The following is a 143,532-nucleotide window of genomic DNA, read 5'->3' as shown; positions in this document are numbered from 1 at the left end:
CCTGACTCCAGAGCCCTAATTCCCTCCTCTTCTTAAAAGACTTGGCACAGATCACAGAGTCATGCTTGGCATAACCCTGGATGAATGGACCCACAAGATCCATTCATTCATTCATCAACCAACACAGATATACTAAGTACCTACTGTGTACCAGGGGCTGGGCTAGGCCCTGGGATATGATAGGCAAGGTCCCTGCCCTTCTCAAACTGACATTCAAGTGTAGTAAGACAATAGTCAAGTAAGTAAATAAATAAGACATTTTGAATAGTGCTAAAAAGAAAATAAAACAGGGACTTCCCTGGTGGTCCAGTGGGTACGACTGTGCCCTTCCAATGCAGGGGGCCTGGGTTTGATCCCTGGTCGGGGAGCTAGATCCTGCATTCATGCCACAACTAAGAGTTCGCATGCCACAACTAAAGATCCTGCATGCCGCAACTAAGACCTGGCACAGCCTAAATAAATAAAAAAATAATAAGTAAATAATTTTAAAAAACAGGGAAATGGAAGAGAGAGCAGCCACAGGTGTATGTGAGTGTGAAAAATATATAGCAAGAGAGGGGAAGAGAACTAGAGAGATCAATGTACATCATTAGATGGTGTAATCATGGAAGTCCTCCCTAAGGAGGTGACATTTCCATTGTGTCTGCTGGATCCACTTCTGCCCTATCTCCCCATGCTTGTCCCTGGACAGCCAGAGCAGCAGAGAAGGTGCCAAGCTACATATTCCTAGAACTCTGAAGGCTTTAGCTGAGAGGCCCTTTGGCAATCATTTTGTTTACTCTCTTCCCACTTTGTAGATGGGGAAACTGGGGTCCAGAAAGCAGAAGGAATTTACCCCAAGGAGACTGGCTAGGGCTGGAACTACACAGGGGCAGCGCCTTGTGGTGTGGGCTGGTGCTGTGCCCACCCCATACACTTGAATTAAGTTCTCTAAGGAAGGAAACTTAGAGATCTCTTTTCCTCTCCCCTTCCTTCTGCCTGGGCTAGGAAGACCAATTAGTAAATTCATGCACTGTGAATCACCCTTCTGTTGACACTTCTATTTCCAAAGCTAATTGGTCCAATGTTTGACCAATCACAGGACCTGAACTTTAGTGTTGGGGGGGTGTGTGACTTGGGGGTGTAGGAAGAGGAGAGAGAAGACAAGAGCAGGGGTAAACTCATAGGGTTTTTCATTTTCACCAAGACCAACTTTTAATTGTTCCAATGAATGGAGGGGATAGTGACAGCTGAAGTACATCCTGAAGAGTCCAACTGGCTTTCAAATTTTATATATGAGCCTTTTCCCCCCTGTACAAATTTCCCGTCTTAATTCTGACTCCAACTGATTTTAAAAGGGAACTTACTCTGTATAATAATTGACTCATAGTGACACACTTTCCCTATCTGGGCCTCAGTTTCCTATTCTGTAAAATGGGAGAGAAATAGGAGTCAGGCTCTTCCATTCACACCTTCTATGATTTAAGGTGGTGGGAAGGGAGAAGAGGTCCCAGGAGAGCCTTGGTCCCTACATTGGCCCCTCAGCTCTGGGACCCAAGGGAGGAGCATCCTGGGATCAGCCCACATTACTGAGTGCATTGTTCCTAGACCCACACCAGGCAGTTTCCACACAGTTTCTCATTCAATTTTCAGAACATAATCTTTTGACATAGGAGTCATCTTTCACTTTGCACGAGAGAAAACTGAGGCTCAGAGAAACTAATTAATTTGAGCATGAGTTGGTGAGTGGCGCTTCATATCCAGGTCTGGCTGAATCCCAGGCCCATGCCCTACCCAGGGTCCTGCCCCTGAGGATGACTTGGTTTGTTCAATTACACACAGATAATCCTCCCCTATGGAGAACACCCATTCCCTCCTCCCATGGTTCTTGTCCTCCACCCTGCCTCAGTCCCTCATGGCCAAGGTGATTTCCTAGACCTTGTCATTACCAACAATTATGCCCCTACCCTGAGTAATTTCAATATCAAGTATTCCATCCTCCTGACACCACCTTCTGTCTCTTCTGCTCACTCCCTCTAGAACCCTGACTCCATCAGTTCCGGATCTACCAGGACTTCAATCCACTGATCTTCCCACCTTTTCCCCTACTGTTGCTCGCCTCCCTCATGTCCTGACTTTCCTCCTTAACCAGCTTAGATTCTGTGGACCATAATTATAATTACTTCCTTGCATACGCCCTCAACCCCCTTGCGCCTTTCTTGTTAAATTGCACTCACCTGGCAGAACCACACCCTGGTTAATCCAACTCTGCACTTGCACCCACACAGTTGGCAGAAGCTGGAGGAAGACACACAGCCCTGCTGACTGGTCTCACTTTAATGTCACACCCACCCTCCTCCAGGGGACCCTTTGCACTGTCTCAAGATCCTACCATATGACCCAGTCCTGTCACTCTCCCATGGTCCTATAGACAACTTCTTACCTTCTCCTCTCTCCTCGATCCCTGAAAGCTCCTCCCCCAACCCTCCCTCAGCTGTTAACCTCCCTTCCTACCTCACTGAGAAGATAGAAGTGATCAAAAGAAAATTTCTGCAGACTCTCAACACCTCCTCTACCCAATCCCTGGGTCTGTGCCTCATTTTTACCCTCCCTCCTGCTACCTTGGATGAACCCCATTTGCTCCTCTCTGTGCTTCCCTTCCACTCATACACCAGATCTCCTGCCTCTCACCTGCTCAAGGACTTCACTTGGGCCATTTCCCCCTCTCTACTGGTTCATTCCAATCAGTGTTGAGACATAATTTTTTTGCATCTCAGAAAAAACCACAACAAAACCAAGAAACCTCTCTTGACCTCACATCTGCATCCCCTCTACCCCATTTCTCTATATAGATCTTCCTTGACTTAGGGTGGGGTTACATCCTGATAAACCCATGGTAAGCTGAAAATATCCTAAATTGAAAATGCATTTAATACATGTAACCTACTGTTAACTAGGTTTAGCCTAGCCTACCTTAAACGTGCTCAGTACACTAACGTTAGCCTGATGTTGGGCAAAATCACTCAATACAAAGCCTATTTTATAATTAAATGTTGATTATCTCATCTAATTTATTGAATACTGTATTGAAAGGGAAAGGCAGAATGGGTGTAAATGTGTCGGTTGTTTCCCCTTGATGTGATGTGGTCATATGGTTCAATGGGAGCTGCAGCTCGCGGCCACTGCACAGCATCACGAGTATCAGACCCAATATCGCTAGCCCAGGAGAAGATTAAAATTCAAAAAAGTACATTTTCTACTGAATGAGTATTGCCTGTGCACCATTGTAAAGTCGAAAAATTGTAAGTAGAACCATTGTAAGTTGAACCACAGCAAGTTGGGCACCATCTGTATAGCAGAACTCTTTGAAAATGTTTGCTGCCTTCGCTTGTTCTCTTCTCACTTGAACACACTTTAATAAGGCTTTTGTCCCCACCACTAGACCAAGACTGCTTTTTGTCGAGGTCACCTGTGACCTTCACGTTGCTTAATCCAATCCTCAAGGGGTTTTGGCCCCACCATTCAGCTTGCAGGATCTTAGTTCCTCCCCCAGGGATTGGACCTGGGCCACAGCAGTGAAAGTGCCCAGTCTTAACCACTGAACCGCCAGCGAACTCCCCATCACATTTTTTTTTGGAAATAGGTTTATTGAGATCAAATTTAGCTAATGAATTATGTGGGTGAAGTATATGATGGCTAACGTATACTTCACCCATATAAAGTGTACAGTTCAGTGGTGCTTGGTATACTGACAGAGCTGTTCAGCCAGCACCATAATCAATTTTAGAACATTTTCATCACCCCCCAAAGAAACCCTGTGCCCTTTAGCAGTCACTCCACATTTTCCCCCAACCCCTTCAACTCACAGACAACCACTAATCTACTTTCTGCCTCTGTATAGATTGCCCTATTCTGGGCGTTTCATATAAATGGTATCATACAATATGTGGTCTCTTGTGACTGGTTTCTTTTACTTAGCATAATGTTTTCAAGGTTCACTTATGTTATAGCATGTATTAGTATTTCACTTTTTCTTTATTGACAAATAATATACCATGGATATATGGATATACCACATTTTATTTATCCACTCATAAACATTTGAGTTGTTTCTACTTTTGGCTATTATGAATACTGCTATGAATATTCATGTACAAGTTTTTTTTTTTACTTTTTTTTTCTTTTTAAAGAGTAGTTTTAAATTCACAGCAAAATTGAGAGGAAGGTACAGAGATTTCCTGTATAGACTCTGCCCCCACATATGCATAGTCTCCTCCATTATCAACAAAATCCCACCAGAGTGGTACATTTGTTACAACTGATGAACTTACATTCACACATCATCATCACTCAAAGTTTATATGAGGGTCCACTCTTGGTGTTGTACACATACAAGTTTTTATGTGGACATGTGTTTTCATTTCTCTTGGGTAAATATCTAGAAGTGGAATTACTGGTCATAGGTAATAAGGTAACTTTATGTTTACCCATTTGAGGAACTGCCAGACTGGTTTCCAGAGCAGCTGCACCATTTTACATTTCTCACCAGTGGTGTATAAGGGTTACAATTTCTCCATATCCTTGTCAACACTTGTTATTATATGTCTTTTTTGTTTGTTTTCTTTTGTGGTATGTGGGCCTCTCACTGTTGTGGCCTCTCCTGTTGCGGAGCACAGGCTCCGGACGCGCAGGCTCAGCGGCCGTGGCTCACGGGCCCAGCCGCTCCGCGTTATGTGGGATCCTCCCGGACCGGGGCACGAACCCGTGTTCCCTGCATTGGCAGGCGAACTCTCAACCACTGCGCCACCAGGGAAGCCCCATATGTCTTTTTGTTTATAGCCATCTTAGAAGTAGTATCTCATTGTGGTTTTGATTTGGATGTCTCTCATCGCTAATGATGTTGAATTTCTTTTCATGTGCTTATTGGCCATCTGTATCTTTGGAGGAATGTCTATTCAAATCCTGTACCCATTTTAAGTTGCTTTTTTTTGACTGTGCCATGCAACATGTGGGATCTTAGTTCCCCTACCAGGGATGGAACCCGGGCCCCCTGCAGTGGAAGCACGGAGTCCCAAACACTGGACCGCCAGGGAAGTCCCCTAAATTGCATTATTTTAAAAAGTTATTGTTGGGACTTCCCTGGTGGTGCAGTGGTTAAGACCCTGTGCTCCCAGTGCAGGGGGCACAGATTCCATCCCTGGTCAGGGAACTAGATTCCACATGCATGCCGTAACTTGAGTTCGCATGCCGAAACTAAGGAGCCACCTGCCACAACTAAGACCCGGTGCAACCAAATAAATAAATAAATACTTTGAAAAATTATCTTTAAAAAAATTGTTGAGTTCTGAGGGTTCTTTATATATTCTAGATACAAGTCCCTTATCAGATATATGATTTGCACAATTTTCTTCCATTCTAATTGTCCATTCTTAATCCTCATATTTTCCTAGATCTATAAATTGCATGTGACACAGCTGATCATTCCCTCCTCTTTGAAATACTTTCTTCACTTCGCTTTTAAGATATCTTACTATCCTGATTTTTCTCCTATTTCACTGACTACTGTTTTGTGGTTTCCTCCTCATCCCCTCAACTGCCGAACAGTGAAGTGCCCAGGCCTCACTCCCTGGTCCTCTTCTCTTTGCTTTTTCTTTCTTTTTTTTCTTTTTGCGGTACGCGGGCCTCTCACTGTTGTGGCCTCTCCCGTTGTGGAGCACAGGCTCCAGACGCGCATGCTCAGCGGCCATGGCTCACGGGCCCAGCCGCTCCGCGGCATGTGGGATCTTCCCGGACCAGGGCACGAACCCGTGTCCCCTGCATCGGCAGGCGGACTCTCAACCACTGCGCCACCAGGGAAGCCCCTCTTCTCTTTTCTGTCTACACTCACTCCCTTGGTGATCTCATCCAGTTTCAAGCTTTAAATGCCATCTCTGTGCTTGCAAATCCCAGATGTATATATTCCAGCCCAGAGCTCTCTCCTGAACTCCAGGCTCGTTTATTTAATTTTACACAACACCTCTACATGTATCTTTATGGTCTCCTCGAATTTTGCACATCAAAAGCTGAATTCTTTTTTTTTTTAATTTTGAAAAATATTTATTTATTATTTTTGTCTGTGTTGGGTCTTTGTTGCTGCGTGCGAGCTTTCTCTAGTTGCGGTGAGCAGGAGCTACTCTTCGTGGCAGTGCGCTGGCTTCTCATTGCGGTGGCTTCTCTTGTTGCGGAGCACGGGCTCTCGAGCGCGCGGGCTTCAGTAGATGCAGCACGTGGACTCAGTAGTTGTGGCTTGTGGGCTCTAGAGCACAGGCTCAGTAGTTGTGGCGCACGGGCTTAGTTGCTCTGCGGCATGTGAGATCTTCCCGGACCAGGGCTCGAACCCGTGTCCCCTGCATTGGCAGGCGGATTCTTAACTACTGCGCCACCAGGGAAGCCCCCAAAACTGAATTCTTGAACTGAATTGCTCCTCCCACAGCAAATGGCAACTTCCAGTTCTTGGGCTGAACACATGAAGCCATTTTTTATTCCTTTTTCCTCTCACATCCCACATCCAATTTGTCCGCAAGTCTTGTTGGCTCTACCTTCAGAATACAGGCAGACTCTGACCCCATCTTGCCCTCCACCCAGCTTGCTGCCACCTCCGTGGGCATCACCCCCTCCCCTGGATTATTGGAGCCTCCCTGCTGGCCCCCCTGCTATTGCACTTGTCTCCCACAGTGTGGTTTCAACCCGGCAGCCAGAGCGATCCTTTTAAAACACAAGTCAGATCATGTCATTTTAATGCCTCCATCTCACTTGGAGTAAAAGCCAAAGTCCTCCACTCACCACAAGGCTCCATGGGACACCCCACCCCCATCTCCTCCCACTCTCCCCTCGCTCATCTGCTGCGGGTACACTGGCCTTCTTGATGCTCGTCTCCCACCTCAGAGCCTTTGCAAATTGCTTTCATCTGCCTGATACACTCATCCCCTCTTGGCCGCATGGCTTCTGCCCAGTTCCTCCAGGTCTTTTTCTCAGTGTGTCCTTTTCTCAGTGAGCCCTAACTACCCAATTAGAATGGCAGTCTCCCCTCCCCACCCTCTCCTCTGCTTTATTGTTTCCATAGCACCCAGCACCATCTACACATCATGCTACACATCATACCTATTTATTGCCTGTTTGTCTGTTGGAACAGAAGCTCCAGGAGGGCAGAGATTTTGTCTGTTTTTGTTTTCTGTGTATCCCAGCTCCTGGAGTCTATAAATATTCATGGGACGAGTGAAGGGTTGCTTGAGGGAAGGAGGAAGGAGCACTCTTCCAGAACCTGATCTTGCAGGGAGTGGTGCAGTACGTCTAGAGACAGATCTCTGAGAAGGGACTTGAACGGAGTCCTCCTCAGGGTCATGGAAATTTGGTTCCTGTTTCCAGCCAAGGAAGCCTGGTGAAGTAGGAGCCAAAAGCTTGAGTTCCTGTTCCAGCTTGGCCTCTTGTTGGCTGTGTGCAACTGGGTGCAATCACTCCCTTTCACTGAGCCTGGGTTTTCTCATCTGCTCATTGGGGTATTATGACCTAGTCTCAGGGCTGGCATAAAAGACCCAGTGCATGAGGGGTCCTGGCATGTAGTCAACACTCAGTGCATGCTTGCTCTCCCCAGAAGCAGAGCTAATTTGCTAATTTGGAGCAAGGTTCAGATAGGTGTGGGGTTTTTGCGGGGGGCGGGGGAGGAAGGAGGAAGAGAGAGTGAGACCACAGCGGCAGATGAGGCTCTGGGAGAGAAAGAGGAGGCTGAGGGCTAGACCCTAAAGGACAGGGAGAGACACCAGAAGACAGAGCTGTGAGCAGGGCACTCTCAGATCTCACTTCACTCACCTATGCTCATAAAGCCCCACCCGACCAAACTCATTTGCGCCCGTCCAGCCCCTTGGGGAGGCAGGCGGACATGCCTGATGATTGTTACACCCATTTCGTGGGTGAGGAAACTGAGGCTCAGGAGGTGGCAATATGCATCTCTGTCTCATCTCCCTTGCTAAAGGTGAGCTCCTCAGGTTCAAGGGTTGCCCACTTCCATTTCTGTCTCCTCAGGGCTGACGCTGCCAACTGAAAACAGGAGTGGGTATTCATCAGTGGGTTTCCAGCCCCAGCAGACCGCACACCCTCTTTTATAATAAATTTCTTGCAATATCTCTTTCCTGTAATGGAATGAGATTCACAGATAAAATATCCTATTCACACACTCAAAATTTTGGAAAAAAAAAAAATCAGGGCTTCCCTGGTGGCACAGTGGTTGAGAGTCTGCCTGCCGATGCGGGGGACACGGGTTCGTGCCCTGGTCCGGGAAGATCCCACATGCCGCGGAGCGGCTGTGCCCGTGAGCCATGGCCGCTGAGCCTGCGCGTCCCGAGCCTGTGCTCTGCTATGGGAGAGGCCACAACAGTGAGAGGCCCGCGTACGGCAAAAAAAAAAAATAATAATAATAATAATTTTAAAAAATCAAGGTAATGCCCTAACTGAAATGTAGAGAAGAAATGAAAGGAAGGTAATCTGTTTTTTTTCATGATTTAATTTTTAATTGATATATAATTATAAAACATTACTTAAGTTTCAGGTGTGTGACATGGTTTGATATTTGTATACATTGTGAAATGATCACCACGATGTCTAGCTAACATCTATCACCACAGGTAGTTACAATTTTTCTTCTTGTGATGAGAACTTTTAAGATCTACTCTCTTGGGACTTCCCTGGCGGCAGTCCGGTGGCTGGGACTCTGCACCCACCACAGCTAAAGATCCCACAGGCGGCAACGAAGATCCCGCAGTGCGGCCAAATAAATACATAAAATAAATATTAAAGATTTACTCTCTCAGCGACTTCTGAATTATGATGCAGTATTATTAACTTCAGTCACCATGCAGGACACCCATGATTTATTTATCTTAACTGGGAATTTGTAGATATTTATTTATTTATTTATTTGCTGTGTAAATACACAGGCAGACACTTGCAAAACAGGGCTTGTCAAATTGAAATGTGCATAGGAGTTACCTGGGGATCTTGTTAAAGTGGAGATTCTGAACAGCAGGTCTGGGGAAGGACCTGACAACCTGCATCTCTAACCAGCTCCCCAGTGTTGCCCAGCAGCTGCTCCACTGGCGCTGGCGGGAGAAGGATGCTTCCTGTTCCCTGGGCCCACGCACCACTCTGCCTTCCCAGCAGGACCTCTGCCCAGGGCCATCCCCTCCCCAGGCCCAAGCAAGGGGCAGCCCTGTCGGGACGGCCCAGAACAAACACTGCCCAGGAAAGCGCCCGCCCTGCTGCCAAGCCTCATTCCCGACACCCATGTGGCTGGGTGCCCGCTGCCGAGACAGCAGTTCCCACAGGAGGAGCCTGCCCTGGGGTATGGGCCACTGGGGAGGGAGGGAAGCCCTGGGAATCAACGTCTGAAGGGGTGAGGGCTTTGTGTCCCTGCCCCACTGCTGCTTGGGCCACTAAATCCCAGTGCATTGTTTTCTTGCCCTGAGTGCCCTCCCATCCCCCTGTCTCCCACTTCTCCCTCATTCCCTTTGCCCTCAGTCTGGCCTAGGCCCCTGTAATGGGGAGCCCAGACTAATCTAGCCGTTCCCTATCCCGAGAAACTTTCAGGCTGGAGGCCAGCAGACAGGCAAACAGACACGTTTCACCTTTAAGCAGGTATTCTGTCAAAGGAGGTATGTGGGAGGGAACTCATTTCCAACCTTTTGGGTGCCAATCAGAGAAGGCTTCCTGGAGGCAGCAGGAGCCCAGCAGGGCGTGAAGGCTGTGGAGGGATGCCTTAGACAGCCCTCTCTCCCAGAGTCCCCGCCTGGACAGGGCCTACTGATTTGGGGCACCAGCAGGGGCATTGCTGCTGTGAAGATTCCAGAGGACCCCATTTTACGGGCTAGGGTAGAGGAAAGAGAAACTGTGTTTGAGGCCCAGCTGTGCCGCTGACATACTGTGTGCCTTCTGGGGAAAGCCCTTTTCCTGTCTGGGCCACCATAAAGGGATGGGATCTGGGGATCCCCAAGGCCAGTCTAGCTCTAAAGCCTGCGGTCCCTTGGTGACCAATGAGGAGGATTTATCACCTCTGAGGTGGGGAGGCCAGGCAGCAGGCTTATGCAGGGCTGGAACTGGCTCTGGGCAGGGGGAGTGGGTTCTGGGGAGACTCTGAGGCGGTCTCCCACCCGAGAGCTAGGCCAGACTGTTCTACTTTCTGGGCTCTGCTGGAAGGCAAAACATTAACCCATGACAGCAGGAATAACAAACGACAACAGGAATAACAGATGCCCCTCCCTCCCACGAGGACTGTGCTCCACAGCTTACAAAGCTGTTTTCTTGCTACCATCTCATTTGATCCTCACAAACTTGGCGTTAGTGCCATTTGACAGATGAGAAAACTGAGGCCCAGAGAAGTCAAGTCACTAGCACAAGGTCTCAGAGCTAAGAAGACATCCCAGGACTTAAACCCAGTATCCCATACATGGTTTTGGGAAAGTTTCCTGAATCTCCTGGGTCTGAATTGTCCGTGAAGTACAACCCTTGAACGTGGGGCCCTAAATTTCCACCAGGATCATTAACTTCGGATATTAGAGCTGGAAGGCTAAATCTCTCACTGTATAGGTGGGGAAACTGAGGCTGTAGAGAGGAAGGGTCTTGCCCATTTGCTAGGTAGGGTACTGGCCTTCACCCCTAGGTTCTCAGATGAAGTTCCTGGGGCTTTTTCAGCTCCCTCTCCTCCTAGTGATCTGGAGGCCTGTGTCTGGGCACAGTGGGGAGGGAGGGTTTAGTGCAAGAATCCTCCAAATCAAAGAGGGAGCCTGACAGGAATGGGGAGGGGTTAGGTCTTAGAAAATATGCTTTGCCTTTAGGCTTTATTTCCTAAGATGAAGATGTGTCACTAAAGCAAGGAGGAGATGGTGGTGGGTTTTAATTTCACTGTTTGCTTCCCAGGCAGGCGCTCAAGCCGTGACTGCAGAGGTGGCCGGTGCTCAGACAACCCCTGGCCAGGTCTGCCCCGCTTTGGGCTCAAGGCCCCGGCTTTGACGTGATTTCAGTGGTGAGCCTGTGTCAGGCACAGATGGAAATGGGAGTGTGTTTTCTGTGGCCTGATCATAGCCCAACCCAGAATAAGGGTGAGGTTCTGTTTGGGCCTGGGTGGAGATCTTCGTCACTGGGCTCAGGCCCAGTTTATGACCAAGGTCAGGGCTCATCCTGGGAGCAAGGAGCAGGGAGCAAGGAGAAGCAGCCCTTGGTCCCTCCCAGGGCAGACTCAGCCCAGGAGGGTGGGTCAGGCAGTCCGGCTGGGAGGCCACCGGCCTTCCTTTAGGCTCCTGGACTGGAGCAGAGGCTCTGGTGAAGGTGATGCCTAGGCTCTCTGGTCTACCATCAGGTGTGTCTTAAGGAGAGGTGACCTCCCACCTCCACCCAACATCCTCCAACCAGACAACCTGCCCACCAGGACTCTGGACTCTCTCTGCTGGTCCTGCTCCAGGCTCTGAAGTTTACAGAGGCAAGTGGTGTGGATCATGGCCTCTAACTGTCCTCAGGGCTCTGTCCAGAGGCAAGCTGATGAATTGGCTAGCTGGCAAAAAGAACCAAAAGCCCTCCACTGTGGCTGATTTCAAGCCACCCGTGCGATGTCACTGCATGTAGAGTTGGGAAGAGACTCACAGAATCAGCTCTTGCAAGCAGGTAGGAGCCAGCTCCCGCACACCACTGGCTCTGTCCCAGGACAGTCCCACTGCCGTCCACAGGGCAGGTAGGGGCTCGGGTCCCACTAGCTCACAGGGGCAGGGTGCCCTCGAGGGTTTCCTGTCCTGTCCTTGTGCCTGTTGGTGTGAAGGTCACGGTGATTATGATCGTGACTGACGTTGTAATTGTGATGGTTGAGGCTTCACTTGCTACCACTGACCTCAGTCAAGGAAGTGCCTCTGTCCCCCGAGGGAAGCTGCCAGGAGGTGTGTGCCCAGGAGTGCGATGGCCGACTAGGTCCTTCCCAGGGCTGTATCATGGCTCTTTCCAGGACACTGGAAGCCTGATGTGGCCTTATGGACAGATGTCCTGCCATCTCCTACTTCCCCTGTGCGTCGATGACCTAGCCTCATACCTCACAGAGGAAACAGGAGCCCAATGTATGGGAAGCCCAGCCCTTACCTCTACTGACCCTATACCCCTCCCTGCACTCGGCCTATCTTCTCCTTCCCTACTCATTCCTGAGAACTAGGCCCTCCTCTTATCGAAGGATGGCACTTAGTGGCTTCCCATTGATGGGAATAAAAATCCCACTTCTTTCCCCGGCTGATTTTATTTTACCTTATTTATTTATTTATAGTTTTGGTCCTGCCACATGGCACACGGGATCTTAGTTCCCCGACCTGGGATCGAACCCGTGCCCCCTGCAGTGGCAGTGCGGAGTCTCAACCACTGGACCGCCAGGGAAGTCCCTCCCCGGCTGACTTTAACCTCACCTCCTCCCACCCTGGCTTCCTGTGTTCCAGCTACTCGGGCCACCTTTCTCTTCCACAAGCACAGGAAGTTTGTTCTGGCCTCAGGGTCTCGGAGTCCACAGTCGCCCCAGATCTCTGCACAACAGCTTCAGCTTCAGCTCAGAGTCCTTCCCTGACCTCCCCCTCTTAAGGGGCTCCCCCGGTTCCTCTCCATCTCATCCTCCTTGTGTTTCCTGCCCTGCAGTGTTCTTGTCTACTTATGTGTTATGGATTCGACTGTCTTCCTCATTAGATTGTAAGCTCCACGGTGCAGGGACCTCATTCTCTGCTGTATCTGGTACCTGGTCTGTGCCCAATAAAAGGAAATGGAATAAATGAATAGATGTCTGTGTTTCTTCCCTCTTTGTTCTCCCTGGGTCATTGCTAGCATCTTGTTTGAATGTCCAGGCCTGGTTTCTGCTCTGTGCTGGGCTATAAATGGAAGGGGCAATGTCCCAACTGCCCTTGGCCGGAGTGCAGGGCACTTGTGGTGGTGGCATCAGAAGTTGGTAGGTGATTGCAAGGGGCTTTGGGTCTGACCAGTGTTGAAAGGTCCAGATGCCACTGACCTGGGTTTGGTTTTAATAAAGAAGGCAGCATCTCCTCCTAGCTTCATGCTATCATTACCACCAGGCTTCCTTACTGGGTGGACTTCTGTTGGTTTTTGGCTGCCCTACATCCCAACCCCCTTTCTCTTTAGGGGGAAGCCCCCACTACATATGTCTCGATGGACATCCTACTACTGAAGTTAAGGGGACCACAGGCCCCTTCTCCCACTCCTTGGCAGATAGGACATGGGCACATGACCTGGGCTCAGCCAAGTGGTTGCCTCAGCCCAGAGCTTTGAATCTTGAGTGAGTGATGCAAAGATATGAGGGTTTAGGGCTTCCCTGGTGGCTCAGTGGTTGAGAGTCCGCCTGCCGATGCAGGGGACGCGGGTTCGTGACCCGGTCCGGGAAGATCCCACATGCCGCGGAGCAGCTGGGCCCGTGAGCCATGGCCGCTGAGCCTGCGCGTCTGGAGCCTGTGCTCCGCAACGGGAGAGGCCACAACAGTGAGAGGCCCGCGTACCGCAAAAAAAAAAAAAGATATGAGTGTTTAGAATTCACTCAGAAAGGTGGCCTTTGGTAGTAGTGGTCAGTGTGGTGTCTGATGGTGACAGTTCTATCTGGGTGTCTTGCTGAGGGGCTTGGTCTGTCCAATGCTGTCACTTCCTTGGTTCCTGCCCTTTATCTCAGCCTGGATCACCAGGCTTTGTGTCCATTCTGGGAGCTCCCCAATATCTTTTGTTTCTTCATAGGTCAGCCAGAGTCAGGTTCTATTGCTTGCACCCAAGAACTCTTATTGCCACCTACCTCCACCACTAGACATTGTCATTATCACCATTCCCATCAATGCCAAGATCAAGCACCCATCAATTTAGCCCCATAATCTTCACGAGACACCATCACCATCCATGTCTTGTGGCCTCAAGCATCAATAGCTTTAACTGTCTTCAGTCTCTCAAACTGTATTTGTCAGGGTTCAGTGCAGGAAACAGAAACCCTGCCTTAGTGTTTTTAGCAGGAAGGTATTTAATAGAGGACAATTGCTCCAGAGGCCGAATGAGCCACACCTCTAAGAATGACTCCCAGAACCATACAGAACTGATCCACCAAGAGAGTCACTGTGAATTCAAGGACATGCCCCTGAAGCTTCAGTCCAGGAATCAGGAAGCTGCAGGTGAGAAGTTGCTACCACCACATTCACAATTGCCACCGCCTCTGGGCAAGCAGGAAGCTGGACCTGATACCAGAACACTGCTGCAGAAAAACCTCCTGTTACCGCAAACTTGCGGGCCGGCAGAAACAGCCAAAAGGGAGCAAAAAAACAAAAACCAAACCCCCAAAACCCCCAGTACAACAACCAAATCATAAATAGTGCTTATTATGTGGCCAGCACTCTTCTATTATTATCCCTATTTTATGAATGAGAAAACCGAAGCACGGAAAGGGCTGCACCTCACTTTAGGCTTCCAAATCTTGCTGGAGTGAATCTAATAAGTGGAGCCTGTTCCACATATAAACACTGCAAGGGAGGGAAATGTAGTTGTTAGCTTTCCAACCTCCCCGTCTAGGAGGGTGGGATGGAGGCTGAGAGAGCCCAGCCACAGGATCTACCCTGTAAACCATCACTACCACTGTCACCTCTCCATCAACGCTATGATCTGCTTTTTTTTCCCCCCCGAAATAAACTCTGCTTTATTCAGATAGCAAAAGGTTGAGAATCAAACATTATATTTTATCTTATTTTTTTGGCTGTGTTGGATCTTCATTGCTGTGTGCGGGCGTTCTCTAGTTGCGGCAAGCAGGGGCTACTCTTGTTTCGGATCCCGGGCTCTAGGCGCGCGGGCTTCAGTAGTTGTGGTGCGTGGGCTCAGTAGTTGTGGTGCGTGGGCTCTAGAGCACAGGCTCAGTAGTTGTGGCCTGCGGGCTCAGTAGTTGTGGCTCGCGGGCTCTAGAGAGCAGGCTCAGTAGTTGTGGTGCACGGGCTTAGTTGCTCCGCGGCATGTGGGATCTTCCCAGGCCAGGGATTGAACCCGTGTCCCCTGCATTGGCAGGCGGATTCTTAACCACTGTGCCACCAAAGAAGTCCTCAAACACTATATTTTAAACCTCATTTGCACATCTTTGAAACCAGAGGGGACATCCCTGGGCCAATCACCTGGGATGACCTTGGCTGACAGACACCTGGATGAGGGAACCATGCCCTTAACCGCCATCAAGTCATTACCAGCCCCGTCACCTCCTCCACCAACACTGAGCTCTGACAGCCGTCACCTTTTCTGTCACTTGACAAACGTCATCATCAGTGTCACTACCACCATTGTCATGATTATCCCCATTACCTCCATCCCCAGCAGCAGGGCGGTGTTGAGCGGCCATTGAGGTCACTTCCTTGCCTTGGTGCTCCAAAAAATAATTGCTTAATTAGATGATTGTGCTTTGAGCTATTTCCTCAAAGTAGGAAATCTTCCCAGGCTCCGATGAGGCTGGGGATGGTTTATACACTGGAGGGGTCTTCCCCTGTGAGTGTGGCTGTGAGGGTCCAAGGCAAGCCTCCGGGAGGCCATTCCATCCATCCCCCTGCCTTTGTGGTGGAGAAAAGCAACGTAGTAATTAGGAGTGCTGGTCAAGTTAGTCTAGGTCAGCTTAGACAAGTGACTTCACCTTTCTGGGTCTCAGTTTCTTTATCTGTAAAATAGGATAGTTCTTATAGAGGAACGTGGGGATTAGAGGTGATGTAAATAAAACACCTGGCACAGTGCTTAGTGCTTAGGAGGCTCTCAAATGAAGGCCACTAATACCTTTTGTTTCTTTTATCTAACACTTATATAGAGCTCACTTCGTGCCAGCTCTGTTCGGAGCACTTGACAAAGTTCAGTTCATTAACTGAAACTTCATAAGAGCCCGTAGAGATAGGTACTATTGTTTTTCCCTTTTTACAGATGAGGAAGCTGAGGCACAGAGAGGTTAAGTAGCGTATCCAAGGTCACACAGCTAGTTAGTGGCAGAGCTGGGATTTTAGCTCAGGGCGTCCAGCTCACATCTGAGCTCTTGACGCTGATGCTCTCTGGCAGCAAGTGTTTCTTCCCTGTTCTAAAAAGCTCCCCTTCTGCCCCATCCAGGTTGGAGAAGATGCTGCCCTTTTTGTCCAGCAATTGGAAACGGGCCTCCAGAAGTCACTGTGTCCAGTTTCTCATCTTGGACAGAAGCACCCGCATTCACCCTATCCAGGGCCTCCCGTCCCTCCCAGCCAGGAAGTCTTTCCTGTTGTCTGATTTGGATTTGGGCTGAGGAAGCAGTTTCCAGGGAGGAACCACCTGGGCTGAGACACCTCGTAGTGGGGACCTCAGGAGATGTGGTGGAGGGAGGGGTCTTGACCCTGGGCTCTCAGCCAGTGGGATGGGGGTGGAGGGGGTCTGGGGTGGGTGGAGCTCTGGGGCAGGCCTCCCTGTTAGCTGCTCTGCAGGGGGCCTGGTCTCCCCACCCACCCCATGACTGCACCGGAGACCTCTCAGGCCCCAGCGAGCTCCAGGCCCCTCCCCAAGCCCCCTCCTCCTAAGCTCCTGCACGCCCCACTCAGGCCCTGCCATGTCCTCTGGGCCCCCTCTTCTTGGTCCCCATCCCTTTTGCCCTCTCAGTGTCTGACATTGTTGTCTGCTCCCTGGATTCTGAGACCCGGTTCTGCCCAGGCTTCCCTCCCCCTGCAACCCTCTTGGTCTTCTCTCCCTCTTACTCCATCGTGGGGGGCTCCTTGGGGAGCTGGCACCAGGGCCTGGGCATCTCAGTCACCACAGCCTCAACATGTCCCAAACCCACCACATCTTCTCGCTCCAAATTTGGCCTCCATCTTAGCCGGGGACCCAAACCGAAAAGAAAGCTTGGGGTCTCCCTAGACTTGCCCCCTTCTCCCTCCACACAACATCCCGGCCATCTAACAGGTAGTAAGCACTTACTGCATACCAGGTAAGGAGCTCCTGGGGCTGACCAAAGCAGGTTCCTGGGCATGTATAAACACTCCTGAAGCTTCCGCAAATACAGGGATGGGGAAGAGGTTTGTAATAAGTCTGGATTTTCCACAGTTAAGCTGGGGTGAGGAGGGCCCCTCTGGAGGGTCGTGTGAGGGGACTGCTCGTGGATGCTGGGGTGCACCACTCAGAACCCCCTACAGGACTCAGGTACTCGTTCCCCCAGAAACCACCTAGTATAAGATTATGTCCCCTCCCTGGGGGCAGCCTGGATTCAGGGACTGGTCACCGGGGAAGCTCAGGGGCCTGGTCCCCTTGCCTCAGTTGGGGTTAACTCTGAAGGGCTGTCCCAGCGCCTTGAGGAAAACATTTCTGACACCCCACCACCTATTAGGCCTCTTGTTCCCTCATGCAGAGACTTCCTGTATTTTTCATTCATAGAACTTCGTCCCACTTCATAATTGTCTTCATTCATTTGTTCAATACCAGGCGTGCTCCACGCACTGATACACCAGTGAACAGGAGGCAAAATCCCTGCTCTAGACGGGAGACAGGCGAGAGCACGTATATAGTATAACATGAGGTGGTGACCTGCGTTTTGAAAGAAAGTGAGGAGGACAAAGGATAGGAGGAAGGAAGATGCACTTTTTCTTTTTAGAAAAAATTTTTTTTTGATGTGGACAATTTTTAAAGTCTTTATTGAATTCGTTACAATATTGCTTCTGTTTTATGTTTTGGTTTTTTGGCTTCAAGGCATGTGGGATCTTAGCTCCCCAGCCAGGGATCGAACCCGCACTCCCTGCACTGGAAGGCAAAGTCTCAACCACTGGACCACCAGGGAAGTCCTGGAAGATGCTCTTTTGAGGTGTTAACATTTGAACGGAGGCCTGTGTGGAGTGAGAGAGGAAGTCACAGCGACGGGGCCTGGAACATCCCAGGAGAGGGAACAGCAAGTGCAAAGGGCCCTGAGGCAGGGATGTGACCATGAACTTGAGAAACAAGGAGGCCAGCATGTCCAGGATGGAAGGAGCCAGGGCCAGCTGCATGTGCTGGATTCCCTGTTCCTTCATCCCACCTCACCGGTGCCCTTGGGCAAGAGCCTGCCCTGTCCTGAGATTCAGGGTCTCCATCAGGTGCAGCGGGGGTGAGTCATCCTTGGCCACTGCTGGGTAGGCCTGTTGGGGCCCCTTATCATTTTCTCCCCTGGCCCCCCTCTATCGTTCTCTCCTAGCCCTTAACCCGATTTCTAACTATATTTTTATGTGTGATTACTCACTGTCTGTAAGGTCTCTAGGTGCAGGGACAGTGCCTGCCTCATTCACCAGGAGATGCCCAGAGTCCAGCACTGTGCTGGCTTATACAGGAGGCACTCAGTAAATGTTGAATGAACGAATGACACCACCTTATAAATTATAAAGCAGGAGTGATGGGAAAGGCTGTGATGGTTGTAAAATAATTGCTGTCTACACAGGCAGAGGAAGCTGCCCAGCAGGAATCTAGCCAGTGTGTGGCTGGGGTGGGGGCGGCTGGGAATCTGAGCAGCCTTGTCCCCACCCCACCCCTAACCCTAGGACTTGGTAAGACTGAAAACAACACTGATAACAACAGTCATTTCGGCCATGCTACCTCACTTAATCTGCATAACAAAGTCACCAGGTGAGTACTACCATTATACCCATTGTAAAGATTTGGAAGCTGAGGCTCAGGGATTTTAAGGAATTTACCCAAGATAAATAAATGGTGGGGCTAGGAGTCACCTGGGGCCAGGTCTGTCTGAGGTCATGGTCCACCAGAGGGTTAGCAATGACACTCTCCTGCTCCTCTCCTCACTTTTACACTTTTAAATCTTCCCTATCGCCATGTTGCCTTCTCCAGATTCCCTGCTCCAGGCACCTCTCAGAACCTGTTTATCTATCTGTAAAGTGGACACATCAATCCCTGCCCATTTCATAGTGACGGCCCATGAGGATGAGGACATTCTGTACATTGTCAAGGGCTGGGTGGTGCTGAGGTAGTGGAAGATGCAGCAGGGACCTGCCCAAGGCCACCTCGAGGTGGCAGGTGAGCATCCCTGGGTTGTGGCCGGGCACTGTTGGTGAGTGAGTGTGAGTGTGTGAGGGTGTGGGTAAGTGTGAGTGTAGACCAGCCTCCAGGGGACTCTTGGAGGGCAAGAAAAGCCCCCTCTGCTTCTAACGTAAGGCGTCCGAAAAAGTAAAAAGGCTGCATGATACATGGTATATTTTATTTTATTTTATTATTTATTTATTTTTGGCTGTGTTGGGTCTTCGTTTCTGTGTGAGGGCTTTCTCTAGTTGTGGCGAGCGGGGGCCACTCTTCATCGCGGTGCACGGGCCTCTCACTGTCGCGGCCTCTCTTGTTGCGGAGCAAAAGCTCCAGACGCGCAGGCTCAGTAGTTGTGGCTCACGGGCCTAGTTGCTCCGCGGCATGTGGGATCTTCCCAGACCAGGGCTCGAACCCGTGTCCCCTGCATTGGCAGGCAGATTCTCAACCACTGCGCCACCAGGGAAACCCCAATATGGTATATTTTAAATGTTTACATTTAACAAATGAATGCTTTTAACACACAGAATACAATGCAATATAATTGTGCTATTCACAAGATAATTACAGGATTTATAGAAAATATTAATTCATTGTGCACTGCAGGGGGTGTGGTCGGGTAATGAGACACAAGTTTAGATTGTCCTGATGAGCAGTCTGTGCTTCTCTCCCATCATGTACCTTTGTCACTGCATGTTATATCCTCATTTGGGCATCTCAACAGCCTATAAGGCCCTACTCCATCTGGCCCCCTCCTCCCCCCACTCAGCCCACTCTCTGGCTTCTTCACGGCTCTTTGAATCTAGGCAAGCAGTCTTGCCCCAGGGCATTTGCCCTTGCTGTCCCCTCTGCCTGGGGCCCTCCTTCCTCAGATACTCTCATGGATTACTTCCATCACATCTTCTGGTCTCTATGCAAATGTCCCTTCTCAGAAGGCCTTCCTGTACCATCCTATTTAAAATTGGAAACCATCCCTGCATTCCCTATTCCCTATCCCAACTTTATTTTTCTCCCTAAAATAACTTTTCAACATCTCATCACCACACACACAACACACACACACACACACACACACACACACACACACACACACTCGGTTTATTGTCTAGCTGCATCACCAGGGCTGCTAACAGCTGGACCATAGTAGGTACTTAATAAACAAGAATGAATTACTGGTTACATCAAAGGGTTCTATCTGATGCCCTGTCTGTGAGGCCCACCCCAGTTCCTTGACCTGGTGCCCATGCATTATAGGATGAATCTCTGCTATCTCATGGGCATGGGGGTTGGACATTTGGACCCCAAGGGATGTCCTGGTGCTGCCATCTGAGAGGCACTGATTTAAACCAGATGGGGAACAAAGTGAGAGAGTGGCATGGACATATATACACTACCAAACGTAAAATAGATAGCTAGTGGGAAGCAGCCACATAGCACAGGGAGATCAGCTCGGTGCTTTGTGACCACCTAGAGGGATGGGATAGGGAGGGTGGGAGGGAGGGAGGGAGACGCAAGAGGGAAGAGATATGGGAACATATGTATATGTATAACTGATTCACTTTGTTATAAAGCAGAAACTAACACACCATTGTAAAGCAATTATACTCCAATAAAGATGTTAAAAAGAATATCTACATTAAAAAATAAATAAATAAATAAAAATAAACCAGATGGGGACTGTGATCCCCTGCAGCTCCCGAGTCTCAGGCCATTCCCCAGTGGCCTCTGGGACCTACCTACTGCCCCCTGGTGGTTATATCTACCCCTGAAGTGCATCTGGTGTGGGTAACCATTCAAGAGTCCTAAAGGTTACTGTGTGCCAGGCTCCAACACTCATGTCATCCTCATCTTATTCCCATTTTGTGGTTTAGGAATCGGAGGCACAGTCAAGGGAGGGTTTTGTTTTTAATGGCAAATCCCTGATGAATTCCCTGCAGACCTCTCTTCCTCCCTTTATGTTCCTCCTAAAGGCTTAGAATTTGCAGTGCACACCATGCAGGTGCTTGCTTGAGCTGTGGCCTCTATCTGGAGTGCCTTTCCCCTTCCCTCCTTTATAGGTTTCAGCTCTGCTGGTTGTCCTCAGGGCTTCAGGGCAGGATGCGGTTAAGTGCCTCCTCTGGGTCTGAAATCTCCTGTGCATCCCTCTGGTAAAGCACTGAGGGAAGGTGGGCAGTTCAGGAGGAGGGGGGGTGCGGGGGGGGGGGAGCAGGAACCACTCCTGCCCTTTACTGAACTGCTTTCCTCACCAGGCCATCAGCGCCTTGAGAGCAGGGACACATTTTCGGGTTTTTAAAAATCTTGTATTCATTCATTGATTAATGAGTTCATTCACAAATGTTTATTGAGCACTTATTCTGTGTTCTGAGATTGATTTTGAGCTCAGAGACGCAGCATCAGTGCTGTGAAGGGGATTAACAGGGACTGAGACGGAGGATTACAGGAGATCCCAGTGCCCAGTGTAGGGCCTGGCAGAGTCAGCAACAAAAACATTTGAATTAGAGCCAAAAGGCCCCAAGGCCAACCAGCTGTTAAGGGGCAGAACCGACTGCTTCACCGTCCCTCTTCAATACAGAGAGAAGCTCTTCTGGTCCACTTCCTAGCTGTGTGGCCTTGGGAAAACTCCTTCACCTCTCTGTGCCTCCGTTTCCTCATTCGTAAAATGGTATTAAGTATTACCTCTCTTTTAAAGCTGTTCCAAGAATAAATGTGGTAAAGGCCTGAGAAGTGCTGAGCACAGAGTCTGGAATACAGTTAGTGCTCAATACATGGCAGGGAGAAGATGAGGAAAAGGATGGAGGCCAGGAAATTTGGAGGAGTGTTGGCGGGCCTCCCTCTGCCCTTGGATCACCCGCTCAGCCTGGGTGGGCAGTTTCACAAATGGCCACGAGGTGGCGCCCAAATCCCAGTTATTTAGTTGTCGGTAATTTTTTTTTTTTTCCTTTAGCAGATGAAGCTCTTTAGGGGAGTTGGGGCCAGAGAGGCAGCTGGGCTCCTATGGCTTAGGATGCGTGGGGGCTGGAGTCTGGTCATGGCGCCCCTTCCAGCCTCTCTCTCATTTTGGTTTTTCTCTTGGGGTTTCCCTGTTAGTGTTCAGGTATACAGTCCACCCCACCCCCAGTGTCCGCCCCCCGCCCCCCACCCCAACTTTTCCCCTCCCCTCCCAGGGTTGGAGTCCAAGGCTTCTGCTAAGTAGGCCATGATCCTTGACTGCCAGCTGATGGGCACCCTGGCCCCTCAAGCCATTTCCCCTTCCCTTTCTCATTCACGAACGAGGCTAGGTTGTAGGGATTGGGGGACACTTAACTGAACACGTCCCGTAGGCCTTGCAGGGTGGGGAGCCAGAGGGAACGACCCTGTTCCTAATATTCTGGGGGTGGGGTGAGAGGTCAGAATAGAAAGTATAAGAGACAAAGGGAAAACATGCAGGAGTTACTTAAGACTTCCTTCCCATCTGTATTTGCATCGCACCGGAAATATTATCCTCATTGCACAGATGTGGAAACTGAGGCTGAGAAGTGTTAGGCCACGTGCATATATTGCCCTTCACGTACACCGGGCTCTCTCACCAGCAGGGGTTGTGGTCCACATTAAGTATATTCATAAATTCATTCAACAGCATCTACCAAGCTCTGCAGATCCAGTGAGAATCAGACCTAGCCCCGGCTCCCGGGCACGACCAGTCTGGAGGGAGAGGCTGGCAGGGAAGCACACAGGGCAGTTTGTCCTTGAAGTCAGTGCTGGGGGCAGTGGGGACCCAGAAGATGCAGTTGCTGGTGCCACCTGAACAGGTTGGGGGCACGACGGGAAGGAAGGTCTGAGAGATCTGTAGATTCCTTGAAGACCAAGAATCTACTCAAGTGTAATTTTCAAAAAGGGAAAATCATGACCTCATACAAAAAAAAAAAAAAAAGAATGTGTGTCAAAGATTTTCTTTAACTCTGTAACTGACAAGGAACCAGCAAGGTGTTAAAAATAGTTCAAATGAGAATGTTTTCTCCTGGACGAAATTCCTTTGCACGGTTATAGATAGGAATCATTTGCTTGCTATGGGCAGGAATCATTTGCATTATTATCTGTTTTCTACAAATTACTTCTATCCCTAAAGAGTTATAAAGTCAGTCAAAGACACCCAACAACACACAGTCCTAAGGATCAGATCATCATCAGAGGTTGCTCAGCCTTCCTCTGAAAGGACCTAGGACTCTCTTTTGCTTTTTCCAAGGGCTTTATATGTTTTCTTGACTAACCCTTAGAAGGATCAGGAAAAATCAGGTAGCAACTGTTCCTGAGGGAGTAGGTCATCTGGAGAGAACCTGGTCCCCATCCTTCCACCATCCCCTTCTGCATCCAGGTGACAGATTTCCAACTCTAGCAGGAGCTGTCCAGTCAGTGCCCACCAGCAGGTGGCACTGAGGCAAATTCTCAGCAGCACGGTAGGGAATTCTGGGGCTGGGAACCGGGGACTGACTCCCAGTTTTCCACCACTGCTGGCCTTCGGGAGTCAGGTTTCATGACTTGAGAATATCACAGGGCTGTTTCCCTGTGAGCTCACCTAGAGCCGTGAAGTCAGTCATTCACTGATCCAGCCATTTTTTCATTCAACAAACATGTGGTCAGGCCCACAAATCATGTTTCTGAGATTCTCCAGAGAATCAGTTCTTTTCTTTGCTGCCAGGACGCAGAGCGATCTGAAATTCTGAAAACTCAGAATCACTCCACTGCACCCTAGCCCTGCCTACACATGTGTCCACTTCCCTTGGAAAATTCACCTCATCAGAGGTTGAATAAAAGCTTTACTTCTATAATCTCCTTTTAAGATCTTATTATTCCCATTTTCCAGGTGAGAAAGCAGACTCCTCCTCTTCTGGGGCTGTCCTGGCTGTGTGGGAAGGCTGTGCCCCCAACCCTTGAGGACCAAAGATGGCTGAGATGCCACCCCAGACCTCACCATTTCCCTGGCCTTCCCACAAGTTCACACTCACAGAGGCCTGCAGCATAAAAGGCACCTCCTCAGCCCTTCCCAGGGGTCATAAGAGTTCTCCAAAATGTTGTGGGGATAACTACAAACTCAGTGCCCACCCGACTCAGCAGACAAGGAGCTCTGGAGTGACCTCACCTCTCTCCTCAGCTGGGACCCCTGATCTGGGGTAGGGGCAGCCGGCTCAGGGATGGAGATGGGCAGGTGGGGTCCTGAAGGTCATTGTGGTAGTAAATCTGCGCTGGAGCGTGAGAGTGGGGGGAATGTGGCATTGGGCCACCAGAGGGCGCACCTGTCCCACTGGGCACTGGGCAGCGGTTTCCAGGAGGGTCCTGCCCTGGCTCCTTGGCCCTGCCCTGTATGCTGGGTCCAGTATCGTGGAAGAAAATCTTCCTCCCATCCTGGGAGGTGGGGAGTGAGTTAGGGTGAGGGTCCCTGCTCCCACCATGACAAACATCCACAGGACAGAGGTCACCACAGTGCCGTTGTCAAGCCCCTCCGGAATTTCCCGAAAGAGGAATCTTTGAGAGAAAAGAGTGGGACTACATGGGAGGTGGATCCTGAGGGAAAACCCTCCAGAATTTCCCGAAATAGGAATCTTTGAGAGAAAAGAGTGGGACTACATGGGAGGTGGATCCTGAGGGAAAAGCCCCTGGTCTCTAAGTACCTTGGGCCTGCAGGCAGCGAGATATGGTGGGAATGAGGTAGAGGTGGCGGGGTGCAAAGCATGTGGAGAAGTAGAGGACAGGAAACGGAAGAGGAATCATGAAGCTCTCAGAGGCCTACATTTCCCTGAGGGAAGTGATGAGCCCAGACAGGCCAGGAAGATTCTCCACGCTATTAGCACAACCTTGAGTCTTCCCGAGAAGCGTGCAGCCTGACTCAGCATCCAGGACAGCTTGTACCAATGGCTTGGACTCCTTTGCTCTAAAAAATTGGGACATCCCTAAGTTGTTCCTTCAGGAAGGGTCCCTGGGCTTTTTGCAAAGACCATGTTTCCTTTCCTCAGAAATGCTCTAAGAAACTGCTAGAAATTCTGGTTTGGCGAAGGCTGTGCAGCTGAGAAATGGGCCCCCTCAGTGGTCTTGACCAGATTTTCTGGTTTCTTCTTCTACCAGGAGAAACCAACCAGGGTGGCCTCCTTTGGACTGGTAGGTTCTCTGGGACCCTTGGATTTACCTCAGGAGAAAAAAAGGTGCATCTCTCACTATCACTAAGATGGGCACTAAGATGGGCACTAAGATGGGCACGTTGGTGCTGTATGATGGGGCAGGCCCTAGAGCCGGTAATATTGCTGAGGGCTGAGAGTCTCACTGGGAGGTATTTATTCAGGAAAGAGGTTTGTTCTGTGCAGGAATAAAGTATCTGAAATATTAGGGAACGCCAAGGCCACATTGCATCCCCTTTCCCTTTCTAGAATCTTCCTGGGACTCTGAGAGCCACTCACTTATTCAAGAAGCTTTCTTCTTGCTTATTCTTCCCCTCTGAGTATACTACCGGCATCTGGCATCCACTTATGGGCTTCAAAGTCACTTCAAAATGTGGTTCAAAGACTACCTACTTAGGAAGCTTGTTTAAAATCCAGGCTCTAGGGATTGGGCCTATGAATCTGTATTAAACCGACTCCTCAGGTGATCCTAATAAATAAGGTTGAGAAGCACCACCTTGGAGTACTTCAGATGCAGCCCACAAAGTGGCAGAGCTCTATGGGAAGCCACTTCTTCACCCCCATCCCCTCCACTACCCCCTGACCATCTCCTGGATCTAGTTCCAGCACTCTCCAGCGACTCTCATGTCCCTCTCCTAGCAGGAGCTTGGACCTCTGAGACACACATCTTTTGTTCTGAACCTACTTCTGCTACCATCTTTTGTTTTTTTCCTACCTTCACTTTCCTTCTGTTCTGATTCTCTCCGATACTCATTTTTTTTTTTTTTTTTAGCAGTACGCGGGCCTCTCACTGTTGTGGCCTCTCCCGTTGCGGAGCACAGGCTCTGGACGTGCAGGCTCAGCGGCCATGGCTCACGGGCCCAGCCGCTCCGCGGCATGTGGGATCTTCCCGGACCGGGGCATGAACCCGTGTCCCCTGCATCGGCACGTGGACTCTCAACCACTGCGCCACCAGGGAAGCCCTCCGATACTCATTTTTAATTTAATTTTATCATTTAAAAATCTTTGTGTTTATATAAACAACCTGAAACAAATTTTTTCGGAGCTAGGTGATGAATATCCAAATGAAGGAATGAATTTCAATTGTCCCTAATCCTAGGGGATTATTAGTCCCTATGCAAATGGGCCTAATGAGCACTGGACTAGGATTTCTAATTATCCTTAATGAGCTTCCAAAATGCATGGGGCATAATAGGGTAAGGTAGGTTGTTACCTAAATGGCCCAGTGAATCAAGCCTCTGGTATCTATACCCTCCCACATTGACACTGGGCTTGACCATGTGACTTGCTTTGGCCAGTGGAATACCAGTAACCATGATACAAACAGAAGCTTGAAAAGTGCTGATACCTTGGGGCTTTCATCTTGGAACTCTCATGGAATCACCATGTGAGGAAACCTAGCTTGGACTATCTTCCTTGAGGATGAAAGACCACATGGAGAGGGAGGCCCAGCCATCCCCACTGTCCTAGCTGAACTCAGCCCTCAGCCATTCCTCCAACTGAATGAAGCTGCACAAGCAAGCCCTGGAAAAACCAGCAGAAGAATGCAGCCAATCTACAGAATCATGAGAAATAATAAAGCATTATTAAGTCCTAAATTTTGGGTGTTTTGTTATGCAGCAATAGCTGACTGATACATAAGGTCATAGTAATAATCACAGAACAGTACTTCTGTGCCACTATTTCTACCTGATATTCTGTAGCCTCATGTATATCTGCTTTAGTGAAGCAATACAAAAATACACTGGCTTAAACAAGATAATTTCTTTTTCTTATATGTAAGAAGTAGGTGGTTCAGGGCTGGTGGGGCAACTCTGCCCACCCTCAAAATGGCTCTTCCATCTTTGGGTCCAAGGTGACTGCTCAAGCTCTTATTATCTTCCCACCAGCAAGAGAGAGAAGAGCAAGGGGAGGGCATGCCCAATGCTTTTAAGGGCAAAACCCGGAAGTGGTACGTATCACTTCTATTCACATTCCTTTGGCCAAAACTTGGGCATATGGCTTCACCTAGTTGTAAAGGAGACTGGGAAATGTATTTTCTAGCTAGGCAGGATGTGCCCAGCTAAAATATGGCACTTCTTTTTATTAAAGAAAGGAGAAACTACGTAACATTGTAAATCAACTATACTTCTATAAAATAAATTTAAAAAAAAAAAGAAAGGAGAAACTAAGTATTTGAAAATAACTGGCAGTCACTGCCATAGTCTGCCTGCAGGGTGAGTATTATCATCAATAACTATGAGTGTCCTATAGACTACGTGGTTTTATCCTCACTGTAAATCAATAATGGAGTCAAGTTTTGTTTTTGTTTTTGCGATACACGGGCCTCTCACTATTGTGGCCTCTCCCGTTGCGGAGCACAGGCTCCAGACGCGCAGGCTCAGCGGCCATGGCTCACGGGCCCAGCCACTCCGCACCATGTGGGATCTTCCCGGACCGGGGCATGAACCCGTGTCCCCTGCATCGGCAGGCAGACTCTCAACCACTGCGCCACCAGGGAAGCCCTGGAGTCAGGTTTTATGTACAAATTGGTCAGGATGATTTAGGCTGCAGGTAACAAAATACTCAACTAAATTGTTGCCTAAAGAGTTGAGAGTTTTATTATCTTAAAAGGTCTTGTTTTGGAATCAATACTGCTGTCTTCTTTCTGCCTTCCCGTCTTCTATTGATATGTTAGGGGTTCCTCCTTCACGGCTAAAAGATGGCTACAGTGGTTCCAAGCATCACATCCACAGATAAAAATAATAATAACAGCTATCATGTATCAAGTGCCCATCATGTGCCAGAGATGTCTAAACATTTTAGAAGTATTTGCTCATTTGATCTTCACGACAACCCTATGAGGAAGGTGCCACTATTATTTTCATGTTGCAGATGAGGCAGGAAGATCAAGTAACTCTCTCTAGACCATACAGCTAATCAGAGCCCAGCCGTGCTTTTTTTTTTTTCTTTTTCTTGCAGTACGCGGGCCTCTCACCGCCGTGGCCCCTCCCGCTGCCTCCGGACGCGCAGGCTCAGCGGCCATGGCTCACAGGCCCAGCCGCTCCGCGGCATGTGGGATCCTCCCGGACCGGGTCACGAACCCGCGTCCCCCGCACCGGCAGGTGGACTCCCAACCACTGCGCCACCAGGGAAGCCCCCAGCCGTGCTTTTAACCCTGACTCTGTTTTTAATGGCTCAGCTGTTCGGTCAAAGACAGCATCTCCAAAAAAGAAAGCTGGGGCAGGCCTTGCTCTAAAATGGCTCTCTTTCCTTTTATTAGAGAGGGAAATCCTTCCTGAAGCCCCCAGCCCACTTCCCCTTCTGTCTCACTGGCCAGAAGAGGGTCACAGGCCTAACGCTACCCAATCACAGCAGAGGGGAGTGGGAACACATAGAATTATCTTTGACAAGTCATCAACTCCGCCCCCGCCCTCCCGCCGCGCGCGCTTCTCTGGGTGGGTACGTTGCCCTCTCACCTGAACACAACAGGCTTCTTTTAGTAGGGAAGCAGGGGGCAGAGTCTGCCCCGATGGCAGAACCCAGGCTTGCCTGGGGGTTCCCAGTTCATCAGGATTGAAATAAATTTGACTCAGACCCCATCCCTCCCCCTCCCCAAGACTTCTGCAATTTCTCAGGCTTACAATTGTGTGGCTCTGGTTTCCTGCTTCTGCTGAATTCTAGCAGCTGTTCCCTTTATTTCTGCCCTGGAATTGACGCAAACGTTGGATGCAGCCCATTTCTTCTCCCAAGAAACCATGAGTATCAGGCTGCTCTAGTGAGCAGAAGCTGTTTGGGCCTCTGGAAGTCACAGCGCTGCTCAGCACACAACTGAAAGCGACATTATTAAAATCTGTGGCCTCCAGGCCTTCTTCACTCACGCTTCATCCCAACACCCCCAACCCTCTCTGCTGCCCTCGCTGGGCCGCCTGCTGCCATCTGCTGGCTCCCGCATCTCCACCTGCCTTCCTTCCTTCACGGCCCCCCCACCTCTCCGCCCACAGGGGCTTCCCCTGCTCGGCTCACTTGTGACACCAAGCAGTTTGAGTGATTCGGCCTTCCCCAGCTTCTCCTCCTAAACTCGGCTGCCTGGCTACCTTTGCCAAACCCAACAAGGGGCCTCAGAACAAAAAGGCTATTTATTTATTTATTTAATTTTGGGCTGCGTTGGGTCTTCGTTGCTGCGCGTGGGCTTTCTCTAGTTGTGACGAGCAGGGGCTTCTCTAGTTGCGGAGCACAGGCTCTAGGAGTGCGGGCTTCAGTAGTGTGGTGCGCAGGCTCGGTAGTTGTGGTTCGCAGGCTCTAGAGCGCAGGCTCAGTAGTTGTGGCACACGGGCTTAGTTGCTCCGCGGCATGTGGGATCTTCCCGGACCAGGGTTTGAACCCATGTCCCCTGCATTGGCAGGTGGATTCTTAACCACTGCGCTACCAGGGAAGCCCAGGACCTTTTATTTAAAGAAGCAGGATCTACTCTCCAGAGAAGGAAGCTGTGGTTATAAATAACAATGGTCCCCCCTCTGGATTCCTCTGGGTGAAATCGAAATTTCACAATAAATTGACAGCCAAGAGGGTCCTCCCCCTGTTGGGGCCTCAGCATCCTTAAAGTTCACCATAAAGGACACAGTCGCTCTTCCAGAACCTGAGAACTGAAACCAAACTGCATTAGAAAGACACTGTCCTCCTGGAGCTTTCTAAACCCCTGTCCCCACAACTGGTGCCTCTTGATGCCTCTAGGGGTTCCCCGCCCCGACCAGCAGGTTACCTGCTTCTGAGACTCCGAAGCCTCCGTGATTCCTCGTACGAGCCTGCTGTGAGTGATTCTGAAAGCCGAAGAAGGAGGAAGGATCCTCATCTTCCCAGGAGCCCAGCATCTCTCACAATATTGCTAGAATCATCTCAGGGCCAGCACAGCTCAGAACCAAACTGCAGTCCTTGCCCAGCCCACGGGAGGCAGAGTCCCACCGTCAGGCCTTAGCTGTCTTCTGTCTGCCCCCAGGGTTTGCTCAGATCAGAAGCACCCCCTTCCCGATCTGGTGGCTCAGACGCAGTATCCTTACTCCCAGGCTCTGTACAGCCGCATTTCTCTGACTCTCCTGCCCTGGGCCCACTGATCAAGGGTTTGGCCACTGGCGGGACTAGGGCTGAGTTGGGGAGGAGTGGGTGGAGGGAGCCCAATGTTCTGATGGAGGCATCGAGGAGGGAGGCGTGTGTAGGAGAGAAGGCAAGGAGGAGGGGAGAGGAGCTGGCTGGGCCCTGTGAGGGGTGAAGAGCCCTGAGAACTCACCGAGAACCTCACTGTCAGGGCAGCCCCAGGGCTTTTAAGAACAGGAACGGCTCTCGTGCTATTTTCCACTGTGTGCTGCAACTAAAGTCTCGCTCACACAACAGCCGGTACCTACGGTTGCTCTGTGAGCTGGGGAAAATGTTCTCCGTCCCTCGTCCCTCACTTGGGTCCATTCCAGGGCAGAAATAAAGGCCATAGCGACAAGAAATCAGCAGAAGCAGGACAGTGGCCATGAGAACTGGCAGATATCTGGGGGAGGTCTTCGTAGAGCCACAGCCCATCTCCAACCCCAGAGGCTGGTCAGAGGCCGGGTTACATCTTGGGGGCAGACATTTGTCCCCCTCCTCCTGGGATTCTCCAGGTGTGGTCCTGGGATCATCAGCAGCAGCAGCAGAAGCATCTGGAAAATGCAAATCCTTGACCTTACTTGAGATCTACCTAAGCAAGCCTGGGAGGTGAGGCCCAGAAATCTGTGTTGTAACAAACCCTCCAGGGGATTCCAATGCACCTGGAGTCTGAGAAGCACATCAGAGCTAACAGAAGCCTGATTTTGTCCAGATCTTGTATAACTAGGGCGTTTCCTTTCCTCTCTGCCACTTATTCATTTAGGGATAGATGTGGAACCCAGTTCTGGTCAATGAGACAGAGGAGGTTCTGGAAAGATATCCCATCCCCAACCCCCTCATAAAACAGGAAGGACATCTGCCTTTGCCCTGTCTTATCACCTTTGGACACTGTCAGAAGCTGTATACAGAGGGGTTAAATGTGGGCGCTCTGCAGTCAGGCTGCTGGGGCATGAGTCCCAGGGTAGAGGGCAAAGGGAAAAATGGAACAAAATTGTAATAGTCATACTGCTAACATTTATCAAGGGCTTTTCATATGCCAGGTGCTGTTCTAAGTACTTCACTTAGCATATTTCACCCTCATAGCAGTTCTAAGAGGTAGGCTCTGTTATTCCCATTTTATAGGTGGGGAAACTGAGGCACAGAGAGGTTTAAATGACTTGTCCAAAGTCACATAACTGATATATGGAGTCAACGATTCAGACCCAGGCTGTGGGGGTGGGCTTCAAAGGCCACATAGGAGATCTTGGCCTTCTCCTAAGTGCCACGGGAAGCTGTTGCAAGATTGTAAGCAGGGGTGCAGCTCTGATTTGCCTTTTAAAAGTCACTGAAGCACTTTGCTCATAAAATTTTCCAGGTGGCTGGGGATGAGCCAGATGCACTTGCAGGGCCTGTTCTTCAGCCTCTTTCACTTGCCTCTGAGCCATCAGCCCCCTTAGCAAACCCAGAGGCTTGGGTGACTGTGTGGGACCAGGGTGACTCATGCTGGTGGAGGTGGGAGAACCACAAATACTAGTCGCCCTCTGGGGAAAAAACAAATAGCACCAAATCACTGTGATAGAAGTTCAATACAAGAATAGAAAGATGATCTTTGGAGAGTGGGATTGTAGGTGATTTTTTTTCAATCTGAATTTTTACAGTTTCTACCAGTTGACCATGTATCACTTGTTATTTAAAAACCAACTTTATTATGCAGAAAAAGGAAGAAGAGGGGACAAGGAGCCCTCTCCGGGTGGTTGGCTTCTGCTGGTACCATCTTTTGCTGAAATAGGCATAATGATGGCTAATTCTTAGAGACTGTTGATAGAGAGTGTGCTGGCCCCTTTCTCAGTGCTTTCTGTGACATATTAACCCATTTAATCCTCACCAGGTCACAAAGCTGAGGAGTGACAGGCTAGAGTCCAGCATTTCAACCACGTACTCTGCTGCTTTTCTGGAAATTGTTTCCAAGTCCCCTGTGGATAAAAGGCCTGTCCTCCTTTCCTCTCTCCACAGTGAAAGCGGCCTCCATGTTGGGCAGCAGGATCACTCAGGTGGTGGGTTAGGAGCAGGGGAAATTGAGGAGACCGACAGGAGTGTCCCGCAGTAGTTTGAATCCTTGGAAGCCCAGACAAAACTCATTCTTCTTGTTTGTGTCAGTGCACAGAACCATCAGCCTAGACCCCAGGCTCCTGGGACTTTCATGGTACGTGTGGGTAGAGAGGGGTGGCTATTTGAGAGCTGTAGACATCCAAGCATTGTGGTTAAAAAATGTGTGGCTTCAAATCCTAGCTCTACTATTTACCAGGTGTGAGACCTTTGGCAAGTACCTTGTCTTTGTGAGTCTCAGTTTCTTCGTCAGTAAAATGAAGATCTTGACAGTTGTCAGTGTTAAATGGCATAATATAGGTAAAGCCCTGAACATAGTGCCTGGTGCGTGATAAGCACTCATTAAATGATGGTTATTGTTGTTACTATTCAACAAGCGTTTAGGGAGCAACTACTTTGTGCCCAGCACTGTGCCAACAGCAAACACTCCTGGAGGTCCCAGAGCCCAGGAACTGCACCTCCAGGCTCCAAACACCCACAGACATAATTTAGCAAGAAGTCAGAGCTAGCGACCCCTAGCATGACCACGGGATGGGGTTTGAGTGAAACTTACCTCAGTCTCATGGGGCTCCTCTGCTGACACCTGGCTTATAGACATTACGGCAGCACATACCCTTTCTTTCTGGCTGGCAGAAGTCTGACATGGTCAAGGTTTGGGGGACACAATGTATCCAGGTCTCGGGGGTAAATTGTGTCTGGTCTGAACTGAGTATGGCTTACCTATTCTGTTTTGCCAGCAAAGAACTTGATCAGAGTCACTCAGGAAGTAGCTGGCAAGGCTAATCTTTCAACTGGTGCAGTTTGGGGGTGAGTGTGTGACTTCATTCTGACAAACAAGGAATAGTAGGACGTATGTCACAAGATTGTTGGAAGAATTGAATTCATGGTTACACACAAAGTGCTTAGAACAGTTATTGGCATTCATAAGTATATGACTGGGGTTAGTAGACTGGTTTTATCTTCCTCTCCTACCACCCTTTCCTCTCTGTTTCAGCTACTTTACACACTCTGTACCTTAAATCACTATTTACAAACAAATATCTATATTTCCTGATCTACCTTATGACAGATCTAGTCATTTAACTAAGTTCTGGCTCATGGAATGTAAGTAGAAGTTGTTGTTTAACTTCCAGGAATTGCCCTTAAACAAGACTCTGCCATTCTCTTCCCCTTTTCTTTTCTGAAATGCAGGCATGATGGCTGGAGCTGGAGCAGCCATTTTGGACCACGAAGCAAAGCTGAATGTGGAGGATTTGGGACCAACAAGATAGAAAAAGTCTAGGTTCCTAATGATTGTGGAACCACCATACCAGCCTGAATCCAGGACATTCCTGGACATTCACATGAGAGATGGAAACTTCTAACTTCCCTCTTGTTTAGGCTCCTGTTGTTTTGGGTATCTACCCCTCACCGATGCAGTGAATCCAGACTGATTCAGGAACAGAACTTGGATTTGGACCCAGGCTTGCCTGTCCCTGAGACACCCCACCAGGTACATGGCAGACTACCTGAATCAGAATCATGGGTGTGGAACTTGGTTAAAATGTGTATTCCAGGGCTTCCCTGGTGGCTCAGTGGTTGAGAGTCAGCCTGCCGATGCAGGGTACACGGGTTCGTGCCCCGGTCCAGGAAGACCCCGCATGCTGTGGAGCGGCTGGGCCCGTGAGCCATGGCCGCTGAGCCTGCGCGTCCGGAGCCTGTGCTCCGCAACGGGAGAGGCCACAACAGTGAGAGGCCCGCGTACTGCAAAAAAAAAAAAAAAAAAAAAAAAAAAATCTGTATTCCAGAGTCCCACATCAGCTCTGCCAAGTTAGACTTTCCAGAGTTAGGACCTGGACAATTCTACTTAAAGCAAGATGCCCACCCAGAGGGTTCTGATGTACACTCAAGTCTGAGAACATGACATGTCATTCTGTTTCCTCTTGCAAATCCTAAGAAAATCAGAAGTCCATTCTGATCCTTTGGGTAGAACTAAAGGTAAGTAGAACTCAGGGGCCTAAAAATAACAGAGGACTCTGGGTTGGAAGGGGGCTTGTGGACAGAGGTCAAGAGTCAGGAGCCTCAGGTAATCTGCATCTATCCCCCGAGGCAAGGGGCTGTGCAGCCCTCTCTGAGGTCGAGGACGCAGCTCTGTTGCGGTGGGGGGTAGGGGTGGCTGGATAATGTGGAGGGTCAGCCATCTCCACACTCCTGCCCTCACACATGGCAGTTGCTCCAAAGCTGGGGTCGTCTGAGTCCCTGAGTGTCTCTGGCATATTGAGATGCCCTTATGGAGCCCAGGACAAGCCCCAGGAGGCAAATCTCAGCTCAGGAGCCTGGATTTTGGTGCAAAGCTGTTTCCCCCTTTGCCAGCCACTGTTCTCCTTCTGAGAAACAGCTCATGCCTTTCATAAGCTGGTGGGCCCCAGGGGAGACTCAAAGCCTGACATGAGGTACCTGGGGACCATGTGACGAGAGCTGCGTGCTGTCTGACTTTGCCACAAAGTCAGGTGTGCCCAGCAGCATCTGTCACCAAAGGGAGAAGGCACACAGGGAGAGAGACCGGGCCCAGGCACGTCCTGAAGCCCAGGCGAGCACTAAGCAGGCAGCTAACTCCCTGGAGGCCCTTCCCCAGCTTCCAGCTGCCCCTCCCTCCGCCCACACCTCAGACGCAGGTCCCCCAGGCCCAGTTGCCCAAGGGTTGAAAACTCGATCCTGTGCCATGTAAAGAGCTCGGGGGACACTTGGCCGAATACTCGGTGAAGATGGAACTCACGGGCAGAGCGCCCACAGACAGCAGGTCCCTGGTGAGACTGGAGGCACCATGGGACAGAGGGGCCCTGGTCCCCACCTTGTTCTCCCTTTCACAGGCGAGCGTGAGAAGGACCTTGGGGTGATGGCGTGAGGGGAATGAATGCTAAGCAGTCTGACCTTAAGCGTCAGCTATCTGGGAAAGCCAGCCTGGAGGCCTTGGGCGCCTGTGCCCCACCTCATCATCATCCCAGGAAAGGCTGAGCTCAGGCACAGCCCCTCCTTCAGGGACCCAGAGCCACTGGTCCCAGCTTGCTAGTTGCCAGGCAACCCAGGATGAGCCTTCGAGGTCATTTCTCAGACAATCCTGAGGTCTCTCCACAGGCTGCTGACAGATGGTTCCACAGCCGCCAGCCCAGCCGGAAATCGATTGCTGCGGCACGGCTGCCCGTTTCCGACGGCGACAGTGATGAGAAGCCTTTTCAGGGTTTCTAGCAGTACATTTCGTTGTCCGTTTTGCCTGGAAGGAGAGGCGGCTTGAGGTCAGGCTCTATGTCAGTTCAGGGCAGTGGCTGGTCTTGCCAGGGGGGCAGGGATTTGGAGGGAGGGAGATCGGAGGACTGGTGATAAGGAGGTACTCTGTGGTTGGACTCTCAGAATGGGCCCGGATTGCGAGAGAACGATTGTCCCAGGTGACTGTCCACCAAGGGGCACCCTTGAATGGAGGCTCAATATTCAGGGGACGCCTGTGGGTGTCATTCTCTTCCCTTCTCTGTTTTTAGGACCTGGACAAAATTAGAGAAAATATTGCAACATCCACTAGGCCTTACCTTTGATACTTCTAATTGCAGTGAGAAATTTTAGGACAAAAGAGACAAGTCATGGCTTTTTCCTGTCCTGTTATCCTGACCCAAGAAAATGCTAGCAACATTTGGCCACTATTCCCTGGGGACAGAACTAGTCACAAGTAGATTGTGACTCTTACTCATTCCAGGCAGCTTCAGAGGTGACATCTCAGCATGACTTTCTTGCCTTCTCTGAGGCACGAAGAGCTTCAACTTTCTGATAGAAATGTTAAACTGCAAGCCAGCATTTTTTTTTTCTAGGACAAGGACAAACTCCCTTAAGAATTTTGCAAACATTACATGTTCTCTTTCCCCTTGTTGCAATATGTATAATTTATCTTATGGTGTTACTTGCTTAATAGTCATAGTTTGTTAATTTCATCTGTTTCCCAAGAAGAGGACAAATTGTTACATGGTGACACCCTGGGTTCTGAGAGTCTCCATAAGCCACAGCTGGTCAAGAACCTCATCAGTGGAGGAGCAGCAATTTGTCCTCCTGCAATAGAACCTTATTGTAGAGTTGGATGTGCTTCCCCATTCTCCTTCTTCACCTCCATTCTTTTTTTTTTTTTTTTTTTTTTTGTGGTACATGGGCCTCTCACTGTTGTGGCCTCTCCCGTTGCGGAGCACAGGCTCTGGACGCGCAGGCTCAGTGGCCACGGCTCACGGGCCCAGCCGCTCCACGGCATGTGGGATCTTCCCGGACCGGGGCACGAACCCGTGTCCCCTGCATCGGCAGGTGGACGCTCAACCACTGTGCCACCAGGGAAGCCCTGCACCTCCATTCTTAAACTTACTGAATGGCAGCGTTGGGCCTTGTCTAAGACAGCATGGCCACTACAAAGAAGCTCATGTTTCTGTGAAGACCAAAGGCATACAACAACAGGCCAGTGCCCATGAGGTTCAGTGGTCTTTCCTTGTACCCCCACGCAGGACTTGGTGGCCTTGAAGCATGGGGAAATGTCCCACTGCAGGCTCAGTTGTGATATGAGCTGAGAGACACCTCCACATGAGACCTGCTGGCCTGAAGATGGTGGAGTGTTCGGAACCAGTATCAACATAGGATGCTAGTTCTCCTGGAGTCATACACGTGGGTCTGGGAGCCAGCGCGGGGAGGTTGGAGCGGTACATACTCAGTACCCAGGAGGAGAACTGGGTCCATCAAGAGATACAAAAGTGATTCCTCTGAAGTGGAAGCTGAGACTGTCACTGGCCACTGAGAAAACAGGTAATGAGGTGGATTACGGTGTTGGCTGGGTGTTGACCTTGACTGTGGAGAGGAAATGCAGGCTGCCATAAAGCAGAGACAAGGAGGAACCTGGAGACAGCCTGGGGTGGGGTGCGATCATCTGGACACCTCCTTGTTCCTCCGGTCCCAGTGGTAAAAGTAAATGGAGGGGGCTTCCCTGGTGGCGCAGTGGTTGAGAATCTGCCTACCAATGCAGGGGACACGGGTTCAAGCCCTGGTCTGGGAAAATCCCACATGCCGCGGAGCAACTGGGCCCGTGAGCCACAACTACTGAGCCTGCGCGTCTGGAGCCTGTGCTCCGCAACAAGAGAGGCCGCGATAGTGAGGGGCCCGCGCACCACAATGAAGAGTGACCCCCCGCTCGCCGCAACTAGAGAAAACCCTCGCATAGAAACAAAGACCCAACTCCGCTAAAAATAAATAAATAAATTTATTTAAAAAAAAAAAGTAAATGGAGGATTTCTACCCTACATGGAGAAAATACACGCGGGGTTGAGATTCTTCATGAATGAAGCCTTGAATCATGAATGAATCCTCCAGCGGTGGTGCTGGCTAAAGGCAAAAGGAACGTGCAACCGGAAGTGCCAGTGAGAACCACTGCCCCAGGAGGACCAACAGGCTCAGATGCCCCTTGGTGGGCCCTGTGGAGGGCGGTGGGGTCTAGACCAGGACAGTCAAGAGGGAGCCTGGTCAGACAGCCCAGCCCCTCCTAGGGCAACTGGGAACCCTGAGTCCTTCCAGCCTCTCCTCCCCTCTCCTCTTCTCCAGCCCCTAGTGCCCAGCTCTCTCTTCCCGTCGGGAAGGATAGGGGCCTCTGGCCCTAGAGAATAGTTTGGTTGATTTCCCTCTCTCCCCAGTAGCACCTTTCAAAAGTGGTCCATAGAGGTGTGTCAGAGTTTGTGTCTGGCGTCTGACCTCTTGGATTCCAGCCCCAGCACAACAATTACTTGCTAAGGGTGTGTATGTGTGTGTGCCCACGTGCGAGATACTTAGTCTTTCTGTGGCCGTAGTTTCTTCCCCTATGAAAGGGGAAAAAGTACCTAAATCTTATGAATTATTGTTGAAATTAAATGTAGAACTAAAACCAAAAGGTTGGGCTTCCCTGGTGGCGCAGTGGTTAAGAATCCGCCTGCCAATGCCGGGGACACGGGTTCGAAACCCGGTCTGGGAAGATCTCACATGCCAAGGAGCAACTAAGCCCGTGCGCCACAACTACTGAGCCTGTGCTCTAGAGCCCGCGAGCCACAGCTACTGAGCCCGCGTGCCACAACTACTGAAGCCTGCATGCCTAGAGCCCGTGCTCCGCAACAAGAGAAGCCACCACAATGAGAAGCCTGTGCACCGCAAGGAAAAGTAGCCCCCGCTTGCCACAACTAGAGAAGGTTCGTGCACAGCAACGAGGACCCAATGCAGCCAAAAATAAATAAATAAATTTGTAAAACCGTAAGATTTCTAAAAGAAAAAATAGGAGGAAAATTTTACAATCTGTAGGTAAGAAAAAGTTTCTTAGACTGGACACAGAAAACAATAACCATAAAAAAACAGTAAATTAGACTTCATCACAAAAGTCATCTTTAATAAAATGAACAGACAAGCCACGGAATGGAAGAAAATATTCAAAACCCATATCTTGACAAATGATTTGATTCCAGAAAATATAGAGTTTCTAAAACTCAATGATAAAAAGACAAATACCCAGTTTTAAAATGGGCAAAAGATTTGAACAGATACGCCACAAAGAAAGACATGAACTTGGCCAATAAGCATAAGACAAAATGTTTAACATCATTAGTTTTCAAGGGAATGTAAATTAAAGCCACAATGAGATACCACTGCAAAACCTAACAGAACGGCTAACAATGAAAAGACAGTCCCAAGAGATGCTGAGGATGTGGAGCATCTGGAATGCTCGTGTGTTGTTGGTGAGAGGATAAAATGGCTCTGTCACTTTGGGGAAAAATCTGGCAGTTTCTTATAAAACTAAATACATACCCTGTGACTGGCAAGTCCACTTGTAGGCATTTACTAAAGAGACATGAAAATATATGCCCACAAAAAGATTTGGACAACAAGATTCATAGCAGCTTTATTGACAAGCCCAAATTGTAAACAGCCCAAGTGTTATCAACAGGACAATAGATTTGACTGTATACTTACAATAGAATACTAACCAGTAAGGTAGAAGGAACTATTGCTAGATGGCAGCAACATGGATGAATCTTAGAAACAGGCTGAGGGAAAGAAGCCAGACACGGAAGAACACATAGTGTATGATTCCATTTATATGAAGTTCTAGAACAAGCACAACAAATCTATGGTTAAAAAAATTATTCCAGGGCTTCCCTGGTGGTGCAGTGGTTGACAGTCCGCCTGCCGATGCAGGGGACACGGGTTCGTGCCCCGGTCTGAGAAGATCCCACATGCCACGGAGTGGCTGGGCCCGTGAGCCATGGCCACTGAGCCTGCGCTTCCGGAGCCTGTGCTCCGCAACGGGAGAGGCCACAACGGTGAGAGGCCCGCTTACTGCAAAAAAAAAAAAAAAAAGTAAAAAAGGGGGCAGAAGACCTGAATAGACGTTTTCCCAAAGAGGTCATGCAGATGGCCAAAAGGCATGTGAAAAACTGCTCAGCGTCAGTAATCATCAGGGAAATGCAAATCAAAACCACAGTGAGATATCACCTCACACCTGTCAGAATGGCGATCCTCAAAAAGAACACAAATAACAAATGTTGCTGAGGATGTGGAGAAAAGGGAACCCTGTACACTGTTGGTGGGAATGTAAATTGGTGCAGCCACTGTGGAAGACAGTGTGGAGGTTTCTCAAAAAACTAAAAATGGAACTACTAGATGAACCACCAACTCCACTTCTGGGTATATATCCGAAAGAAGCAAAAACACTAATTCGAAAAAATACATGCACCCCAATGTTCATAGCAGCATTATTTACAACTGCCAGGATATGGAAGCAACCTAAGTGTCCACCAAAAGATGACCGGATAAAGAAGATGTGGTGTATATACAACAGAATACTACTCAGCCATAAAAAAGAATGAAATTTTGCCATTTGCAGCAACATGGATGGACTTGGAGGGTATTATGCTAAGTGAAATAAGTCAGACAGAGAAAGACAAATAATGTATGATATCACTTATATGTGGAATGTAAAAAATACAACAGACAAGTGAATACAACAGAAAAGAAACAGACTCACAGATATAGAGAACAAATTAGTGGTTACCAGTGGGGAGAGGGATCAGGATAGATGCATAATAAGGGTAGGGGATTAAGAGGTACAAACTATTGTGTATAAAATAAGCTACAAGCGGGAATTCCCTGGTGGTCCAGTTGTTAGGACTTGGTGCTTTCACAGCCGAGGGCCCAGGGTTCAATCCCTGATCAGGGAACTAAGATCCCACAAGCCACATGGCACAGCCAAAAAATTACTAAATAAGTAAAATAAGCTACAGAGGGAATGGATAAAGAAGCTGTGGTGCATATATACGATGGAATATGACTCAGCCATAAAAAGGAACAAAATTGGGTCATTTGTAGAGATGTGGATGGATCTAGAATCTGTCATACAGAGTGAAGCAAGTCAGAAAGAGAAAAACAAATATCTTATATTAACACATATATGCGGAATCTAGAAAAATGGTGCAGATGAACCAGTTTGCAAGGCAGAAATAGAGAGACAGAACAAACGTATGGTCACCAACGGGGGAAAATTGGAGGGGGGAATTAGAAGATTGGGATTGACATATATACACTAATATGTACAAAATAAATAGGTAACTAATAAGAACCTGCTGTATAAAAAGTAAATAAATAAAATTAAATTTAAAAAGTAAAATAAAAGTAACAGAAAACCCTAAAAAAAAGCTAAACAGGGAATATAGCCAGTATTTTATAATAGCTATAAATGGAGTATAACCTTTAAAAATTGTGAATCATTATACTGTACACTTGTAACATATAATATTGTACATCAACTATATTTCTATAAGAAAAAGAAAAAAAGAACTGCAAACAAATATTGAACTCTAGTCAATGCTATTCATGCTGGAGTGTTTAGGAATGAAGTGTACTGACACCTGCAAATTACTCTTAAATGCATTAAATATAAGATGTGTTGTTATTCACAATAGTCAAAATGTGGAAGTGATCCAAGTGTCCATTAACAGTTAGATAAACAAAATGTGGTATAGACACATAAAGGAATATTATTCAACCTTAAAAGGGAAGGAAATTCTGACACACGGTACAACATGAATGAACCTTGAAGAAATTTTGCTAAGTGAAATAAGCAAGTCACAAAAGGACAAAAACCTCTATGATTCCACGCATATGAGGTGCTTAGAGTAGTCAGATTCATAGAGACAGAAAGATTGGTGGTTGCCAGGGGCTGGAGGTGGAGGGGAATGGGGAGTTATTATTTAATGGGTACAGAGTTTCAGTTTTGCAAGATGAAAAAAATGTGGAGATGGATGGGGATGATGGTCACACAATGTGAATGTACTTAATGACACAGAACTGTACACTTAAAAGTGCTTAAAATGGCAAACTTTGTGTTATATGTATTCTACCACAATTAAAATAGACAAAGTAAGATGCATTGATGGACAAATACCTGATGAAGCAAAGATAGCAAAATGTTAACAATTGTAGAATCCAGGCAGTGAGTATATGTGCATTCATTGTACAGTTTCTTCAACTTTTCCATGCATTTGAAATTTTTCAAAATAAAATATTGGGAAAAAATAGATATGGGAAAATAGTAATAATGTAAATTAGTACAACATTCCTGGAAAAAAATTCAGCAGCATTTATCAAGAGCCTTGCCCCACTAATTTCCCTGTTCTAAGGGAATAATTGGAAATGAGAACAAAGATGTATGTAAAATTGGAATTGTTACTTTAATACTTGGCAGAACTTAGCATGGAGGCCTGGGATTTTCTCTGTAGGAGGATATTTGACTGCCGATTCAATTCCTTTACTCATGTGATGAGCAGACTCTAAGATGACCCACTTCTGGTATCAAGTGTTTGTGTAATCTGCTCCCCTTGAGTGTGGGAAAGACATGTGATTTGCTCCTAAACAATAGAATATGGAATCATGGGCTGTCACTTCCATGATTAGGTTACATAAGATTGTTACTTCTGGCTGGCTGGCAGACTCTCCCTAGACTCTCCCTATTGCCTTCTTGGCTTGTACCCTCTGATGAAGCAAGTGGCTGTGTTGGAGAGGTCCGTGTGGCAAGAAACAGATGGTGACCTCAGGTTAAGAGCCAGCTGAGAACTGAAGCCCAGAGTCCAACAACTTTTGAGGGACTGGATTCTGCAAACAACCATGTGAACCTACAAGTGGACTTTCCCCAGTTGAGCCTTCAGATAATACCTAGCCCTGGCCAAAAATTGCAGCCTTGTGAGAGATTCTGAAACAGAGCACACACCTAAGATGTGCCCAGACTCCTAACCCACAGAAATCATGAGATAATAAACATGTGTGTTTTTTTTGTTTTTTTTTTGCAGTACGTGGGCCTCTCACTGTTGTGGCCTCTCCCGTTGCAGAGCACAGGCTCCGGATGCGCAGGCTCCGCGGCCATGGCTTACGGGCCTAGCCGCTCCGCGGCATGTGGGATCTTCCCGGACCAGGGCACGAACCCATATCCCCTGCATCAGCAGGCAGACTCTCAACCACTGCGCCACCAGGGAAGCCCTAAACATGTGTTTTTAATTTGCTAAGTTTGTTGTAATTTGTCACATAGCAATAGGTTACTAATTATAGAACAATTCAGATATCTTACTACTTTTTGATTCAGTTTTGTAAAGTAGTAGTTTTCTAGAAATGTATTCATTTTGCCTCTGTTTTCAAATATATTGGCATAAAGTTGTTCTGTTTAAAAACTTGATTGTAAAATATAACTCACATACAGAAAGGTGCATAAAACATAAATGCATAGTATAATGTACAATTACAAAATAAACATCTGTGTAATCACCACCCAAGTCAAGAAATAGAGTATCGCCAGCACCACAGGAATCCCCATGGGCCCCTTCTCAATCACATCCCCACCTTTCCTCTTAGGAGTAATCATTCTTTTATTTATGGTTATCTCTGCCTAGTGTTATAGTTTCATCGTTCTCTATAGCTTATCCACCCTCATATAATATAGTTTAGATTTTTCTGTTCTTGAATTTTAAATAAATGGAAAAATTCCCTACATATCTTTTGTGTTTTGCTTCTTCTGCTCATCCCTGGATTTATAACATTAATTCATGTTGTTGTGAAGTTCTAGTTTATTGTCACTTCTATTTAATATTCCATGGTATGATTATACCCAAATTGACTTAGCTACTTTACTATGGATAGGCATTTTGATTGTTTCCAGTTTGGGGCTCCATAAACAATTCTCCTCTGAACATGTCTCCTGGTGCACAGTCCGTGCATTTCTTAGGGCATTTTTCCAGTGGGGATGTTGCAGGGTCACAGGATGTGAGTATTTATACCACTTTACTGGAGAATGCCAAACTCTCCCCCAGAGTAGTTGGGCTAATAGTCACCAGCAGTGTATGAGAGTTCCTGTTGGACCATACCCTTGTGACCACTTGGTCTTGTCCCACTTTTGAATTTTACCCAACTGGTGTGTGTATAGCGGTATTTCATTATAGTTTTTGTACTACCTTGATTGTTTATGGAGTTAAGCACTTTTCCATGTGTTCATTGGTCATTCGGATTTCCTTTTGTTTTGCAAAGCATGTATTGAATTTATTTGCCCATTTTTCTATTTGGTGGGTTTGTCTTTTCATGTTGATTTGCAGGAGTTCTTTATATATTCGAAATAAGACTCTTTTATCAGTTATATGTGCTCAAGTATTATTCCATTGTATGGCTTGTCTTTTCATTCTCTTTGTGGAGTTTCTGGATTGTGATATAATTAAATGTATCTATTTTTCCTTTATGGTCACTTATGATAACTTGTTCCCTTGTTTGCATGGTTAACGGTTCACATTTTAAAAAACATAACTTGTTGAAATTTTGAGGCTTAGGATGACGGTGCATTCTTTCGGAGGGCGTTCGCTTCTATCAGGTGCTAGGGGGCAGTACAAGCCCAGGACCATTTTAAATTAAATTTACAGTCTGAATATATGTAGACCATGATAGATGATGTGAATTGTATGCATAAGGGACAGCTTCAGGAAGCAACTTCTCAGGGACATGGTCTCTTTCCTCCTGCTCTTTTCGGCACCATGGCGTATTTCCTTATAATCCCCGGGGCGGGGGGGTGGGGCGGGGGGGATGGTTTCTGCTGCTTCACTCTTACAGTGAGAGTGTGGCCCCTTGGGGTCTCTTATCAGCTTCTCCTTCTTGGTTAGGTCCTAGGCTTTGTGAGATCGTCAAACCCGAAGCTCATCAGATATCAAACCCAAAGTTGGCAAATGACCTCAGGGAAAAACAGCTCCACACCTTGACTAACCTCACTCATTTCGCTTAGGTTTTGCCTGGTTATTCATTATAAACTTGTCAGAATTCAAGGATGCTTGTTCATTATAAGCATCTTCTTAAAAAATCTTCTTTTCAGGAAGATGTTTTTAGGAAGATGCTTACCAGAAACTTCACTCCGAAAGACTTATGTACTAAGATGTTAATTGGCAAACTAGTTAAAATACATACAAATTAGGTAGAATAGGTAGTGTTCAAAAAAAGGTGAATTATTAAATTATGATATCCATATATGACAATTACCGTGCCCATTTTCTAAAGTACCCCCTATGGCAAAGACTGTCAGATGTCCATCAAAAGCTGTTGTCTCCTTCTTTTGTATTAGCAGTAGGGTTACTTAGCTGCCAAGCTAGAAACTACATTTCCCAGCCTCCATTGTAGCTGGGTGTGGCTACATGATAGATTATTATCAGTGGATGTGAGCAAAAGTGATGGGTGTCACCTCCAAGCCCAGGCCTTCAAGTTTAGGTGCATTCCCCTTCCTGCCCTTTTTTTTCCCATTGGGCTAAACTTGGGCCATGATTTGACTATGAAGATGAAGACAACACCTTAGGAAGTGTCAGAGCCACAGGATGGGAGAGACCTAGTCCCTGAATGACCACAGGGAGCACAGTGGCCCCAACAATCTGGACCACTCATCTCAGGATTGTTACATGAGAAAAAAAAAACAAACTTATGTTGAGTTACTGTATTTTGGGATATCTTTGTTAAAGCACTTTGCCTTTCCCCCTAATTAATACACACCCACTTAATGCTCGCATTTCATGGAGATGTCAATCCATTGACCTCAGTTGTTCTTCTTCCTCCCATCTTTTTTTGTTTGTTTGTTTGTTTTTGTTTTTGCGGTACGCGGACCTCACACTGCCGTGGCCTCTCCCACCGCGGAGCACAGGCTCCGGACGCGCAGGCCCAGCGGCCATGGCTCACGGGCCCAGCCGCTCCGCGGCACGTGGGATCCTCCCAGACCGGGGCACGAACCACTGCATCAGCAGGCGGACTCCCAACCACTGCGCCACCGGGGAAGCACCTTCCTCCCATCTTTACTTCTCTTGGGATCTCTTCTTGATTCTACGGTCTCTTATGACAATCACATCCCTGCAATATTGTCTGTAGCCCCTCTTTCATTTCATTTTACTTAGCAAAACTCATCCTTCTGGTGCCTGTGTTCAAGTATCTGAAGATCACTGATAAAATCATACAATTAAGGCTGACTGGTTTTCTGTTCTCAAACAGAAAATGGACTCAACATGGAAAATTCTACTATGTTTTTTGAATAAGCACAATTTTCTTCTTCTCTACTCTCTCAAGATGACAGTTTCATTTCTTTTCCTTGTTCTTCAAAATTTGTACCTCCTTTCCTAGGTTCATTCTTGTTTGGTGACCTTGCCTCATTTTTTCCTAAGAGAATTAAAGTCTTCAATCACACCGACACGTTTCATCTTCCCGCCGCTAAATCTGCAAACCCACCTGCTTCTGCAGGCCCAGGAGAAGCTGTCCCCGCTTCTTTCAAGGGTGTCTGACTCTGAATCTCTGCCTCTTTTACATTCTCAAAGTGTTTTCTTCTCAACTGGGTCATTTTCCAATAGCTCACGGATATCTGTAATATCTCTCTTGTTTCGCCCAACGAAACAAGACACATATCTCTGTTCATTTCTATTCCGTATGAAACATAACCACAGACTTAGCGGCTTAAAACAATCCAGATTTATTGCGTCACAGCTTCTGTGGGTCAGAAGTCCAGCAGGTTTTTGCTGGGCTCTCTGTCCAGGGTCTCACCAGGCTGAAAGCAAGGCTCTGGTTGGCCAAGGCTCTGATCTCCTCTGAAGCTCAGGTTCCTCTTCAAACTCACTAACTGGTGGCAGAATTCAGCTCCTTGATTCTCTATCCACACTGTCTCCCTAGGTTAGTGTCAGTTCATCTGGTGATGTGGCTTTAAACACCATTTAGATACTGAAAGACTCACACCATTTTATCTCTAGCCCAAACCTCTTCCCCAAGTTCCAGACTCATTTCTGTGGGAACTTATCTGATAGTTTCATTCAGGTCTCTCACTGGCATCTCTAACTAAACGTGTCCTAAAGGGAACTCTGGATTTCCTGCTCCCCAAACCCGTTCTCCCTCTGGGCGACTGCACCAACCCGCACCCAGTCAGAGAGCCAGGAACCTGGAGTTTTCCTTGATCCCTGCCTTTCCCTCACTTCTCATACACAGCCTGTCAGGGTCTGTCATTACACCTCTAAATTACACACATCTGCGTCAGCACTGTCTGCACCCTAGCCCTGACCTCTGTCACCTTTTCCTGGACTACTGTTCTAGTCTCCTTACTTCCATCCCAGACCCCCTAAATCAATTCTCCATATGGCCCAAAGGAATCATTTAAAAGCATAAATCAGGTAATATAACTTTCCTGCTTAAGTCATGTGAATAATTTCCCAATGCACTTCAAATAAAATTCACTTTCTGGGACTTCCCTGGCAGTCCAGTGGTAAAGACTCCATCTTCCACTGCAGAGGGTGCAGGTTTGATCACTGCTCGGGGAACTAAGATACCACATGCCTCGCAGAGCGGTCAAAAAAAAAAAAATTCACTTTCCCCCCTGGCCTATGAAGTCTGTGGTCTGTGTAATCTGACCACTGTCTTCTCTGAAGCTCTCAAAACTGTCATTGTCCTGCCTGTCCCTCTGACAGAACAATCTCTCTACTGTTCATCAGGGCTGGTTCCCTCTTTCCTTCAGCTGTGGTTTAAATGCTACCAGCTCAGAGAGCCCTTCGCTCTCCAATGAATCTAAAGGGTCCCCTCCTAGTGCTCCCTCCGTCTCTTTCAGGGCACTTGTTTGATGTGTGCACTTGTTTATTGTGCATCTGCCTTACCAGTCCATGGTTGGTTTCACCTTTGCACGAATGGTGAACTTGCAGAGAATGGGACGCTATTCTAGCTGTGGGACAGGGCTGACTTCTAACCAGCCAGGCTCCCAGAAGCCTCCCAAGTAGCAGCAGAAGAGCGAGTGCTGCAGGGGTGAATTATCCAGGATGTGAACTCAGGGCTGGTCACTAGATTTTTTTAAACATTTTTTTAAAATTTACTTTTGGCTGCATTGGGTCTTCGTTGGGTTGCGCGGGCTTCTCATTGCAGTGGCTTCTCTTGTTGTGGAGCACGGGCTCTAGGCTTGAGGGCTTCAGTAGTTGTGGCTCTCGGGCTCTAGAGCACAGGCTCAGTTGTAGCACACAGGCTTAGTTGCTCCCCGGCATGTGGGATTTTCCCAGACCAGGGCTCGAACCCGTGTCCCCCGCATTGGCAGGTGGATTCTTAACCACTGCGCCACCTGGAAAGCCCCAGGTTTTTTGATATCATATTTTAAATGGATATAAAATTTACACCTAGCAAAATGCACACATCCTAAATGTACAATTCAAGGAGTTTTGATAACACCCTGATCAAGATATACAACACTTCTATCATCCCCAAAATTCCTACTTTCCCCTTCCTGGTCAATCCCCAAACCCCACAGGCAACCACTGTTGGTAGCTGGATTTTTTTTTTTTTTTTGCGGTACGCGGGCCTCTCACTGTTGTGGCCTCTCCCGCTGTGGAGCACAGGCTCCGGACGCACAGGCTCAGCGGCCATGGCTCACGGGCCCAGCCACTCCGCGGCATGTGGGATCTTCCCAGACCGCGGCACAAACCCGTGTCCCCTGCATTGGCAGGCGGACTCTCAACCACTGTGCCACCAGGGAAGCCCGTGGTAGCTGGATTTTTATTCCCTGTTCAGGCAAGGGCAGTGGAGTGTTTCTATGATACTCCAGCCAATCCATATATCTTGACACCACTATTTTTATCAATGAGACCCATTTCTATAATTAAAAAAATTTTTAATTTATTTTATTTTTTAGCAATAAATGTATGTATATTGTTTTTGTAGACAGTGCTATTGCACACTTAACAGACTACAGTATAGTGTAAATATGACTTAAAAATATTTTTTATTTTATATGGGACTACATTGATTTATAATGTTGTGTTAGTTTCAGGTGTACAGCAAAGTGATTCAGTTATACATATACATATATCTGTTCTTTTTCAAATTATTTTCCCATTTAGGTTATTACAGAATATTGAGCAGTTCCCTGTGCTATACAGTAAGTCCTTGTCAGTTACCTGTTTTAAATACAGTAGTGGGTATACGTCAATCCTAAGCTCCCACTTTATCCCTCCCCCTCTGTGAGACCCATTTCTAATATTCAGTGTGCCAACTGGCACGGCTTCTGGGCTCAGTGGGAATTAAAATAAGCTGAAGCTCTGGTAGTGGTCAGGAATGGAGAATGGCCCTTCTGGCTAAATGAGAGCTGATAACTTCCAACCCTCTTCTCTCTCAGTGTGAATTCCCAATCAGAGCAATTGTCTGCTCCCTGGAGCAGAGCTGAAACTAATACACATCTAACATCACGCAGTTTATGCCCAAATTCAGACACTACAGCGAAGTAGAACCAGTGGAACAGGCTAAGCAAAAGGGACCTTGGGGGTTGGAGGGTGGGTCTGGAAAGCCAGCCAGTGGACCCAGGGCTGGTGGGCTGCTGAAACAGTGAGTCTGGGTGATGTGTCCTCCAGGGCACACACCCAGCCCAGCAGACGTAGATCACATCAGAACACAGTCTTCCCTTATGACCTGCCACCTTGTTTCAGAGCCACCCCTGACCTCCCCCTTCGCCTTCCACGATGCAGGCTGGTACCAGGGGCTCCTTGGGGATGTGGAAGGAGAAACAGCTCCAGAGGTGCTTGACCAAGGCTGCCCCCTTCTCTTTCTCTGCAGCTCCCAGACTTTCCACCTTGGACTCAGGGACTGCCTCTCCTGGGTTCAATTTCCTTGGTCTTTCTTCCTTATATCACTCTCTGGGACACCCTGGACGCTAAGAAGGTGGGCTTCAACTATCTACAAGTGTCCCCTTCCACACACACCCCCCCCCATTCTCTCCCTGAGCACAGAGAACAGCATACAATGGGTCCTCAAAAAATATTCCTTGATGGAAAATTGCTTTCCTGGCTCTCACTGGCATGGTCCTTTTACTGAGTTTATGACGTGGGCAGTAATTATGAATCCTTTGCTACAGACAAGGAAATAAGGCTGAGTGTGTCTGCCTCACCAGGCTGCCAGTTCTTCCAGGATGGGGCTCTGTGCTTCCGTCTCTCCTCACCAACACACACCCCGCACTGAGCCTATTTGCTGAATTGCACGAGGGCAGCTAAGGCTTAGTTTCCTTATCCGTAAAATGATGCATCATGTCTGGCGTTCTCCATGTGCCGGTACCGATCCACTCTTCACTTTTCTCCATTCTGCACTGGTCAACAGAGGCTGACATTTCCTGAGGCTGCAGCTCTCATCAGGTTCTGGGACCATCCCTTGCTCCCTGGGTGGTGAAGCTTCCTGCCGCTGCTAGCCCCTGAGCACCTCACCAGCCTTTCTTGGTTCCTTTAACTGTGCCCACTACTTTGAAATAATCCTTTCATCAAACCCTTTTCAATTACCCCTTTAAATGTGCCATCTGTTTCCATCCAGTGCCCTGACTGCTACAATAATTGGTACCAGAATAGCCTCAGGAAACAGATTCTTGGCTGGGATTCTGGGATTGGGTTGCTCACACATCTTGATTAGTGTGTGAACAGCCTCCTTGAGGGGGGTAATGGACGATGGCTATCTGCGGCATCACAGTTACTGCCTTTATGACCAGTGGTGGCGTGACATGAACTGGTAAGATGTTGGGAGATCAAGTAGCTATGACACTTAGTCACTATGGTGACAGAAGTGATTACAAAGACTGGAGTGGCCTTCTGACTCTACATTTGATTGCCCTTGGAAACACACACAAAGGAAAAAAAAAAAAACAGATTGAAAGCCTTGAATTGGACTAAATGGGGAAGAATTCTCATTATGGTCCTAGAGGCAATGAGAGGTGATGGAGTGCATCCTGAGGAAATCAGCATCCCTTGTGAGGAAACTGCCCCAAGTGAGGTCCCTGCAGGATATTTATGCTAGGAAGGCTGGTTTCCTCAGACTGAAGGCGGGGGGTGGGGGCTCGGGGCCGGGTAGGGGTGCTGCCTTCACCAGCGAGGAAGATTCAGGAGGTGTTGGGGGTTCCAAGTTCTGACCAAATGTCCCCATCCCATGCCTGGGTTTCCCATTCTTTCTTAAGCAGTGCCTTTCCATTAGCATAAGAGACTTGGTAGGGTTGCGCATTTAACTGGCTCTGCAACCCTGGGGCCCTGACCATCAAGGCCTGGGCTTGGTCCTCTGCTGTATCTGCTCTGTGACTACAAGAATCAAAGATTCCTTCAGAGTCATTCTGGAGGCTTTTTTTTTTTTTTTTTTGCGGTACGCGGGCCTCTCAATGTTGTGGCCTCTCCCGTTGCGGAGCACAGGCTCCGGATGCGCAGGCTCAGCGGCCATGGCTCACGGGCCCAGCCGCTCCGCGGCACGTGGGATCTTCCCAGACCGGGGCACGAACCCGTGTCCCCTGCATCGGCAGGCGGACTCCCAACCACTGCGCCACCAGGGAAGCCCTTCTGGAGGCTTTTTGAATATCCACCCTTGCACTGAGTCCTGAGTTCAAGGCTTTCAATTCGTTTTTAGCCTGAGTGAGCTCAATGTGACCACAGACCCATCCTGTGTCTGTAAATTAACTGGCAGAATCCCACCACTGATTTCCTGACTCATGGTAGAAGAGCACTTAGGCGTGGAAGGGTCAAATGGAAGCCCTTGAACGGCAACGTCCCCACCATCAAAACAGCAAACCAAAGGCAACACTACATCCCTAAGGGAATTCTAGAAATTAGCACCACCATCAAGGGTCTGAGATATGTCAGGGGGTCATTCCTATTAAGACTCAGTTTAACATACCTATTTGGCTGGTGCAAAAACCAGTTGGGTCTTGAGGAAAGACTATAGATTACTGTAATTAATTATAGATTACTGTAATTACTATAGTTAACTAGGTGGGATGCCAATTGTAACTGTGATTCCAGACATGAAATCTTTACTGGAACGGATCAACACAACTCTTGCCCTCGTGTACATCTTTGACCCCAAATTCTTACTTTTCTATTCCACTAAGTAAAGATCGTCAGAATTAGTTTGCCTTTGTGTAGCAGGGACAGCAGTGTATCTTCACTCTACTACCTCAGGGCTTTGTTTAGTCTCCTGATTTCTGCCATAATAGAGTCCAAAGGGATACCGATCATCTTGACATGGTTCCAAACATGCTGGTCCATTATATTGATGACATTATGGTAATTGGGCCTAGTGAGCAGGAAATTGCAAGCACTTTAGATTCTTCGTAGAACATATGTATGCCAAAGGAAGGGTGATAAGTCCCATAAAAATTCAGAGGAATGCCTTGTCAGTGATGTTTCTAGGGTAGCCAGTGGTCTGGGGTATGTCAGGGTATCTCCTCCAAAATGAGAGACAAGTTACTGAACCTGATACTGCCTACAACAAAGAGAGAGGCCAAACATTTGATGGGACTCTGGATTTTTGAGGCAATATAGACTACATTTGGTCATGCTGTTCTACCCAGTTACTGGAAAAACCTATAATACTGCAAGTTTTGAGTGAGGCCTGCAGCAAGATAAGACCCTACAGCAGGTCCAGACTGCAGAGCAAGCTGCCCTGTCACGTGAGCTTTACGATTTAGAAGTTTATGGCAGAAAAATATGCTGTAGGGACAAGCTCCAGTAGGAGAGTGGCAGTACAGTTACAGACCCTTAGGGTTTTGGATTCATTCATGCCCTCTTCTGCCAATAGCTCTTCTCCACTTAAAAACAGCTCCTGGCTCACAGCTGGGCATGATAAAGCCTGAATGCTTGACTGTGGGACACCAAGTGACCCATGCAACCGGAACTGGACATTTTTGTTTGTTTGTTTTTGTTTTGCGGTACGCGGGCCTCTCACTGTTGTGGCCTCTCCCGTTGCGGAGCACAGGCTCCGGACGCGCAGGCTCAGCGGCCATGGCTCACGGGTCCAGCCGCTCCGCGGCATGTGGGATCTTCCCAGACCGGGGCATGAACCCATGTCCCCTGCGTCGGCAGGCGGACTCTCAACCACTGCGCCACCAGGGAAGCCCGGAACTGGACATTTTCTGATCCATCTAATCATCAGATTGGACAGGCATGGCAACATTCTATTATTAAATAGTATATGTGAGATCAGGTCTGAGCAAGCCCACAAGGCACAAGGAAATTGCAGGAACAGGTGGCTCAAATGCCCGTGGGAGGTCCTCGTAGTGCTTCACCGCTTCTCTCTCAACCCAAAGGTCAGGAAGTTGCTATGGCAAGTTATCATGGAGGAAAAGGCAGACATGGTTTCCAAATGAGTCTGCATGGTATGTGAGCGCCAGCCACAAATGGATAACTGCCACATTAAAGCCACACTCAGAGTGTCTCTAAAGGACAGCGATGAAGAGGTATCCTCTATGGGCAGAACTTCTTGTTATACTGATTGTTCATTTTGCATGGAAGGAGAGATGACCAGAGGTACAGATCTACTCTGATTCATGAGCAGTGGCTCACAAGTTGACTAGCTGGTCAGGGACTTGAAAATAAGAAGATTGGGAGATTGGTGATGAAGAGCTAAGAGGTCTAAGGGAAAGACATATGGATGAATTGCTTGAAATGGGCACAGGTGTTGAAGTTATTTTTAACCCACACAAATGTCCTGAGAGGGCATCCATCGTGAGGGAGGGTCTCAGTGAGCAGGTGGACAAGATGACCTATCCTGTTGATGTCAACTTCTTTCCCCATCTGCCCTGGTTCTTGTTCAATGGGCCCACATACAGAGTGGCCATGATGGCAGGGAAAGGGGCTATTCATAGTGTGGTAGACGAATAATGACCTCCCAGAGATGTCCATGTCCTAATCCTAGGGACCTGTGAATATATTTTACATGGCAAAGGGTAAATTAAGGTAGCAGATAGGATTAAGATTGCTAATCAGCTGACCTTAAAAATAGGGAGATTATCCTGAATTACCTGGGTGGACCCGGTGTCATTACAAGGGTCTTTAAATGTGGAAGCAGGAGGCAGAGTCAGAGTCAGGGTGGTGTGAGGTGAGAAAGATTCTACTGGCCGTGGCTGGATTTGAGAATGTAAAGAGGCAGCAAGCCAAGGAATGCAGGCAGCCTCTAGAAGCTGGAAAAGGCAAGAAAACAGATTCTCCTCCAGAGATTCCAGAAAGGACTGCAGCCTTGCTGACACCTTGATTTTAGCCCAGTGAAACTCCTTTCAGTCTTCTGACCTCCCAAAATGTAAGATAATAAATTTGTGTTGTTTTAAGCCACTAAGTTTGTGGTTAATTTATTACAGCACCCGTATAAAGCTAGTACACATAGACTCAACAGATTTCCCTCACCAAATCTGATTGGGCAGTTGGCACTGTTGAGTGCCCAAGCTGCCAGCAGCGAAGACCAAGCTGAGTTCCCCGTATGGCACTATTCCCTGGGGCAACGGTTCTCAAAGTATGGACCAGGAAGCCCTGGGGGTCCCCAAGACTCTTCCAGGGGTTCTATGAGGTCAAATCTACTTTGTTAATACTAAGACGATATTTGCCTTTTTCACTGTCATTCTTTCATGAGTGTACGGTGGAATTTTCCAGAGGCTACACGACGTGTATACAACAGACTGAATGCTAAAGCAGATCTGAGAATCTAGCTCTCTTTTATTAAACCAGACTCTAAACAGATTTGCAAACATGTCAAATAATGCCACTCTTCTCACAATTTTTGTTTTGAAACTTATTTTTCATTAGAATGTTATATTTATGTTGCTATGTAATAGGTTTATTAGTTTTAAATAAATAAAGCTTTAATTTCTAATCCAGTAAAATAAATATAAACCGTATAAACAAAAACCCTTTGCAATTTTTAAGAGTATACTTTTTCAATAATTTTGAAGAGTGTAAAGGGATCCTGAGACCTAAAAAATGTGGGAACCACTGCCTTAGGGGGACCAGCTACTTACCTATTGGTAGGTTGATTGTCCCCTTCCTTTGTAGGGGATCTATGACCTCATGGTAATGAATATGTATTCCTGCTCCGGACTTGGCTTCCCTGCCTGCAGTGCTTCTGCCAGCCTCATCATTTTTGGACTTGCTTATTCATCACTATGCTATCCCACACATTGCCTATTTTCATTTTATGGTGAAGGGCACATAGCAGTGGTCTCACCCATGGAACGCACTGGACGCACAATGTGCCCCATCGCTCAAAAGCAGCTGACTGGATAGAGAAACCTTCAGCGCCAGCTGGGAGACAGCAACCTTCAAGGTTAGGTTATTGACGTGTAGGATGCAGTATAAAATCAGTGGCTCCACCTCTCTCACAGCCAGAATGCAGAGGCCCAGGGACCAAGGGGTGGAAGTGGAGGTGGCTCCTCTCACTATTATTCCAATTAACCTCCTGGAGGACTTTTTGCTGTCCATCGCTCAACTTTGTGTTCAGTGGGTCTGGAGTCCTTAGTGTCCAAGGGAGGAATACTTTCTCCAGGCAACACAGATGTGGTTCCTTGAAATTGGAAGTAGAGTCTTCCTTCTGCTCATTTTGAGCTCTGTATGTTGCTTAACTAAAAGGCAGAGTGGGCATCAACTGTAGTGATGAATCTGGGAAGTGGAGGGTGGGCAGGAAGCCCACGTCTAGAATCCAGAGGATTCCCTGGGTACCTCTCAGATCTCCCGTGTCTAATAACAACAGTGGAAAACGGCAACCCAATAGACCACAGACCAATAAGAACCTGAATCGCATAGGAATAAAGACTTAGGACACACACACACACACACACACACACACACACACACACACACACACACACACACACACACACACACACACACACACACACACACACACACACACACACACACACACAACCTGGTAAAGAACCAGATTAGCCAAAGTGCTGGCAGCTGGTGAGAGGAGCACGGAAGGGGTGGAAGAAGGCGTGACTGCTAACTCAGACCTCGTGACCAGCTACCGACGCGGGCAGGTTTCTCCCCACTCTGCTGTCTGATTGGAAGAGCCTTGATGATGACTAAGTTAGGCTCCAGGTGAGTGTGACTGAAGGATGACAAGGACGTGGTGAGTATGACAAGGACATGGTGGCTGATGAGACTGTTTTTTCCCTGTTAGGGATGAGCTTTCTTTACCCCTTAATTTTTTTTAAGTATTGAGGTGAAATTCACATAACATAAAACAAGCCATTTTAAAGTGAACAATCAGTGGCATTTGTGCAATCATCACCATGATCTATTTTCAAAACTCTTTCATTACCCCCAAACAAATTCTGTAACCATTAAGCAATAGGAACATGAGTTTAACAAGGACAAGAGTGAATGGTGGGGGGAGGGGGGGTAAGGAATTTCTTTGCTTGGATACCCTGTCTCCCCTCTAAATCCACTCTGCCCTTGTTCCATTCCTGGAAGGCTGACCTCTGTGGACTACACTCAGTGAAGTCACTCAGGTGCCTCTGCTTTGGGCTTGCAGATGGGTCTGACCCAAAGGGAGGCACCAGCAGGATCAAAGTCAGAATATTTATCCCCTGGCTCCGTCTGGCAGAGGCTGTGTTCTGCTCCCCATGGCTGCAGCCCTGGCAGGGCATTCCCCTCCCCGCCCCCATAGTAACAACTCCCTCCTTTTGCTCTTCAGGTCTAGGAGTTGTAACGGCTTCCTGTAATGTGAACCCCCTGGGTCCCATCCCTGGTAGGTTCCCTTAACCCTGCCCATACCTCTGTAAAGACTTCCTTAGTCGAAGGCTCTTCAGTAACCCTTTGAGTGTACCATCCGTTTCTACCTGGGACACTGATACAGAAATGGATGGTGTGGTCCCTCCGTATGGTCCTTTTGGCATGGACCACTTCAGATTTTATGGATCAAACCAGCTCTGTTCACAGGTCCCAGTCTGGGCAAAGGAGATGCTTTCCTCCACAAAGCAGGTTCCAAGGGTGCCGGGGGTATGTACCAAGGCCTCACTGCCCTCTGGCGGTCAGCTCCTGAAAATGCACCTCAGGGATCCAACCTCAGCGGATCTCAGCCCACTGGGCACTGGTGCTGAGCCCATTTCACTCCTGAGCACGTTTCACCCAGGGGTTACTGTCCCCACTTTGCAGCGGAGAGCCTCTCCGTTGCCCTTAGTATAAATCAAAATCTTGACCATGGGCTACAAGGTCCCATCTTCGCCTCCCCTCCTGTCACTCTCTGACCCAGCCACATCAGCCTTTCCTCAGATCCTAGGGTGTTCCCACATGCAGCTCCCAATTAGAACATATGGGCACTCTCTGAAACCTTCTTCACCTGGTTAACCTCAGTTCATCCTGTAGTTCTATCCATCACTCAGGAAAGTCCTCCTCGTCACCCTTTCCTCCCCTCACTGTCACACACACACACACACACACACACACACACACACACACACACACACACACACACACACACACACACACACACACACACACACACACACACACACACACACACACACACACACACACACACACACGTTTTCCTGATAGCACTGATTAATGTTGCTCTTCCCCAGAGGCTGAAGGAGCGTTTTGCTTTGCTCACAGCTGTATTCCTGGTGCTGGACCCACAGTAATAACCACACCAGCCCCTGACATGGATTAAGTGTTTCTCTGTGCCAGCCATTGAGCCAAGTCCTTGGGGGCTCTGGGCCACCCTCCTCCCACAGGTCCCTGGTCCCCAGGGAGCAGCCCTCGACTCTATCAAAAACTCACACGGATTTATTAGAATATGAAAAAGATTCGGTTTCTTCTGTACAGGCGGCAGAGCGGCAGCAGCTGTGGTGGCTTTGAACATGGTTGTCAACGTCACCCTTGCATGGTGACTCCTGCCCCAAACAGCACTTACATGGAGAGGAGGGGGGACAGATGAGCACCCACTGCCCAGTCCATTGGGAAGGGGGACGCTCTGACTATTGCACAATCCTGGGGAAAGGAGTACCCTTGGGAGAAGGACAGACACCAGTAGGCCTGGGCCTGGCCCATGGTGGCAGTGGGAGTAGGAGTGTGTGCCTGTGAGCAAAGGCCTCTGGGGACCCAGGACTCAGCCCACCCACCAGCCCTGGCCGGTGGGAGATGCTCAGGGGAGGCCCCTACCCTGAGGACAGGGCTCCACAGCAAGCTGGGTGCAGTGCTTATAAGAGAGGTTCCAGGGGCCAGTGGGGGAGGGGAGAGGGATGAGAGAAAACAGGCCAGCGGGAACTGAGGGTCAGGCCCAAGAGAAAGAAGGTGCCAGGAGGCCTGGCATCTGTGAGTTAGAGAAAATCATGATTAGGGTGGGTATGTGAGCGGGTGAGGTCATTTCTGAAATCAGAGCCCTGGGGACAGAGGACTGTTTTGGGGGAGAGTGTTGGGCAGACAGGCACAAATGAGGATGGGTAATGCTCCAGAGTAGGATGGCTGGAGCTCTGTTCAGCTAGAGGTTTTCAAAAATGTTTTAAAAACAGGAATGCCCTCTGTGCAAATAGAATCTTACATGGAAGTGTGAACAAACAAAACAGATAAAAAGGCAGCACTCTCTGGTGCCCCTGACAGAAGCCCCTGAAGGGCCCAGTGGTCCCCGCTGGAGCACAGTTTGGAGAGCTGAGTCATCATCGTCCAAAGCGCCTCAGCTCCAGACAGAGCTCAGAGATGCCCTCAGCCTGCAGCTCTGAGTAAGGACAGGTCAGGTGGCTGGCCAGGGTGACACAGCTGGCGGGAGGAGGGTGGGACGGCCATGGGTCACTGATCCCTCCCCCAGTCAGATGCCTGGTCCCCTAGTCTTAACGCTGTTAATGGAGGGACAACAGAGGCCCCGGCTCCTTCCCTTTCCAGGAAGGACCAAGGCTGAGCCAGAGGCTCTTTGGTTAGAAACTAAGATTGACTTCAGTGAGGAGGGTGACAGATTGGGAGGGGGCCTTCCGAGGTCTGGGAAACTCAGAGGCCCTGGTCTGGGTATGGGAGAGAGCTTGGATCAGGAAGGGCAGGGTTTGCCTCAGCCCAGCAGGTCTGCCAAAGGACTGGGAAGGCAGTTCTGGTGGGAGGGAGGGCGCTTCCCAGGAGGCAGGGGGAGCCGTGCTGCGGTGGGGGCTGTGGGCCCAGCTGCCATGCGACAGGGGGAGGGGCAGGGCCAATCCAGGTCGGGAAGGACGAGGGGAGCCCCGCCAGCAGACCCCTGCTCTGGTGGGAGAGTCTGGTGGGACGGGCACCGCCCGCTGGCCCCAGTGCTACTGGCCCTTGGGGATGAAAGGCTCTCCCTCCCCAGGCTCAGGATGGGGGCCTGGGTCACTGAGGCAGCGCTGCATCCTCTGGGAGCTGGGGCTGTCACTTGACGCAGGGGTGAAGACGTCGTCGGTGCCCGGGGACGAGAGCTCCTTGGTCCGCATCATGATGCCCCTGTCGTCCTCGTGGTCCTCCTTGGCCACCCTTCCTGGATCCCGGTTCAGCCCCAAGACCTTGCCCTTCAGCTCCTCGTTCACCAGGTCCACAGACTCAGGTGACTGCGGGGAGGCTGGGTCGATGGTGATCACAGGCAAGTCGGCCTTCGGCTCATAGGCCAGCGGGTCTGGGGACAGAGAGCCAGGCACAAGCTGGTTTGTGCCCCTGAGCCCTGCCCAGCGTGCGCCCCGCCTCAGCCCGTGCCAGTGGCTCCTACAGAACCTCAGCAATCCTGGCGCGCTTCAAATCACTCCACAGGGGCCTTTCCAAGCCCCTGTCAACAAGCAGATTGCTTTTCCTCCCCTCGGACTGGGGTCTGAGAGGTAGGACTGTGTTCCCCTCCTCAGCCCTGGGGCTCCCATAGGAGTCCCTCCTCAGACCAAGAATTCAGGCTCCCTCCTGAGTCACCGGGTCCTGGAAGGCCTGCCCTTGCTTTCCCCACATGCTGGTGATCCCACCGGTGCAGCCGCCTCCAGCCTCCCTGCCAGGCACCCAGCTCCTCAGCATGAGCCCCACGTGGAGCGCTCTGTCCCTGGGGAGGACAGCAGGGCCCCTCTTCTGCCCCCTTTGGTGAACCCCCAACTCTACCCGATGTAGGAGGAGCTTGGGAGGTCAGGGAGGGAGCAGCCCGTCCTCCCCGCGGGCTCTCTGAGGCCCATTCCTGTTGGAGCCTCATCCTCGAGATGGTGGCACTGTGTGCCCAGCCTTGAGGCCCCTCGCCCAGCACCCTACGCCCTGCCTTACCTGAGCCAATGCGGGCCCGCGACATGGTGGGCGAGTCCAGCTTGTGGGCCGGCACCGTCAGGTAGTTGTTGATCTGACAGAGGAAGGGCAGACAGGGGTGAGCATGGGCGGCCCCTCTGGACGGCACCGAAGGCCAGTGGCCACACCCTCCTTTGGTGTGTCTGGGGTGCCCGCTCCCTCTCTGCCCGGGCCAGTGCTAGGTCCTGAGGGCTTGGCCCAGCCTCTTGTCAAGCTCTGCAACCTCCGGGGTGGCCTTGAACACCCCCCTCGCTGCCCTGCCTCTCCCATGGTGACACTTGCCCAGACTCTAGCTCCAGCCCACACCTACCCCTGAGGTACAGACCCAGAGAGTCAGAGTGTCACCTGGGCCCTGGATGGCCCCCAGGTATCTCAATGCAACACGCTGGAACTGAACTCAGCCTCTTATCCTCCTTCAAAAGCTGTCCCTTCCTTGGTGTCCCCTCTCCCAGGCACCACTCCCGACCGCCCCAGTGGAAGGCTAGACGCGACCCCTGACGCCTTTTCCTCTTCCCTCAGTCCCACCTCAGTCTGGTGACCAAGGCTTGCTGCTTCCACCTCCTAAATGTCCCTTGAAGCTACCTGCTCCTTCCCTCCCCCCGCCACTGCCCTAAGCCGGGCCACCCCCACTGCTCCCCATGTCGTTCCCTTGCTTAGAACCCTCCTTCGTGACTCTCCACGCCCTCGGAATAAGACCCAAACCCTAACACCATTAACAAGCTTCCTGGAAAGCTGAGCCCCCTCAGTCTGTGGTCAGCAGCTTATGCCCAGCTTCTTCCTTCCGCCTGGACCTCCCTCTGCCACACTCCCTCCCCTGTGGCTCTTAATCCTAAGCATATGCTGACCACTTCCTTGTTCAAGGTGCTCAGGGCCCCTTGCGCTTCCTGTCCTGCACGGGCTACTGCATGAGAAGCTCCGTAAGCGAAGGACTGGGCCAGTTCACCACCGGATTCACAGAGGGTACTCTGCTGCTTGGCACTTAGGAACCGCTCCACAAACGCTTCCTGAACAAATGAATGAAGGCGTGTGTGCCTTGCTTTGTGATTTTGGACAGGTCCCTTTCCCCTGAGCCTTAGTTTTCTCACTAGAAAATGAGGGGTTAGAGCACATGGATAGACTCGTCTAGCTCTGATGCCTGAGGACACAATGGGGAAGGGGGCCTCTTTGCTGCTCTGAGTGCGGAAGAGGGAGAGAAGGCAGCTTTCTGGAACCCGCCCTGGGGCTCAGCCTTTGAAACAAGTGGAGGAGGCCGAAAAACCAGATCCGAGTGGCTCTATCTCCAAAAGGGCCTGGTGGTGGCGGTGCAGGAAGAGGAAGAACCCAGGCTCCCGGAGAAAGGTGGCAGCCAGCTCCAGTCCCAGACACACCTTCTGCTCCAGTTGCCGGGCCTTCTGTCTCTGGAGCAGCATCTGGTTCCAGGCCTCCTCGTAGGGGTCTGCCACCAGCGTGTGTCTGTTGTAGGACCGCAGCTGTGGGAGGAACAGTTGTCAGGCAGGGCAGGCCCCAGAAGCTGGGCCTGGAGGGGCTGGGCGGCTCTGGGCGTGTGGCGCAGGGCTGGAGCAGAGAGGGGGCGGAGGGGCTCCTCTACTGTAGGGGGGCCGGGTGGGGAGCAGCTCCTCACCCGCTGCCTGGTCTTCTGCAAGTTATTCCTCAGGATTTTGCGAATCTCCTCTTCCTTGTCCTTGGACAGTGCTGGCAGGATGCGCTCGGCAGGCAGGGACTTGGGGTGGATGTTCCTGGGATAACGAGGCACAGATGAGAAAACTCCTGGGACCCCGGGGCCTGCTGGGCTGGGCCAGAAGGGTCCCCCCGGGATGGCCGGGGTGGGGGGTGGGCCAAGCCTCTGGTCCTCAGTGTGGCCCTGCAGCTCTCCCGCCCACCCCAGTAGGATGCCCCAGGGGGCCTGCTCCAGGTGCGTGTCGAGGGGTCAGTGCGCCTGCAGAGGCTGCCAGGGTTGGCCACTAGCACTCACTGCATGGAGACGGTGGAGACGGCAGAGGGGATCTTGCCCATGCCCCCACTTTCCACCAGCTCGATAGCCTGCTTCATCTCCATCTTGTGGTAGAAAGCGATAAGCTGGGGCTCCTTGGAGCGCTCGCCAGCTATCAGACACTTCTTCACATACTTCTTATTAAACCGATTGAGCCTGGTGGGAGGAGGGAGGACATGGATGAAGCCACCTCCTGGGACGGGTTGATGCCCAGGCCCCGGGAGACCCTTACCTGCCCCTCCCACCCTCCTGCCCACAAGGCCTGCCACCTACTTGTCCTTCCAGTGGTGGTGGCCGTAGTGGCCACAGATGTCCTCGATGCCTGTCAGAAGGTGGTCCAGGAACTGAAACGGGCCCAGGGCCAGGTCAAGCCTTACTACTGGGCTCCTCCCCTACCAAGACTTCTGAATGGGCGCCCCCCTTCCACCCTAGTGCAGCTCTGCTCAGCCCAGCCCTATAGTTCCAGGACCAGCCAGGAGGTGGCACCTATACCTCACTCATCCTGAACCCCAGGGAAACCTCAAGCCTCTGGCCACTGGGGCCCGGCTGAGACCCCTTCTCTGAACCCACTTGTGCCAATGCCTGGGATAGGTTTCTGCAGAGGCAGAGACTGCGTGACGCCCCTTCCTCAAGTTCTAGGCTGCTCATACCACACCCCCCTATGGTGTGACCTGGTGACCTCAGGAGGCTGAAGGACCACCCGGGCACTGGGATGAGGGAGGAGGGGCTGACTGAGGGTATGGACGCGAGGCCTAGCTGCTCCCCAGCTTCCGGAGCCTCCTCCTGCAACACAGGGCCCAGGCCCAGCTTCCAGTACCTGAGTGTGGATCTCCTCGTTGATAGAGCGCTTCGTTTCTTGCTTTTTCTTCACAGCCAGGAGGTCTACCAGGGGCCGAATGGTCATGCCCTGGAGGGCAGGTGGGTGTCAGGCACTGTAGCTCTGCTACTCTGGCAGGGAGGCCACAGAGGTACCCCACCCCAGGGTCCTTGAGTCTGCCCTCTGCTCTGAGGTCCCCGATCTCCCAACCTCCCAGCAGCACTTACATAAAGCAGGTCCTTAAGGCCCGCTTCTTTCCAAAGACACAGCCAGCGGTTTCACAGCCCATCCAGCCAAGTGACTCACACACAAGGCATCTAGCCCAGGTCAGGGGTCAGAGGGCCTGGGTTCAAGTGTGAGCTCCACCACAGATGCATTCTGTCACCCCAGGGAAGTCAGGCCTGGCTAAGAGGGAGGACCACCTCTGCTCCACCCCCCTTGCAGGACTGCCACCCAGGAGGACCTAGGAAGAGCAGCAGCAACTAATTTAACTGCACACTTGCCATGTGCCAGGACCAATTGTGTTTTACTAGGATTAGCACTTCAATACCCACAATGACCCTAAGAGGGAAGCCCATTCATTATCCTCATTTTACAGATGAGAAAACTGAGACTCAAAGAGGTTAAGTAACTTCCTAAGGTCTCACAGAAGTAGTAAAGCTGGATTCAAACTCAGGCAGGGAGGTCCCTACCTCAAAGCTGCTTTCATTAAAAATGGGCTTGGTAGGGCTCCCCTGGTGGTGCAGTGGTTGAGAATCCGCCTGCCCATGCAGGGGACACGGGTTCGAGCCCTGGTCTGGGAAGATCCCACATGCCACGGAGCAACTAAGCCCGTGTGCCACAACTACAGAGCCTGCGCTCTAGAGCCCGCAAGCCACTACTGAAGCCTGTGTGCCCAGAGCCCATGCTCCCTAACAACAGAAGCCACCGCAATGAGAGCCCGCGCACCACAATGAAGAGTAGCCCCCACTAGCTGCAACTAGAGAAAAGCCCGCACGCAGCAACTAAGACCCAATGCAGCCAAAAATAAATAAATAAATTTATATTTTAAAAAAAGGGCTTGGTAAACCATTAGCATATACAACTGCAAAGTCAAGGTGGAAGCAGGGCAAGATGACAAAAGAGGCAGTCCCCTCTGCTTTTAAAGGACAGAAAAAACAAGTCCAGCCCGAGGAAGTTTCCTCTGTACTGTTTTTTCCCCGAGAAGGCAATGATGTTTCCCACCTAGGGCCTGGCCAGGATTAGTGTCCAGGAAAGATGGAGGGGATGGTAGAGAAACAGAGGCCCAGACAGGGTGTTTCTCACTTGCCCAAGGTCACAGGTCAGATAAGGAAAAGCAATTTACATCATCTCAGGCTGGGCTTCCTTGGGGACTCTGAGGGCGGTGAGGCTCTCAGCTAAGTCTGGGTTGTTTAAATGCACAGGAATCATGGCCAGCAGGCTGGAAGGATTCTTCAGAATCATCCAGTTCAGTCCCCTCACTTCACAGATGGGGATCTGAGACCCAGAGATGGGAGGAGAGTCCTTCCCGGGGTCACACTGATAACAGCAGAGCTCTGGCTAACTCCAGACCTCCTGCTGGCCAGCTCAGGGACCTTTCCAGTTCCCCATGTTGCGCTATTATTCCCATTTTACAGATGCAGAAACTAAGATCCTAAGACATTAAACCACTTCCTTAAGCCCCTACAATGAGCATCATGGGCCTGCTGACTGGACCCACTCCTCTTAATGCTATCTGGATTCCTAACTAAACTAGGCAGCAGTCTGGTTACTTTACATTCTGATTGGTCACTTTTCAATGACGCATGATCACAACTCTCCCTTTACAATTTAGGACACTGGGGCCCAGAAAGGGGGAGTGGCTTGTCCCTGTGATAACTGCACTAGTTATCAGTGGAGCTGGGACTAGAACCCATGGGCCCCCTCTTGGGTCACGTGCTTCCTCTTTCCTGCTAGAGTCAGGGTCCCCAGGCAGGGCTGCTCCACCCTGTCCAGCACCTGCACAAAGACGGTGAAGAAGATGACGGTGATGATGGCCGTGAGGAACAGGTCACACATGGGAAAGTGCTTCTTGTCCAGGAGGTAGCCCAGGGAGAAGGCGATGGCCCCTCGCAGGCCCCCGTAGGCAATGATGAACTGGTCCTTGGGGGTCAGTTTCACGATGCGGAACTTGTTGATGAACCAGGTCAGGCCCAGCACGCCTGCCGGGGAGGGGAAGAGAGGGGTCAGGCTGTCCCAGACCCTCCTGGCTTCTGCAGCAGAGAGACTTCTCTGTCTGGAGGAAGCCTCCACTAGTAAGCCCACCCGGCTCACTCGTTTCTCGGGTCCCTCGGCCCAACATGCTCCAGATCCCTCAATCCAAGAGCTGGGTGGATCTTCAATTTAAGGGGGGCCCTCAACCTGGATATATTTTAGAGACATTACAGAGGCCTCCAGTGGCTGGAGGTCAGGGGGGGATGGGAAAAGAGACGGCCACAAGTTGACACCTATTAAATAGGACGGATCTACTTTTCTGTGTGTTTGAAATCTTCTGTAATAAAAAGTTATTTAAAAATGCAGAGTTCAGAGTCCAATCTCAACCCACAGAACCAGAATTTCTGGAGGATTAAAGGGGTTTTAAGACAGTGCAGCAAGTAAATGCGACGGCCAGACCTAACCTCAGAGAGGAGGTGAGATCCAGAGCGGGGAAGCCGTGCCATCACTGAGGTAATGTGTGTCTGGCAGGTGAAGCAGCAGCCAAGGGCCTAAGGCCTGGTCCCCGTGCGCACCCCCGGCTAGCAGCAGAGGTTGGAAGGAACTGCAGGCAGCTTTGAAAGCGCTGAAGTCCAGACGCTCACAGACCTGGCTCTGTGGGCCTCCACTGGTACACCATGACTGTCGCCCCAGAGATCACGGATGCACCTCAAGCACGTCCCTCTCCCCTCAAAGGCCCATCATGGCCTCAGCACTGCAGACAGCAGGAGTGGGGAAGCCCAGCCAGGAGCCAACCCCAGCCCCTCCACCCAGCGCACTTCTCACACACACACAGACACACACACAGCACCCACCCCCAGCACGCACACACACCTCCCCTGGCTCGGGCCCGGGACCTCACCCAGCACTCGGGCGATGAGGCAGAAGAGCAGGGTGCTGATGACAAAGGTCCAGTTCCAGTGGTGGGAGCCGGCCACGGTGGAGACGCCGAGGAAGATGAAGATGAGGGTCTCGCTGACGCTGCTCCACATCTTCAGGAAATACTTGATGGTCGTGTGGGACTTGTGGGAGATGTTGGCCTCCACGTAGGGGCGCATCACCACTCCCGAGGCAATGAGTCTGGGGTCAGGGAAGCGCGGGGTTCAGGGTTCAGAGTCGAGCTGCACCCTCCCAAAGCGCCTCCACAGCCAGGGAGGCGGACAGGTGCCCGTCTCCTGAGCTCCCCTTACGAGTCAGACGCCCCTGCGGGCTTCGCACACCTGTTCTCACTCAATCCTCTCACCCAACCCTGTAGACACAGGCATATTCTTGTGTTTTCTAGACGAGAGATCTGAGACTTGTAGAAATAAAGTCGCCTGCCCACGGCCACACGGCCAGCGAGTGGCAGAGCTGAGACGCAAACGAAGGGCTGCCCAGCTCCTAGGCCTGTTCCTTCTCCCCGAGGCCACGCTGCCACTCCACCTTACAGAAGTCAGGTCTGCGACCTCAGGTTTATCCCCCCGAGCGTGGCGTCCCTTTAACCTGTGGGGGTCCCCACGGGGAGCTCTCTTCCGAGCAGCAGCCCGAGGCCTCCCAGCCTGGTGCCCACACCTGGGCCCCATTCCTGCTGGCCCAGCCTCCTCGCGGTCACCCCCAGTGCCCCACACTTCCAGTGGCCTCCCCTACTGTGAGCACCTTTGCACCTCACTGCCCCTCCACACTCCCCTGGCTTCAAGACCTGTCTGGGGCCTCAGGACCTCCAGGACCCTCACTTCAAGGGAAGCCTGGAGCCTCCTTGCTGGGGCTGCTGAGGGCAGCAGCAAGCGCGAGTGACTGTGTCCGGCTACCACCAAGGGGTTCCCTTTGCGACAAACGAGGGGAAGAAATAGCTGGGCTGAGACTTTCCAGAACCTTAAACTCAGTGCTTCAGGGGCAGCCCCGGGACCTGGAGTCTGGATCTGGGGGATGGACGCTGGGTAGCTCCCTTTGACCCTACCAGCCTGGGGAATCTGAGTTGGCAGCCCCCCACACCACGCCCAGACTCACGCCATGATGCCCGACAGGTGGAAGAGCTCGGCTGACAGGTAGGCCATGTAGCTGTAGAGGAAGACGAAGAGCGGCTCGATGACGCGGATGTGGGAGGTGAACCGGGAGGTGAAGGCTGCGATGACCCCGTAGACCACGCCCACAAACACCCCGCCCAGGGACACCACAAAGAAGCTCAGGAAGCCGAGGACGATGTCCACGATGCCCACGCGGTCGTAGTTGGCAAACTCCTCAAAGAGGTGATACAGGACCTAGGAAGAGTGCGCAGGCTGGTCGGCAGGATGCCCCACGGCTCCCTGGGGTCCACCCAGGGTGATCCTATCCCCTCCGCTGACCATGGCCATGTGGTAGCAGAGAAACCCTAGCACCAACCAGGTGCCAAAACCACCGGCCTCGGGGCCAGAGGGTCTTCGGGCCTGCAACGTGCTGTGCAGGTGAAGAGCACAGCTCTGCGGCCAAACCACCTGGGTTGAAATTCTGGCTCTGCCGCTCCCCAGTTGTATACGTGAGGCAAATTACTCAATCTCCCTGTGCCTTAGTTTTCCTGACCAGAAAATAGGGGTAATAGTCCCGACTTTACAGGGCTATTGTGAGATTAAATTAGTCGATGAAGGCAAAGTGCCTGTCACAGTATTAGCTGCTACTGTACCAAGTTCGCCTCTCACATCCTTGCCTGGATTTCGGTTTTTCCTTCGGCACAAAGCAGGGGGAGTTCAGATAATGAACTAGGACAGGACTTAACCGCTGAAGTTCTCTGAAAATATACACGGCCAGGCCATACATACCCGACTTGGACTGTCTGGAAGTGGGGCCCAGAAATCTCTGCTCAACAGGTGGTTGCAATGAACCACCAGGTTCAGGCACTGTGGGACGAGAGGCTCTCCATGGCTTCCCCACCTCCGGGCAGGGGAAATAAGCGGTCATTGTATCACTACCATCAGACCTTAAGCGGCACTTCATACACAGTAAAGCGCTTTGATTATGGTCATGCTGCTCGACACACTACAGCCTGAAGAGGTAGGCAGGCTAAGGATGCTTGTTCCTTTGCTAAACTTAGGCTCAGAGTAGTGAAGCAACTTGCCAGACGGCCCCCAGCCCAGGAGCAGCAGAACCGGGCCTAGAGCGTGTTCCCGGACAGCCGTGGATGGGGCCTCCCCGGGCATTCAGCTTGGAGGTTCTGCCCCCTCTCAGGTGCTGGCTGCTTGGCCTGCTCCGAAACAGCTCTACCTAGAAACCAGCTGGGGAGTGTCCAGGCCCGGGGGACGCTGAGGGAGTGGGGAAGAGGACCTGAGGGTCCCTGAGACAGAACCCTCCGAAGCCCCCAGTACCTGGGCCGCACCTGGAAGCAGGGCACCTTTGCTCCAGGGCAAAGGCCTGAGGTCACTCAGCTTGGGGCAGCCTTCAGCTCTACTGTCTGGAAAATGGGGCACTCACACCCATGCCCAGAGCTCTAGAAAGGGCCTGACTGGGGCTAGGCAGGAAGGGGAGATGCCAAGCACCGGCCAGTCCCCGGTGCCGCCAGGACACAGCCGTCTGGGAGACAAGGCAGGGCTCCGGTGAAGGACAGCAGTGCATTCTCAGCCCTGGGCTACCTAAACTTACTCCTGGCCTGAGGAAATTCATGGGCCCCTAAAGTGCACCACCTGGGCCAATGGGGCAGGTATAGAGGGCAAGGTCCTCCTTTCTGGCCTGGTACCACTGTCACTGGGACTAGAGAAGCAGAGTAGCATACTGGTAAGCGTTTGGACTCTGGACTCAGACTGTGTAGATCTGAACCCCAGTTACATCATTTATCAGCTAATATGACCTTGGACGAGTTCTCTCAGTGCCTCAGTTTCCTCACCTGGAAAACTGGGGAAAATTACCATGCTAAGCTCATGGAGTTTCTGTGCAGATTAGATGAGACAATACATATTCCGACAGGAAGTACTCAGTGAACACCAGCGATTACCACCAACGCTGCCACCGTCTTGGGGAGGTGTGGCCGTGGCCCAAGGTGGCTGGACTGAGGTATCCACTCTTGCAACCACGCCCTGCTGCTCCCCAGTAGTGCCAACCTGAACCCCGACACCCAGATCCTCTGGGGAGGCCTTCGTCTCTGGCACTCACTGATTTTGCAGACATCAGTGAGTGTGACTCCTGTCAGAACCCCGGGAGGATGACAGGCTAAGCACTGCAATCCCTGTTACAGATGGGGCAACAGGCTGGTGTGGTAACCCTGGGCAAGAAGAGACAGGACAGACGCCAGCCTGCTCAGGTCAGGCTGCTGCTCCACCAGCCTCACGAGGAGCTGACGAGGGTGGCGGGGAAGGAAAAGGGAGAGGAAGCCCAGGCTGTCAGCAGCCGACCACCACCGTCTGTCGCTTCTTTCAGGTGCGGCTTCCTGAGGGGCTGGGGGGGAAGTGGGAGTGTGTGTGCGAGCGTGCACACGTGTCCTTGTGTTTTCCTGTGCGGGCAGCTGCTCTCTGAGGGGTCCAGCTAGGAGGGGGGTGTAGGTGTTTCCACAACACAACGTGAGTGTGCACATACACGTATCTGTTTCCTGAGGAAGCCGACTGGGAGGAAGGGTATGTGCAAACATATACAGCCTTGCCACCTGCAGACCCTGCAGTAGGGGGTGTCTGTCCTCGCTAGACCCGGAAGGAAAGCACTAACTACTCTGCCACTTTGCAGCTGTCAAAGGTGAGGCCCAGAGAGGTACAGTCACTTGCCTAAGCTCACACAGTAAGGAAGTGGCCAACCCAAACCAACCCACTTGTCACCTTCTGTAGGTTTTAGAGGCAAGGTCCCCTTCCACAACTGCTGCCCTCGAACTCTGCACAAATTAAACTCTAACTTAAGACACAGCTACCATGAAAGCCGAAATGCCCCTCAGAGACTAAACGGTCTATAAAGGGTAAACTGAGGTACAAAGAGGACAAGTAATTCAACCAGGATCACACCACAATCCATCAGGGACAGAGCATATGACCTGGTAAGGCCAAGAGCTCAGGCCCTGGAGTCAGACAGACCTGGCTTCTAATTTTGGTTCTATCATATTCTAGCGAGTTATTTAACTTCTTTGAGCCTGATTCCTCCTTTGTAAAGTGAGAATAATAAGCACCTCCTAAGGTGGTCATGAGGATGAAATGAGATAATCCACGTCCAGTGCCCATCATGATGTCCGCACACAGCAAGCAGGAAGGGACATTTGCTATCTTATTACTATCATTAGCGGGTGGATGTGGGATTCACTCTGGACCTGAATTCGGATCTGCGTCTTGTGTGCACGTGGGTGTGGTCCCTGCCCCCTCACCACAGTGACGGCGTCATTGAGCAGGGACTCCCCGAAGACAAGGATGTGCAGCAGCTCATTGATGTGAATTTCCTCGAAGACGGCCAGCACGGCCACGGGGTCCACGGCTGAAATGATGCTGCCGAAGAGCAGGTTTTCCAGGAGGCCGATGTTGTTGATCTGCTCGCCGCCCACCAGGCACACGGCGTACATGAGGCCGCCCAGGAAGAAGGCATTCCACAGCGTGCCCACCACAGCGAAGATCAGGATGGTGCCCAGGTTCTCTGTGAACTGCCGCAGGGGCAGGAAGTAGCCCGCATCCAGGATGATAGGCGGCAGCAGGAAGAGGAAGAAGACGTCTGACTGCAGGAAGGGGGGCGTCTCACCCACGCCCTTGATCAGGCCCCCCACCAGCAGCCCCACCACGATCAGTAGGCAGCTCTCCGGGACAATGCTCGAGATGGTGGGGATCACGTGGAAACCTGCAGAGGGTGAGAGAATGGGAGGCATGGGCTTGCGGGGAGCAAGGAGAACAGAAGGCTGGGGATGGGGTTGGGGACGAGGAGGGCAGCTGGTGAGAGGGGCACAGGCTTGGTTTCAGAAGGCCGCTCTGTTAACTTCCTGAGCCTCAGCTTCCTCGCCTGTAAAACAGAGCTGATGATACCAGCCTCAGAGGGTTGCTGTATAAACTAAGTGATGATGTTGTTAAAGTGCTTTTTGCAAAGGATATACAGATGCTATCTCTGTCACTGTCACAAAGTAGTATAAAGAAGCAGCTCTGTATGCCTCCAGAAAGCAGAAATTATACACTGATTACGGAGGCTCCAAGCTCCCTGACCACCCTGTCTGCCCAGGTCAGGGTAGGAGTTCTTTTCTGGTGCCGTCCCCACTCACAACTTCTATCTGCAATCCTAAGGGCATTACCTACACCTGAACCCAAGTCACTTTCCAGGGACAAGTTCAGGGAGACAGATGTGAGCTCAAGACCAGGCCTAACAATCCAACAATTCTGTCTGAGGGAAGACAGCCAGTTCCTCATCATGGAGGTATTTAAGCAAAAGGCAGACAATGGTTGGTAGGGAAGTGACACAGGAGATAGGAAGAAGCACAGAGGAGTCAAAGAGTATCAGTGCAGGAAGGAACCTGGGGAATCATACTGCCAGGGGCCTGCAAACGTGCAGGACGCACGCAGCAACTTCCCACCCCAGACTCGCGTACCTTCCTGCTGAGCCCAGAGAGCTGCTCAGGAGGCCGACAGCAATACATCACTTTTGCATGTGAGACAAAACCTGTTTGCCAACCTGTTTCTAGCCCAATTCCACCCACTTTAAAGACAGGGCAACTGAAGCTCAGAAAGGGGAAGGGACTTGCCCAAGGTCACACAGCAAATCAGTAGCAGAACCAGGACAGAACCCAGGTCTGACTCAGAAGCTCCCATCAAATTCCGCAGTTCTTTAAGTCAACCCCTCCTTCCTCCCCATTAAGGCATAAAATGCCCCTCTGCTTGAGACCCATCAACTATCTCCCCAAGCCAGGTCCTGACCAGCAGCAGCAGCAGGCCACTCTCTGCAGCGGGCCCCCTTGGTTCCAAACCCAGAGCTGGGAAGTAGCAAAAATCCCTTTCAGAGAGGGCACCTCTCAATGCTATGGGTTTGGCCATGGGTTTTTGGTTTGTTTTGGGTGAGGAGGTGGGTGGAGAAGACCTGGGCATCTAGCTGCATGTCGGGCACATAACCCTCAAGGTCCTCTTGGTTAAGAGGGTCTGCTTGACACTTTGCTCAAGGTGAAGGCTCTTGCTCTCCTCCCCTCCTTAGCCTGTAAGCTCTGTGCAGGCAGATTCCATACCTGTTTATGATTATATCTCCAGGGCTGGGGACACAGTAGGCACTCAACAAGTATCTACCGATCTGAAAATGCAAAGGGCTTGGCCAGGACCCACATGATTCCCGATAACCTGTTTGGCCAGGTCTCTGCTCTCTTCATCCCTGAGATCCTTGGGAAGGAAGAGGAACATCCCTCCCCATGCCCAAAGCCCTCCTGCTCTCAGGTACTGATCTGGGTGGCGCCAGTACAGCTACAATTCAAGACTCAGTACACTATCCGGCCCAGAACCTTGTCACAGCGCCCAGCACCCAGGAGATACTCAAAACATGTTGGAAAAAACGCATCTCCATCCTAGGCCAGGAGACGTGAAAACAGACCTGACCAAAAGTCACCTCTTAGCTAAAAAGGCCCCCTCCCCCGTCCCGTCTTTGAGGGCCCTTCAGTAACCCTCAGTGTTCACCCGGCTGGTACACTAGGAAGGGTAGGTCAGGTTGAGTCTGAGTCTCCCTTGATTACTTGCTAAAAGGTTAAAGTCCAAACTTTCAGCACTGCCTCCATCATCTGGTCTTGCTGAGGTCTCATGCTCCCCGCTCCCCACTGTCAATTTTTTTTTTTTTTTTGGCCATGCTGTGCAGCTTGCGGGATCTTAGTTCCCTGACCAGGGATCGAACCTGGGCCCACGGCAGTGAAAGCACCGAGTCCTAACCACTGGACTGCCAGGGAAGTCCCTCCACTGTTTATTCTTACGTTTCAACCTTGACAAATTCCTTGCAAATGAGCTACATCCTCTTTTGCCTGCAGAACTTTGCGTCGTCTAGTTTGCCTCTCCAGAACACCATTCCTGTACCTCTACCCGCCCCCCCACCATGTGTGGGTGACACCATATCCTTGGGGAGACAGGACAGCATGTGAGTTTGGGGAAGCCAAACCCAGCCAGCTGGCCCCCACCCCCCTACCCCCCACCCCTGGGAGCTGAGCACCAAAGGCTGCCTCAGGAGGAGGCAGAGTCTAAAGAGACAGCCCAGGGCAGGTGGAGGAGAGCTTCCACCTCCACCTAGCATGTTAGGCCCTCTCTGCCATCATCCAATCCAGAGCTTTCCTGGCCCCACGGAGACCCAGAGACAAATAAGCCCCAGCCCCAGGGTGTGTGTGTGTGTGTGTGTGTGTGTGTGTGTGTGTGTGTGTGTGTGTGTGTGTGTGTGTGTGTGTGTGTGTGTGTGTGTGTGTGTGTGTGTGTGTGTGTGTGTGTGTGTGTGTGTGTGTGTGTGTGTGTGTGTGTGTGTGTGTGTGTGTGTGTGTGTAACAAGCCAAGAACAATAACATGAAGAATGTTCATTACTCCTAAAGGTGCATCAGGAGCCAGGCCCTGAGCAGGCAGCATGGCACATGTCACCTCTTTAGTCCTCACAACAGCCCTGTGGGATAGCTACTGTCCCCATTTTGCAGAAGAGAAAGCTGGGGCTCCGGCAGAATTCAGTAGCCTCCCCAGAGTCTAATGGAGGAGCTTGACTCTAGCTCAGAGCATCTTACTTTCTTCAAATAAGCCAGCCACCAGAGTACCTGGGGCTGGAGCCCTGCTCCGGGAGCACATCCTCCCAGGCCTTCCTGTGTTGGCCCTGCCTCTCCCAGGCTGGGGAGGAAGGTCTGGGATCCACTCTGGCTCCTGGCCTGCGGGTAGGCGGCACATTACTGGAAAGCAGCTTCGGGGGGGGGGTAGGTTCTGTCATCAGCACGTGGAAGGGGGCCTGAGGGCCTGTTCTGGCGTGTCCCTCTCCCAAGGCCCTGACTCCACCCTGTGGAGTCCCCACCCTGTACCCCTGAAGAGTCCCCTCAAAGCGCAGGAAGCTTGCTGACACTGAGTGAGGTGGAAGGGGGGACAGTTGGGTGCCTGGTCCCCTCGCAAAGGCCCAGCACTGAGGCAAGGCCCCAAGATGCCAAGAAATGAGGCAAAACTTCCAAGGCTCGAACTCGTGGCAGTGGTGATGCCACCAGGATGGAATCGGGGGTGGGGCAGAGGCAGTTAGAATCAGATCCAGCTCCGTGAGAGGTGAAACAGACCTTGGAGACCATCCAAATCCTCCATTACACGGTTGGGGAAACTGAGACTCAAAGGGAAGCGGTGACCTGTCAGTGGTCACGACCAGTCCCACCACGAGAACCCGTGAAGCTCCAAGTCCAGTGATCGCTCAAGCCACACGGCCTCCTTCAGGAGCACCCAGGCCTCCCAGGGCAAGGACAGGAGGAGAAGGTGTGGAATTCAACATCCCCGCCATGGGGCAAACCCCCCCGACACAGGCTGGGGCTGGCCTCCCTTTGATGTGAAGAGGCTGGGGGAGGGGAGACGTGTTTCTCACTCTGTCCAGTGTAGGTGGCAGTTGGGCAAGTGGGGGCACTGTGGGAACACACACACACACATGCATACATACTCACACACACTCTCTCTCTGACACACACACTCGCTTTCTTACACACACACATGCACACAATCACCCATATTCTTGCTCTCTCTGACACACATACTCTGACAAACACACACATTCACCCACCCTCTTCTCCTTCTTACACAGACACACGCACATACTCTCTCTCTGACACACACACGTAAACGGAACAGGCACTGGGCTAAACTTCATATTGATGCGGGGCTCCTGGTCCTCTGCAGCCTCTCTGCTCTCCACCATGAGAACATTTTATTTACAGCTCCTCAGACTGTCTCCATCTGCTGAGACTGGCGCAGTGGAGCAGGCAGGCGAGGCTCTCCCACATCACCCTTGGTTGCCGGGGTGACCAGACACCCCAGTCCCACTTCCCGAATCTTTCCCCTGCCCTGGCGGTCAGAGGAGAGTGCCGGGAAGAGGGGCCTCCTTGGCCCACCAGTGCCGGGTCACCAGGGACCCAGGGGCACGCGATGGGCGCTGCTGCCCTAGTTCCAGGCCTGAGGACTGCTCTGGGGCTGCAACTCGGCCAGGTCCCAAGGGGTTCCTGGTTGCACAACAATTCCGCTTAACTCCCTCTTCAACTGCCCCAGCAACCAGTCTCAACTACAGTAATGAAAGGTAATACCTCCCAAGGAAAGCCTGGCACTCTATGGTTTATAGCAATGTGTTGACACGTCTAACTTACTTGCACCTCACCAAGCTCTGGGAAGTCACAATTACCATCCCCTCATTTTAGAGATGAGGAAACTGAGGCACAGAAAGGTGAAGCAACTTGCTCAAAGTCAAGCGGCTGGTAACTGATTCAAATCCAGGCAGTCTGGCTCCAGTCTCTGTTCTTAGCCACTCCCTACGTTATCCCTGGTTTTATTCTTATTTTGTTTCTAAGGGGAGCGTCAGAACCCAGGACTGAAGAGCCCCCAAGTGGTTCCCAGGGTGCCAGAGGTGTTTCTTCCCAGGAGCTCTTCTCCAGGGAAGTCGCGCCACTGCTCCTCTTCCACTCTAGAGGCCGAGGAAAGACCTTGGGGAATCTTTCCCATCTTTTAAGCCTGCCGCCTCACTCCCCAGTTAACTCAGCCAGAAGGGGTCAGTCTTCTCCTGAACTCCTAGGGTAGGAGGAGGGAATTGTCAGCCCCTGCCTGCCTGGTCTGTATTCAGCTCCGGTCTCCACTGGGGCCGGAGGGTTCTTTGGGGTAGGAGGGGCTCTGATTGTTCTTGAGTCAGATTCCTCTCCGTGTTGATTCTTCCCACCATCAACGTCAGCTCTGAGGACAAGGAAGAAAGATAAACCAGATGCAGTTGGCGGCGCCTCAGTAGGTTTGCAGCCAGACTGGCAGAGACAAAGATGTGTGGCGCTCGCCCCTCTGCCCTTGGTTCCAATCAGGGTGTAGCCACTGACTAGCTTGGTGGCCTTGAGCAAGTTACATCTCCTAACCTCAGTCTCCCCATCTGTGGAAAAGCCTATTTCAGAAGGTTTCTGGAGCACAAGAGGACATAATCAGGGCAAAGGATGCCAAACAATGCTAGCACTCAATGCTGGCAAAAAGCGGTGAGTGCTATTATTATTAGAATCTTCAAAACCCAGGTATAGCATGAATCACTCTACGTTATCATGACCCGCTGGTGCGCACCTGTCCATCACTTAGGTGTTAAGCTCCCTAAGGGTGGGAACTTTCTAGAGTCAGCTGGGTCTCCAGCTGCCAGCATAGAGTAGGCATAGTAACTATTTGTGAATTGAGATAAAACTGACTTTCAGATGTGAAGTGTGGGAAAAAGGAAGGGGGCTCTGAAATTTCAAGAGTAGGTGATGCTCCCAGAGCAGGGACCATCTGAATTGGGCTTTGAAGTTTACCAGAGAGAGAAGCAGGAAAAAAGGCCTTCTAGGGTCTGTATCCTTTAAAGACCCCAGCATAAGTACCCTGCACGTAGCAAACGGATGTATGGGTAATGAATGAATGAAAAACAAGGAAAGAAAAAGACAAATAGGAAGGCTTGACTTCGCCAAGCCTTTGCCAATATCCAAATATGAGTGTTGCTGGAAAGATTAAATGAGATGGCATATGTCAAACACTTAGCACAATACCTGTTACATTTCTCTTTGAGTCTTGGTTCCTCCTCTGTTGCTGGGGTGATGACTGACCTGGTCACCCAGTGACCAGGGTGACTGTGTCACTGAGATCATTTATTTAGAGCTCCTGGCCCACAGGAGTCACCCAATGAGCGACAATTTTAAAAAAATGTAAACCAACAGTGCCCACTCAGTAAGACTATATTTGATCATGATTCACTTTAAGATACAATCTCCAGCACAGAGAAAGAGAAAAACACTTACTGGACACTTAGAGTGTCTGATGCAAGGCTTTTACATAGCTCCTCTCATTTCATCTCATATCCTGACCCCCATTTGACAGATGAAGAAACTGAGGCTCAGAGAGGTGAAGTGACTTGCCCAAGGCTACCTAGCTGGGAAGTGGCAGAGTCAGAATTAGAACCCAGGTCTCCTAATTGCCAGTTCTTTGTGCCAGGCTGCATCAATGAAAACTAAACATGTGAGCACCAACAGGAAGAGAATTCAAGTCTGCAATATGCCTCCCCTGCAAAACAGCCAAAAATAAATCTGTTCCAAGTACCTGGAGAAGAACTCTTCCCCATGCTGGTGGAGTCTGTCTCCCTCTGTGCCTTTTCCCATCATTCTTCCAAATGGTACCTCTATCTCTTGCCTGTTTCAATCCACATCTCAGGGAGACAGGGTCCCACCCTCTGGGAACATGGAGTCTGGGTGGGGAATTAGCTAATAAGCTAGCTGAGAACACAACAGCATACACTGGGCCACCTGAGGCATGGGGAAAAGACGACTAAGCCAGGAGGTCAAAACCTGGGTTTGAGGCCCAGCTCTGCCCTTTAGTAACCAGGAGGCTTGGGCAAATCACCACAGACGACCTCAGTTTCCTCAGGTGTAGACAAGTGAGAATCAAGGGACTGCATACAGAAGCACCTGTACATTGTGACGTGGCAGACAAACTTCAGAGATGATTGATAAAGGGGAGGTAAGGACAGAAATGCCACATGGGCCGGAGGGCAGGGGGGACAAGGAGACTCGAAAGCAGTAAGCAGAGTGATGCTGTGACTTGCCGGGCCCTCTCGGAGACCTGGCAGGAGAAGCTGTGATCAGGATTCCAGGTTCGTTAACCCTTAGCACTTAACCTCCCATCCCTATCAACCCCTGTCCTCCAGTTGCAAGAAGTCCCCAAACCCCATCTCTGTGCACACAGAGGGAAATCCTTCACCTTGAACTTCTACCCACCTTTCAAAACCCAGCGCAAGTGTCACCTCCTCTGGGAAGCCTTCCCTGAACCCCCAGGCTGAGTCAGGTGCTCCTGCAAACTGAGGAGTGAGAGCTCTGTAGCTGGTATTCTAGGCGACTTGGCAGCCCAGCACGCGGGGCTGGCGCTCATCTTGTCGAATGGATCTGAGGTGGCTTTCCAAATATCCTGAGCCCCATGAAAATAACGCTCAGGATGAGTGGGTTCAGGGAATGACGGAAGCTTCCTAAAGGATGTGGAATTGAAGCTGGGTCTGGAAGGCAGGGGGCTGATGGGGGAAGAGTGAACAAATGCACAGAGAGGGCGTCTCAAGAGCCTCGCAAGGGCCCTGAGGCCTCCAGCCAGCCTGGAAATGAGACTGAAGTGAGGAAGGTGCACAGCTGGAGGAGGCAGGCATGCGAGGACCCAAGTCAAGGGGCCTCAGAGGGGCCCCTGACCTTCAGGTCTGGCCCTTGAGCCAGGTTCTATTCCTGCCCTGCCTTTCACTCCCACCAGACTTCTCCCTGGGTCTCAAGACCCATTTCAGTACCCCCTACTCCCCCTCAACTCACCCTGAGCTGGAACAGCAACTCTAGGTACCTAGTCCAGCCTCCCCAATCACCCACGCTCTCCATAAACATTTGCTGAATGAATTTCACTCCCGCAGGTTCTCCCCACCCCCCCCAGGATAGATGCTGGATGGAGTCCCCATGCGGTGAGGTGGAGGATGACTCACGGAGGGGCGGGGAGGTAGGGACAGGGACAGGGACAGGCAGTAAAACAGCCTGTGCGTGTTCACAAGATACAGAGCTCCAGCAGGCAACGGCAGGCAGCAGAGGTCTCCGCGCAGCCAGAAAGGGCAGCAGCTCAGGGGGGTGGGTAGGACCTCAGGCTCCAAAGACTCTCTTTGCTGGTTTGGGTCCCTGGCGGGGGACCATGGGATACACACTGGTTTCTTCTGATTTTTTTCAAAATGGAAATATATTACTTTGGTGATTTAAATGAAATCATGGTCATTTAAAACTTTTTTCCGAAAGTATATGAGTTCATAAGTCAAAGGAGAATAATCCGCCGGTGATTCTCCATTTCCTACACCCGTTCTACGACCCCCCAACCCCCGAAACAGACTGATATATAAACTTCGAAGCTTTTCTGTATCTATAAGTTTAAGATTTTTGTGTAAATGGTGTATGCTACACACTGTGCTGTGACTGCTTCTGTGGGGCAGAGACTGGGCTAAACACTTCACTGCAGCATCTTGTGCAGTTCTCTCAACAACCCTACTGCAGTAGGTACTATTATTGTCCCCATTTTAAGGTGGGTAAAGAGGTCAGAGGGATGACCACTTACGTGCCCCAAGGTCAGAGAGCCAGGGTTACTGAGCAGTGTTTCAGACCCAGGCTGACCCCACACCCCCAGCCCCCCACCCCCGCCCCCTGTGAAGCAACCTCACTGTGTGTACGGCCTTGCCTGCGCCGTCATGTATTGGATGGTCCCTCCACGATGGCATTAGGCTGAAGCCTGCTTCCTTATACTCTGAGATCCTCCACTAAGAGTTCCAGGGAGGCCTCACCTCTGCGGCTGGCAGTGAGACCAGAGGGCCCCGGCTTCTGCTTTCTCCTGACCCTGTGGTACCACTGGTATCAGAAAAATCTAAATTACATCCCTTTCAAAGGAGGCCTTTCTGCGCTCCCCAGATTTCAACCACAGAGTGTGGAGGAGAGGAAAGCACAGAGCGCTTGAGCTGGGAAAGAACCTGGCATCAGTCTGGTTTCAAGCCACCATCCCCTTCCTTTCCTGGTGCCCCAGGTGTGCCACTCCCTAGCTCGGGCTCTGCCCTCCCTGCCCATCCCCATCCCCAGCCCTGTCGTGGCTCCTGCCAGACTGCTCTCAGGACTTACAGACAGCAGCAGGAGCTCCAAGCACCAGTCTGCCCCACACCTGGGGTGGGGAAGAAACAAGAGGTTCAATAATAGAGGTTCTATTTCCAGAAACCTTAGAGCCCTGGGAAAGCTGGGTTTTTCTTTTCCTTTTGGTGGGGGTAGTGTGTAGTGTTTGCAAAATCCAAATTTAAGAGAAAACTGAAATTGAGTATACCAAATACCTGCTGTTCTTAATGTCCCAGCTGAAAGTCACTTAGCTTAGAAGCACAACAATGAACTAAATTCATTAGATATAACTTGAACTTGCTCACGATATCATCGTACTCAGATATAGAGAGGTGGAGTACAGACAGGTGGCCGTAGGAAAGCAACACAAAGAGAAATTCTACCATTTCCAGGACAACAGCTGTGCAGAAAGCAAGTCCTGGCGCCCCATTTTCAGCTGCCGCAGAGGAGGGAGGGGGAGCTGCAAAGACAGAACAGGACTTAGGTGGTGCTGGCTGGGCGGGGAGGAGGGAACAGCGCCCTGGGGAGGCATCCGGGGCCCCTTCTACCCCTCCCAGCTCAATTGGCTGCAGAGTCTACTATGCGCTTCACAGCATCTGGGGGTGGTGACGAAGAAGGGGTGCCTGGCAACCCTCAGCTAGGTTTTGGTGACCACTCAGAAAGGCCAGAAAGACACTGATGAAAGAAAATGACTCTCAGAGGACAGAGCTTGGAGTGAGCCTGAGAAGATGGGGAGGCTTCCGGTGGGATGGGCGTGGGGTGACCCTGAGGCTGGTGTGTCTGGGTGTGCACAGGGTGGACCTGCAGAGTAGCAAGGGCACAGGAGCTGAACTCTCACTTCCCCACCCCCAAACCTGCTCCTCCTCCCCCGGTCCCCGTCTCCCCAGCATCACTCAGTTGCTCAGGCCCCAAACCCTGGAATCATCCTGACTCCTTTCTTTCTCTCACAACCCATAACCCAGTCCAGTGGCAAACACCGGATCTGGCTCCACTCACTCCCTTCTGGAGCTACTGGCCTCCTTGCTTTTCCCTGGATGCAAATATGATTCCACCCCAGGGCCTTTGCATTTGTTGGCTCCTCTGCCTGAAACGTTCTACACTGAATACGTGGACGTGGACGGCAGATTCCCTCCCTTCTTACGGGTCCCTCCTCAGGGAGGCCTTCCCGTACCCTCCTATCCGCCCACCCTGCTTTATCATTCTTAAGAGCACTTATCACTTCCTGTTTGTGCTCACTGACGGTTCCCCTGACCCAGAATGCAAACTCCATCAAGGCAGACTGTCCAGTCGCTGTCGTGTCCCTAGCACCTAGAGCTGTGCCTGGCACACGGTAGGCTTGCAATCAGTATTTGCTTAGTCGATGATCGTCTCCTGCCTCAGTGACCTAACAAGGTTGTTGTGAGGACCACATGAGACCCAGACATGGGAGCACCGAGCAGACCCAAAGAGTCTGCTCACACCGTGTGGCTGGTTGGCCGTCTCCCGTCCAGATTGCTCAACGGCAGGGACCCTGTCTTACTCACCGCTGACTCTCCAGCACTTAGCACAGAGCCTGGCACAGGGCAAGGGTAAAACTTGTTTGTTGAGTCTGCGTGACTATTTGAGGGCAGAATTCCTGTCCTAATTTAACCTAATCTCCAGTGTTTGGCACTAAGCTTGTGTGCACTAAACACTAGCTGAACTGGCCTGAGTCTGAAGGAAGGGCTGGGGTTAGGGAGACACGGGGAAGGCCTTCCAAGCAAAGCCCCAGCGTCCGAAAAGGCAGGACAGGCGGAACGAGTGTGGTGTAGGCAGAGGACTTCTACTGGGCGTAAATGACAGTGAAGGCTGAGGAGGAAACCATCACTCGGATGGTCATAAAGCAGCCTTTTCTCTGGTCCTCACTAAAACCCAGGGCAGTAGACAACAGATGAGGAAACAGAAGTTCAGAGAGATCCAGACATGCAGCCAGGATCACGGGTAACAGCAGAGCCAGGTCACAAAGCTGAGACCACTGACCCAGTGCAGGGCTCACCCAGGGCCAGACTGTGAAAAGGCCTTAAGCAGCCTGGAGAGAGAATTCTGGGTCAACCTGGTGAATGAACCAGGCAGAACTGCTGGAGGGCTCTGACAGAGGAGGCGAAAAAGTCCTGCCTGCAAGCACCCTGGGGAGGGAGTCAGGGAGACGGTGCTGCCCCCAGGCTCAGCACCCTGGGGTGGAGCAGAGCTCTCCAACTGCCTAGCCATCAAGTCTAGGATCCAGGGGCAGCCGGCACTGCTTCCTGCAGATTCCAGCAGGTGGACCAGCCCAGCCTCCATCTCACCTCCAAATGCCTGCAGAGACCAGGAAGCAACACTGGGAGAGGAAAAGGGCCTGAGCCAAGCCCAGGGTGGGGCTCAGGAGATCCGGATTCCAGTCTAGATCCTGCCACCACCTCACTAGGTGCTTTGAACAAGCCCTTGCCTTTCTCTGGCCTCAGCTTCCCCATCCTCAGAGGCATGCTGAGAGCCTTTCCAGCTCTGACATCTGACCGATGAGCCCCGCTCGTGGACAAAGCTGGGGCTCTGTAATACCGTCTCTGTCCATGCCAACAAGCATGATGTCTGGGCTCAGAACAGTCTTCATGCAGAGCAAGACTGCACAAGCAGCATGGGGCAGTGTACAGAGTCCTGGTCTGCCAACAAGGGAGCTGGCTTCTGTTCTAAACTTGAACTTCTCGGTGATCTATGGCAAATCACGGTACTGCCCTGAACCCCACTTCCTTCCCCTCTAGCATGGGGATAAAGCAATACCGTGGCACAGGGTGGCTGTGAGAAAGAGGAGGGAATGGAAGTAAAAAGACTGAGAGGAAAATAAAACAAACACCCAGAGAGCTGCGGCAATCACCGTGACGACTCCGCTTTCAAGGAAGATGCAGAGGGAGAAGGACACATCTTGGAGGGAGGGGTGGGATGGCAAGGGGCCTCTCTGCTCCTGGGGAGCAGGGCATGTCTGCCCTCCAGGGCTCAGCCTATTGTGTGGCCCAGCGTGGCTGCCACCTGGCTTGGCTTCCACAAGAGCACAGCAGGAATATGGTGACACCAGAGGTGCTGGGCCCTCCGCGGGCGTAGAGACTCACTCTGAAGCCTTGGCCCAGCCAGGCAGCCAGGCCCTAGTGAGAGGAGGAACCCCGGTCAGGCGGCAGTCTGCACTAGAGGCAGCTTCCCTTGGGGGCCCGGCAGCCAGCTCTCTGGAGGACTGAGGCAGAGGGGCTGGTCCCGGGCTTGTAGGAGGGCTGGGCCAGGGGAGGCAGTCCAGGTGCAGGCTGGGAGCGAGATGGCTGGGAAGGGAGACACTGAAAAAACACACCGGGGTGTCGCCTCAGAATTCTGTCCCAAGTTTCAACTCAAACTCGGTTACCAGAGGAGGCAGGGAGGCTGGTCTTGAGAACCCAGCAGCCTGGTTTCCTGGCTCTGCCACCTACTAGCAGGCACTCAACCACTGAGTCTCCATTTCTTCATCGGAAAAGTGGGGCTCATAATCATTTCTATGTCAAAGGGCTGTCCCGAGGGTCCGAGGAGGTGATGTATCTGGAGCAAAGGGCTGCCAAAGAAAGTGCTCAGCAAAGGGCGTGGTCCCATCGCTGTCTCCCCAGTCCCAGGCCAGAGAGGGCCCGCTGGTACCAGAGCACGGCTGCCAGGGACGCAGCTGTCAGGAGACCAGGGCACCTTCTGAGGCAGAGCTTGGCGCCCTGTCCCTGCCATCACTGGTTCCAGGCTGAGTCTGGCTGGCAGGAGTTTCTAGAGGTGCTGAGAAAAGACAGAGGGGACGCTGAAGAGAGGCAGAAGCCCCACTGAACCTGCTTCTCGTCCGCTATAAGACCTGTAAAGCTTTCTCCCAGGGTACCTGAGTACAGATCTTGAGAGCTGTGGATGTGGCTGGGGCCCTGCAGATGCAGGTTCCCTGAAGCCTCGGCAGCAGAGTCCCTGCGGTTAAGCTGCTGGAGCTTCCCCCTAAGCAGGTGCCCGAGGCATCCATCTCGGGTCTGCCCTGAAAGTCTCCACACACTTCTCCTGAAAACAGCCCAGTTGGCCGAGCGTTGCGAAGCGTTGGGGGCGGGGGGGCGGACACAGAGGGAGCATTGGCGGGCCTCTCCCCGCCTCCTCTCCCTGTCCACTGGGGACGGTTTGCCACCTCAGGCCTCTGGGAGCCAGGAGATATGCGGAGGAGATGGGAGAGCTGAGCATGCTCAGAGGAGGCTGCCCTTTAGAGGACACTGCAGAGATGAGGACACAGCCGGCTGCAGGCCTTGGTCCTGGTGCCAGGAAGGCCTGGGGCTCCAGAAACATCAAAGGGAAGTTGGACCTCTCCTGGCGAAGAAGATGGGCAGCAAAAAGCCACAGGACGTTAGAAGAGGCAGGGCGTCCCCAGACCATTTCAATCTGACCCCTCCACTTCACAGATGCAAAGAATGAAGCCCAGAGACAGGCAGGGACTTGGCCAAGGTCACACTGCAAAGTGGTGGCAGAGCCAGGATTCACACCCAGGACTCAATATTCCAAAGCCAGTCCTCACTCGGGACACAACACCACCCCTCATGCTACTCCCACCTTTTTCAAAGAACCACCTTTTTTCTAGCACTTCACTGTGATGCTTGGTACACATTAACTACATGGTTCTCCTGAAAGTTCTCTGATACAGGTATTGTCATCCTCATTCTGCAGCTAAGAAAACGGAGGCAGAGAGAGGTGAAGGGACGTAGCCCAGGCCCTGCAGCGGGTCTTTTTGACTCCAGAGCCACGGCTCAGCTAGGCTGCCTCCATCTCTGAGCCCTGGCTTTCTGTCCTGCTGGCTGGGAGCAGAAGCCTCAGTTTACTTCCAGCTCTGTCACTCCCTTGCTGCGTGACCTTGGAGGTAAGCCACCCACCCACTCTAAACCTCTGATTCCCTCTAGGTAACCCCTAGCAGTATCCACGTGCCCTGGTTCTGCGTGTGCTTTGCTTGCAGAACCAGGAGCCATCTGGTACCCTAGTGAAGAGGAATGGAACTCTTGCAGAGGTACCTCCCAGGCCTGGGTCGGGCCTGTGCGCACTGCCTAAAGGGGCACAGCGTAGCCCTCCAGCTGCCCACCAGCACAGGAAGGGAGAGTCACCCCAAGCCTGTGCTTTCTCATTTCGCCTTAGTAACGCCAGGAGATAGGCAGTGTTTCCATTTTCGGAGGAGAAACTGAGGCTCAGAGCCTACAGAACTTGCACACAGCAAGCAACACAACTTGCTCGCTGTATTTGATCCCAGGACCACCTGATCCCCGAAGACAAGCTCTGCCCTCAAGCCAGGCTGCTCCTGAGTCCGGCTCAGGTTGTGCGGGGAGAGCCTGGCTGGAGGCTGGGAGCCCATCAGTGAAGAGCCAGGCATGGAGGGGCAAGGTCCCAGGCAGGCTGAGAGGCTGCCCACCTGCCTACTTGCCTGCCACCAGCCCGCCCCATAGAAGGCAGTGCCCCGTGCCCAGGGAGGAGTAAAGAAAGTCTCCATGAACACCTGCTTCCCCCTGGGCAGGGCCCATCGTATGATCCTTCACATGGTACAGAAGTGGGGATACCTGTGGCAGCAGAAGCCGGGAAAGTAACCCCTGCAGGGCAGGGCACGGAGGGCCTGGAACTCCGGCTGGAGCCCCAATTCTTATCAGCTAGCCCAGTGGCCAGCTTCCGCTTGAGATGGGGATGTTAATGATGACAGCCTCACTGAGGGCTCCTTAGTCCTCACAACTACCCAGTGCGGGAGGCCCTATTATACCCACATCACAGATGAGGAACCTGAGGCTCAGAGAGGCTGGGTTATTTGCCCAAGGCCTCCTAGCCTGTAAGTGGCAGGGCCAAACAGGACTCCAGCCCGGGAAGCTGACTCCAGAGCTGACAGGTACTCATCCTCCAGGGCGTTTCTCAGCCAGGTTCCTCATCTGAGCCACAGAGAGAATGATCTGGATACCATTTTCTCAATTCTCTGAAGGATGGACCTAACTAGAACTGTCTCAGAATGTTCAAAGGACCAGGCTGGGGGCCTCAGTATGGAATAACTATTGTTGTTATCAGTGAAAAGGAAAGAACACTGTCCCTGAATGCCAGTCCCCACACTGTCCTAACTATGGGTCTCGGGTTTGCTCCCCTGTGAGCGGAGGGGACCAGGGAACCTCCAATGGGTCTTTCACTCTGGCTTCCCAGGATTCAAGGTCACTCAGTTCTTCCACTTTCTGGTGCGTGTGACCCTGGGTAAGCTAGTTAACCTCTCCAGACCACAGGGTCCTCATTTATAAATGGGGACACTTCCACCCACCTCACAGGGTCAGGTGAGCCCCACTGTGTTGCTGAAGGCAAAGGGCCCGTGAGGTAAGGCTCAAGCACCAGGTGGTGATGCCCCCTATTCTTTGAGCAGGACTCCTGTGACGTCACCACTCACCGCCTCTAGAACACATGTCGCTCCACAACCTCACCCTGAAAGCAGATACCAGGGCGCAGAGCCCCTCCCCAAGCCCCACCCTGGACCAACAAGGCACTCCCAGGCAGGGCCTTGCGAGCTCCCTGATATCACTGCCCTGGTGCTTTCATAATGAGCTGCGGCTCCTAGACGGATGGGAGCCAGAGCACAGGAGCCATTTCCGCCGCTGTGTGCCTAGCACCACATGCAGTGGCTAAACACTGAGGAAAGTGGGGCCCTCCTGGGCTGGTACCGTGCAAATCTTATCATGCCAAATTCTTCCCGGGAAGGGGTAGGTAGTGAGGCAAAGGCCCAGCCCATGCTGGTCAGGGTTTTGTTTCCGGATTCTTGACCTCAGCCTAGGCTGTAATCTCACAGGCCTGGACGACCCCCCTCCCCGCTCTACCCTCTCGTAGAAGCTGTGAGGGTGAAGCCTCAGGAGACCTGAACACTGAGCTGGAAGCTGTCTGAGCGACTACTCAGATCCAGGCCTTTGTCTACATGAGGACAGGGGCAGTGGTGCTAACTTGGTTTCTTAGGAGGAGGAAGTGAGCTCCATGGGGCTGGGGGACTCACACAGCCCCAGGTTTGGGGGTCCTAGACCAGGGCTGCATCTCCTATCCATCCAAGTCCCTGCTCCTCTGCCCCACCTCCCTGCTTCTCTGCTTTCTTGGACCAGGGGAGGGTGGGGACAGATCAGTGCCTGGAAGATCTAGTCCCCAGTGGCCTCAGTCAGTAACCAGGGGGAGAGCACCCTTCCTGCCTAGCAGGGAGTCCCCACAGATAGGAGGTGGACCGGTTAGAGCCAAGCTCTGGTCCAGAGAGAGTGGGAACGGTGGGGTGGGGGGCGGTGGCGGCAGGCGGGGGTGAAGTGGGGCGCTCTGTGAAGCTGTAGCTCCTACGCCTCCCTTGGTTCAGGTCTGGCTCCATCACTTGCTGGCTCTGTGACCTTCCCGAAGCCACTATTTCCTCACGTTTAAGATGGTGGGCTGAGTTAGATTCTCAGAGGCCTCCTCTAGCTCTGACAGCCCCTGAGTTTACATAATAACCAGCTCACACGCATCACTTTCCATTTTGCTTTGTACTTTCGCATACTTCATCTCATTTAAACCTCATGGCACGCTTCAGAGGCAAGTATGGGTTCTCCCAGGTTAAAGATGAAAAAACCAAAGCTCAGGGCATTTAAGCCCAAGAACACATCCAGATAGGGCGCAACAGAGCCAGAACTTGCACCCTGGGCTCCACATTGAGGAAAGCTGAAGGCAGTCCAGCCAGGCCAGGGTGAAAGGCCCGAGAGACCGGTTCAAGAGCTCACTTAGCCTGTCTCTCTCAAAGCTGCTCCACTGACACAGAGAAGGGGACTCTTTCAAAAGATCAGATTTAATGACAAAAGTAAGTTGCAAAAGATGACGGACAGCATGATTATTATTGTGAAGCTGTTTTCATTAAAAAGAACTTCATACAACTGTAGGGAAAAGTCCAGGCAGACACACTGAACTGTGAAGACTGATCAGCTCTGAGGAGCATCTGGGGTGAAAGGTATGATTTGCATTTTTTTCTTTAAATACTTATGTAGTGTTTGTTGGTTGTTTTTTTTTTTTTTTTTTTTTTCCTTTTTACAAACGACAACAACAAAAATCTGGGGGGAATTTTCTGGGCAGCAGCTCTAAGTCAAAACTCAGCATTAAACATGTTACTGTAATTGATTATCTCACTGAATTTTCAAAAACCCTATGGAGGATAAGAATATTCACAGCAGCTTTATTCATAATTGTCAAAAAAGGGAACCAACCCAAATGCCCACCAACAGGAGAATGAACCAACTGCGGCTTACTCACACGAGGCGATGCCACAAAGCTATGGAAAGAACAAACCTCTGGGACATGCAAAGATAAAGGGAAACCTCCCAGAAATGCTGAGCAAAAGAAGCCAGAAACGAGAGTACCTGTGTCTGACTGTGGGTGTATATGGAGTTGAAGAACAGGTACAGCCAAGTGACAATGACGGAAGACAAAATGGTGGTTCCCACAGGGGAGAGTTGGGGTACAGATTGGGAAGGGCAGAGGGGACTTTGGTGGGGTACATAGGTGTCCTTTATCTCGATCTGGATGTGAACATTTGTAAATAATCAGCGAGCTATATGTGCACTTTAAGATCAGTGTACTCTACTGAGCGTATGTATGTTATTCCTCGATTAAATGAACAGAGGGAAAAAGGTTTAAAAAAAACATGCAGGCGAGGTACTTCCCTGGTGGCACAGCGGTTAAGAATCCGCCTGCCAATGCAGGGGACGTAGGTTCGATCCCTGGTCTGGGAAGATCCCACATGCCGCACAGCAACTAAGCCTGTGCGCCACAACTACTGAGCCAGCGCTCTAGAGCCAGTGAGTCACAACTACTGAAGCCCATGAGCCTAGAGCCCGTGCTCCGCAACAAGAGAAGCCACTGCAATAAGAAGCCCGTGCGCTGCAACGAAGAGTAGCCCCCGCGAGCCACAACTAGAGAAACCCTGCACACAGCAACGAAGACCTAACGCAGCCAATAAATAAATAAATAAAATAAAATAAAATTTTAAACAACAACAACATGCAGGCGAGAATTATTTCCAGATAAAAATGATGCTGATGGGTCAGGTACTCAGCCCAAGGTTATACAGCTGGCCGGTAGTAGAGCTGGGATTCAAAGCCAGGTTCGTTAGATCCTGAAGACCTTAAGCTGCCAGGCTATACTGACCCCTGACTGCCCCGAAGGATGCCCTGACTCTCCCAATGGGTCCCTGTGTCACTGCAAAGGCAGCCTTGCCCCTGGGTTCAAGACCGTCTACAGCCATCTGGCTCTTCACTGTTATCCCTGTGGTTCAGTCACCTGCTCACACCAGGTGCATGGAGCCTGGCTCCCCGGAAGGCTCGGCACACTGAGGGCTGCGCTTTAACCGGTGAGGCCAAAAAGGAGCAGAGGCCACACCCACAGCTAAAGTCTTGGGCCCGCTGGGAGCTGGGATGCGAGGAGTGCTCTGTGCCAGAAGGGGGTGCCTGGTACACACCCACTTACCATAACAGGCCCTGGCCCACAGTGATGGAATTTCAGATGTGTAAGGATAGCTAAGCAGCAGTGCCGGGCCTGGGCTTGGCTCTGATACCCAGCCCGGCACTCCAGCCGCGAGGCTTCACTGCCTCACATTCTCCCATTAGGACCCCAGCTCCTGTTGACCCAGAAAAGCCAGACCCTGCCAGTCGATCTCACCCTTCTTCCCCACCAGGGACCAGGAACAGAGGAGCTCTGAGGAACTTGGCTTCCCCAGAGCCACCACATTCTGCTTTAAACTTCCAGCCTGCCCAGGTTCCCCCTCCCCCTCGAAAGGGAGCCACCTCCTGCTGCTTGGCATGGATCTCCCTCTCCCGCTACATCCTCTCCACTCTCTCCCCAACTCCTACACAATCCTTGTCCCAAATCACTTCCTGCAGCTTCCCATCTGATCAGTTTCTTAGGAAGCATAATTATCCAGGGAGGGAGGAGGTGGAAAATTCCCAGAGCCAAGAACACTGGGGAAAAGTTCATCCAGTTCATTCTCCACCTGCCAGGAGAGCCTCTGTCCTAAACACAAGCCAGTCAGTCATGGTCACACCTCCCTCCTAAACCTCCGCAGTTCCCGCCACTACACTACAGTCCTCGCTGCTCTGCAGTGAATCAGAAGCCCTTCTGATCTGGCCCAACTTCGGCGCGGGCCTCATCACCACTACGTTCTAAGTGACGGCGCCAGAACTGAGACCGTCTGCCACCAGGGCCCACGCTGCACTGTGCCGCCTCCCTGTGTCACTTCAGCCTGCCTTGTATTTAAGCTGTTTACACGTCTATCTCCCACACAGCCCTGCCATTGCGTAGTAGGTGCTCAGACGCAAGCTGAGGAGAAGGTGGGATGCCCAGGGCCAGTCACCTCACACCTGCAGAAGGGCCAGAGGACTGTTCCAGAGGAACAGTGAAGGAAGGAAGGAGGGAAGGGCCACTCACTCCATCACAGAAGAGCTCCGGACCAGGAGCTGAAGACCTGCACTAGCCCAGCTCTGCCACCGCCCCCTGTGGCCTGTGGGCAAGTCATTTCCTCTCTGGCCTTCTGCTTCCTCCTCTGCTAGATGAGGAGGCCTCGCCGCCGCTCGGTGCTCTGCACGGCACTGTCACCGAACCTCCACATCACTGCCCTCAGTCACCACACAGCTGCAAGGACAGGAGCCTGGATTCGAGTCCAGGCCTTTTAACCTCCAACGCCCTTATCTTTTTCAATTACACCTCCTGGACTCCTAACTCCGTCTCTAGCATCCCTCCCAACAATCAAGTCCAATTATCTGATTCCAGGCCTGCCCTTTCTGGGCCTGATAACTCCCTAGGCCACATGGGACCGTAAGGTTCAGGCGGTAAGAGGCATGTCAGGGCCCTGGCGCTCGGTGGTGCCACGCCTCCCACATGACAGGTCTGGTGACATCCTGCCTAGAGGTGCTGGGGCTGGGCAGGGGAGGGGCAGGAGTCCAGCAGAGCCTGGCACCTCACTCAGCCCCTCCCCTCGCCATGTGCTCGCACAGCCCCCTCCTGCTCTGCTCCGCTCCCTATCCACTCCTCCCTGGGCACGGCTCTCCATCCCGCTCCTGGCCTGGCCAGAGATGCCTGTTGGGAAGCTTCGCTCTTGTTGCTCTCACAGACCTGGCTGAGTAGCCCTGGGCCAGGGTCCTGCTTTGCTTGGCTCGCTGTGGCCCAAAGCCAGAGCCGACCCTGGGAGCCGTCTCTTGACCCCTAGGCTGCTCTGCACATCCCTCCCCAGCTCAGTGGCACTGCATGCACCCAGAATCCAATCCGATGCCTAACCCAAGGCCCACGGGCCAAGCAGGGTCTGGCCCCCGCCTTCCTCTCCGTCCTCACACTGCGCCTCCCTCTTATTCCACCCCAGCTTCCTCAAAGACGCTCTCCTCAGGGGCCCTGATCTTTGCAAGGTGGGCGCCTTCTTGTCATTGGCTCAGCTCAAAAGCCAGCTCCTTAGACAGGTCTTCGCTGACCATCCAAAGTAGCACATCTTTCTCATATTTATTTTCTTCCGGACACTTATCACTGCCTGACGTTGTGTCCACTGTGCAACGCCCCGCACTGGCCTGTGAGCCCCCTGACATCGGGAGCCTCCTCATCTTGCTCCCGGCTGTGTCCTCAGCACCCAGAAGACTGTCTGACGTGGGCTGGGGCGGAGGGTGGTGAGGCGTGGGCTACATATTAGACTAGGTGGCCAGGGAGGCCTCTCTGAAGAGACAGCATCTGACCCAGAGCATGAATAAGGCAGCCGGCCTGTGGCCATCTCCAGGCAGTCTTCCAGGTTGGGGAAAGCAAGCGCCACGGCCCTACGGAAGGGGAAGGGGTATGGCAGGGCTTGGTGTGTTTGAGGAACCCAGGAAGGTTGGTGTGAGTGGTGGGAAGAGAGCAGCAGGGAGTGAAGGAGAGAGAGGAATAGGCCACACCTCTCCTGGATTTTATCCCAGGTTCATCAGGAAGCAACTGAAAGGTTTTAGCAGGGGAACACCACATTGTGAGTCACGTTTCTAAACGACCCCACTGGCTGCTCTGTGGAGAGCTGATTACAGGCAGAGGGGAGCGGGGCCAGGAGACCACTGGAGTCATCCGGGTTAGAGATGCTTGTGGCTTAGATAGGGAGAGCAGAAGTGGAAATGGAGGGAAGAGGAAAGCGTTCGATCCGTGGAGCCATCTGGCCACCGGCCTGAGAGGTCTGGCCGACTCTATATCCCTCTGGCTGGAGTTCTAGACGCCTGGGAATCCAGCCCAGCCCACCTACCCAATCTTATTTCTCAGTGAACCCCAGCCCAGACTTTCCCCCCAGCTGGCTGGGCCTCCTCTCAGCTGCCCAGTCACACCTGCAGCAGGTGCTGCAACCCTCACTTGACCTGCCACCTGCCCTCCCCTTATGAGGGTCTAGTGAAGGCACCTGCGCAAAGGCCCCTGCTCCCTGCTCATTCCAGGCACATTTCTCCCCTCTCTGAAGTCCTCCTGGGCTTTGAGGCAGTGGCACAGCAATCATCAAGCACTTAATTATTCCCTCTTCCACTTTCCCGAGGTAGCTGTAAGCTGGATAAAGGCAAATACCAGGACTCGCACCCTTCGGGGTTGTCGTGACACTCAGACAGTGATGCGCTGTGTGGAGCCCTCAGTACAAGGCCAGGCACTCAGTAGGTCGCACTCAATGGTAGCTTCCTCCTTATCGCCTGCATATGAGGACACCCATCCCTGGTGTTCACTGTCCCACAGGGAAGCTCAGCTTCTCTGCCCAGCCAGGCACGTGGGTTAAGTGCGTTTGGGGGTGAGTGAGGTGGAGGGGATGCAGAACGCCCCAATGGGCTTCAAAAGCAAAACTCAACGGCTCTGCACTATCTATGCTCTGCATTATCCACATCTCGTCTTTCTCCAGCTCCTCCCTCCGTGTGAAATGAGCAAACTCCTGCTTAACCTTCAAGCTCTGGGAAGCCTTCCCGAGCCGCCCACCACCCAACTCCTCCCGTGCACCCACAGTCCTGTGGGCCCCTGCTGTGGCAGTTCCCAGCACACGGCAAGTCCCAGTTTCCATGTCAGCCGCTCCCATGAGGCTGGGATTATATTTATTCATCTTTCCATCTTCAGCACAGCATTTATCACGCGCAAATCAGTGTTTACTGAGGGTGTGTCTCCCCCTCTTCCAACTGAAGGCCAAACTCAGACACTTCAACTCACAGTCTCATTTTATGCCCACCCCATTCCTGGTGGCATTCAGCCCTACCCCAATGTCCTCCAGCCCCCTTACCTAAAACCATCCTCCACTGCTAGTCTTCACTCTCATCTCATCTTCCTTTTTTTTTATTACTTTTTATTTATTTATTTTTGGCTGTGCTGCGCAGCTTGTGGGATCTTAGTTCCCCAACGAGGGATTGAACCCGCACCCTTGGCAGTGAGAGCGTGGAGTTCCAACCACTGGACTGCCAGGGAATTCCCTCCTTTTCCTTTGATGTTACAGGACAGTGGTGACTCCCATTTCTGAGAGCTTATGATGTGCTCGGGGCTTTACAGACATTACCGCATTTGACTGGGAAGACTGAGGCTCACAGGGTGGGGTGGTTATGAAGTGGCAGAATCTTCTGCCCTCAACGCTGGTACAGATCACCTGGCACCTCATCACAGCTGGGCCTATTTTAAAAATCCTCATCTGGGGGCTTCCCTGGTGGTGCAGTGGTTAAGAACCCGCCTGCCAGTGCAGGGGACACAGGTTCGAGCCCTGGTCCGGGAAGATCCCACATGCCGCGGAGCAACTAAGCCTGTGCGCCACAACCACTGAGCCTGTGCTCTAGAGCCCATGAGCCACAACTACTGAGCCCGCATGCCACAACTACTGAAGCCCACACGCCTAGAGCCCGTGCTCTGCAACAAGAGAAGCCACCGCAATGAGAAGCCCGCGAACCACCACGAAGAGTAGCCCCCGCTCGCCGCAACTAGAGAAAAGCCCACACGCAGCAACGAAGACCCAACACAGCCAAAATAAATAAATAAAATAAATTTATTTTAAAAATAATAATAAATTTTATTTACCTGGAGCCACCTGCCCCCTGTGTTTAGCACAGCACTGGATGCCCAGCAGGGCATCAGTAAATCTTGCTGAGTGATTTTTCAGTTGCTGGGAGATTCAAGACTCACAGAAAACAAGCTGGTATTTCTCCTCCTGATCCTAGAAGGACTCCTAAGTACCACCATTTATCATATGTTCAGAATGTGTCAAGCCTGTGCCATGTATCTTACAAGGGTGCTCTCCCTGAGTCCTCCCAACATCCCTGCCAGGTGTTACCCCATGCTGGGGATGATCAAAATGAGACACAAACAGGGTAAAATGACTTGCCCATAGTCAAGGTGCTACAGTGGTAGAGCTTAGATTTGAACCCAGGTCTGTCAAGTTGCAAAGCCTGTGTTCCTAACCACCATGTTTCCAAAGGAAACTGCTCTGGGACACTCCTCTGCAATCCAAAGGTCCTGCCTCAAGTAGAAGCTTCTGGCTGTGCCCAGTGAGCCCTGTTTCACTCGAGCATCTCATCTAAATCCTACCTATTCTTTAAGACCTAGTTCACCAGTCACTTCCATAAAGCCTCCCTGATCCTCCCAAGCAGGAAGGTCTTTCTGCCTTCTCTAAACCCTCAAAAACTTCCATCTTCACCTCGACTCGCACCCACTTTCTACTGCCTGACTCCCCTGCAACTATACTGAACTTCTCAGACCAGTCCTTGAGCTCCTTGAGAGAAGCAGTTCTTGGGCATCTTTGTTTGTTCCACCAGCCAGGCAGGCCCAGAAGGGTGTGGTAGGGTGCCAGCTCCCCTCCCCCACTGAGCTGTAATCTGAGTCTTGGGCTGGGCTCAGTGAGGTGAGGTGGCCCTGCCTCCACACTGGCATCCTGCCTACCTGGTACGGCATCCAGATTCCTGTGGGCCCTGGCCCCAGGAGATAAGATCTCATTCCCTGGTTTGAGGGCAAAGATGCTATAAAAAGCAGAGCACCCAGGCTCAATATTGGCTTGTGAAGGAGTACAAAAGCCTGAAGAATTGATGGGTGAGGGCAGAAGCTTCTGGGTCCCAAGGCTTGCACTTGGTTCTCCTGCAAGGACCTGTATGACCAAAGCCAAGTGGCTTCTCGGCCAGGAACAGCTCTTCTGATGCACAGTCCAGCACGAAGCTGCCGTTCCTTAGGCTTTTAGGGCCCACTAGAGAGGTACCAATGCTTAGATACCAACATCAAGGCCAAAGACCACAGCCCCTCCTCTTGGTCCAGCTCTTACTGCCTAGAGACCCCTGAGTTAGTTAACAGAGCAGGGAAAGCCCTCCCTGCCCTGCCGTTAATTCACTTGTGAATATGGGCACATCCTCTCTCGGCCTTAATGGCGAGATGAGAGGACTGGATCAAAACATCTCCATCTCTCCTTTGGGCCCTGGAGCCACAGGCTATGATAAGGTTCTTTCTACCTCTAATATTCTACAGGTAGAATAATATTGTCTACTTTCACTCCCGGAAACAGAGTCAGAGCAGGAGATGGGGGTCCTCAATCCAAGAAACAGGAGAGGTCAATCGGGGCTGCCTAGTATTGTGCCCTCAAAGCCTGTCCCCTTAAAAGGCAATGCCTTGTTTCTGCTGCCTCCAAGGTAGCTGCTTCCAGTAACAGAGCCTCAGAGGACGGTCTGGGCCCTGGCCACTTTAGGAAAAAGGGCAGGAGGACTGAGTTACCTCCCAGGGTGTCAGCTGAGCTTACCTTGGAAACCCACCAGAACCAGGGGGCAGAATGAACCCAGTACTTGCCCTGTCTACACTGGGCAGGGGAAGCCTGCTTCATCTGCTTTGATCCCCAATCCGGTAAAGTTTTTCTCTGCTTTACAGAATCATCTTCCCTCCTCTTCTCCTGGGACAGAGCTTGTTCATTCTGACTGGATTCACTCCCCTTGCCTAGAAGGAGTTCTGCAGTTCCCCGGGCAAACCCCTCTCATCCCAGAGGTAAGTACCACTTCGTCCAAGGAAAGCCCTTTACCCTTCTTCAGATTCCCACAGGACAAGGGCCAAAGCTCTTAACCTTTGGCCGGGGGGTGGGGGCACAAATCCTGCTGAGAATCTATGGCTACTATGGGCTTTCTTCCTCTGATACAAACACACAAATGTCTGCAGATATTTGGAGGAGGATGGTCCATGGGTCCCCTGAACTCCATCAAGAACTCAGAAAGAATCTCAGAAACCTAGATCTAGATCCTAGAAGAACAGCAGGTCCCCAAGTCCATTCTCCCACCTAAGCCAGGATCCCTTCTAACAGCAAGTCCCCCTGAGAGATGTTCCTCTTCTCCACCTGGCCCACTGCTCAAGATCACCTCCTTCAGGGAGCCTTCCCTTGTCTCTCCCCCTCCTCTCTGAGCCCCTCTGCATCCTAGCCAGAGCCACACAACTTCCCACCTGTGCTTTCTCCCCTGTGTGTTGTCTTACTTCCCCTGCAAGTGAGCTGGCTCTCTGCCGACCCATTCATTTAACCCCATAACCCTGAGCTAGAGTTGGAGATGACCATTACCATGAACTTGAGAATTCTGTGCTTTGAAGCCAGTGCTCATGATAGCAGTGGCCCATTCCCCCAAAGGATGGGGCTGTGGAGATCTCCTTCCGAGGGTCTCAGGCTGCCCAGGCCTCACCAGAGGAGGGGCTCCTCCGGGACCACTGCCTTTCCTGCTGGAAAGTCCCGGAGAGCCTTTCAACAACTGAAATCAACAGACAGGGAAACTAAGACCCGGGGAGGCAAAATGACAATATTCAAGAAAGAGGCAGAGCTAGGACTAGGATCCAGGTCCCTGATTCCCCGCCTGGAGCTCTTTTCCTTACACAAGTGGCTTTATAAAAACTAAATCCGGTTACAATAGCCAGGACATGGAAGCAACCTAAGTGTCCATCAGCTGATGAATGGATAAAGAAGATGTGGTACATATATACAATGGAATATTACTCAGCCATAAAAAGAAACGAAATTGAGTTATTTGTAGGGAGGTGGATGGACCTAGAGTCTGTCATACAGCCTGAAGTAAGTCAGAAAGAGAAAAATACCATATGCTAACACATATATATGAAATCTAAAAAGAAAAAATGGTTCTCACGAACCTAGGGGCAGAACAGCAATAAAGACGCAGACGCAGAGAATGGACTTGAGGACACGGAGAGGGGAAAGGGTAAGCTGGGATGAAGTGAGAGAGTGGCATGGACTTACATACACTACCAAATGTAAAATAGATAGCTAGTGGGAAGAAGCCACATAGCACAAGGAGATCAGCTCAGTGCTTTGTGACCACCTAGAGGGGTGGGATAGGGAGGGTGGGAGGGAGACACAGAGGGAGGGGATATGGGGATATATGTATATGTATAGCTGATTCACTTTGTTATAAAGCAGAAACTAACACACCATTGTAAATTATACTCCAATAAAGATGTTAAGATTAAAAAACAACAAAATCCGGAATTCCCTGGTGATCCAGTGGTTAGGACTCCACGCCTTCACTGCTGAGGGCATGGGTTCAATCCCTGGTCAGGGAACTAAGATCCTGCAAGCCTCGCAGCCACAAAAAAAAAAAAAAAAAAAAGATTAAAAACTAAAATCTGCCCTCACACTCTCACACTCATATATGCACAGAAAATTTCTGAAAAGATGCAGGAGAAAGTTAACAGTGGTAACCTCTGGGGAGTACGACAGTGGAGGTAGTCAGAGAAGTGAGGAGGAAAACTTTTACTTTTTACCTTAATACCCCTCTCTACTGTTGAACATGTTTTATTTATTCATATTATAAAAATAAACCTGCCACAGAAAGGAGATTCTGGCCCCAGCCCACTCCCAACACACACACAAAAACAAAGAGAAGACATAAGTCAACGTGTCTAGGTACAACTATAAATTTGCAAGGCTGCCTTTTTGCATGGTTTACGGCACTGGTCTCATTAATTCACAGTCACAGTGCGGTCGATGACTCGATGAATCTTCCTAGGAAAAGCTTAATTCAATTAGGGCTCTCGGCAGTTCCCTGACGAAGCTCTGGTATCTTGCTTTTACTTATACAAATTGAGGGTAAACCAAACAGATGCAGACTTTCCCAGAGAGACCCCAGCCAGCCCAGAGAGGATGCCCTAGAAGACCCTCCATTAGAGCCAGGCCGAGGGAGGCAGAGGGGGAGGAAGGCGGCTGTGGCAGCAGCACTTACACAGGTGCTGGCTGACGCCGAGAGCATCACTGTGTCAATCTGGTTTCTTGTCTTCCTCAAAGGCTTCACGTGGACACTATCTCTACACGGAAGTCAGTCATGCACTTATTTGTCCCCCAAGTATTTAGGAGCCCTCCCCCTGTGCCAGGCACAGAGAAGAAAGCAAACAAAGGCTCTGCACTCAAGGGGCTTCCATTCTTGTAGGAGTCCTGTCCTAAGAACAGCTCTCCCTGTCCTGCCTGCTTGCCTAATTCCTCTCCATCTTCAAGACTGGCTCAAATTCCACCTCTTCCGAGAAGCCTTCCCTAACCACCTGTGCCCTCGGGGACTGCTTGTTCCCTCTGAACTCTGCCTCTGCCAGGAGTCTGCCGAGACCTCAGCACAGATGGACCATTTTCTCCAAACAGACTGGAAGCTCCTGGTGAGCCAGGCCTGGGTCTCACTCTTCTTGGTTCCCCGATGTGCCACAAGCTCAGAGCCCGCTGGCTGGTTTCAGCTGACTTGCCTCTACGACCCCACCTCGGACAGATGAATTGATTAGCTGCTCTCAGTCCTGGCTGGCCAGCCCAAAGCCAGAGCCTCTGTGAGTCTGCCTGGCACACAGCAAGTGCTACGTAAGTGTTAGCTACTTATTATTTTGGTGAGCTCATAGATTCTGCCTGACACAGCTGTGATGTCACCTCTCGGCTTTTCAGTGGCCTGGTCTCAGATAGGCCCAGCGCTGTGGAAGGGCCAGTCTGGGCTTAGGGGTAAGTGTCCCCCAAGGGACCGGGAAGGGGACTTGGGAAGGAATAGGAATTCTCATCCTGAATCTCACTCAGAGCTGCTTAAGGCTATATGTTTTCAGGAAAGAACTTGCCTGGGTAATTTGGGGAAACTCCAGGTTCTCAGCAAGTCAGTGTCAGAACTCAGGGGTCATGTATGACCTAACAGACCCCAAAACTGGCCCCGCATGTTGAAAGAGCTTTCAGGGGAAGGAAATGAAGTCAGCATGATTCCAGGGAAGGGGGGCAGCCCACTGATCCCGGCCCAACTCAAAACTTAGTTCAGTTAAAATTAGATTAGCCTGTAAGATTAAAAATACCCACATAGGGCTTCCCTGGTGGCGCAGTGGTTGAGAGTCCGCCTGCCGATGCAGGGGACACGGGTTCATGCCCCGGTCCGGGAAGATCCCACATGCCGCGGAGCGGCTGGGCCCGTGAGCCATGGCCGCTGAGCCTGCGCGTCCGGAGCCTGTGCTCCGCAACGGGAGAGGCCACGACAGTGAGAGGCCTGTGTACTGAAAAAAAAAAAAAAAAAAAAACCCACATATAATCACGGCCTGCCTTAAGTACCAGTTGATGTTTGTTGGCATCTAAAGAGATGGTTGGGCCCAGCGCAGTGTGTGCAGACAATCTTGGGGAGACGTGTCTGACTCAGACGTTTACAGGGGGAGCGAGTGCTGCAGCAGGAGGTCCACACAGGCAATGCATGACTCAGGAATAACCCAGGTCCTGGGTTTGCTTAGTGAGCCTTCTCTCCCCACCACGGAAGGAAAGGGGGGGCAGGTGGGGGAGGGTGACAGGAGGAGGGAGGGAGGGAGGGAGGCAGGCCCGCCAGCTGTGGACAGGCTGGCATTCCCGAAGGGAGCCCAGGGCTACTGAGCTCCAATGCCCTGTCCCTCCTGTGTTTCTGAATGCCACCACCTCTGAGAAGGGCTATTTGCTTCACGGTAAGACTTGGAGTGGGGGGGGGGGTCACTGTTTTCCCCCCCAACCCAAGAAATGATCCACAGAGAGCAGCCAAGACTTGAAATGCCTTTAATCCTTCCCTGTTCAAAATGATCTTGGGAAAAATAAAACTTTTGAACCGAAAGGGAATCAGGGCATGATGATGAAAAGAACAAGAGCTCCAAAGTCAGACAGATCTGGGCTGCAACCCCACTGTTTTCTAGCTGTGCGAGTACCTGACACAGCCTCTGAAACAGGAGCTGAATAAGTGACAGCTAATATAGTTAACAAATATTTAACATAAATATTACAAATTAGGAAACGAGGGCTCAGAGAAGTAGTGCCTTGCCTAAGGTCACACAGCTAGGCAGCAAAAACCTAGCACCATACCATATCTCAGGGTCTCTTGACCCCTTCCCTCTCCTGCCCCATTCAGCATGTGTTCTGTTGTAATTCACTTCTCTGCCTGTCCTTTCTCCTCCCGGAGGGCCTACAACACATCAAGGGAAAGGAAAAGTTTCCATTTCAAAAGTCTGCTGTTCCACAGACTGTGAGAATGACAGGTCCCAAGGCTGAGTCAGCCTTCACACTCTCACACACTTTCTTCATACAAATACAGGCATGCTTGAGGGGTTAAGAACTTGGAGTTAAGCTGGCCTGGGCTCCAGACCAACCCAAACCACCACGCTCCTTTAGCCCCTCGCTCCTCCAGGAGGAAACAGTGTCTCTCCTGTCAACCACTCAAGTTACCAACGTGGATGTGCCTGGTCATTTACTCTAGTTAAAGACCCTTGGAACCTCTGGTCGCCCTTGATCTTCACAACGACCTGGCCAGGCAGGAAAGAGGACACGGCCTTGGGTTAGAAATCCAGGGATTGTGTCCTTTGCCACTTACTTGCTAAGTGACCTCAGGCAGGTCACAACCTGGGGCTCGGTTTCCTTAGATGTAAAATGGTTACATCAATACCACCTGCTATTCTAACCCACAGGACCATTGAGAAGATCGGAATTAAATACTGTACACGCAAGTGCTTTGGAAACAAGTTACAATACTAATGAGAATTACTACTAAACTCCACTTGCCTTACAGGGCTAAAGAGAGTTGTGCCATCTGCTTCCAGCACAGAGGCTGCCTCTCAGGGGATCCTGCTGGGCCCCAAGGGTAACCAAAAGCAGCCCAGTACCCTTCCAGCCCAGAAGCAGGAGATGGTAATCACAAGGTTAGCCATCCCCTGCTGGGCAAAGGAAACTACTCTTTAAGTGGCATTCCCCTGCCCAAGCAGGGAAGAAACAAGCTCAGTCAGACCACTCAGAGAGCAAAGAGACGGCAGGCAGGGTCACTAGCAGAGGATAAGGGATAGGCCCAGCCTGGCTGCGGGATTCAGGTACACATATATGGACTCACAGGGACAGAGGATGGGCCCAAAGCCGGCACAGAACCCCTACAGCTTTCTCAGGGCAGGGAGAGGGCTTCCACCATCAACAAGTGTCAGCCCCCAGAGGGAGTCCTAAAATCCCGGAAGGCAGGTGCAGTGAGCTGGGCTCCCACCCCGTGCAGGGGCCCGGGCATCTGCTGAGGAGGACGTGAGGGGCAGGAGATGCAGCTGCACCCTGAGAGGAGACTGTGCCAAGGCGCAAACAGAAGATAAATGGCAATGCAGCATCACAGCAGATAACCCCTTTGGGCTGTTTCCTCATCCTTGAGACAGAGAGCCTTTATCTCATAGGATGATAGTAGGAATTAAATGAGATTACTTTTATAAAGTGCCTGACACCACTCTGTAGATACTCAATAAATGGTAATTCTTACTAAAACACACAACCCCCCCCCCCCAACAGAAGAGATGTCACAGGGCAGGCTAGGCCTAATGCCAAAGTTGTGGATAAACAATAAGGGATACGGTTTTAGGGGAGAAATGAAAGCAACGGCTGTGGGCTGGAGTGGGCTGGGAAGACCGCCCAAAGTGGAGGAATCTGAACAGGCCCCGAAAGCTGCCACAGCACGTTGGGCTCTGTGCTAGCATTCCCACGTCTGGTCTCTACATCGATCCTGGAAGGTAGAGATGGCATCCTTACCTTCCCGATGAGGCAAGTCAGGTTCAGAGAAACCAGGGGCCTGGTCACACAGGTACCGAGGGGCAGGGGCAGAGCCCAGGCTTTTGTGACAACATCTGTCCTTCCCACCAGAGCTGGAGGGGCTAGGTGGGGCGGGAAGGAGAGGCAGGGTGCACCTCATGGGTGTTCAGCTGAAGGAAGTGCAGGCGATATGACCAACAGAGGCCCTCTAAGTGTCCTGGAGCCTCAGGACACACATGTCCTACCTGAAGCTTCTTCCCAGTCCCCAGATGACCTCCCCTCCCACTATCCTGAAGTCACTCAGCTGTTTTCCCAAAGAGGAAAAGGTCACCTTTTTCTTTTTGGAGAGTTCCATCTGGGCTTCTAGAGACAGTTTCAAGGTGACCTTTAAGTTGTTCCTCTCTCCTTCTGAGAAGGGAGAGAGGGAAGTTCTAGTCTTACACAGGAAACCAGTTGCTGGGTCTGATATCCACGCACGTGAAGTGGGCAATAATGATCCCCATCTCCCCTCCTCACGGGCTTGCTCTAAGGAGGAAATGGCAGAACACACCTTGCAAACACCAAAACCAGAAAAAGCTATAAGATGTGAAGGGACAAAGGAAGGTTTTTTGGTCTCTGATGAATACCTGCTTCACAGGCTGCCAGGAGTTCCGGATCCGGGATATGCGTAAACAAACGCACGGGGTGCCAGTGGTGAGCTGGGTTACAGTGAGGTTCTCCCTTGAAACAGGCACTGGACTGGGAGCCAGGTAAACAGAGACAACGCGGAATTCATGCCGGGTCCAAACCACAATGGGAGGCGGAGGTGGGGGAGGGGAATGGGCCTACCTAAGGCTTGGAGTCATTCTCAGAGTTCTCCCAATAGTCTAACCCCAACTCACGTCACGAGCCCCTCCTCACCAAGGAAAAGGCAAGAATCCCTGGCTTTCAGAGAGAGAAAAAAGGCCCAGAGACCGGAAGTGACTTGCCTAATGTGACCCACTGAGTCACTTAGAAAAGAATCCATTAGCATCTACTCTAGAACTTCAGCTCTAACCCCACCCTTCCCACACGCATCTCCGACAGTATCTACCTGAGGCTCTGCTCAATGATTAGGACAGGAGTGAGAAAGGCGCACTTCAGCACCTTCTATTTTTAAAGGAGGGGTAACTTGCAAGGGAAGCAGCTGCCCCAGATGACAGAATGAGGCCTCCAACATGGCTCCTACCCATGCTGGGGTCTGAGAGAATAGATAAGACCCCAAAATGAACTCCTAGGCTCCTGGGTAACTGATAGTACAGAGGGAGCATGGCCTCGGCACACACCCCATCCCCCAAGTCTGTTGGTGCCATGTCCCCTCCCCACAGGACCTGCTCTGGAGGCAGCTTAAGGGAAGGAAGAACAAAGTCAGTAGGACTGACTTTCAGTCCTTCCTGAAACCTTACGGAGGGACTGCTGTTGGCAGCCTAGGTTGAGAGATTTGTAATCCTCCAGCCTCAGAGGAAGACTGTAGGAGGCGCTGAGGCAGGGATGCATTTACCTTAGGTGGTTAAAATACCAACAGGAGCAGCTGCAACTCACTGAGCGCTTCCTATAGGTACAAAGCCAGCTTTACGTGCGTTGATTTATGTCATCATCACGCCAGCAGCATTATAGCTAGATACTATTGTTTCCCCCTTTTTATATTTGAGGAAACTGAGGCTCAGAGAGGGTGTGTGGCAGAGTGGTGCCAACCTCAATCCAACACTGCAAAGGGGAAGCTCCCCGGTGGCCTAGTGGTTAGGATTCGGGGCTTTCAACTGCCGCAGCCCAGGTTCAATCCCTGGTTGGGGAAATGAGGTCCCGCAGGCGGCGTAGCCAAAACAACAAAACAAAACAAAACAAAAACACTGCAAGGTAAAGGGAAAAATGGGCTTTCACTTTTTGCCACCTGAACTGGGACCCTTAAGATCTTTTGGCCATCTTTCTCTCTACCCTCTTCCCAGGATGGCCAGATGCTAGGGCACTCCTGTTTTCAGAGGCAGAAAATTGCCCTATCAAGCCAGAGACACAGTCTCTTGGAACTACAAATGCCCTCGGAGATCATATCCAGCCTCCTCACTTTACGATGAGAAAACTGTGGCCCAAGGGTGAGTGACTTGCCAGGGTTACCCAAGTCAGTGGAATGGCAGAAATGTCAGACCTGCAAGAGGCCACAAAGATCAACTGACAAGTGGAGAGGCATGACTGGCCCAAGGTCACAGAGGGAGGTGGTATAAGAGGCCACGTTTCCTAACTTCTAGACTGATACCCTTGTCATGGTACCACCTCTGCCAGCTGCCCAGGGTCCCGGGCACAGTTCTGGCGGGGACGAAGCAGGCCAAGCCTGACCCCATCAGGATTAGAGGTAATCAGTCCTGCAGAGACAAACTCCTGACTCTCCAGAGTAGGGTCTTCGTGGTCATGCTGTCGACCCACCAGAAGGCACTGAGACCCACAGCGTGTGCACTAGCCTCGAACGCCCTAACACAATGCCAGGTGAGGGGGTTGGAGAGAGGAGGGCAATGTATAAATAGTGCTTATGAGGCCTCTTCCTGGTCTCACACAGGCAAATGACACATCAGTCACTTCAGCTTCTCACCAACAAATTAAGACACAGGGTTTCACGATTCAATTGAGACGCTTGCCAGTTTCACAGATGGGCGAGACCTGCAGAAAAAGGCCCCAGCTTGTTCAAGGTCATGTATTTGTCAGAATCAGTACACATGGCTCCCCTTGCCCAGGCCTCGATTTTTTTCCGGGAAGCTGGCTGCCATCAGGGGATAGGTGCTGGTGGCCCAGCTCCATGTGCAGGCCTGCTACCGTCACAGCACCAAAGCCCCGTATCAGGAAGCCAGCTCCTGGATCAAAACAGAAGCACGAGTGCCCTCCTGCAGCATGTCCCAGAGCCTGCCTCATACCAGCCTGGCATCGCCACTGAGCTCCTGCATGTCCTTGGGAAAGCTGCAAGGCTTCCTGCCAAGAGTCACAAACTCTCCAAACCCAAACCAGCAGAGTTCCAGGCCCCCGTGCCTTCCACAGCTAGCTGGGGGCTAGAAAAGCAAAGGCAGCTTTCAAACCCCCCCACCCCCTGCCCCCCGGACACCACTTCAAGGGGCTTCTAGGCTATGCAGGCTCTGGTGAGCTCCATCAATCAGCCAGCAGAACAGAGTGCTCGGGCCTAGCAGGGTGATAATCCTCTGGAAGGGAGCAACTTTTCTGCCTCCTTCTCCCAAAAGGAACGTTTCAAAGTCTCTTCAGCTCAGAACATGCTGAGCTCCTCCACCTGTCCCTCTCCCTCTTGGATGAGCAGCAGGCAGGCCAACATGACAGCACCTTGAGACACAGCTGGGTGCAACCTGGAGATGAGCTGGGGCCAGACCAAGCCTGACCCTCCTCCACTCTCCCTCCACCCCCAAACCAGACTTCAGGAATTCCCAAGGCCCCCGTCCCATAAACTGTATAAGGAATGGCATTCCCAGGCAGGAAACTGACTCAGGGGCTCCTGAGCAGCCTGGGCAGGCAAAGCTGACAGATAACACTCTGGGGATGAAGGAAGGTGAGGATATGGGGATGCCTCATCTTCCCCCACACCTGTAAGTCTCCAGCACACAGGTCCCCCACTACACTCAAACTCCTTAGACAAACCAAGTAAAAACAGCCTCCATCCTGGAACACCCTCCCATGAAGCATGTAATTACGCTGGTCGCTGTGGACAGAGCGGACTGTGCCACTTGCTGAAGACACTCCTGTCTCACACAGCTGGGTGCCTGGCTCCCCTCGGGGTCTGTCCCAGCCAGAGGAGACTTGCCAGGCCTGGAAGCCTCGCTGAAGGTACCTAGTACCTGAAGCATCCCATCCTCTGGTCCTGCTCTCTCCCACGAACAACGCTGGCTCCAATCTTAGGAGGCCTCAGACCACAGAGGCCACGGAGCTCCAGTTTGAGAAGGACCACGATGATGGGATAGAGCCTGCCTACTTTACAGCAGTAGTCCAGACCTTTATTCCTAGGCAGCCTCAAGTGGTAAGGATGGTTCAAGAAGCTCATTAGTTTGGTGGCGGCGGAAGCGTCGGGGGCGAACTGCACTTACCTATCTTCATAAGGCAGGCCAGCAGGATCCAGAGGGAGATTTCGAAGGGTGTGCGCACGTGTGTGTAGTCGATGCCCAGGACTGGAAAGACCTTTCGAGATTTCAGGCTGTGTTCAGTGAAGGAATGGTTAACAGGGCGGCTCTCGGGGGCGAGCTCCGGCGGGGCGGTGGTGACCTCCCCAATGGAGCGTTCCCGTGGCGGCTCTGAGCCTCTGATGGTGCTGGCAGTAGGGCTGGGCTGGAGGCCATGGCTTCTAAGAACGGGTAGCAGCCCCACCAAGGCTACTGCCACAAGCAGCGAAGGGAAGATTCGAGGCGGAGAGAGGCCACAGACACCAGACCAGAGAAGCATCCTGCTGCCACCCTCGACCCTTAGCAGAGTGAGAGTAAGACCTGGGACATAGGTGGCAGGGGGTCAGCAGTGGGGAAGAGAGACTGGGGGAGTCTCTAAGCAAAGTTCATGTTTTAGAGATGTGTTTTTGTGGAAGCAGTCCTCTGGAAGTGGAGGAAGGCTGGGTTCACGATCTAGAACTCCAAACTGGGGAAGAGGGACAAGGACTCAGGACCGTAAGAGAAGACCAAAAAGGTCTGGAACTCCAGGCCTGGGAAAGGGGGTGGGGGAGGGGAGAGACTGCACCCTAGGGACAGAGGAAAGGACAGGATGGGTTGGATCCCAGGCAAGGAAAAGGAAAAGGGAAGGTGGGGACCCTCGGCTGCGGAAAGTGACTGATGAGCTGGGACTCGGCTAAGGTAAGGGGCAGGGAGCCTGAGCTAAAGGAAGGGGATCGAAGGGGGTGAGACCCAGTCCAGGAGAAGAAGAGAGGGGGCTGAGAGCCCAGGCTGCAAGGAAGTGAAGCCAGAAAGCGGCAGGGAGTTTCCCCACCCAAAGAAGGACCGGGTGCAGGCGCGCCGGGCTGAGATTCCGGGGAAATGGAGGGAGGCGGAAGGCGGAGGCAGGCGGCCTGGCGAGAGGGCGCCTTGGCGCGCGCTGAGGGTGGCTCGCGGTGGGCCAGCAGCGAAACGCCCCTCCTTGCGGCCCCGGCGCGGTGCTGCGCTGCGCCCTGGCCCAGCTTCTGGTCCTCCGCGTCCAGCTCCACTTCCAGTTGCAGCCCCGGCCCCAGCCCCGGCGGCGGCGGACTGCTGCCTCTCCAAGCCCGGCGCTGCCACTTATAGGCACCAGCGAGCAGCCGGTGCAGCGGGCTAGAAGGACCTGTCAGCGCCCGCTCAACGCAGCGACCCCTGTCTCCGAGGAAAGGAAGTATCGCGTCGAAAGAGGAGGGAGAGTCAGGGATGGCAAAAAAAAAAAGTCTGGAATCTACAGAGATTCTGACTAACATGAGTAAAATGCTCTACTATTTACAAAGAGCCTTCATATCCACATCCACATCCACAGTCTCTTGGAGACTCCCCAATAATCTTGTGAAGGATGTATTATTATCTTATACATTTAGTTACCATGTGATCTTGAGCAAATTACTTAACTTCTCTGTTGCACAGTTTTCTCATCTGAAAAAGTGGGGATAATGGGAGTACCTATATCTGCTGATCTGCTGTAGTATAGTATATGTGATGACTAAATGAGATAATCTATGTAAAGTGTTTAGAATGGAGCCCAGCCTATAGAACAATTATTATGGTTCCACTTTTGCAGATGAGGAAACAGGTAAAGAGAGTTCCTTAACTAGTATGTAAATAGTTATATCGGTTTGCTAGGGTTACTGTAACAAAGTACCACAAACTGGGTGGCTTAAAGAACAGAAATTTACTGTCTCATATCCTGGAGGCTAGAAGTCTGAAGTCAAGGTGTCAGCAGAGTTGGTTCCTTCTGAGGGCTGTGAGGAAAAATCTGTTCCATGCGTGTCTCCTAGCTTCTGGTGGTTTACCAACAATCTTTGGTGTTCCTTGATAACTCCAGTCTTCACGTGGTGATCTCCCTGTGTCTCTGTCTCTGGGTCCAGATTTCCCCTTTTTATAAGGTTTCCAGTCACACTGGATTAGGGGCCCATCCCAATGACCTCATCTTAACTTGATCATTTTCAATAACCCTATTTCCAAATAAGTCCACATTCACAGGTGCTGGGGGTTAGAACTTCAACATCTTTGTGGAGGACACAATTCAACCCACAGCAGCAGTGGAACTGAGATTTGAACATATAGTGTTGGTTGAAATTTGTAAGATTTGAGAGATCCTGACCATACACTGGAATCCTTGGAAAGCTTTTAAACACTACCATTGCCTGAGACCTTCAGAGGTTTGTATCCACTTCCTCCAGGGTAGTGCCCAAGCAAGATGGATAGTTTTTCAAAAGTTTCCCCAGGTGATTCTCAACTAGGGTTGAGAGTTATTGAGATTACTGAAATGCCACCCTTGTTTTGCAGAAGAGTGAATCAAGGCAGAGGAAGTCCAAGTGACTAGCTTGAGATCATAAATGATGTCAAAGGGCTTAGTTCAATTTAGCAACTATTTATGGGCCTCTTGACAAGGCTTTGTGATGGGCTTTGGCAACACAGACATAGACATGGGGAGGAAGGAGGTGGCAGTGGTTAGGAGGGGGCACAAAGTGGACACAACAAGGGCTTCTAGGGTGCTGATAATGTTCTCTTTCTTTACTGGGTGGTGGTTACAAAGGTTACACAGATGTAGTTGTTCTGTGATAACTCATTGAGCACTCATGATCTGTGTACTTTTCATGAGATATGCTCTCCCTTCACATAAAAGTATATTCAAACGCTACTAGAGTGATGTGATTGTGACTGAAGGTGCCGACATTAAACTGAATTCTCTGTACTTCACATTCTCCTGGCACAGGTCCAGCCATTTGGGAGATGACAGAAGAGCCTAGAAAAGCCTTCAGAGAAATCCAAGGGCCTTGTGTCACCTGGAGCAGATGAAAGGAGAACATCAGCTATAATGGAAATAACCAAAGAGAGGAAAAGCATTTAGGACAAGGATCAGAACAACGACAATATGCCTCACATGGTTCGGTCCTTTATAGTTTACAACCAAGTGCCCCAGGTTTATCAATGATCCAAGTCCTGGTGCTCAATAAATAGTAGCTATTATTCTCATTTCCATTTCACAGATGAAAAAACTGAGGACTCAGAGACATAAAGCCATTTGGCCAAGATCACACAGCTATTAGGTAACAGATCCAGGACTTAAGTCAGTTTTCTAACATCTTAATCCAGAGCTCTTTCAAAACACCACAGGTTCAGTGTAGAAAAAAGGAGGCAAAGGTGGGGCTAGTGGAGGGAATTTATGCAGGTGACATGGGCCAGAACCCTGAGACCTACAGCCCTTTCCAGTCTTCTTTTTTTTTTTTTTTGCCATGCCGCGTGGCTTGTGGGATCTCAGTTCCCAGGGATTGAACCCAGGCCACGGCAGTGAAAGTGTCAAATCCTAACCACTAGACCATCATGGAACTCCCAGTCCTTTCCAGTCTTGAGGTCAACATTCACCCATGCACTCTGATCCTCCTCACTCTCTGACTCTCCCTCATTCTGGTCCTCAGTCAGTCCTTGGGTGCCAGCCTTGGAGGTAGCAGATCCCATGAGAACCAGGACATAGCAGCCCTAAGATCCTCCACAGCCTGGAGAAGGTTGTATCAACATGACAGTGCCAGGAAAGAGCCCTTGGGACAAACCACCTGGGACAGCCCGTGGCCAAGGCCCGGCCTAGACCAGGCAGTATAGCATAAGAATTAAGACTAAGAATCTAGCCAGATTGTCTAGGTTCAGATCCCCACACCACCACTCACTAGTTAGAAGACCTTGGGTAAATCAGTCAACCTCCCTGATTCACTGTTACTTCCCCCATCACATGGAAACAGTAATGCCAATCTCATGGGGCTGTTCTAAGGGTCTTAGCCAAGGTACATATAGAACTCAGGGCAGCAGCCAGCAAGTACCACATATATTTACCATCCTTATCTTTATTTACATGTACTGAGGGCCTCAAATGTAGACTTTCTGTGTTAGGTCCACATGAAGTTATACATTCAGACACAGAAACACAGGCTAGAAAGAAGTCCCTCACATCTGTGAAACTGGTCCCATCATCAGACTACTCCCTCTGTGGTATGCTATGAATTTAATAATTTTATATAAATTATACTGCTGTGTATTCTGCATGTTTTTTAAATTTTATTATTTATTTTATTTTATTTATTTTTGGCTGCTTTGGGTCTTCATTGCTGTGTGAGGGCTTTCTCTAGTTGCAGTGAGCAGGGACTACTCTTCTTTGCGGTGTGCAGGCTTCTCACTGCGCTGGCTTCACTTGTTGCGGAGCACGGGCTCTAGGCGTGCGGGCTTCAGTAGTTGTGGCACACGGGCTCAGTAGTTGTGGCTCATGGGCTTAGTTGCTCCGCGACATGTGGGATCTTCCCGGACCAGGGCTCGAACCCGTGTCCCCTGCATTGGCAGGTGGATCCTTAACCACTGCGCCACCAGGGAAGTCCCTCTGCATGTTAAAAGCATGATCTTGTTGAAGGTAATCAGTTAAAATATGCTGCAATATTTGTAACCCTGTTTTAGCAAGTCCTCTTCTTTTTTTTTCCCCCCTGGCCACCCCATGCAGCATGTGGAATTTCCTGGACCAGGGATTGACCAGGGATCGAGCCCATGCTCCCTACAGTGGAAGCACGGAGTCTTAACCAATGGACCACTGGGAAAGTCTAGCAAGTCTTCATTTTTTAACCATTGCAGGCCCACATTACTCTTGACTCAGAGGGGCCATATATCTGCAGACTCTTCTTCCTGCAGATCCAGAACAGTCTCAGGATGCCTGGGCCTGGGTGGTAATCCCCCTTGCTTAGGCCATGTCTGCTCCTCAGTCCCCCTCATTGAATCCTTTTGCTAAAAGTAATGGGAATTTTATGGAATGGCTCTAGCTATGACAGATACGTAGCAAACAATGTGTGGTGCTTGGGAAGGATCCTCTGGGCCACTTACTAGCTGTACATCATGAGCGAGTCATATTTTGTTTATGTCACTCAGTTTATTCATGTGTAAAAAAAGTGGGTGAGGTCAGAACACCTGCCTTCAAGGTTAGTGCAAGGATTAAATGGCTGACGTATGTCAAGCTCAGTTCCTTACACATTATTGGCACTCTGTCACTGAGTTCATTTCCTTATTTCCTTTGTTATATAACATCACAGCCCTGCAAGGCCCTCTTCCTTTTTTTTAATAGTCTTTTTTTTAATATTTATGTATGTATGTATGTATGTATTTTGGCTGCGCCGGGTCTCCGTTGCAGCACGCGGGATCTCCGTTGCAGCATGTTTAGTTGTGGCATGTGGGATCTTCAGTTGCAGCATGCAAACTTCTTAGCTGCGGAATGCATGTGGGATCTAGTTTCTCGACCAGGGATCGAACCCAGGCCTCCCGCATTGTGAGTGCGGAGTCTTACCCACTGGACCACCAGGGAAGTCCCAAGGCCCTCTTCTTTCAGTCTCCCCTTCACTCACTTCACTCCAACCACACTGCCTCCTTGCTATTTCTCAAATACTGACAGCCACGCTTCTACCTCAGGGCCTTAGCACTTGCTGTTCCTTCTGCCTGGAACACTCTTCTCCAGATATCCACTTGGCCTACTCCATCACATCCCTCAAGCCTTTCCACAAATCTTCCTTCTCACCACTACTATGTGGTGACTCCTGATACTTCCCCTACCTGACCACTACTACCACTACCACTCAGGCCCAGCCACCTTCTCACATATGATATAATAAACCTATTTACTGTGTTTATGGTTTACTGCCATTCCCCCCCATAGGATGTGAGCTCCAGGAGAGCAAGAGAGCCCTAATGAATGAATGAATGACAGGGTATATTACTTGCACATGAGAAAACTAAGGTTCCAAGGAGAGAGTCAGTTGTGGCCACAGAGCTGGGAAGAAGGGGAGCCAGGTGAGAATCCAAGTCTGTCTGACTCTGAAATCCAAGCTTTTCCCACTTCTCTGGGCTGACAGCCAGCATGAAAAAACATGCACGTCCTCGGCAAGTAGGAGAGCGTTGGTAAGGAGGTAGAATTTGTGATCCAGTGAATGGCTTTTAAGCTAAAGTCATAATTCACTCAATAAACATTTAGCACCTACTGTGTGCAAGTCCCTGTGCTTCCTGCCGTGGGAGACTTGACTATGAATCTGATCGACATCCATTGGTGAACTTGAAACTCTTCTATCTACTCACAGGCTGGAAGTCCCGTGGGCACCTCCATCTCCACAGGTACTAGACGCAGCCCCCCACCTTCCCCTGAACTTGCTACCACTCCACCTTCTCAGGTACAGATTGCTTGGCCCTGCTGGAAACAGTAGGATTTAGTAGGCTGGAGGGGAAAGGCCCAGGGTTTGAATTTTATTGAGTGCCCTTGGGAGATTTTGATGCAGATGGTCCTGTCTACACTTTGGAAAACTCTGGCCTGGACTATTAAAGTAAACTTTTTATTGTTCCCACATCCAGTCTGTGCTATACACAGCTTTCAGGGAGAACATTCTGAGCCATGGTCCCCCTGTTTAGACAGCTGCAGACCCCATTCCTGACATGGCACTCAAGGGCCTTCACACATTCAGGGCCACAAACATTTTTTGCCCTCTAATTATTTATAAAGACATTTGAAAGTATAAATATAATATAACAAACATCAAACTTTTTACCTTTCTGAATTATCAGCTGTTACAGTTTGTTCTATTTGCCTTCAATTTTTTTTTTACAGATATCTGCACTATTTTATCAAATTTTAAAGTCTCTTTGAACCTTCACTGACATCAGCCTCTATCAAGAATGTAATGTAGGACTTCCCTGATGGTCCAGTGGTTAAGACTCTGCCCTTCCAATGCAGGGGGTGAGGGTTCGATCCCTGGTCGGGGAACTGAGATCCCACATGCTACACGGCCAAAAAAAAAAAAGTAATGTACATCAACATCTACCAACGACAGGGCAACCTCTATCATGAGCGTAATGCTTTATTTTTTTTAATTTTTTAAAAATTTTTTTATTTTTCTTGCGGTATGCGGGCCTCTCACTGTTGTGGCCTCTCCCGTTGCGGAGCACAGGCTCCGGACGCACAGGCTCAGCGGCCATGGCCCACAGGCCCAGCCACTCCGCGGCATGTGGAATCCTCCCGGACTGGGTCACGAACCCGCATCCCCTGCACTGGCAGGCGGACTCCCAACCACTGCGCCACCAGGGAAGCCCGCTTTTTTTTTTTAATTAAATTTATTTTATTTTTGGCTGCTTTGGGTCTTTGTTGCTGCGCATGGGCTTTCTCTAGTTGCAGTGAGTGGGGCTACTCTTCGTTGCTTTGCGTGGGCTTCTCATTGCGGTGGCTTCTCTTGTTGTGGAGCACGGGCTCTAGGCATGCAGGCTTCAGTAGTTGTGGCATGCGGGCTTCAGTAGTTGTGGCACGTGGGCTCAGTAGTTGTGGCTCGTGGGCTTAGTTGCCCCGCGGCATGTGGGATCTTCCCAGACCAGGGATTGAACACGTCCCCCGCATTGGCAGGCGGATTCTTAACCACTGCGCCACCAGGGTAGCCCGCATTATTCTGACACCTTAACACACATCTCTTCACCCCACACTCCCTTTCAGCTATTGCCAAAAACTTGAGAGAATTGTCTGTACTGCCTGCGTCGTTTCTCTCCTCCCAGACTCTCAAATCTGATCGTTAGGTTTTCACCCCCATATGCTGTACCTAAAACCACTCTTGTCAATGTCACTAATGACTTCTGTAGGAGAATGAAAATCTCTTCCTCTGCCCATCTTAGCTTCTCCAGCTGGGGCTGCGTAAATTATACTAGCAAAAGACAGATTAACAAGAGAAGAACAAACAGAAGTTCATAAACATGTGCATCATACACCCAGAGATTAGTGACTCAAAGATTAGTTAGAACTTGGGCTGATATAGCATCTTAGCAAAGGAATGATAAACTTCTAGAGAAGTGACAAGAGAAAGGAAAAGGATCTGACTCTAGGGGCAGCAAACCGTGGGAAGGCAAATCAAGGGAAATGATGGTAGATAAAGGTTAGTTAGTAAAGTTTATATATAGATTCCTCCAGAGCTGTCTCCAGGCTGATAAGGGTCTAAAGTTGTCTCTGGTGATTGACTTCTATCCTTCCTGGTAGAGACAGGAGGAGGGACACCTTTATAGATGTGTGTCCTGCTTTTATGCAAATAAGGGTAGGGTAGAGAAGCCTCTCCTTCTTCTCAATTGCCTCTACCTCCAAATAATCCTTATTTGACGTGAGTTGCAAAAAATAGTAATAATAATAATCCTTATGCCAAAGTGGCATATTTTGGGATGGCACATTCTGCCACCCTGTACCTCCATGTTGCTTGATCAAATGGTCATTTCTCAGTCCTCATCTTTCTTTACCCATCAGCAGCCTTCAACACTTTTGATCACCTGATCCTTCTTGGATCACTTTCTTCAATTAGCTGGCTCTCTCTCCTGGCTTTTCCCTGGTTTTTCTCCTGCCTCACTGGCTGCTCCTTCTCAGTCTCCTGTTGCTGAATTCGGCCCCTTCTCCCTTTCCTCCTCCTCAGCTGCAAACTCTGAATGTTGGGGCCCCAGGATTCAGTTCTCACATTTTCACTGCTCTATATCTATATTCATTTCTGTGGTGATCTCATCCTTTCTTGTGGTTTCAAATAAGATCTATATGCAGACGATGCATAGATTTTCATCTCCTCTGCTCAAAACTCTAGACTTTTACGTCCAACTGAACACTCAACGTGTCCACCTGGTTGTCCAACAGAAATTTCAAACTCAGCATGTTCAGAAAGAAACCCCAGGCCTTTCCACCCCGTCCCCAAACCTGCTTCTCCCAATGTCTTCCCCATCCAGGAAACAATCACTCTGTCTTCCCACTTACACAGGCCAAAAACCTGAGTCATCCTTGACTCCTTTCCTGAATCCAATCACTTCTTTCCACCTCCACTGCTACCACTCCAGTGCAAGCCACCACCCATTTCTTGCCCAGATTATTACAATCGCCTCTGGGCAATCTCGCTTCAACAAAGAAGTCTAAGCCCTGTAAAGCTTAAGTCAGATACTGTCACCCCCTGCTCAGACCCCTCCAAGGTCCACATGACTTATAAGGACCCACCCAATCTAGCTCCCACCTCTCTCTGGCCTCATCTCTTTTCCCCTTATTTGCCCTTATTCCCTCTGCTTTAGCCACCCTGGCTTCCTTGCTATTTATTTTTCAAACACTCCAGGTTTACACCTTCCCAGAGCCTTTGACCTTGTTATTTCCTCTGCCTGGAATGCAGTTACCCTCAGGTATCGGCATGGTTTCCTCCTTCGCTTCCTTGGGGGTCTCACTCAGATGTTATCTCTCAGTGGGGCCATCCATGACCACCACACCCCACACCCTATCTCATACTCCCCCTTTCCTTCCCTTCTTTTTTCTTTTTTTTGGCCGCGCCAACTACTTGCAGGTCTTAATTCCCTGACCAGATCGAACCCAGGCACTCAGCAGTGCAAGTGCGGAGTCCTAACTGCTGGACCACCAGGGAATTCCCTCCTTCCCTTCTTTATTTTTTTCCACAGCTCTTTCACTGTCTGACTTACTACATATTTTTATGGTCTGTCTTGCCTTCACTAGAATGTAAGCTCCATGACAGCGGGGGATTTGAGGCAGAGAGCATGATGGTTGGTAGGACAGACTTGGAGCCATTATGCCAGGATTTGATTGCTGTCTCTACCACTGTCCAGCTGTGTGATCCTAGCAAGTTACTTAACTTCATTGCCCCTCAGTGTCTTCATAAGTTGGGGGTAATAACAGACCCTGTGTCATAAGGTTACTATGAGAATTAAATGAGTTAATGCATGTAAAGCGCTTAGAATTTTACCTCTATAATAGTAACTATATAACTATAGCATAACTATATAGTAAATGCTGCATCAGTGTTTGCTATTATTATTATTGTTATTATTATTGCTACTATTATTACAGAATGCTTGGCTCTTATTAAGTCCTATACAGTTGTTAGCCCTTATTCACTGCTATATCCTCAGAACTGAGAATAGCACTTGGCACATAATAAGGTATTCAAGAAAGATGTTAGGGAATTCCCTGGCAGTCCAGTGGTTAGGACTCAGTGCTCTCACTTCCAGAGCCCCGGGTTAGATCCCTGGTCAGGGAACTAAGATCCCACAAGCTGCGTAGCACAGCCAAAAAAAAATCTGTTAGATGAATGAATTAGGATACATGTATACATAAACAATATAAAGTATTTTGTGTGTCTTTTAAATTTATATCAGTGGTATCATATCATATATATCCTTCTTCATCTTTACTTTTTCACTCAATATTTGTAACATCTAGCCATATTGATATATAGAGATCTCATTCTTTCCTTGTAGCTGCTGTATAGTAAATATTCCACCACATTTATATATCTCAATTTTTATATCTGTTCGCCTATTGATAGACATTCAGGTTGCTCCAATTTTATGTTATCGTGGACAATTTGTATCAAATGCCTTTATAAATATCTCTTGGTGTCCATGTGTAAGAATTCTTCTCTCTATATACTTGAAAATGGAATTTCTGGATTGCAGGGTTTGTACATTCACTGCTTTCCTAGACTAAATTGTTTTCCTAAAGTACCTTTGGCCCTTCTGCCTGCAAGTATGAGAGAACCATTTTTCCCATATCCTCCTGGTTTATTTGAGTCAGACTTTTTATTCTTTGTTAATTTCATGGGTAGAAAATAGTATCTCATCATTTTTTTATAGATAAGATATTTTATTTATTTAATTTAATTTATTTTTTATTTTTGGCTGTGTTGGGTCTTCATTGCTGCGCACGGGCTTTCTCTAGTTGTGACGAGTGGGGGCTATTCTTCGTTGCAGTGCGTGGGCTTCTCACTGTAGTGGCTTCTCTTGTTGTGGAGCACGGGCTCTAGGTGCGCAGGCTTCAGTAGTTGTGGCGCACAGGCTTCAGTAATTGTGGCACGTGGGCTTAGTAGTTGTGGCTCACGGGCTCTAGAGCGCAGTCTCAGTAGTTGTGGCGCATGGGCTTAGTTGCTCTGCGACATGTGGAATCTTTCTGGGCCAGGGCTCGAGCCCATGTCCCCTGCACTGGCAGGTGGATTCTTAACCACTGTGCCACCAGGGAAGCTCCCTGAAGTACCTTTCTTATCACCCCCTATAGGAGGTCACATGCTACCCACATGACATTACTGGTGATGTTATTACCTTTCATCACTTGGTTTAGTTGGTGTTTCTCCACTGTAAAGTTACTATTTTCCCCCTTTCCCTACTCTATTCTTTGGAAGTGATATCTAATCATTCTCATTTGCATTTCCCTCTGCAGTTGGGAGTTCCTGGGAGAATTACCTCTTCGTCCTTTGCTTATGTTTCAACTTGTTTGCTTGTCTTTACTTCTCACCGGCTTCTAGGTGTTATTTATATATAAATTGCAATTATCTTTTTCCAGAGAGTCATTTAGTATTTTAATTTTGTTCATAATGTCTTCTGCCATTTTTAAGTTTTTAATTTTAATTTAATCATATTTACAAATGGTTTCCTTTAATCTTTGTGCTTGCTGAACTAGCTTTTGAACACCTAGCCATGAGTCAGCAATCCCTAAAAAATCGTTGGTTCTCCTGACTTGATTCATGTTGCCCTTTTGCCTCGAATGCACTTTCTCCTTTTCACTGCCAAACAAGCTCCTACTTATCTTCAATGCCATAAACCAAATAAAACCTTCTGTGGGAAGCCCCTCCCAATTCCCCCAGGTAGAATTGGTTGCTCTCTCCACAATGCTCTCACAACTTGTCCACACCTTTATTAAAGTACATATTGCGGACTTCTCTGATAGTGCAGTGGTTAAAAATCCACTTGCCAATGCAGGGGACACGGGTTCAAGCCCTGGTCCAGGAAGATCCCACATGCTGCGGAGCAGCTAAGCCCATGCACCACAACTACTGAGACTGCGCTCTGGAGCCTGCGAGCCACAACTACTGAAGCCTGCATGCCACAACTACTGAAGCCCGCGCACCTAGAGCCAGTGCTCCACAACAAGAGGAGCCACCGCAATGAGAGAAGCCACTGCAATGAAAAGCCAGTGCACTGCAACAAAGAGTAGCCCCCGCTCGCTGCAACTAGAGAAAGCCCACACACAGCAATGAAGACGCAACACAGCCAAAATTAATAATTTAAAAATATAATAAAGTACCTCATATAAATGGAATCATACTTTTTCTGTCTTTTTGTGACTGGCTTATTTCACTTTAGCATAACATCTTCAAGGTTCATTCATGTTGCATCATGTGTCAGAATTTTTTTTTAAGACTGAATAATATATTATTGTATGAATATACTACATTTTGGTAAACCGTTCAACAGTTGATGGACACTTTGGTTGCTTCCATGTTTTAGCTATTACGAATAATGCTGCTGTGAACACGGGTGTACACAGTAGTGTGTCTTCAAGACCCTACTTCCAATTTTTTTGAGTATATACCAAGAAGTGGAATTGCTGGGTCATAGGTTAATTCTGTTTAATTTTTTTGAGGAAACGCCATACTATTTCCCACAGCTTCTGCATCATTTTGCATTCTTACCAACAGTGCACAAGTGTCCCAATTGTTCCACATCCTTGCCAACACTTGTTTTTTGTGGTTTATTTTAACATCTTTATTGGAGTATAATTGCTTTACAATGGTGTGTTAGTTTCTGCTTTATAACAAAGTGAATCAGTTATACATATACATATGTCCCCATATCTCTTCCCTCTTGCATCTCCCTCCCTCCCACCCTCCCTATCCCACCCCTCTAGGTGCTCACAAAGCACCGAGCTGATCTCCCTGTGTTATGTGGCTGCTTCCCACTAGCTATCTATTTTACGTTTGGTCGTGTATATATGTCCATGCCACTCTCTCACTTTGTCCCAACTTACCCTTCCCCCTCCCTGTATCCTCAAGTCCATTCTGTAGTAAGTCTGCATCTTTAATCCCATCTTGCCCCTAGGTACTTCATGACCTTTTTTTTTTTTTAGATTCCATATATATGTGTTAGCATACAGTATTTCTTTTTCTCTTTCTGACTTACTTCACTCTGTATGACAGTCTCTAGGTCCATCCACCTCGCTACAAATAACTCAGTTTCATTCCTTTTTATGGCTGAGTAATATTCCATTGTATATATGTGCCACATCTTCTTTATCCATTCGTCTGTTGATGGACAGTTCGATTGCTTCCATGTCCTGGCTATTGTAAAAAGAGCCGCAATGAACATTTTGGTACATGACTCTTTTTAAACTATGGTTTTCTCAGGGTATATGCCCATTAGTGGGATTGCTGGGTTGTACGGGAGTTCTATTTTTAGTTTTTTAAGGAACCTCCATACTGTTCTCCATAGTGGTGTATCAATTTACATTCTCACCAACATTGCAAGAAGGTTCCCTTTTCTCCATACCCTCTCCAGCATTTATTGTTTTTTGTATTTTTGATAGTAACCATCCTAATGGGTGTGAGGTGGCCAACTAATTCATCTTTGTAACCGAACACTGGGCATGATGCAGTCAATGTTTATTGAATGAATGATTGAGGCTATAACCTGGATCAGTGGTCTTCAGACTTTTTGCTCTTGTGCCCCCTTAAAGATTTTTTTTAATTCCGCATTTGTGAGGATTCCAACAGGAAACAATGCACTCAAAGTAAGACAATTCAAGAAGGTCATATATGCAAAGAAGCTAATGTAGGAGGTGTGGTCAAGGTGTAGGGAAATGACAAGGGATTATGCAGGAAGCTGGGAAGGGCAGCAGCCAGGCTGTTACCACCTGAGGTCTAAAGGGCAATTTCTCTTCCTTAAGAGGAGCACTAACTTTCTGTCCAGGGACAGGGCCAGACTGACTAGATGTCCAGAGGTGGGAACAAGGGGAATAGAGACCCTAATCTCACTCTCTTCCCTCCCTCCTGTCTCCTGCCAGGACTTCCCATTGACCAAATCCAAGCCAAGGCTAGAAGGCATAGAGCCGTTGATGACCCCCATCCAAGTCAGCCAACCAGGGGAGAGGAAGGAAGGAGTAGGTCGAAGAATGGACCTGCTGGTCCACATGCAGGCTATCTGGCACGTTTTAAAATTGACAACAGAAACGTTCATCTTAGGGACTTCCCTCGTGGCACAGTGGTTAAGAATCCACCTGCCGATGCAGGGGACACAGGTTCGAGCCCTGATCCAGGAAGATCCCACATGCTGCGGAGCAACTAAGCCTGTGCGCCACAACTACTGAGCCACGTGTTGCAAATACTGAAGCCCGCGTACCTAGAGCCCGTGCTCCGCAAGAGAAACCACCACAATGAGAAGCCCGTGCACCGCAACGAGCACTAAATGCAGCCAAAAAATAAATAAATAAAATTAAAGATACTGCAGTTTAAAAAAAAGGAAAATAAAATGAAGGAATGGATATAGATCAAACTTTTAAAAAAAACAATAAAATATTCATCTTAAATGTAAGGCATTGCAAAGGATATACTTGCTAGCATATTGAAAATATTTTAAATAAAACTGTTCCATCATCAGTTGAATGTAAGTATCATCATGGTTTGCTACTCACTGTTATTCATGTCAAGAAAATATCAGCACAAGCTGTACATTAGCAGGCAGAAATGCTACATCATTATTTGTTTTCTTTTTCAATGTATAGTTACATTTTGCTTCCTCTCACAGAATGTTCTCCTAGGGTAATATATTTTCTGCTGGAAAGTCTGTTATTGATTACCTAATTCATACTCCCAACAGAAATTTATATATATGATTGCACTTTAAGAAATTTTGAAATTTAAATAATTTAAAATTTCCTTTGACTCTAAAGCTCTATGTTTTAAAATTTCTTCTGGATTGAAATATCACTTTTTATTGTATTAGTACACAATTGATCAAAGCAACATAACATATATCTTTTGAAAAATGATTATTAAACAAAGAGTAAAATGATATTGGAAATGTATCTCTTACTGAAATAGATTTTTTTCAATTAGTTTATGTATTTATGAATAAATGTTACTTATTGCTGGAATGAAGCTGGGTTCAGCATCAACTTTATATCTATTTTTAACTTTTATAAATAGAAACTCTGAGAAACCTTGTTCAAATAAATAAGTAGCTGAAAGCAGAGGGAGTTCTGTTACAATAATATCACTTAATTATTTGAATTCTTGGTGTTACAAGCCAAAAAATTACATAGTGACCTATCATCAAAAGTTATTTTTAATGACAAGAAAGTCAGAATCTCCTTCAACTCTATTGAAAGCAAAGTACCAGCAACTGTCCCACTTACAAAATTCCTTATTATCCAGGCATCACAGTTCTTCACCTTTGGTTGGTGCCCTGAAGGTGTTTAACCCCCCACCCCAACCCGCTGGGGTAAGGTTGTGGGTGAAAATCAGGGCTGAGAGCCTTTTGTAAAGTATGAGCAGGGTGGGTGGGAAAGAAAAAGGTGGACTTGGACTTCAGAGTATCTTCTCCAGAAAATGTGTCTTAGGAAAGAGCATGAATAGAGTTTGAGGATCTGCAGGTCAGTTCTTCAAAGTACCTGTGCCACACACCCTTGCCTTCAATGTACTTCCAATCTAGTAGGGGAGAGAAGTTAGCAAATTGCCAAAGTACAAAATGCACTGAGGGGTTGGTGAGTAGTGATGGAGGTATTCAGGGAGTTTACTTCCCGCTGTGGGAAAGGCTTCATGGGTGAGGTAGCATGTCAGCTGCTTTTCAGGTCGGGTAGGATTTTGACAGAAGAGATAGTGGAGAGGACATTCCAAATGGACTGCACTGGATAAACAAAGGCTCAGAGAGAAGCCATAGGGAAAAAAAAAAAAAAAGGAAGCCATAGGGCATGTTTGGGGAATAAGCAGAGTGTAGACAGAGGCAAAGAGTGGGAGAAAAGGCAGAGACATAGAATCAAAAACTCTCAAGCCTAAAATCTTAAGAATCACCTAATCCAACCTCCACAATTACCACCAGCACTGCACCAAAATCCACTCAGTGCTCCAAAACATCTAGTCACCAGGAGCTCTCTCTTTATAGAATACCCCGTCCAGTGGAAATATAAGGCGAGCCACATATATAATTTAAATTCTTCTGGTAACTACCAAAGGGGAAAAAAAAAGAAACAGGTGAAATTAAATTTTTTTGTCTTCTCAGACTTTTTAAATCCCCATTATTGATTTACATTAACCAATTTAAAATGTATAAGTTTTGTCACATGTACAGGAGCAATTAACTTTAATAATGTTTTATTTAACTCAACACATCCAAAATATTATCCTTTCAACAAGCAATCAATATAAAAAACTGTTAATGAGATATTTTACATTCTTTTTTTCTGTACTAAATCATCCCAATTCAGACCAGCCACATTTCATGTGCTCAGTTGCCCCATGTGGCTAGGGAATGAAGCACAGATCTAGACGGAAACCATTATATCCTTGGACCACTCTTGGTGGTTAGAAATTTTCCCTTGGATGGTAGAATAATGCTGGCTTGGTTTCTTCTTTAAACATCTGCATCTTCAACTTGTTTACCATAGACATGTATTAATATAGAATCAGCATAGGAATAAGTACTAGGTGTTATGGTTGCTCATGTGAGGGGCACCCCATCCTGGCCTTGTAGGTCAGGGGAAGGTTTCAAGAGGAAGATACACAGGAATGGACATAATTAATGCTAAAAAACAGATTTGATTATATTCAGCTTATAATTATTCTTTAAACCATACTTATATGTTTGATGTACTCTTCTGTATATTGTACATTTCACAATTTAAAAACATAGGTCTACTCCCCAGTAGCAATGAGCAATGATCCAGCGTCCAGAGTTTGTCTTCTAAAAACCATTCTCCGATAGAAAGAACCAGGGATCTTTGGAGAAGCAGATGATTTTAGGGCTGGGGGTAGAGAAAAGACAAGATGAGCTTAGAGCATTTTGCAATGCCAGAAAGTAAGGAAGTGTTCAAACACCAAAGGTTGGGGGGACATGGCAAACGCTCGGGAGTCAACCTGACGACCTGAAAGAGCGCCCAATGGGCAAAGCTGGACAATTTGAAAAACAAAAGAAGTGACATAGTATTGGATTATAACCCAAAGTGTAAAATCAATGTCACAGAGTCCCTACTGATAAAACTAAATGATTGAATAAATAAATAAATAGGGGAGAAGAGGCAAATCTTCTTTAAAGAAGTATTCCAAAGAATTTATGTAGGTGCTTCCCCTTCTAGGAGGTGGAACTTAATCCCACTCTCTACCCGTTGAGTGTCAGCTGGATTTAGTGACTTGCTAAAGAATAGAAAGGTAGGGGTGGGGGTTAGGGAGTGGATGCAGTAACTTTACAGTGGAGAGGCCTGGCCAATATCACCAAGTGATGGTGGTTAACATCACCAGTAATAAGTCATGTGGGTAGCATGCAATCCATGACAGGGTGTGATGAGAAGGGCACTTCATCTCTGGGCTATTTTTTCCCCCAAACCCAAAACTTCAGTCTAGTCATGAGGAAAACATCAAGTAAGTCCAAATTAAGGGACATTCTGCAAAAATACCTAACCAGTGTTCCTCAAGACTGTCAAGGTCATAGGAACAAGGAAAAACTGGTAAGTTGTCACAGACAGGAGCAGACTAAGGAGACAGGAGGACGAAATGCAGTGTGGTATCCTGGATGGGATCCTGGAACAGAAAAAGTACATTGGTGAAATCTGATTAAAGTCTGGTGTTTAGCTATTGATAATACGTATATCAATGTTGACTCCTTAGTTTTGACAAATACACCTTGGTAACATAAGATGTTAATGTTAGGGAACTGCTGACTGAAACCATCTGCCTTGGCCAGGCCTGGTTGCTTGAGTTGTCTCACAACAGGGGTCCCGATAAGGAACATGGTGCCGCCGCTGAAAACTAACCGGGAGAATTCGAGAAGGGCCGAAAGGAGGGAGGAGACGATATGTCCTGCCCTAACCTCCCAGAAACCCTCACTCTGGAATCCATCTTGGCTGAGAGATGCATGAGCCACCAGGAAGGACCCTGAGTCACCAGATATGGGCCAAGCAAGATGATTGGCCAGAGACAACCCGGAAACTAACCCCATTACCATAAAACCCAAGACTGTGAGCCGCGTGGCAGAGCAGTTCTCCTGGGTTCCCTTACCCTGCTGTTCTCTGCCCACGTGCCCCTTTCCAATAAAGTCTCTTGCTTTGTCAGCACATGTGTCTCCTCAGACAATTCATTTCCGAGTGTTAGACAAGAGCCCACTCTTGAGCCCTGGAATGGGTCCCCCTTCCTGTAACATTACTATTAGGGGAAACTGGTTGAGGGGTATACGGGAAGCCTTTTGACTATCTTTGCAACTTTTCTGTAAATCTAAAATTATTCTAAAGAAAAGGTTTAATTTTTAAAATATATCACATATATATGATATGTATATATGTATATCATATATGAAAGCAGGGGGAGAAAGGAGAAAGAAAGAGAGAGAGAGAGAGAAAGAAAGGAAGGAAAGAAGGAAGGAAGGAAGGAAGGGAAGCAAGGAAGGAAGGAAGAAAGAAGAAAGGAAGGAAGGTGGAGTAGCAGGTCCAGTGGTTACTATAAGTTGGGTCAGGGTTAAGCCTTTGGGACTTTATCCCGTGGCAGTGGGAACCATTGAAGGTTACTGAGCAAGGGTGTGGCTGATTATAGAATGACTCAGCCAAAGTCACACAGTTTCAGCTTCCCCAGGCCCCTTCCTTCCACGTGCTCTTTATTCTTTGCCTGCAGAAGCCAAGCTCTGGCAGGAATCTAAGTCACTAGCACAGAGATGATCACCTCCACTGCTCACCCTCCCGCCCTCACCCTATCCTGGTTCAGTGGTCTTTAGAGGCTCAACATTGCCACACCTGGTAAGGACCAGAGCCACCTTTCAACCTTCCCAGCAGAGACCCCTGGGCAGGGAGGTGCAGGGCAGGGCCTCCTGTAAAAATCCCACAAGCTCTAGGTGGAGTCATTTCTACCATACCCTCCTTGCTCTCTCTCCTCTCTCCTCCCATAGTGAAAGGAAACTAGTCCAGCAGTGGGGGAAGGGAGCTCAAGGGCAGAAGAAGAGGCAGCTTCAAGACTGAACCTTCAAGACCGACACCAGGAAAATTGTCTGTTATCAGTCTTTCTTCCATGGCCTGCTTGGAAACACAAATATGTCCAGGTCAGAAGCTGTGGGGGAAGAAAAGAGGAGAGGAAAATTGTCAGTGTACAGTCTGCCCTCCATATCTACGGATTCAACCAACTGCAGATTGAAAATATTCAGAAAAAGAAAACTCCAGAAAGTTCCAAAAAGCAAAACTTGAATTCGTTGAGCACTGGCAATGATTTACATTGTATTTACAACTATTTACATAGCATTTACATTGTATTAGGTATCATAAGTAACCTAGAGATGATTTAAATCTTTTTTTATGGTAGATTTATGTTTTTATGCAGATTCACTCTTTTTTTAAAATTTATTTATTTTTGGCTGTGTTGGGTCTTCCTTGCTGCACGTGGTCTTTCTCTAGTTGTGGTGAGCGGGGTCTACTCTTTTGTTGCAGTGCGTGGGCTTCTCATTGTGGTGGTCTCTCTTGTTGCAGAGCACGGGCTCTAGGCATGCAGGCTTCAGTAGTTGTGGCACATGGGCTTCAGTAGTTGTGGCGCACGGGCTCAGTAGTTGTGGCGCACTGGCTTAGTTGCTCCACGGCATGTGGGATCTTCCCGGACCAGGGCTCGAACCTGTGTCCCCTGCAATGACAGGCGGATTCTTAACCACTGCATCACCAGGGAAGCCCCTAGAGATGATTTAAAGCAGGGGTCCCCAACCCCTGCCCCCCCCGCCCCCCACCGTCTGTAGAACAATTGTCTTCCACGAAACCAGTCCCTGGTGCCAAAAAGGCTGGGGACCACTGATTTAAAGTATACAGGCGGAGGGTGGGCTGAGGGTACGGGTAGGTTATATGCAAATACTATGCCATTTTATAAGGGACTTGAGGATCCGCAGATTTTGGTATCGGCAGGAGGTCCTAGAACCAATCCCTCACAGATACTGAGGGACGACTTGTACACTTTTCCTGCCAGCAGTTGTAGCAGTGAGAGTTCAATGCTAGAATTTATCAGATTTCCAAACATCAATTAAGCCAGTTTGGACTTCCCTGGTGGTGTAGTGGTTAAGAATCTGCCTGCCAATGCAGGAGGCAGGGGTTAGAGCCCTGGTCCGGGAAGATCCCACATGCCGCAGAGCACCTAAACCCATGCACCACAACTACTGAGCCTGCGCCCTACAGCCTGCAAGCCACAACTACTGAAGCCCAAGTGCCACAACTACTGAAGCTTGCATGCCTAGAGCCCATGCTTTGCAACAAGAGAAACCATTGCAATGAGAAGCCCATGCACGGCAATGAAGAGTAGCCCCCACTCACCGCAACTAAAGAAAGCCCACGTGCAACAATGAAGACCCAATGCAGCCAAAATAAATTAATTAATTAATTTAAAAAAATTAAGCTAGTTTTCTCATCCTTTATCTTTTATCCCTCCATGGAAAAAAAGAAAACAAAAGGCTAACACTATTCAGCAACCTGTTCTGTGCTAGGCACTACGCATAACTTCATTCGGTCCTCACGGCAACTCTATTAGTATACCCATTGTATTTATTTATTTTTAAATGTTATTTTATTTTTATTTATTTATTTTTAGCTGCATTGGGTCTTCGTTGCTGCTCGTGGGCTTTCTCTAGTTGCGGCAAGTGAGGGCTACTCTTCGTTTTGGTGTGTGGGCTTCTCATTGTGGTGACTTGTTGCTGAGCATGGGTTCTAGGCACACGGGCTTCAGTAGTTGTAGCACGTGGGCTCAGTAGTTGTGGCTCACGAGCTCTAGAGCGCAGGCTCAATAGTTGTGGTGCACAGGCTTAGTTGCTCTGTAGCACGTGGGATCTTCCCGAAACAGGGCTTGAACCTGTGTCACCTGCATTGGCAGGCAGATTCTTAACCACTGTGCCACCAGGGAAGTCCCAGTATACCCATTTTATAGGTGAGAAAGCTGAGGCTCAGAGAAGGTAAGTGACATGCCCAAGGTTATGCAGCTAATCAGTGGCAGAGCTAGAAGAGAGCAAAACCAGTTCAAGTCTTCAGAAGCACGGGCCTGAAAATGATCTTGGGGAATTTTACCTTTCAGGGTAGAGGAAATGGTTTTATGGAAAAATCCAAATTTCTTGCAGGATACCTAGCCCCCATTTCTTTCTCTTTTTTTTTTGTTTTTAATACATTTATTTATTTTATTTTTGGCTGCATTGGGTCTTTGTTGCTGCACACAGGCTTTCTCTAGTTGCAGGGAGTGAGGGCTACTCTTCGTTGCGGTGCGCGGGCTTCTCACTGAGGTGGCTTCTCTTGTTGAGGAGCACGGGCTCTAGGCATGCGGGTTTCAGTAGTTGTAGTGCACCGGCTTAGTTGCTCCACGGCATGTGGGATCTTCCCGGACCAGGGCTCGAACCCACATCCCCTGCATTGGCAGGCGGATTCTTAACCACTGCACCACCAGGAAAGCCCATCATTTTTCACTTATTAATACCATGCCTCCAATTATTTACTCTTGCTCCTGTGTGGTAGCCTGCTGTTTACATGCAGAGGCCAACTGGGATCATGTCTCTTACAGCTCTTCTGCACCCCCTAGAGTTCAGAGATCAGTGCCTAGCTAACAAAAGGTGTATTTTATTACTTATGACTGTGATTGTAACCAGCTACCATTTATTGATCGCCTATTATGCACTAAATACTCTATATTTTATTTCTCAGAACTACCTTAGAGATAGGTATTTTTATCTCCACTATGCAAACTGAGGCTCAGAAAAATTAAATAACTTGTCCAAGGTCACAGAGCTGTTAGGACCACGGGGGCAGGAGCCTTGAGAGTCTGGCACTATCGCCAGACTGATGTTAAGGGGCTTGTGGCTTTTCACCTACTCGCTCTTCCCTTGACCATCAGCTGAGCTGTGTCTGGAGAAAGAGAAAAAAATATCAAACTAGAGGCTTGTCAGAGGAGGTGGCTGCCATGTCATGGACCAGACACAGGGACAGAAGACTTCTGACAAGTAAGTTAGGTACGACTCCACCAAAAGCAGTCACAAAGTCTTGTTCCTGTGGATGCAGGGGGTGAGAAGTGGTCAGGAAAAACCCTGGGACATCTAGGAGTGTCAGCACTGGACAGCTGCCCACATCTACGTGCGGAGAGTAGAGAGTGGGATCTGATGGCCAAATCACTCACATCGAGGGGGTGATCAACTCACGAGGGTTTCCATCTTCCCTGTCCAAGAATTTGATGCAAGAGGAGGAAATGCAGGGTTCATAGTGCACCACTAGGTGGCACTGTGTGAGGAGGGCACAAAAATTATCCAATTACAACTTTTCAACATGAATAATTAGAAGGGATTTTACAGCAAGCAAACCATAAAGTAAACATCTTCTTTCACAGATGGCATGTGAGATCCAGAGAAGTTATCTATGTTTCCCAGCTTTGTGGCTGAGCCAGTACCAGAGACCCAAGTCTGCCTCTTTCTAAGTTCAATGCATTTCATCTTTAACGCTCATCAAAACACATCTAGATGTCCATCTACTCATGTTGTGATCTTACTCAAGTCACTGATGTTTTTCTGAGTCTCAGTCGTCTGTGCATAGAATAGAGTATTAGTCTAGATCCACGATGTCAATAGCCACACGTGGCTATTTAAATTTAAATTAATTAAAACTTAAAATTCAGTTCTTAGTCACACTAGCCATATTTCAAGTGCTCAATAGACAATGTGGATAGTGGCTATCATATTGGACAGCGTAGATATAGAATATTTCCATTATTGCAGATAGTTCTAATAGACAGCATTGGCTGGTATTTAAGGTCCTTCCAGATTTAGTAACCTATGGATCCTCTGTGAGAGCATTGGAGGGTATAGGAGTAAATGCATAAGGTTTCCCAGCTCTCAGCCTGAGTTTTTATTTATTTATTAAATTTACTTATTTATTATTTACTTTTGGCTGTGTTGGGTCTTCGCTGCTGCGCGCGGGCTTTCTCTAGTTGCGGTGAGCGGGGGCTACTCTTCTTTGCGGTGAGTGGAATTCTCATTGTGGTGGCTCAAACCCATGTCCCCTGCATTGGCAGGCGATTCTTAACCACTGCACCACCAGGGAAGTCCAGCCTGAGATTTTTTTTTTTTTTTTCCCGGTACGCGGGCCTCTCACTGTTGCGGCCTCTCCCATTGCGGAGCATAGGCTCCGGATGCGCAGGCTCAGCTGCCATGGCTCACAGGTCTAGCCGCTCCGCAGCATGTGGGATCTTCCCGGACCAGGGCACGAACCCGTGTCCCCTGCATCGGCAGGCGGACTCTCAACCACCGCGCCACCAGGGAAGCCCCAGTTGAGTATTTTTTTAATGACTCCATTTTATCTCCATTATTGGTTTATTAGTTATACCTCTTTAAAAAATTTAGTGGTTACTCTAGGATTTATAATATATATATTCAATTCATCACGGTTTACCTCCAAATAATATTCTACCATTTCTCTTATACAGTAAGAACCTTACAACAGTAAACTTCCAGTTTCTTCTGAGCACCTTTTATGCTGTTATCATCATGTATTTTACTTTTAAATATGCTATGAATGCCATTATTGACTATTTTTGCTTTAGTCAGCCAATTTTTAAGAAAATTTTATTTATTTATTTATTTGGCTGCGTCGGGTCTTAGTTGCAGCACATGGGATCTTCATGGCAGTATGTGGGATCTTTCATTGTGGTGCACGGGCTTCTCTAGTTGCAGCACACGGGATTCTCTCTAGTTGTGGCACGCGGGCTCAGTAGTTGCGGCGGTGGGCTTAGTTGCCCAGCGGCATGTGGGATCTTAGTTCCCTGACCAGGGATGGAACCCACGTCCCCTGCATTGGAAGGCGGATTCTTAACAACTGGACCACCAGGGAAGTCCTGCAATTATTTTTTAAAGGGATTGAAAATAAGGAAAATGTCTTTTCTGTTTATTTTTACCATTTTCTTTTCTTTTCTTTTTTTTTTTTTTTTTTTTACCATTTTCAATACTCCTCATTTCTTTGTGAAGATCCAGTTTCTCTCTGGTATCATACTCTTCCTGCCTGAAGAACTTCCATTATCTTTTCTCATTGTTAGGTCTGCTGACTATGGATTTCCCCAGCTTCTGTTTGTTGCCCCCTCAGCTTTCAGCCACCCCTGTACCCCTGCAACACAGCGGGGGTTCTTCTCCATGCTCTCACCCCTCTCCTTGCGACAGCCTGCTGATGCTTGTTACTTGATGCTATGCTGATCATGGTGGCAAGACGTGGTGTGGGTTTCTCTGTTGTCCTGATCCATCCTCAGTCTTAGGCAAGCTCTATGCATCTGGGCCTCAAGCTGGAGACTTCTCACCATCCCTGTCCCTCCTCCTTGTGGCACTCAAATTCTGCCTTGTGTTTCTGGTTGGTCTGCAGTGTCAGCAGACCTCAGATTGGTATTGCTGGTAGGATCCTGAGCCTGAGCTGGTTTCTAGCCCCTCCTGGAAAGATAGAGGGTTTCTGCTTCTACTCTTCCCCCAGCTGCAGTGGGGCCTTGCTTGTGTCATGGAGTGAGAGTGTTTCCTACATCCCCACCACTCCAGGCAGATGGGCTTTGCTGCTACTCCTCCTGCAGAAGCAATAGATCTTTGCTGGGAGAAACACGGGCATGAGAGGTCTGCTTCCCCTACCCCAGAGACTTAAGGATTTGCTTTATTGAAAAGAAGGAAGCGTCTGGAAAACTGGGAGGGACTTTATGTCCATCCTTCAGCAGCAGCCGATTACCTCCTACACACCTATGCAATGAGGGGACTCTCTGGTCTCCTGCTGTGCCTCCAATCTTTCTTGTGACCACCCACTGGAGGCCCGTGGAAAAGAACCTAGAGTGAGTGCAAACTCCTCTTGTGTCTGGGCCCCAATCCATACCACACTGATATACTAGCCCACATATGGTCTTTAAAAATTTGTCAAAATTTTAGCTAATTTCTTCTTACCAGCTTCTCTGGCAGCCACATCTTTCTCTTGTGCTTTGACAAAGGTGACACACTCTCTGTGTCCTAGCTCACCTTTGAGAGGCTTCTCGCTCTTTGGAATTCAGTTGACTTGGTTACTTTACAGCCTGAGCTCTCTGATGGGCTGGAGAAAAATCATGACATTGTAGATAACCTGCCTTTTTCTCCTTATTAAGGTGAGAGTGATGGTCTTTGCCACATTCTTCATCCAAAGTAGAAGTAAAAGCCTGTGGAATTGGGCTTCCCTGGTGGCGCAGTTGTTGAGAGTCTGCCTGCCGATGCAGGGGACACAAGTTCGTGCCCCGGTCTGGGAAGATCCCGCATGCGGTAGAGAGGCTGGGCCTGTGAGCCGCGTCCGGAGCCTGCCCGCGTACCGCAAAAAAAAAAAAAAAAAAAAAAAAAAAATGCCTGTGGAATTTCTTGAAACTTACCTTTTGTTACTGAACAACACTGGCAACAGTAAAGGATTTACATAGTAAATCAAGACTACTCTGGTGACAATGCAGTACCCCACACAGGAATGTTGCCAAAATTAATTCCCAAACCCTTAAGGGTGGGTCCATCTTTGCCCAGTGTTTGTGCCAGGCACTGTGGAGCAAAATATCTGTTGATTCATTCAATAAGTATTTACTGAGAGCATCCTGTGGACAGGTATCCACTAGGCTACTTAACGGAGATTCTGCAGAATCTTGGTCCTGGCTTTCATAGGGCTCACAGTATAGTGAAAGTCGATACTGAAAAAAATCATGGCAGGTGTGGTAAGTGCCACAAAGGAGGAAGTAGAGGATGCTATGGGAGATCATGACCAGTGATCTAACCTAGTCCTGTCCAGGGAAGCATTTCAGATGAGGGCTGGAGGGGCAGTAGAAGTTAGCCAGGCAAAGAGAGGAGGTATTCTAGTTACTGTGGGTGCGTATCAGTTCCCCCAAATCTTACTGGCATTTATTATGATCATAAGTTCCCTGTGTCAGGAGTTCAGACAAGGCACCATAGGATGGCCTGTCTCTACACCGGTGTCTGGGGCTTCAGTTGGAAGACTTAAAGGCTGAGGCCTGTAATCACCTAAAAGTTTGATTACTCACTTGTCTGGTGGTGGATGCAGGCTATAGGCCAGAGGCCTCAGCTCCCCTCCACATGGGCCTCATCAAGTGGTCTCTCCACATGGGCCAGTTTGGGCTTCCTCAGGTTCCAAGGGCAAACATCCCAAGAAAGAGAGCCAGGCAAAAGCAACACCATCTTTTATGATCCAACTTCAGAAGTCACTCAGCATCACTTCTACTATGTTTTATTTGTTGAAGCGGTCAAAAAAATCCCACTCCACTTCAAGGGAAGGGGAAATAGACTCCCATTTCTTGATGGGGGATGGCAAAGTTCTAGAAGAGCATGTGGGACAAGAAATGTTGCTATGGACATTTTTGAAAAACACAGTCTGCCCCAGTGGGAAGAGTGCTTCACTTGAGAGAATCCTTGAACAAAAATCTTCCGGTGAGAGGGGCTTCCCTGGTGGTGCAGTGGTTGGGAGTCCGCCTGTCAATGCTAGGGGACACGGGTTTGTGCCCCGGTCCGGGAGGATCCCGCGTGCCGCGGCCTATGGGCCTGCGTGTCCGGAGCCTGTGCTCTGCAACGGGAGAGGCCGCAGCGGTGAGAGGCCCGTGTACAGCAAAAAAAAAAAAAAAAAAAATCTTCAGGTGGGAGAAAGCAGAGCCCATCTGAGGACAAAAAAAGCCTGGCAGGTAGCCAAGAGAAGGAGGCTAGTGTGAGGTCTAAGCGGTCAAAAACCAAACTCCTCATCCTTGCCCTTGAGGAGTTTGTCATCTTAACAGCCATAGTGCCTCCCTTCTGTTTAGTGCTCTACAATCAACAAAGCAGCACTTCAGTTATTTCCTCATTTGTTTCAATCAACCATCCTGTGAGGGATATATTATTAGCCCTATTGTACAGATGGAGAAACTAAGCATCAGTTGAGGTGAAGTGGAAGGCAACACAGGAGGGTCAGGGATACTCAGTGATTTTAGTTGACACATGGATAAACATTTTAGATGTTAGTAGCTAACATCCATTTTCATAGAAAAATATGTCTAAGACATCAAACTCATCATTTCACTGATATAGCTTGGGACAAATTAAAGAAGGGAATTGATTTAAAGTGGATTTAAGGGAAACTTTTAAATGAATAACAGTATAGAAGGTTTGTGAATATGGTAATAACCATAAAGATGGAAGGTAAATGAGGAGAGTTTGAGAAATACCAGCAAAGGAGTAGGTGTGTTGGATCTGTCTGGAGTCAGATCAAATCCTGGCCAACTCCAAGAGCAAAAAAAAAAAAGTCCCAAGAGAGAGCCGGGTGAATTATGTAGCGTCCCTGTGCCTCAGTTTTCTCATTTTAAAAATGAAAATAATCATATGACTTCTCTTCATAAGAATGTCATGAAGAGTAAATTAGTTAATATTTGTAAAGTGCTTAGAAGAATTCCTGGCATTTAGTAAGTGCTATATGAGTAATTATTAAATAACTAAATTAAATCAACTTATTTAAGCATAAAAGGGAATGTATTGGCTCTTGTAACCAAAGAGTTCTTTGGTGTCTGTTTGTCTTCAGTCTGGATCCAGGGGCTCAAAGTGTATCATTAGTTCTCTCTCTCGCTCGCTCCCTCTCTCTCTTTCTCCCTCTCCCTCCCTTACTCCTCCCTCTTGCTCCACATCTCAGCTCTACTGTGCTCTGTCTTGACTCATCTCCGGATGACCTCCCACCCAGTTTTGGCAAGGTAACCACCGGAAGCTCCAGGGTTAGAGGAGCCTGACATAGCTAACAGCTACCAGTCCAGAGGAAAGAGCCACCTCCTTTCCGCTGCTGTAGGAAAAGCCCCTTTATTAGTTCTGATTGGTCCTACTTGGGTCACATGACCACACCTCAACTGATCACTGTGGCCCATAGGGAGGACTACTTGGGCCAGTTTAATTACAAATGCAGCCCTGACCCCAAGAGATGGAGTGAGTTTCCCCAAAACCTTGGACTAAATGTGTGGGAGGGGTGGTTCTCTAAGGAAAATCCAGTGTTCTTCAGAGAAGAGAAAGGATTAGATACTGGAAGGGCAAACAAGCAAACAAAAAGTCTGCCATACTAAGTTAGCTTGTAAATTAAAGTTGCCAGGCCTCAGTTTCCATGTATGTCAAATGAGTACAATATAAGACACTGCCCACTGGGAATTCCCTGGCAGTCCAGTGGTTAGGACTCAGCACTCTCACTGCCGAGCTTGGGTTCAATCCCCAGTCGGGGAACTACGATCCCACAAGCCTCGCAGCACAGCAATTAAAAAAAAAAATTCCCTCAGAATAAAGTCATGGTAAGGATTAAACGACATAAACATTTAATAAAGCTTAGCCCATACTAGTCATACAGTAAGCACTGAATAAATATTAGTTATTATTAATAATACCCATGTCACAGAGTTAGTAATGATAGAGCTGAGAATTACACCTATATTTTCTGATTTTAAAGGCTGCTGATCTTTGTACATTTCAATCAGTTTTTTATAACAGCAAACCCTCTTATCTCTGTAGTATTTTACAGTATACAAAGAGACTTCACCTACATTTTTCTTACTTGATCGTCACAATAACCTGTTTGCCCTGTACAGATGTTTCATAGTTGGAGAACTGGAAGCTTGAAGAACAACACATCACTCCATTCACTTCCTCAGCAAATATTAAGAACCACGTTCTGTTGAGAGGGACCTCTCCTAATGCTCCAGCTTTTTTCTGTATTTACAATGAAGAGAAGTGTTTTTCAAGTTGTAGCTCATTATCCATTAGTGGGTCATGAAATCAATTTAGTGAACTGTTACCAGCATTTTAATTTTTAAAATGAAATAGAAAACACTGAGCGCATCCCAAAGAGTGAGCCAGAGTTTGTGAAACTCTCATTCAATTACACATCTGCATATATATGTGGATAATGGACTATGATGAAAAGTGGAGTTTCCTCTGTGAGACCTTGTTTAAAAAGTTTGAAAGCCATTGACCAGCAGAGGATCTCAAACTTTTTGATCCTAGGACTCCTTTACAACCTTAAAAATTATTGAGAACCTCAGAAAAATTTTGTTTTTGTAGGTTATATCTATTGATATTTACTATATTAGAAAATAAACTGAGAAAAATATAAATCACAGGAATACACAGTGGAAAAGGCAGGTAAATTTTTTGCACTGTTATGGATATTGTTTTGAATTTGCAGACCCCCTGAAAGGGTCATGAGGACTGGTCTACAAGATATATGTTTAAATGTTTCTGCCAAATTCTAACTCACCCTTTCCAAAACACACTCATTGTTTAATCAATAGATCTTCCCAGGGTGACTGTTTAGTCATTGGCACTACTCTCTTTCAGTGATCCAGGATTCAAACTAAAGATTCTGGTTTTTGGGGGTTTGTTGTTGTTTTTTGTTTGTTTGTTCTTGCCATGCCTCGTGGCTTGTGGGATTTTAGTTCCCGGACCAGCCATCAAACCCCGGCTCTCGACAGTGAAAGCGTGGAGTCCTAACCATTGGACCACCAGAGAGTTCCTTAAGGATTCTGTTTGAGCTCTGTTTTCTTCATCCATCAGACATCTACCTCTCTTCTCTCTTCCAGATGAACCTGGAATTATTATTTGGGAGGTAGTGTAATGATTAAGATCACAGGTTGCAGTTACACAGACCTTGCTGTAGAACTTCGGGCAAGTTACTCATGCATGTGCAAAATTCAGAATTACTAAAAGATAGAGAATAAAAAGTAAACCTCCTTCCCTCCCCTGTCCCAGAGCCATCTTCTCCCTCACCTTGGAGGTAGCCACTGCTTGAATATCAGCTCTCAGAGTTTCTAATTTCATGTCATCCCTTAATTTTTCTGTCTGTCAAATTCCAGGCTCACCTTGAACCCCTCCTTGACACTCCCCCAACAAAACAAAATTGGAAGGAGCTTTCCTGTTGGCAAACTCTGAATAAACCTCTACAAACTTACCAAATGTATTGCTTTGAACATAGACACATTTATCTTTCTCACTGTATTTTGAGTGAATAGAACAATCCCTTTTGCCTTTGTAAGCCTGATGTCTACCCAGTTCAATGCTTAATGCAGTATGAGTGTTCAGTGAATCTCTGATGACTTAGTGTATTTCCCCTGATCAAGAATTTTCAAAGACTCCGCAGTGCCTGTGGGGATGTAGGCTAACCTCCTCATATGGACTTTCCAATTTTCTCCATTAGATCTCGATTTCCCTATCCAAACTTGTCCCCTAGGAAATGTGGCTGTAGCCAAGATAGTCTCCTAATTAGAGCCAGTCTGTCCTACTGCCAGGGCTTTGTTTGTGCTGTTGACCATCAGCTGAAATTCTGAAATCAAATATATATTTTCTAGGAAAAAGAAATATATCTAGGCTTCCCTGGTGGCACAGTGGTTGGGAATCCTCCTGCCAATGCATGGGACATGGGTTCGGGCCCTGGGCCAGGAAGATCCCACATGCCGTGGAGCAACTAAGCCCATGTGCCACAACTACTGAGCCTGCACTCTGGAGCCCACAAGCCATAACTACTGAAGCCCGCGCACCTAGAGCCCATGCTCCGCAACAAGAGAAGCCACCAAAATGAGAGGCCTGTGCACTGCAATGAAGAGTAGCCCCCGCTGGCTGCAACTATAGAGGGCCCGTGTGCAGCAACGAAGACCCAATACACCCAAAAATAAATAAATAAAATTAATTAATTAATTAAAAAAAAAGAAATGTATCTATTTACTTACTCAATATGTAAATGTTTAATACTTCTCACAAGAAATTGCATGGTATCAGTCTTATTGCAGCATTGTTTAAAAACAGCAAAAGTATCCCCCTCCTGGGAGAAAACCATGATCTGAAAGGACGCCAATGTTTATTGCATCGCTGTTTACAATAGACAAGGCATGGAAGCACCCTAAATGTCCATCAACAGTTGAATGGATAAAGAAAATGTACATATATACAATGGAATATTACCCAGCCATTAAAAAGAATGAAATAATGCCATTTTCAGCAGCATGGATGGAGCTGGAGATTATCACACTAAGTGAAGTAAGTCAGACAAAGACAAATATCATGTGATATCACTTATATGTGGAATCTAAAAAAAATGATATAAATGAACTTATTTACAAAACAGACTCACAGACATAGAAAACAAACTTATGGTTACCAAAGGGGAAAGGTGGGAGGGAGGGATAAATTGGGAGTTTGGGACTGACATATACACACTACTATATTTAAAATTGATAACCAACCAGGACCTACTATTAGCACATGGAACTCAGCTCAATATTTTGTAATAACCTAAATGGGAAAAGAATTTGAAAAAGAATAGGTACATGCATATGTATAACTGAATCACTTTGCTGTACACCTGAAAGTAACACAACATTGTAAATCAAATATAGTCCAATATAACATAAAAAAATTTTTTAAAGAATTTTTTAAAAATTTAAAAAACAGCAAAAGACATTGGAAATACCCTAAATGTTTATCAATATAGGAATGGTTACTCAGTGACATACTATACAACTGTTAAATGAGCTAGATCTAGATATGTTAATCTGAATAAATTTTAGATAGAATCTTACTGCATGCCAGGTTTCTTTCTACGGTGTTATGTTCCTGACGTTCATCTAGGTTGTTGCTTATGGCAGTAGTTTGCTCCTTCTCCTTGCTATATAGTATTCCACTGTATGAATACATACATTTTACTATTGATGACTGGGTTGTTTCCATTTTTCCATTGCTATGATTTTGTTGGCTGTTATGAATATTCTTGAGCATAACTTATGCACATATGTTCACAATCTACCCAGAGTGGAGGATATGCATGTATGTTCAGCTTTACTCAATACTGTCAAATCGATTTCCAAAGTGGTTGTACCATTTTACATTCCTACCAATAATGAATAAACTTTCCAGCTGATTCACACCCTCACCAAAACTTGGTAATGTTGGGAATTCCCTGGCTGTCCAGTGGTTAGGACTCCGCCCTTCCACTGCAGGGGGCATGGGTTTGATCCCTGGTCCGGAACTAAGATCCCACAAGCAGTGTGGTGCAGCAAAAAATAAATAAATAAAATAAAATAAAATTTGTTAAGAAGTAAAAAACCTTGGTAATGTCAGTATTTTAAGTTTTAACCATTTTTGTGGGTAAGTAGTGAGATCTCATGAAGTTTTTATTTTCAGTTCCCTGATGACTGAGGTTCAGCAACTTTTCATGTTTAATGGTCATGTGAGTTTTCTCTTTCAGTATGCATCTCTTCAACCATCTTGTTTTTTGTTTTTTTTTTTAACTATGCCACATGGCTTGTGGCCCCTGCTGTGGAAGCGCAGAGTCCTAACCACTGGACCTCCAGGGTAGTCCCACATCTTGTCTATTTTTACCTTACCCATTATTTTAAAGGTCATCTGTCCTTTCTTATTAGTTTATAATAATTTTTTTATATATCTGAACCAAGCCCTTTTCATTTATATATGTTTCATATATCTTCTCCCTCTTTGTAGTTTGCCGTTTAATTTTAGTAGTATGTGACTTTGCCCATGCTTCCCCACCTTTGTCAGCATCAAAATGCAATTTGAAAAAAACACAAACTTTTGCCCAAAGGTATCTCATTGTTATTTTTTAATAAATGGACTTTATTTTTTAGAGCAGTTTTAGGTTTATAGAAAATTGAGCAGATAGTACAGAGAGGCCCATAAACCCCATTAACATCCCCCCCATTCGCCTATTATTAATATCTTGCATTAGTGTAGTATATTTGTTACAAATGAACCAATATTGATACATTAACTAAAGCCCATAGTTTACATAAGATGCATTCTTTGTGTTGTATAGCAATAGGGGTTTTGATAAATACATAATGTCAGACTTCCCTGGTGACGCAGTGGCTAAGAATCTGCCTGCCAATGCAGGGGACAAGGGTTCGAGTCCTGGTCCTGGAAGATCCCACATGCCACGGAGCAACTAAGCCCGCTGGCCACAACTACCGAGCCTGCTCTCTAGAGCCCGCGAGCCACAACTACTGAAGCCTGTGCACCTAGAGACTGTGCTCCACAACGAGAGAAGCCACCACAATGAGAAGACCGTGCACTGCAACAAAGAGTAGCCCCCACAACTAGAGAAACCCCACGTGCAGCAACAAAGACCCAATGCAGCCAAAAATAAATAAATTACATTAAAAAAATACATAATGTCATATATCCACCTTTACAGTATCATATAGAATGGTTTCACTGCTCTACAAACCCTATTTCATCCCTCCCTTTCTCCTTCCTCCTCAAATTCCTGCTAACAACTAATCTTTTTATTGTTGCTGTAGTTTTGCTTCTTCTAGCATATCATATGGTTGGAATCATATAATATGTAGCCTGGCTTCTTTCACTAAGTAATATGCATTTAAGTTTCCTTCATGTATTTTTGTGGCTTGATAGTTCCTTTCTTTTATCACTGAGTAATATTCCATTGTACGGATTTACCACAGCTTGTTTATCCACTCACCTGTTGTATTTATTTACTTATTTTTTTAATAAATTTATTTATTTTTGGCTGCGTTGGGTCTTCGTTGTGGTGCACAGGCTTCTCATTGTGGTGGCTTCTCTTGTTGTGAAGCACAGTCTCTAGGCGCACAGGCTTCAGTAGTTGTGGCTCGCGGGCTCTAGAGCACAGGCTCGGTAGTTGTGGCACGTGGGTTTAGGTGCTCTGCGGCATGTGGGATCTTCCCAGACCAAGGCTTGAACCCCTGTCCCCTGCATTGGCAGGTGGATTCTTAACCACTGTACCACCAGGGAAGTTCCTTTACTCACCTTTTGAAGGACATCTTAGTTACTTCTAGTTCTTGGCAATTATGAATTAAATTGCTGTAAATATCTGTGTGCAGGTTTTTGTGTGGACATACGTTTTCAACTCATTTAGGTGAATACCTAGGAGTACAGTCACAGGATCATACGGTAAGACAGTTTAGCTTTGTAAGAAACCACCAGACTGTCTTCCAAAGTGGCTGTGCCATTTTACATTCCCATCAACAATGAATGAGAGTTACTGTTGCTCCATCCATATCCTTACCAGCATTTGGTACTGTTAGTTTTTTGGATTTTAGCCATTCTAATAGGTACATAGCGGTATCTTGTTTTAAGTTGCATTTATCTAATAACATCTAATTATTACTTGAGCATCTTTTCATATACTTCTTTGATACCTGTATATCTTCCTTGGCAAGATGTCCAGGTCTTTGTCCTTTTTTTTTTTTTTTTTTTTTTTTTTTTTTGCGGTACGCGGGCCTCTCACTGTTGTGGCCTCTCCCGTTGCGGAGCACAGGCTCCGGACGCGCAGGCTCAGCGACCATGGCTCACGGGCCCAGCCGCTCCGCGGCATGTGGGATCTTCCCGGACCGGGGCACGAACCCGCGTCCCCTGCATCGGCAGGCGGACTTTCAACCACTGCGCCACCAGGGAAGCCCTCTTTGTCCATTTTTAAATTGGGTTGTTTGTTTTCTTATTGTTGAGTTTTAAGAGATCATTTTATATTTTGAATACAAGTCCATTACCTGATATGTTTTGCAAATATTTTTCCCCAGTCTGTGGCTTATCTTTTTATCCTCTTAAGTGTCTTTGTAGAGCAGATTTTGTTGTTGTTTTTTAATTTTTTGGCCGCACCATGCAGCATGTGGGATCTTGTTTCCCCTATCAGGGTTCGAACCAGTGCCCCCTGCAGTGGGAGCATGGAGTCTTAACCACTGGACTGCCAGGGAAGTCCCCAGATGGTTTTTGGTTTTTTTTTAAGTTTTTATTTTTTTGATGTGGACCATTTTTAAAGTCTTTATTGAATTTGTTACAATATTGCTTCTGTTTTATGTTTTGGGTTTTTTGGCCCCAAGGCACGTGGGATCTTAGCTCCCCGACCAGGGATCTAACCTGCACCCCCTGCATTGGAAGGTGAAATCTTAACCACTGGACTGCCAGGGAAGTCCCACCAGATGTTTTTTGTTTTTTGTTTTTTTTTCGGTATGCGGGCCTCTCACTGCTGTGGCCTCTCCCGCTGCGGAGCACAGCCTCCGGACGCGCAGGCTCAGCGGCCATAGCTCACGGGCCCAGCCGCTCCGTGGCATGTGGGATCTTCCTGGACCGGGGCACGAACCCGTATCCCCTGCGTCGGCAGGCGGACTCTCAACCACTGCGCCACCAGGGAAGCCCACACCAGATGGTTTTAATGAAGTCCAGGTTACCAATTTTTTCTTTCATGGATCTGAAAACTCATCACCCAATTCAGGGTCACCTAAATTTTCTCCTTTGTTATCTTCTAGAAGTTTTATAGTTTCATGTTTTATATTTAGGCCTATGATCCATTATAAGTTAATATTTATGAAAGATGTAAGGGCAGCGTCTAGATTTTTTTTTTATGTGGATGTCCAGCTATTCCAGCAAGATATATTGAAAATATTACCTTTTCTCCATTGAATAGTCTTTACTCCTTTGTCAACGATCAGTCGACTCTATTTGTGCAGGTCTATTTCTGAGTCCATTGATCTATTTGTCTCTTCTTTCATTAATACCACACTGTTTTGATTATTGTAGCTTTATAGTAAATCTTGAAGTTTGGTAGCATCAATCCTCTGATTCATTGGAGTTAAAATTTTTTTTTTACTTTTTACATTTCCATTTTATTTCTTTTAGTTGAAGTATAATTGACTTATAATATTATATTAGTTTTAGGTGTACAATTTAGTAATTAAATATTTTCATACATTACAAAATGATCACCACTTTTGGTGTTTAAAATTTGAATTTCATAATTTCAATGTATTCCACATGTATACTGTTAAGTTCAACTTGAAACTCTTGTCAAGTAGATGGTGGCATTTCATATACTCTATTTACATAAGAGGCATAAACAGCCTAAGTAACCTGTTCCTCCAACAGGTCACACAGCCTTGGCTTTTCAGTGCCTGGGTGCACTAACCTGCTCCCTGGGGGAAAAAACCTTCTCTACTCTCTACAAGGTTAACAACTACTCCTCGTTATACATTAAAACACTGGAATTCTATTTGACCTGTCTTTTGTGAGTTTGATTAGCAAAAGTCATCGCCCTAATTTTGACTGATACCAGGCACCCTGGCACCACTGAGAGTCTAACTGTATAGAACTGGGCTTGGCCCCTGGACTCTGAGTTCTGCCCAAAACTATCACCTTGAAAGTTTCTACAGCAGATTCTCCTGGCTGACTAGCCCAAAATCCATTCATTAATCTTTTTTCTTTGCCTCTTCTTGCAATACAGAGGCTGGACATGCTAAATAATTGTCTTCTGGAATTTTCCAAACCTACCTTGTAGGTAGTCATAAGACATAGTTCTGGCAAGTGAGATATAAGCAGAAATCTTTTGGGAGCTTCTAAAAAGCTTTTGCTTTTTTAATAAAAGACAGTCAGTGCTGTTTCCTTTTCCCCTATTCCTCTTGCCTTGAACATAGATATGATGCTTGGTGCTGCAGCAGCCATTTTGTTACTACATTGAAAAACTAAAACCGAGGATGCTGGAGCAGAAAAAATAGAAATAAATTATGTTGAACAGCTGAACTAATTACAACAGTCACCTACCTCAGGACTTCTTGTTATGTGAGAAAACTCGACTTCATGTGTTAAAGCCACTGCTGGTCAAGTTATTTATTACTGGCTGCTAAAACAGTCTCAATCAATCTGCTAACTATTCTTGTGGGGCCATCATTGCCTGTACATTTCTTTTGGATGCTTCTTTTGGAAATGTCATAGGATTCTTTGACATAGTCTCTTGAATGTCCCCTTTAGTGGCAATCTCTGTCCCTTTTTTGGCTGGATTAGAAAAAAATGGAGATATCTCATTTAGGAAAGTGGGGACATGAGAGCTGTATTCATTATCTAAAGCTTTTTTAAGAGCAAAAGAGATCATTTTGACGGTCACTCCTGCTCTTACCAAATTGACCCAAGCCTTTACAATTTACACAAGTATCACCTCATTTAATACACAAAATCTATGTTGCCACAGAGAACAGAATTGAGACAAGTAAGTGGAAGTAAGAACTTCATTACAAAGAAGAACTTTCTAATGATCAGAATAATGCAAACAAGGAAATGTGTTGCCCTGTGAGAGGGAGAATTGCTCTCCTGGGAAGGGCTGAGCAGAAAGCTGAGGATGCTGAGCAGGGAAGCAGATTAGGGCTCTCTTGACTCTAAGATTCAGACACAAACTTGGGGCATAAGATTGGCTAATTCTTTCTTAGTCTAGCTAAGCAGGGTTTTAAAGAAGGAACAGAAGATCAATAAGATAAATGGGAGAAGAATGATTCCAAGCGGAAGGAATAGTTTGAACACAGGTGCAGTGTGCTCAAGACGAGTTGGGATAGTCTTTTTTTTTTTTTTTTTGGCTACGTTGGGACTTCATTGCTGCGTGCGGGCTTTCTCGAGTTGCGGCAAACAGGTTACTCTTCGTTGCGATCCGTGGGCTTCTCATTGCGGTGGCTTCTTTTGTTGCAGAGCACGGGCTCTAGGCATGCTGGCTTCAGTAGTTGTGGCACACGGGCTCAGTAGTTGTGGCTCACGGGCTTAGTTGCTCCTTGGCATGTGGGATCTTCCCGGACCAGGGCTCAAACCCGTGTCCCCTGTATTGGAAGGCGGATTCCCTAAGAGTTGGGATACTCTTGATGAACCAGTTGGACAGGAGTGGACAGTTTGGGCCCTTGAGGATT

At 49.1% G+C, this 143,532-nt stretch overlaps 1 protein-coding gene and 1 long non-coding RNA gene across 7 annotated transcripts; one reads left to right on the top strand and one right to left on the bottom strand.

Annotated features, from left to right (window-relative positions):
* Positions 1–57,451: 57,451 nt before the first annotated feature.
* Positions 57,452–106,881, bottom strand: SLC9A1 (solute carrier family 9 member A1). The gene is made up of 12 exons (XM_060140933.1): positions 105,740–106,881; positions 70,244–70,704; positions 66,949–67,199; positions 65,825–66,042; positions 64,729–64,931; positions 62,731–62,820; positions 62,187–62,257; positions 61,896–62,069; positions 61,545–61,659; positions 61,291–61,392; positions 59,906–59,978; positions 57,452–59,288 (listed from the first exon to the last, which is right to left on the bottom strand). Exons 1-12 carry the CDS (start codon positions 106,089–106,091, stop codon positions 58,951–58,953), a joined length of 2,448 nt encoding a protein of 815 aa, XP_059996916.1. The 5' UTR covers positions 106,092–106,881; the 3' UTR covers positions 57,452–58,950.
* Positions 95,369–120,634, top strand: LOC132515061 (uncharacterized). 6 transcript variants are annotated; one of them, XR_009539029.1, is made up of 5 exons: positions 95,369–95,641; positions 98,274–98,480; positions 107,800–107,991; positions 108,549–109,816; positions 119,679–120,634. It is a non-coding gene; the product is annotated as an uncharacterized LOC132515061 (long non-coding RNA). The 6 variants fall into 6 exon arrangements; XR_009539027.1 differs by having other exon boundaries at positions 98,071–98,480; positions 107,813–107,991; XR_009539026.1 differs by having other exon boundaries at positions 98,071–98,480.
* The last annotated feature ends 22,898 nt before the right edge of the window (positions 120,635–143,532 follow it).

Source organism: Lagenorhynchus albirostris, chromosome 2, assembly GCF_949774975.1.
Source record: "Lagenorhynchus albirostris chromosome 2, mLagAlb1.1, whole genome shotgun sequence".
NCBI classification, from domain to species: domain Eukaryota; kingdom Metazoa; phylum Chordata; class Mammalia; order Artiodactyla; family Delphinidae; genus Lagenorhynchus; species Lagenorhynchus albirostris.
The sequence above is the reverse complement of the archived record's forward strand: the minus strand, read 5'-3'. Positions and strand labels throughout refer to the sequence as shown.

Excerpts from the sequence above, each read along its gene's own strand:
- SLC9A1 (XM_060140933.1), bottom strand. The coding sequence starts at position 106,091 with ATGCTTCTCTGGTCTGGTGTCTGTGGCCTCTCTCCGCCTCGAATCTTC. Across the intron at positions 61,660-61,895 it reads GTCTCCACCGTCTCCATGCA|GAACATCCACCCCAAGTCCC; the intron begins GTGAGTGCTAGT and ends TCGTTATCCCAG. Across the intron at positions 59,289-59,905 it reads GCGGGCCCGCATTGGCTCAG|ACCCGCTGGCCTATGAGCCG; the intron begins GTAAGGCAGGGC and ends CTCTGTCCCCAG.